Here is a 144,179-nt window from a genome sequence, read left to right as displayed (position 1 = left end):
CAAACACCCAGTTGAGAATGTTGTTCTGAGTTCTGTAGCTGCCGAAATTTCTGCCAGGTAGTCACCAAACTACGAGTACATTTTCTGTGCACAAAAATCGACCTTACCTGTCTCACTCGGATTTCGTGAACGTAAAACTTTAGACTGTCTGTTGATAGCAAAAGAGCTGTTGATCGCATTGTAACTTCCTCACATCACAAATCAAGAATTTTCTACCACGGTCAGCAGTGCAGTTATGTTGGTTTTTGACAAATTTATCCAGTTCATTAATGTGAAGTTAAAAATCAGAAGAACTTAGTTGTCCATCATAACTTGGCGGCTGCACTACTTTTGTCCCATAATCTTTGCATGTGAACGCATCACGAATTACTGCACTCGGTTCAACAGCCTGATGAATTTCTTGGCGCTCTAATATTAATTGAGAATGAATTTCGGTCACCCCGAACTCGTTCTCTTCATCGTGGTGCTTACTATCCTGAGTGGATCCTAATGTTCGGTATTCTTTGGCTTTATAATTTCGTTTTTCAACTCTTTGAACAATGCTTGCAGGTCATTACGTGTATCTACTACCTTTTGATCCAATATTTTGTCGAAATCTATTTTCTGCTTTTGATTATGCTAATGTAATACGTGTTTGTAGGTTTTTCCGGCGAATACGCTGCTTGACAGGCTCTGGGGCATGCAGCCGGACTGACTGATCGTTGTAGAAACAATTTTCCACGGCGTAACGTGTCATCAACATCAGCTTACTCCTGCTGACTCACATCATGGTTCCGTGGCATATTCTGCTCTATTTTCGTTAACAGGTTCTGTTAGGGCAAGAATTTCCGTGCATACAAGCCGAGACATCACGATAACTCCTACAAAAGCGCACATTAAGTATTTCTGGGACACTATGCAATTTCCGAGAGTTCGCTATAGAAACTGAGATTCGTTCTGGAACTACAGCTGTCAAGAAGAGACATTACCTGTACATTGATCGGTGTCAGACTGTAGCAGCAATCGTAATATTTGATTGTAGTTGCACTAGTAAATACGTTTCCTGACTTCCAATATTCTTGTGAGTCTTGTATGTATTTGATGATCTGTAGACAACCTTTGTAGGGTTTAACTATCAGCGCAAAATAATTTTACCACTGAAAGTCTCATCTGCAGAAAACAATGGCGAACAGAGCTCCAATACCAGCAGCAGCAGCAGTTTGACGTTTAAATTCAGTGACGAGCGGGCTGTTCTGTTAGGATCGCTTGGAACAATGCACCCTGTGCTATTCTGGGAAGCATTGGAACATCTCTCTCGGCGCTCTACCATACTGCAGCTATGCGTCATCGCATCAGCTATGGTAGACACATGTGCTGCCCAGAGGCGTCTCGCAAATGGGACCAGTGTGAGCGTGCCTTGGAGTTCTGTGATGTCAGTATAACACTCATGGGACTCTAACTGTATACCCGAAAATAGACCCAACTTTCACCTGCACCAGCATGAGAGCGATGGCTCGCACTGGCTTGCGTCCGGCAGTGGCTCGTGGTGGCAGCATGCATGCTCTTGGAGCATCTGTGCTCTGCAAATAGGTCTTTGCTCCCATGTGGTCACATCAGCAATGGTACCTAGGTGATCACGGATTTCGAGAGGAATCTCTCAGGTGTCAAGCATAAAAGCGATGTCACCACCTCATGCTTGAGGGCAGCTGTGCATGGCTTGGCAGTTGACGGCAACGTCACTTCTTGGGGGCTGTCGCTAGCCTCATGTATGGTCCAGTGGACAGGGGGCCGTGGGCGGTGCCTGCATACGTTGTTTGCATGTCTGTTGCATTATTTTGCTTGCAGATCTGTAGGCTGTGCCATGCATTATTTGGATAGTTTAAGAGTTGATTTAGTGTCTGCACATCTGTGTACTGCATTATTTAGGAGGAGTTTGCATGTCTGTACTGAAATAATTTCGGTAATTTAGGAGTCGTTTGCGTGTCTGCAGAGCATTATTTAGGAGTAGTTTACAGGTCTGTGGGTTGTGTGGTATGACCCCAAGCATGTCAGAGCATGTGTTTTGTTTCAGCGTGATAAATATACTATCTCTCAAAATCCTTACCTAAATAAATTATTGCAAAATAAATAAAGTACACTCCGTCCTTACTCTTTCCAGCGACCCAGCGCAGGCTGAGTCAGTGCCCCCTTCAGACAGTCATCTTGGGTTGTCATGACCATACTGTTTCCTGTCATTCCCCCCCCCCCCTCCCCCCCTTCTTCGGTTATGTCATGGAACAGATGACAGTGCTCTCTTGTGGCAATACTGTGTACTAGATCCAGACTCAAGGTGAACACACTGTATCCCGCCATCTTGGAAAATGGTACTTGCGTCATCAGCTGACGCCATTCTCGCCATCTTGGATTACGTCACGGAATGGACGACAGTGCTCTCTGGTGGTGGTACTGTGTACTAGGTCAGCTGAGCTCTGGCCCTCGTGGCAAACACACTGGATTGCGATAGTGTCTCAAATTGCTTAAATAAAGACTGGTGCATGATATGAACAACTGATGAGTAGCGAGCATTTTGCAAAGTCTTTTAGATGGATTGTTATTTTAAGAATTTACGAGTTGTTTGGCTCTCTGGACATAAATGTATTTCATTATTTACAAGTGGTTTGCAGGTCTGTAGGCTGTGTGGCATGTCAGAGCATGTGTTCTGTATAACTGTGATAAGTATACTATCTTTCAAAATTCATCCCTAAATAAATTGTTCCAAAATAAATAAAGTACACTCCTTCCTCTCTCTAGCAGTCCAGCACAGGCTGAGTCATTTTCGCACCAATCCCTAGGAAGAGATGTCGGTCGGGTGACTTAGGTTAGTGGAGGCAGCCCAACTGCCCTTCCTTTCCCGCCATTTTTCTCAGATTAGTAGTGATTCCATTATCCTGATGGAATTTAAACTTCCTTCCAGGGGGTGTGGTGGGGGGGGGGGCATGGCAAATTTCCCTCCAAAAGCCGCCATCTTGGATAACGAATGGTACTTGCATCATCAGCTGATGTCATTCCCGCCGTCTTGGATGACATCATGCACTGCTGCCAAGTTTACACGGCACTATCTTGGATGACGTCATCGCCGCCATCTTGGATACATCTGGCAACAATGGAGAGTGGGGTGGTAACAGCTTCGTTCCAGTACTCGTGCTTTGTGATTATGACACATCTACATCTACATTTTCATCTACAGGGTGAGTCACTAACTATTGGCTCCAAGAATAACTCCTAAAGTATGACAGGTGCGGAAAAGTTTGTGGGACAAATGTTGCATGGGACAACAGGGGCCATAATATGACGTTGGTTTTTTGTTGCTAGGTGGTGTCACTTCAGAGATACGAAGGTCAACTTTTATTTTTTTAAGTGGGATGCTATAGTTTGGTACTTATTTTCTGATAGCGGCTATGGAGACGAATCCAATCATGTGAAACAGTAAGGTCTTTGAAGGTCAACGAAGGTCACAAAAGTGGCGTGTATGTCCATTTACAGAAGGTGTTCGAAGTGATGACCATTGGTATCAATGCAGTACTGTAATCTTCTTATCATTGATTGTGTGGTATTCCTTATACCATTGGCACTTATCGAAGCACATGCTCTGACAATTCTGTCTCGCATATCTTCAGGTGTAGTTGGAATATCTTTATAAACAATGTCTTTTACGAACCCCCACAAGAAAGAATCCAGAAGCGTCAAGTCTGGCGAACGAGCCGGCCGCGACACATCTCCTCCGCTTCCAATCCAACGATTTGGGAACTGTCTCTGCAACTCATTTCTAGCCATCAGCGAAAAATGTGGCGGACACCCATCGTGTTAATACCACATTTAGTTCCTTGTTCCTAAAGGTATTTCTTCCAATAACGGACAATGTTTCTTGCAGGAATGTGGTGTACTTGCTACCATTAAGATTTCCTTCGATGCAATGGGGGGCTATAATTCTGTCCTCCAGAATCCCACACTATACGTTCATCGACCACAGTATCTGGTTTGCAACTGGGCGCAGCCAACACGGATTTTCAGTTGCCCAATAATGCATGTTATGCAAATTAACATTTCTGTGGTTCGTTAATGTAGCCTCGTCAGTAAATAAAATCAAATTAATAAATGTGTCATCCCTCTGAATCTGAAGTTGAGCCCATCGGCAGATTTCAGTACGACGTATACAATCCGTACCACTTAATTCTTGCTGGAGACTGATATGGTAAGGATGATATTTATGGCGATGCAGAACACGAACAACGCTACTCTGGCTCATGCCACATTCCCTTGAGATTTGACGCGAACTAACACAACGATCTCGAACCACAGTGGCAAGAGTACCAATTTCCATTTCCTCGTTAGTAACTTTCCTTTTCCAGATATGTTTCCGAGTCGTTAAAGGTCCAGTTGTTCTCAATTTATCATACACATATTTAAATTTACGACGTGTAGGGTGAGTGCGTTGAGGATATTTTTCACTGTATAAGTCTCTAACTCTCACTGAATTTCGTTGGCATTCTCCGCGAATGAGAAACATATCGACTTATTCTTCGAAGGAATACATCATTCACATTCGCTTGATTCGACGATATAAGTCTTACCGTTCCTATTAGTTCTGAATTGCGACACTGTCGAATGGTGTCTACATGTCAATGGCACGTTTAATGGATACGCCGTAGTCGACGAATATTTACTATTTTCAAGATGTACGAGACCGAATTGTCAGAGCATGTGCTTCGATAAGTGCCCAGGTGATAAGGAATACCACTCAATCCATGATAAGATTGCAGCACTGCACTGATACCAATAGTCATCATTTCGAACATCTTTTGTAAATGGACGTTCATGCAACCTTGTTGACCTTCGTTGACCTTAAAAGACCTTATTGTTACACATCATTAGATTCGTCTCGATAGCTACTAAAAAAAATGTTGACCTTAATATCTCTGACGGGACCCCACCCAGCAACAAAAAACCAACGTTATATTATGCCCCCATTGTCCCATACTACGTTTTCCCCACAAACTTCTTAGCTACTGTTGTGTCTAGACAAGACAGCCTAGACACAATGAAAGCCGAAAGGCACGCGCTAAGCTAAAGCAGGAAGGCGTGAGGTCTGAAACAGGATACGTAAAGAATGCTATAAAGAAAAGTACGTAGCTTCTGGAATACTTAACTTTAATCCATCCTTTTGGTACATCTGGAGATTGTGGCGATACAAGTGAGACTCTTTAGATACATGCAATGTTACTAATGGCGCCTTGCTAGGTCGTAGCCATTGACTTAGCTGAAGGCTATTCTAACTATCTGCTCGGCAAATGAGCGAGGCTTCGTCAGTGTGCATCGCTAGCTACGTCGTCCGTACAACTGGGGCGAGTGCTAGTCCGTCTCTCGAGACCTGCCGTGTGGTGGCGCTCGGTCTGCGATCACACAGTGGCGACACGCGGGTCCGACATGTACTAATGGACCGCGGCCGATTTAAAATTACCACCTAGCAAGTGTGGTGTCTGGCGGTGACACCACAGCTACTATCATACTTTCGGAGTTATTATAAGTGGAAATAGTTAATGACTTACCCTGTATACTCCAAAAGCCACCTTGTGGTGGGTGGTGGAGTGTACTTTGTATACCACAGTCAGTTCACTGCTTCCCTTTCCACTCACAAACAGTTCGCTGGAAGAATGATTGCCGATAAGCCTCCGTGCGGCCTCGTAACCCCCTAAATTTATTTTCATGGTCTTTTCGCGAGATATACTTAGGAGGAAGGAGACTACTTGTTTACTCTATTAGGAAAGTACGCTCACGTAACTTTGACTTTAAACTACACAGTGGCGCAGAACGCTTCTGTTACAGCGTCTGGCACCGGAGTTGCTTGATCATTCCTGTCACGCTTATGCGTTTACCAAATAAACCTGTCTCGATGCGCCCCGCTGTGCTTTAGTTCTTCAGTATTTCCTCTATAAGTCCTGTCTGGCATGGATCCCATACTCACGAGAATTATTCAAGAATAGTTCGAACGAGTGTTTTGTAAGTTATTTCCTTTGTTGATGGGCTACATTTCCTGAGTATTATTTCAATGAATCTCAGTGTGGTATTAGCTCCACTCGCGATTAATTTTATGTGGTCTTTTCATTTCAGATCGCTCTGTACGCATACTGGTAGGTGTTTTATGGAAATAAAAAGCTTCTAGTGAGTGTTCTGTAGTTGTGTGATCGCAGTATAGAGGTCCTTCTGTCTTTGTATTCGCAATACGTTACGTGTGTTTATGTTGAGGGTCAATCGCCACTCCCTGCACCATGCGTCCATCTTCCGCAGCTCTACCTGCATTTCGGTACAATTTTGTAGCGCCGCAAGTTCTCTTTATACAACAGCACTAGCCGCGACAAACCTCGTGAAACTTCTGACGTTATTTACTAGGTCATCCATAAATATTATGAAAAGTAATGGACCTAAAACACTCCTTTGCGACGCGCCTGAAGTTATTTTTAAATCCGACGACTTATCTTCGTTCACAATGCCATACAGTATTCTGTTTGCTAGAAACTCTTCAATGTCACACAGTTGGTCAGATATTCCATAATTTCGTTTTTTGTTCATTAAGAGGCAGTGCGGAGCTGTATCGAATGCCTTTCGGAAGTCAACGACATCTACCTGAGGGCCTGCATTTACTGCTTTCTGGGTCTCGTGGATTATTATCCTTTCGGACGTGTTATGCCTCTACCTCTCAAACTTTTATTAAGGAGCAGTATCTAACGTTACATGATATTATGCATTTTAAGAACTCTCAGAGGTGAACAAACGTTAGAAGATGTTTTAGCAGCCGTTTAGCATCGAATAATGGATCTTTTGATTTTTTAACTGACTTATACATTAAATCACAGAGAGGAAAAAATACATACAGTTCCGTGCATATAAGTGTAACGGATATATTGTAATGCTTATTTCAAGTACTGATAATCTTTCCACGCATAAATTTCATTTCAGTGTACGTTATTGGACTACCATCGTTTCATGGTAGCAATATATGTGTACATTATAGCGCCATTTACCACTAGTACAAAGGAAGTTTTGAGGATCTAAGTCTCTGAAAGACTGCGTAACTGGCGCAATGCTCGACATTTTTCAATTTGCGTTGTGAAAAACGCTGCCCGTGTCTACTCTGGATTGACGACAAAAAATGAGCCGTCTGACAGTCCGCCCCCACCTCCCCCTCCACACTGATTTACTGAAATAATTTCTACCGCGTATACTGGCACGCAAGTTTGACGCACACATTTGTTTATTGATACAACGATTAAAATATCTTTGACTGACAGCTGAAAGCGGGGAAATTCGGCGTTACGCGATAGCCTCCTGTGTGCTGACGCCGTGCCATTCCCTTTGTCGCTCTTGTTTGTACACAGGAGACAATACCGTGGACTCACGCCATTAAAGAGTCAACGACGATGGGATGAAAAATCGTTCCAAACATCGGCTCGATCATAGTCGAGCACAAAGTTAATTCAGTGGAACAGGGAATGTGTATTTAGACTGTTCCATCACTGAACGTAACTGCAGAACTAAAACAATGAGAGCAGGAATAATAACATTTTGATACTGATGTGAGAAGCTTATGTCCCTCTTTTATCACATCATGGCCTCGTGTAAGGACATAGTTGTAGGTAGACTGTACGCATTCTCCAGATGCAAAGAAGGACAATTATACCTCAAAATTTGTACAGAAAGTTCCAAACCTTTACAGTCAGTTTTATACAAGGGTGATCGTAAGCACCTTGGAGTTTCAGAAGATTGAGTGAAAACTACAGGAAATACAAGAGAAATGACACATATTAATGCATAGAGAACATCTCCAAGTATCGATTTCGTGGAATCATTACAGAGCACTTCTTAGGGGCATATGTGTCAGAATATATGGACAAATTACTCGCGCCGTACTGTTGGCTTGAATTTGTTCACTGAGTTGCCCATCGGAAGGCGCGAACAAATTTCCGAAGCAGGTTACTATTGCTCCACTGAAGAATTGTATAAACGTGCTTCTCCGCCGGTATTCCCTGTATCACAAACTATAACCATGTAGTCCGTAGCTCGTGCGGTAGCGTTCTCGTTTCCCGCGCCCGGGTTCCCGGGTTCGATTCCCGGCGGGGTCAGGGATTTTCTCTGCCTCGTGATGACTGGGTGTTGTGTGATGTCCTTAGGTTAGTTAGGTTTAAGTAGTTCTATGTTCTAGGGGACTTATGACCATAGATGTTGAGTCCCATAGTGCTCAGAGCCATATAACCATATAGAGCACCTGCGTTATTAGTCTATTACTTGGAGATATACTGTATCTATTGGAAAGTGTCTCTCTTCTGCATGCCACGTAGTTTTCCGGCACTCTTATTATGAAATCACGGAGGTTTTTTTTTTAATCATCAGTCTTCTGACTGGTTTGATGCAGCACGCCACGAATTCCTCCCCTGTGCTAACCTCTTCATCTCAGAGTAGCACTTGAAACCTACGTCCTTAATTATTTGGTTGATGGATTCCAATCTCAGTCTTCCTCTACAGTTTTTGCCCTCTACAGCTCTCTCTAGTATCATAGAAGTCATTCCCTCGTGTCTTAACAGATGTCCTATGATTCTATCCCTTCTCCTTATCGGTATTTTCCACATATTCGTTTCCTCATTCCTTACCTTATCAGTCCACCTAATTATCAACATTTGCCTGCAGCAAAATATCTCAAATGCTCCGATTCTCTTCTGTTCCGGTTTTCCCACAGTCATGTTTCACTACCAAACAATTGTATAATCCAGACGAACATACTCAGAAATTTCTTCCTCAAATTAAGGCCGAAATTTGATGTTAGTAGACTTCTCCTGTTCAGGAACGCCTTTTTTGCCATAGCTAGTCTGCTTTTGATGTCATTGCTCCATCCATCGTTGGTTATTTTACTGCCTAGATAGCAGAATTCCTTAACTTCATCTACTCCGTGACCGTCAATCATGATGTTACGTTTCTCGCTGTTCTCGTTTCTGCTGCTTCTCATTACATTCGTCTTTCTCCGATTTACACTCAATCCCTACTCTGCACTCACTAGATTGTTCATTCCGTTCAGCAGATCTTGTAATTCTTCTTCACTTTCACTCAGGATAGCAATATCATCAGCGAATCGTATCATTGATATCCTTTCACCTTGAATTTTAACTCCACTCCTGAACCTTTCTTTTACTTCCATCATTGCTTCCTCGACGTACAGATCGAACAGTAGGGGCGAAAGGATACATCCTTGTCTTACACCCTTTTTAATATGAGAGCTGCGTTCTTGGTCGTCCACTCTTATTATTCCGCCATGGCTGTTGTACATATTATACATGACCCGTCTCTCCCTACAGCTTACCCCTACTTTTTTCAGTATTGCGAACATCTTGCACCATTTTACACTTTTTCCAGGTCGACAAATCCTATGAACGTGTCTTGATTTTTCTTTATTCTTGCTTCCATTATTAAACGCGACGTCTGAATTGCCTCTCTCGTGCCTCTACTTTTCCTAAAGCCAAACTGATCGTCATCTAGCGCACCCTCAATTTTCTTTTCCATTCTTCTGCATATTATTCTTGTAAACAACTTGGGTGCATGAGCTGTTAAGCTAATTGTGAGATAATTCTCGCACTTGTCAGCTCTTGCCGACTTCGGAAGTGTGTGGATGATGCTTTTCTGAAAGTCAGATGGTATGTCGCCAGACTCATACATTCTACACACCACGACTCCTGTTTCTTCTTCTATCACATCAGACAAATCTTCCCCCTCATAGCTACGCTTTCAATGTATTCTTTCCATCTATCCGCTCTCTCCTCAGCATTTAACAGTGGAATTCCCGTTGCACTCTTAATGTTACCACCCTTACTTTTAATGTCACCGAAGGTTTTGAGTTTCCTGTATGCTGAGTCTGTCCTTCCGACAACCAGTTCTTTTTCGATGTCTTCATATTTTTCCTGCAGCCGTTTCGTCTTAGCTTCCCCGTACTTCCTATTTATTTTATTCCTCAACGACTTGTATTTCTGTATTCCTGAGTTTCCCGGAACATTTTTGTACTTCCTACTTTTATCAGTCAACATAAGTATTTCTTCTGTTACTCATGGTTTCTTCGCAGTTACCTTCTTTGTACCTATGTTTTCCTTCCAACTTCTGCATATGTTGCCATTCCTTAGTACTTCCGTATCCCACTTCTTTGCATATTGGTTCTTCCTGACATGTTTGCACTGGGGCACGTCTTATAATCCAGTATCTGATTTCGGAAATCTCTGTCTGACCATGATGTAAAGTAACGGGAATATCACCCGACATTTTCCGAGTATTCCTTCAATTGTGTTTCTTGAACGGGGTATTCGCTATTACTGACTGAAACTTGTTATAGAACTCAATTAGTCCTTGACCTCTCTCATTCCTTGTGCGAAGCCCATATTCTCCTGAACAATTTCTTCTACTCTTTCCCCTAGAAATGAATTCCAGTCCGTCATGACTATTAGATTTTCATCACCCTTTACGTACTGTATTACCCTCTCAATATTCTCATACACTTTCTCTAGCTTTTCATCTTCAGCTTGCGACGTCGGCATGTATACCTGAACTATCGTCGTCGGTATTGGTTTGCTATCGATTCTGGTAAGAACAACCCTGTCACTGAACTATTCACAGTAACACACTCTCTGCCTTACCTTCCTATTCATATATTGGTTTGCTATCGATTCTGATAAGAACAACCCTGTCACTGAACTATTCACAGTAACACACTCTATGCCTTACCTTCCTATTCATATATTGGTTTACTATCGATTCTGATAAGAACAACCCTGTCACTGAACTATTATTCACAGTAACACACTCTCTGCCTTACCTTCCTATTCATAACGAATCCTACTCCCGTTATACCATTTTCTGTTGCTATTGATGTTACCCTATACTCAACTGACCACTTCACTTCACTGACCCCTATTATATCTAGATTGAGCCTTCTTATCTTCCTTTTCAGATTTTCTAGTTTGCTTACCACGTTGAAGCTTCTGACATTCCAAGCCCCGACGTCTTTTTCTCATGGCAACCTCCCCCTTGGCAGTCCCCTCCTGGAGATCCGAATGGGGGACTATTCCTGAATCTTTTGCCAATTGACAGATCATCATGACATTTCTTCAATTACAGCCTACATGTCCTCTGGATACACATTATGTGTCTTTAATGCAGGTAATTATGAATAACTTACTAAGGTGATAGGGGACCTTGAACTGAGTACTTTGAGTTATGCAGCTGCCATACTAAGTCTCTCGTCCTTACCTCACTCTGGACGTCGTCTTTGATATCTGATCAGCTGCACTTTTCAAAAATTCTAAGTTACTAACATTTCCTCGTTGCAGGAAACCACTCTATAGCTGACTGAGGCATTCGATGGGGGTTGCCACCTAATAACTTATGAAACGTCCCCTTAGCAAAATTATTGAATTACTGTGCTGATAAACATCTTATGTTATTTGATTTTCAAACAGCTGAGCAAAACTGAACGTACTCAGACATTACTCTCTTTACTTATTCTGATCAACACTAAACTGACACACAATATTTTTAGCGCAACGCAATCTGACTTTCAAAAATCCCTACAAAAGAATGGCCCTGACTAACATTAACCTATAAGTTTCACAAATCACTTATCTCACAAAAATCTTCGTTACTCGAACTACTGCAATATAGTGAGCGCCACTACTGCCAGCTAAATAAAAGATTCAAACTACTGAAGGCACTAACTACTGATAGGCATAGTTAGATTTTGATAGAAAGCAAACAATATATTTACCTTAATAGTGTTCATAAGTGATAATGTATATATCAGTCCATGATATCCAATATTACAAATTTACTCTTTCTGATGGACACACGTCCAGATCGTCCACTCTCAAAATTCCGCCATCTCTGTCCCCACATCCACCACTGCTGGCGGCTCACCTCCAACTGCGCAACGCTACGCGCTGTTAACAGCCAACTGCCCAACACTACAATGGTGACTATTCCAACAATGCCGCCCAGCCACAGACTGCTCAAAGCACAGCCTGCGATTTTAATACAAAGCGCTACGTGGCATCACCAACATAAAAATCTAAACATCCAACTTACATAGCCACCATGCTCCCTACAAAAAATTTTACAGATTGTTTTGGGCAGTGGCCAATACAGATTTAAAAAAAAAATTCATAATTGCAATAACAAAGAAATCAAATGCACACACTTATCGATACAATGTTGGTCAAAAGCTAAAATTTTCTCACAGTCCATAAAGACAGTCCTGATCGTTCATCACAGTAAAATTGCAGTGTTTTTCTCAAAGTCTGAGCGGTAAAAGAAAATGCACACAGAAGTAGTGGATTTCCATGCAGTCTTGAAGAAGTAGTGTTGTCCTTCCAATGGAAAGACAGTGCTGACTTTTGACATGCAGAGAGGTAATGGGCCACAACAGAGCAAATCCACAGCAGAGTCTGTCGAAGTTTTGAAGAATATTGGTAGGTAGGTCATCACAGAGCAGACCCGCTGTAGTCCTGGTAGAGAGAATGGTATTGGTGGGCCGCCAGAGGCGCAGACCCACTGCAGTCCTTATAGTAATAATTGTATTGGTGGGCCATCGAAGGTGCAGACCCACTTCAGTCCTTGTAGAGATGGCCAGCAGCCATCTGTTGCGACTGTGCAGGTGCACAGTCACCATCGAAGAGTCTTGTACTATATAGCAAGTCCATAAACCACCACTTGTGCACTCACAAAGTTTTTGGAATTGTCCTTAGAACCAGCAATGCTGTTAACCAGTCCCTTACTGAATTATCAACACACGTGCAAGCACTAACAGTCCCAACTTCTCACATACTGTGCATATATTATGACCAACAGAAACGTGTGCAGTGAAATGATACTTAATTTGAAGAACTGTTGTCTATACAATTATAAATTTACAACATAAGAATACAATTACAAAGGTACAAAATACATCATTAAAGAATATAACAGTACAGATAACATTTGTAGTAACACATGCCTTACAAAAGAATAGAAATAAACATATACATCAGTGTTACAGGAATTATGACATAAGTAAATATATAAAATAATGAGAATAGATTTCGAAACATTAATTTCACACATGAGCATTGAAACATAACAGAATTAATACTGTCTATACATCTTTACAAAGTAAATAACATATTATCAATGCTAATTATATTAGGGGATAACAGTATTCCTCGTCATAGTGAATGTAGCTCAGTACTTGAAAAATTCTACAACATAAATCTTATTAGTTAAACACATAAAGACAGGAGAAACACAAATACACAGGAGTACACAAACACATAGCAGAATAACACAGGAGGCAAGGACAGGGTTTGTTTTCAGTGTAACATTTGGTGCTGCAGTCCAACCCAAAACTTCATTCCATAGATCTTTCGTCTTATTTCAACATTTGTTTCCACCAAAAAAAAATCCTATCCAAGCATGCTTTCTGTATTTATATGTTCACATATTTCTTACCTCATTGTTTATTTTCCATTATCTTACCTCATCATTTATTTTCAAGAAAATCCTACCTAAACCTGTTGTCCCTAAACCCTACTTTTTTGTTCATATCCTCTCTCAAAATACTTTTTTTGGGCAAACCATTTTCTTATAGCTTCTCAATGCATTTCTTCCAATTCATCACAACTCGTTCTCTCATATAGCATACCCCATCTTAAGCTAACTTAAATCTACTGAGCTCAGATGCTAAACTAAGGGACGAGGCAATGCAGCAGCACAAAACAAGTAACACAAACAGCAATGACAAAAAAATGGAAATTGGCCAAGCAAGCAGCAATATATCTAAATTAGCAAAGCAAATGAAACATTACAACTAATATAAGGCAATGTGCAGCAAATAAGAAAAATAAATCAGTAGTACAACTGGCTTAACAGAGTAATATAAAGTGAAATTCAGTAGCACTATGCCTGGCAAACAGCAGCAGCAAATGTAATAATTTATATCTAAACATGACAAACCCACAAGCAGAAAAAATGGTACAGTAAAGATGGCCATGTCTAACACCTATGTCACATCTTAACACTAGAGTGATGCATCACAAAAATTTACTCAGCAAAAAGTTATCAAATCGTTGACAAAAATTATGTATGCAATTCCTGTGAAGTGGAAATGTCTTTTTGTGCTCCCTCGTTTTTTTGGAAGTAGATTGTAAAACTATTAGTTACTGGATCTGTAGGCATAAAAAAACTATATTTGTATATCTATTAAATTTTATTTTAACCAATGCTGCAGTGCAGCTAGAAACTAGATATTAAACAAAATGAGCAATCTCTCAACTAGAAAGACAATAGACCTAAAATCTTTCTGATAATTTCATTAGGCATTTTAGTAAATATCATAAATTAAGAGCTCCACAGTGTAATCATATATTTTCAAGTTTGAGCATGTCGCATTTGCGATGCTTTCTACAAAGAAATGTCAATAGCGAGGATAATATGGCCTCTCTTTTTTTCAGCTAATGGCTTTTTCTCCAGGCAGCTGGAACAGCTGGCTGCTCATAACGCATTACGTCAAGGTCACTTGGCTTTCTTACCGAAATATTTACGACAGCAGTTTGCATTACAGTGACAGTCTGATATAAAAAATTTCACAGTTTGAGAATTTTCGTTACAAATGTGTAGAAACAAAATCCTATAAATATAACAGTGCCCAAAAATTTTCGTCGGCATTGTAATACATTCACACATTTACACACATTTCATAACTCTTAAAGTACGATTCCTGGTTTCCAACACCCTTTTTCACAAACCAGAGTCCCTAACCACTACTCATTATTCCTTACCTTATTACACATATACATATTCGTCGACACTTCTTCAATATTTCATCATAATAAATATGTAGCATAATCAAATTCCTCATATAGCATTAGCTTATTGATCATAAACTCACCTCAACAGCATAATACACATCGTCATCGTAATAATAACATCATAGCACCTCAGTCAAATCTCAAAATCGTCGTAGCTTCCTCCAATAATTTCAAAACCTAAAAAAAATTCTCTGCTCATTGCAATAGCGTCATCTACCTCAAACGTACTTTAAAAATCATGATCCCACACCAAATACATCATTCAAAGCTCTCATAGTAGCACAATGGTTAAAAAAATGAACAGTTCACAAAGTACAGACAAAATACAATTTCATAAGTGTGAAATTATCCAGCTGTGTAATTGCGTAAACATGTGTCACTGACATAGTAAAAAAAATTTTGTTTCTTTGTTAATCAGATAGCTGTGTGGTTCAGTGTTAGAGAAATATGGTACCGATGTGTAAAGTTGTATAAGCAAATACCATACTAGCTAGGGCTCCTTGTGCTTGCCAAACACATGGTACACAAAGTAAGCGTGTACCCCCTTGAGGATTAATTTAATTATAACCTCAGGTGTTACAGATTACAGCAATGGAATGAAATGTATCATGGAAAATCTTTGTATCATTGTAATTCAAAAATCTTTAAAAATAAATGTTTTAAGTACAAAGTTAATCACTCAAATGCGTGTCCTGTAGCGCTAAATGTGGGTCTTGCTGTAAGGTAATTCTGTAGAACTGTCGTAGTTATCGTCCTCTGTAAGCAAAGTTCTGCTGTAACGTATTGTTGTGTTACGGAAAAGGCTGTCTCATTGTAGCTATATCACAAAAGTTACTACTAAAACATGTTTTACTTTCCAGAAGAATTCAGAAAAACTGTGCAGATTAAAACAGATACAGCGCAAAAGCAATAATATAAATTGTGTCACTCATTAGTAGCGTCGTGATATAATCGTGTAGCTGTCAAATAAACTAACCACTGTGTCATCTGGTATCTGTCAGAAAGTACTTTAAATCCAGAATGTATTTTCAAGTAAACCAAAATGTTGCATTAAAATCTCATTAGCAGTACCGGTACATGTTCTAAGTATGTGAGCCTTATGGTCATTACGTAATCTTGCAACTAACAAGCAAGAATGTACACACACAATAACACTGTGTCGTCTATTCACTATAACAATACACTCGTAAATACTGTCTAAATATGTTCCCTAGGTTCTTGACTGGATAGTTAACTTCAAAACATGGTTGCATGTTAACAGTTTCTCAGTGTGACAAATTGTACTAGTAGCGTGAAGTGAAAAATTTTATGGCAAAGACTAAGTTAAAAAACAGATTATCTCTCAATAAACGGTTTTACATGTGAAATGTAGTGCAATCCTTTACTCTTCCTAGTACGCAGAGTTTCAACTTCTACGCAATTATCATGTGATATACGTCGGATTCTGTAAGGTCCATTGTAAATCAGAAAGAATTTGTGACTCAAGTGTTTCTTCTTATGTGACAATGAATGAGCTTTAATGAGAACTTTCTGACCAATATATAATTTCTTTGCATTTGGTTTACCGTGTAGTTTTCTCCTTTTGTCTGCTGCAGATTTTATATTTTTAATAGCCAAATCTATTATGTCTTTGTGTCGAAGTTTACGTGTATTCGGGAAAGGTACAAGCTCTCTGATTCTGTTCGGTGGTTCTTCATTCTTCAGTACAAGAGTAGGTGGTAAAGCAGTGGAGTCATGAGGCATTTCATTCAGCGTATTTTGAAATAAGTGTAAATATCTGTCCCAATGCTGATGCTTTTTGTGACAATAAAGTCTGCAAAGCTTATTGACTTCTTTCATAATCCGTTCAGACGGGTTACAATGTGGTGAGGACAATGAAATAAAAACAGGTTTGATTTTATGATTCCGAAGCATGCGTGACCAAACAGCAGATCTGAATTGCGATCCGTTATCTGAAATGACTTTATCAACGTGGCCAACTTCACGTAAGAAATTTTTAACAAAGGCGTTGGATACAGACCGTCCAATGGCTTTACGTAACGGAGTGAAAGAAACAAATTTTGAAGTAAGTTCAACAGCGACTAGAACGTACGAAAATCCATTCAATGTTCTGACAAGGGGTCCCAAGGGATCAACAGCAGCAAATTCTTTTAATTTAGAAGGAATGATAGGAAACAACGGAGCACGATGTGAGATAGTAGATGGTTTCGCCCTTTGACAAAGTTTACAAATAGCAAGACTCTTCGAATTCTCTTTTCCATATTGTTAAAATAACAAATCGTTCGAAGAATATGATAACATTTTCGTGGACCAAAATGTGCGTAGCTAAAATGAATGTACCAAATGAGCTTATTAACAAAATCGTCTGGAATGCAAAGTACCTATAGCTTGTCATCAACAGTGCAGCGTTTGAAGAGTATGTTGTTTCTAACCAGATGATAATGCCGAATCTGAGTGTGTGTCTTTTCATGCCATTTACTTTTGATGTCTTTCCACATCGGATCTTTATCTTATTCATGAGCAATGTCCTTTAAAGATGTGATGATGAAGTTTTCAAAGGCGACTTTCTGAATGTAAAGAATACTGAAATTTTTCTCGAGGTTGCCTTCTGTGTTACTATTCTCAAGCCCAGCCGGTGCGCGTGACAGTGCGTACGCAACAATGTTCTCCTTGCCAGAAATGTAGACTATTGTGAAGTGGAATTCTTGCAGAAACAATGCCCAACGTTTTAACCTGTGATCATTTAATTTTAGACACATAAGAAATTGTAATGCACGATGATCATTTTACACTTTTACGTGCTTATCAGAAAGAAAGAAACGGAACTTGTTAAATGCCCAAACGATAGCTAAAGCTTCTAATTCAGTAACGGAATAATTTTTTTCAGATTTTGTTAGCACTCAGGCTAGCAAAAGCCTTGGTTTTCTGAACAGTAGTGTCATTTTCTGTGGCTTCTTGAAATAAATGGGCACCAAGACCCACCTTAGAAGAATCCGTGCTAAGGCAGAAATCTTGTGAGAGATCTGGATGAGCTAGTATTGGCGCGTTAAGCAGCGCTTCTTTCATAGAATTGAATTCCAACTGTGCTTGTTCGTCCCAGTTCCAAATAGTATTTTTTCCAGTGAGAGAACAAAGTTTTGGTGTAACTGGAATTTGCATATTCAGAAAACGACGGTAAAAATTTAGGAGACCTAGAAAACTGCAGACTTGTCTTTTTGTGGATGGAACTGGAATGGCTCTGATTGCTTCTAACTTTTCAGGATCCGGCTGAATGCCTTCAGAAGAAATAATATGTCCCAAAAACCTCACCTTTGACCTACCGAATTCAGACTTTTCCAAGTTAACTGTGATTCCAGATTCTTCAAAAATACGTAACAAATTGTTGAGGATGCGATGATGTTGTTCTCATGAGGCTTCTGCTATTAGAATATCATCCACATATAAGGTGATGTGACGTTTTAAGAACTCAGGTAATATGGAATTTAGCCCGCGAATGAATGCTGCCGAAGAAATGTTCAAACCAAAAGGAAGTTTCCGAAACTGATAACAAACGCCGAAACAAAGAAAAGCTGGTATTTTCTACATTCTGGATGAAGTTCGATCTGATAAAAGCAGGATCTGAGATCAATAGAAGACAACACTTCTACACCATTAAAATTTTGAAGAAGTTCTTCCAACGTTTGCGGCCTGTCTGTTTCAGGAATGATGATAGTATTGATTTGTCTCGAATCTAAGACAAGCCTGATCGATCCATTTTTCTTCTCAACAACATGTAATGGTTTGTTGTATGAGCTTACTGCAGGCTCAATAATGCCCTCGTCAAGCATAGATTGTATTTCTGTTCTAACACGGTCCCTAGAATGTGCCGGAATTACGTATGGTCTAACACAAAATTTAGTATGCTCACGAACACGAAATTGGTATTGAAATCCCTTGATTGTTCCTGTTTTGAGAGTAAAACCTGTGGAATGTGCTTGTAAAATCTCAAAAAGGTCTTACCTATCAGTGTCATTACAATTCTCAATTGTTTGAATTTTATTCTGAATTAACTAATTAGTATCAAATGCGCCGTCGATATCATCCCTGTCAGTACTTGCAGAGTAATTGTTAGTGTCAAGTTCCGTCGAAAATTCCAAACTGTTGTCTAACAGGAGGTAAAGCCGATTAATTTCTTCGTAATGGTTTGAGAGCCAATCTTCAAATTTCAAAGCTATTGACTTACCTCCTTCCTCTAAACTTATTTCAGCATCGTGAAAGTTTAAGATTGCTTTGCATTCATTCAAAAAGTCTACTCCCAATATAATTTCCGTTGACAATAATGGAACACTAAGAAAGTTCATAGAGAAGCTGTGGCTTTGACAAAAGAATTCTAAGCTGGTTTGTTGGCGCACATCTACACTTTTTCCAAAGATTGCACCTTGTAATTTAATCTTACGTAACGGAAGGGTGGGGCAATCGTTCGATTTGTTGCATTTGCTAAAGGCTGTTTCACTAGTTACTGAAATGGGACTGACAGAGTCAGTACTGCCGTAAATTTAACGTCATTTACTGTAACGTGAATCACAGGATATGCAATGTTGTTATGTTTTACGTCGTGTTCCTGGAGTAAGATGTCCTTAATGTCTTCCATTTTTACGTAATTACTAGCCACGGCAGCTACGTCGTCAGCTTCATAAGTACGTTTTATGGCTGCCAACGGTGTGAGCCATTGCCTATTGTCTCTTTGTTGGCGCGCGTTGTTATTGGGATTTGGAGATCTAACTTCTACAAATTCACCTTGTCGAGAGGGCCCCGCCCTGTTTGAATCCCGCCAGTTCTGATGAAATTCAGGTCTGTTGTTTTGTCGCTAGTTTATATAGTTTCTTTTTTGTCGGTCATGTGGTGCAGAATTTCTCTCGGAATCGTAACTGCACGGTGGACCGTTGCATCTGACGTTGTCTCCTTTTACAATAATTATTTTGGTTTCCATATTGTCTGGTTCTTTGATTGTCTCTGTGATAGTCATTACCGCGGAGAGGTGATCTTTCCCTGTAATTATTACTACTCTGCCAACAGTTGTCATACGGGTGGTGTCAGTTTTGGTCACAATTTACGTTGTAAGAACAGCCTTGTCGTGTCCAGTTATTATTTCTTTCCTCACGGAATTGTGACGAATGTGACCTGTAATTGTTGTGTTCCTGTATTCGTGTCCCGCGATTGTCAGTGTCGATTTCCAATTCTTGTAAGAGTCCCTGAAAAGCTTCAATGTCGTCTTTGCAATGTCCTGCCAAAATAATATGACGTAAATGTTCAGGCAATTTTTTTAAGCAAATGCGGATGGGTTCTGAGGGGCTGTATGGGTTTGACAGGTACTGATTCTTGTGCAACATGTCTTCAAAATATTTCACAAAACTGGAAAATTCAGATTGTTCGAAATGTTTCATCATTATGATGCTATGTTTTACTCGGTCTTGTGTAGCTTGAGACCAATATGATGAGAGGAAGGCATGATAAAATTCTCCTTCACTATGACAATCGTGAATGACTGATCACATTCTTACAGCTGTTTCAGTCTGTAAATAGCCACACACTAATTCTAATCTGTGCTCTAATGACCAGTTGGGAGGAAAACAATGAGAGAATTGATGAAGCCATGCTTGTGAATGAATGTCGTTGCCGGAATTCTTAAATGTTTTGAATTTACGTGTAGTAATAAACAGCTTATAGTCAAAATCATCGTGTCGGCAAGTTGCATATCGGTCATCGTTACTTCGTTTCGGCGGTTCCTTCTCAAAATTCGGTGTACCTTGCCAATTTCTTTCATAATTTCCGAAGTGCCTCGTGTTATTATTTTGTGGCTGTTCCGTATTTCTATGTCCCTCTTCCCATATTGGAGTGCGAGTGCCCTCTGAAATATGTAATTCTTGTATTACCTGCGTCAACTGATCTTGTACTTCCCGGATTTCTCTTTTGTACTCTGTATTGATTTGATTTTGATTTTGTTCGAATTTTCTAATTTGTTCATACTCTTCTGTGTCAGTGAAGGCTACGGGTCTTGTGTCATTCAGATCATCATCTACCTTTGTAGATAAGTTAGTGAACTGATCCGAAAGTTCGGTTACTTTCTCCGATAGTGAACAGATTTCCTCAGTGAGTTTTTCTGAACCAAGTTTCAGAGTGTCCATTTGTGTTGAAATCGTATCTACTGTGTCCTTCAAGTTTTCCTGAGTTTTTGCAAGTTGCGTAAGCGAAACGGTAGATGCAATTGAGTCAATTTTAGCTTGCAAGGTGTCGTGATTTTCATGAACAATAGTTTGCAGTTCTTTTATGGCTGCTTCGTGATTCTGTAATGCATTTTAATGACGTGAAAAAATAGGTTGAAAATGCTCACAAATTTGTGTTTTTACGTCATTACAGACTTTTTGACATTTCGATTCGATTTTAAGTAACTCAGCAGTTAAACCTTCACGTGTTTGTTCAAGCGTTTGTTCCAATGAGTCTAACTTTTGAAGCTGTTGCTGTGTTTGTCACTGATTTTGTTCCATCGCGTCTAACTTTTGAAGATTTTGTCCCATTGGTTTCTGATTTTGTTCAAGCGTTGTGTCTAACTTTTGTAGCCTTTGTCCCATTTGTTGCATTAACTGTAATAACAATGCACTGGTGTCTGAAACACGTTCCTCAGTGCTATTCGTCAGTGCATGTGAACCGACAATATTCGCATTTTGAAAAGCAGAAAACGTGTCTTGACTTATTTGAGAAAACGGTGAGGACGCAAAACCTGAATCTACAGTATTTGCAATTCGTAGTTGTTCCTTGAGAGGACCGCAATGGCAGCTAAACAGATATCACCCAAACCAGTATTTCCGTTCACATTTCCGCTTGGAAACCTGTCAGTAAAATATTAATGAGATTAGTGGTATCAAATATGAGAACACGAGACAGTGCTTGAACGAAAATGAGTAATTATTCTCAGTTGCGTCCGCGGCTCGTGATCTTGCTGTAGCGTTCTCGCTTCCTGCGCACGGGGTCCCGGGTTCGATTCCCAGCGGGGTCAGGGATTTAATCTGCCTCGAGATGACTGGGTTTTGTGTGTCTTTCATCATCATTTCATCCTCCTACACTCGCAAGTCGCCGTTGAATGGTCTCTGTTGGATTCCTTTCATGTTAATTTCTTACATCTGTTGTCATTTACGGCATAAATTCCTGTTCTAAATTTACCGTGGTGTTTCTGACTATCTGGGAGGAGACTGAGCAGTGAAATGTGTTACTTTTACACGTAAACAAGAACGATCTGTAACACTACTACACTTTAAAACACAGTTTATATGTAATTCATGTCACACAGTCTCATACGGAACCTACATCCGCTTTCTTTTATATACTGTATATGATAAGATACTGTCATCCCCCTTCCCTTCTGTGTGAGAGGATGAATGAGCAAATGTATTTCTAGTTGCATGCTTGATGGTAGCAGACAAGCCTGTCTGCTAGAGAACAGTAGGACCAACGTCGGTACAGGTAGCTACGCTTTCTAGAAGCAAAGAGCTTTCTATTCTTAGTGCCCAGGGCAGTCTGTCCACGGCGAGCGTCTGAAGTGGTAGGGGTGTACCTTGTGAGACCAGTACCACGTGCTTATACAATTGTTTGACCCATCAGGTTAATAGTAAGACGATGGTAACCAGTTCGAGGATTTTCTTTTGTAAATTGCTTTTCGATCTAATTTATTTTAATTATCAAAATTATTGTGGAGTTACACTCTTCGTGTAAACCAAGTTGACCACGTGAAGCATGTGGTGTAATCATCAAAGTAGCCCTCAGCTATTCTTTTCGGGAAGATTTAGTATACCAGACTGTGGTAATTACATGACGGACAGGATTGCGCTACGAACGTAACTTCTTTGGGTGAAAATTGAATCAGCTTGTTGTGGTTAATTTCCTCTTGCACATGTTTCAACGTTCTTCGTGTGTTATTTTATGAATGCAGTGTTGTATGCAGTCTCCCAATCTTGGCTCCATATTTGATGTGTTCCGTAAGATTACAAACTCACATTTTCACAATCCTAAATAAGGCACCAGTTTAGTTATGAATCAAGTTTAATATGCTGAAATTTCAATGATCAATGTTAAAATAAATTTCCAAATATAAACTGATTTATTTCTTTTTATTTAAATTCTCTTTATATATTGTAACCTCCCCACAAAATAATAATAAGAATTAAATGAATTTTAAATATTGTAATCTCTGAACAAAATTAGTTCCCATTCATAATCTCTGTGCAGAAATGCATTCACATTTAATGTACCCACAAAATTCTTTTCTCATTTGATGTTAAGTTCGAAACAGAATAATTCCTAAACCAAAAAATAATAAAAATAATTCAGTAACCTGATAAATTTTATGACGACAGCAGCGCTGCGCCTCGGCCCTGTATTCTGAATAAAAAGAAGCAAAAATTCTTACCTCAATAAAAACTGCTAATATATCTGCTCTTACATAAAAAGTTTTCGGCACAGCTTCGTGCAATGCTGGCCTATGCTTTGTGATTCGTGAAAGGATTTAATTATTCATTGGATAAAATCTTTAAATTGGAATGAATGCTTTTTTTAATTCCTTTATATTATAAAAATTATTATTGGGGCATTTTTTAAAAGAAATTAGATGACAGTTCACATACATTGCTAGATATGTGCAAGGCTGCTTCTTTACCTTTTACAATAATACTCATCCTTCAGTGCAGACGCACTGTAGTTTTTTTTTTTTTTTTTTGCTATTTTACAAGAACTAGGATAGGAAAGGGAAGGATTGCATCATGGTTGTAGCACATTAGGTTGCACGCAACTGCACTGAAAGTCCATATCTTTCTACCGAAGCACAACACCAAGTGAGACAATCTGAAGTTGTTTTCCCTGAAGTATTAATCAGTGTAGCCAAGACACTGAAAAGTCGTAGTAATATTCCATGTTATCATTTTGGTAGTACATTAGGTACACCAAACAGTGGGACCATAATAACATCTCCATCGCTCAAGGTGGTGGACAGCATGTCGTGTCAACACCACGTTCTTGTAAGGTACACCAACGTAGAATTAGTGCAAAAACCAAATATAGTGCTCCATGAGCATGAGGATAGACAGGACAAACGGATATTGCAGTAATTTCTGATAATTAGGTCAGAAGGTGAAGGATATTAAGTCTTATGCCAGTTTTCATTGATAATTGCACTAGTCTAACAACTAATTTGAGTAATTTGTGGCACTCATCGCCCAGTTATTGAACATTTCTGTACCATGTATGAAGTATTACAGAATAATGTTCATAAGTCAACTATTTACAGAGAACACTGGCACTCATTTACCAGTTACAAATCATCAGAAGTCATCATTCAAAACAGCAGTTAATGAGTGTAGCATCAAGCTACTGGTATTCATATATATAGCATGAAAGTGACATAATATAAATTTAAAATATAAGAAACAGTGGCATTCATTGGCTAGCAAGTATTGAATATTACAAAACATTTCATCATTCAAGTGACAAATAACATATTTAAAAATAATTATTGGCACTCACTGGCCAGTTACAAATCATCAGAAGTCATCAGTCAAAACAGGAGCTAATGAGTGTAGCATCAAGCTACTGGTATTCATATATATAGCATAAAAGTGACATAATACAAACAGTGGCATTCATTGGTCAGCAAGTATTGAATATTACAAAACATTTTTCATCATTCAAGTAACATACGACATACTTAAAAATGTAACATACTGTAGCTATTACTCAAGTCTGTGATTAGAAAACATCATTCAGTATTACTCATAACTCTTTTAAATTGTTAGCATTATTTGGGACTGGTAATACACTTTTTTTTGAGCTAGTAATGCGTTGCGTTGGGATCGATAATTAATTGCTGGGGCATAACAATATTTGCTTTTGACTTATTGCTGCAAATGAAGATGGGTAACGTCATTTGTCATGAGTCAGCTGTAGCAAGGTTATGAAACAAATAGAGTATATGTGATCACATTCATGAATGACACAGGTTTAATGACCAACTGCTTATAGCACATTAATTTCATGAATAGCTTCTCCTGGAAAAATACAAAATGGATTATTAAGCTGAAAGAAGAAACGCATATTATGCTGAAAAGTAGTAACCTTCGAATTAACAGGTAATGAAATGTGTATTGAATATATATGTTCTCTAGCTGTCCTTTCCAAAACCTTCAGTCATCATACCATGCGACATAAGACATACTGTCAAAACGAACTGCAACAAATACCTAAATAACTAGATAGCATTTCTTAACTAACAGTAAATATATAAACTTCATCATATTTTCATCTGCAAAGAAAAACTTCATTATCATTACTATCATCACCTGCAAAAAAAAACTTCATTATCCATATCATAACTCCATTATTATCATCACCTGTAAAGAAAAACTTCATTATCCATATTAGCATATTCTGCATCATTATTCATCACCATCCATTATCATCTGGAAAAAAGTCACTTCATTATTCATTATACAACTATTCATGGTATAGAGTTCCTTATTTCTAGCATATTTCATGACTAAAACTAAGACTGTAGTTCTGTCTGACAGTCTGCATCAATTGCCCCGTATTCTGAAAGAAAAAAATAGTTAAGACTGCTATCGTACAATGCGTGTAGTATATTCTTTTTAATGCTTGTTAATTCTGATCCATTTACTCTTCGTGACGATGTATTACATCTTCTTTCGTTCATTGCCAAGGTGAAATTCCCATTTCTGTTTAATTTATTTCTTTTGCACGTTATTTCTTTCTGGAAATGGTAAACAATGATTAATGTCTTGCATTTAAATCATATACCCATTAAATTAAATCTGGTTTCTAGTGATATAATTGAGCATACAGCATAGCATGACAGAAAACGTAATATGTCAAAAAACATAGACAGTGTGCAGGTGCAAAAATGTACACAGAGTATCACAATGTAGCAGCAAAAAAATGTAAAATAGTCACGATGTTGAGATATCATAAGGCAAAATGTCAAAGTCAACTGGTATTTGTTATATCTTAAATATTTCATAGTGCATACAAACAAAACAGTAAAACAATCACACATACATGAAAAATGGAAAATGTGCATGGTCTGATATGTAACGACAAGAAAAGCGACCTGCTAACCTTACCTTGCCGTGCACTTGCGAAGAAAAAAATACGATAATCATCAGTAAGTGTTCACGTGAATATAATTGCATAAGTGGTCATAAAAAAAATCAAGAAATGGCATTACAGTGTGATAAATCATAAAGTATGTTCATTCAATAAAGGGTTTGAAGTTGGAGATATGGTGATTCCCTTTGGTTTTTCTGGTTCTCAAAGTTTCGGCGTGTACTACATTGGGGTGAGGAATGCTGCGAATTCGATATGGCCCTGCATATAGAAGCTCAAATTTACTACATCTATTTTTTCCTCTATTAGATAAATAATGTGTGCGTACTAATATCTTCTGTCCAATGTGAAAGTCACGGCGTGTACAAACCTGTTTTTGCTGTCTTCTCCGGCGCTCTGCGGCACGTTTGATGTTGTTCAGCGCAATGTCAATTATTTCGTGGTGTCTTAGTCGACGAGAGGTAGGGAAGTTTACTAATTCTTTAATTTTGTTAGGTGGTTCAACATTTTTCAGTATAACAGACGGAGATAGCATAATAGATTCATTTGGTATGGAATTAATTACATCCTGGAATGAGAGTATGTATGTGTCCCAATCAATATGTTTTTTATGGCAGTATATTCTACATAGTTTACCAATTTCTTTCATTAATCGTTCACAAGGGTTCGAAGAAGCATGGTACCTGGATATATAGATCGGAGAAATGTTTCTAGCTCGTAACATATGTGTCCATATAGCAGATCGAAACTGTGATCCATTATCGGAAATTACTTTCAATACATGCCCTACATGAAATAGAAAATGTTTTACAAATGCTTTCGAAACAGTTTTAGCAGTAGCTTTGCGTAACGGAGTGAAGGTAACAAATTTTGAAGTGAGTTCAACAGCGACAAAGATGTAGCAAAAACCTGATAGTGAGGTCGGACATTTTTTTTTGTGTTCCGATTCTACTTTGTTAGTATCCGTAATAGTTTGCACGTGTCAAAATTAATCATTTGCTGAAAAACATTTGTTTGTATTTTGTGAGCGTCGTAAATTGGTAGTGACAGCAGAAGACAACACAGCTGACGGACAGTAGCATTAGCTCGCGCAGCTGACCAAAGCATTTGAAAGAAAAAAAAGAATACTATGTCTCATAATAACGACGAAATGAAATTTTCAAATGCAACTTGTTGAATGCACATGACGCTGAAATCTGCTTTGCAGAAGTTGATTGCGATGTCTTGCTGATTGTTGCTGAGAGAATGGGATAGTGCGTCTGCTCCAATATTTTGTGTACCGGGAATGTGAGCAATTGTAAAATTAAATTCCTGCAAATAAAGTTTCCATCTACTTAATCTGTCGTGTGTAAATTTAGCGGAAAGTAAAAACTGTATAGCTCTATGATCTGTGTAAACGAAGGTATGTCTTCCATAAAGAAATTGCCGAAATCTCATAAATGCCCATACAACACATAATGTTTCAAGTTCTGTAACAGAATAATTGCGTTCAGCAGGTGACAGAATGCGGCTCGCAAAGGCTATGTTTTTAATTACTGTAGTGCCATCTTCTTCAATTTCCTGAAAAATGTGTACGCCTAAAGCGGTGTTAGAACTGTCGACGGCAATGGAAAAATTTCTAGTAAGATCTGGATGTGATAAAAGTGGTGCATTCAACAAGGCATGTTTCAAATAACATTTTCGTGAAAAAGATTCTGTATGTCGAAAGTATTGCTTACGTTGCTGGAAGATGCAACCTGTACTGTATTTAGTCAAATTCTATCTGATATGCTATTATTTTCGGTAGGATGCTGTGGCATTTCCACTATTTGTACTGTTCTGTTATTTCTTCCTGACGTATTGCGTTCGGGATGGTATCTACTGTCTGGTTCATTCATGATAATTTGTTGTTGCCGATGATTTTGCTGCTGGTAAGACCGACTGTTATTAAACGTATGCTGAAAGTAGTGTTCATTACTTTTACGTCTGTCATGATAGTCATTTCTATACGGTGCATTGCGATAGGAATTGAAATGGTGTGTTTTCTGCACGTACTGATTCCCTTGTTGCTGTGTGTTACTATTTGTTGGAGCTGACGCTATAAGCGTAGGCGGCGAAACATTAAAGCTTGGTTGACCTTGTACATTACATTGTTGGTTAGGTATGCTAACCGGCTGGTTTTGTTGCTATTGCGGTGAAAAACCTCTATTGTTACCAAAATGTGGTTCCTGTTGCTGATAATTTTGACGATACTGAAAATGTTGTACTTACTGATGATTACAATTTTATCTGTTATTAAAATTACGGCGATAGTTGTCATTTCGGGAGTGTCTAAAGAGAACTGTCACTTTCGGTAAAATTTGTCATATCAGGTTTTCTTTACTCATTCTTAATTATAGAAAGATCGATAATTGAAGAGCTGTTTTGATAGATATAAAGGATAGTAGAAGAGAAGGCAGCAGTGCAGAAAACTAACGATGAAACAGCACTACTACAGCTCGGGGCACTGTGCACGCTACGGCACATATTCATTAAAGCCTAGTGAATCCCCTGAGGTGAGTTACGCGCTGCAAATAAATTTTAGTTTCTGCGTTACAGGCAATGCCAGTGAAAATTAAAAACAAACTGTTGTATCCAAGCCAATGCTAGTTTCTGCATTACAGGCAATGCTGATGAAAATAGAAAAGCAAATTGTCCTATCCAGTCCAAAGCATGTCTCTGTGTTCTGTCATTATTAAATACTTTAAATTTTCTCACTGATAGAAAATGCTTGTAATCAAAATCATCGTCTCTGTACGTCTGAACAGGTTCAGGATTGTATGAGAATCTATTTGTCTGTGATTGTTCGGAATCTAAGTCACGTACTCTCTGTAAATTACCTAAACTATACTGGCTGTGTGAGTGTGACAAATGTTCGGAATGTGCCATATGCTGTGACGTGTTACTGACTGAAACATTTTTCATTTCTGTCACTTTAATACGTTCGTCAATTTGGCTGATCTGTTGTTCAAATTTCTTATCGACTTCCATATCCAGAGTGCGTGAAAGTTCTGGTGACTTTAAATTAAACTCGTCGCGTGTCTGTATTGCGTTTTCTGAACATTGTTAAGTGACTGCACTAATTTCGTCTCTAAGCGATTCTGTTGTGGCTGCATGTGTATTATTTAATTCTTGTGCAACAGATCTAATTTCTTCACTACTGTTCATAGTACAAGTCTTAGTATCCTCACGTAATTGTTCTTTAGTATCATGACGTTGCACGGTAACGGCTGTAATCTGTTCACTAAGTTGTTTGTTCTGTTCGTTAAGGTTGTCGTGTTTTTCATTCGACTGTTTGAAATGGTTATCTAGTATTTCATTCCGCTGTTTGAAACTTTCATTTAATTGTTTGCACGATTCATTAAGTTTGTCGTATTTTTCATTAAGTTGTTTGAAATGGTTGTCGAAACTTTCATTACGTTGTTTGTACGATTTCTTAAGTTGTTTGAGATTTTCATTAAGTTGTTTGCAATGGTTGTCGTAATTTTCATTGATTTGTAGTATTAATGCCATAACTTGATCCAAGCCAATATTACCTACTCTATTCTCAATGCTGTGTGTTGGTGTATTTGCATTTGTCACGTTTTCTGTAACCAATTGGTTATTCTGTGATTCAAGAAAAGGTTTGCCCATCGGATGTGCACTATTGCTCGCTAAATCGGAATCAAATAAATTTGACGTACTTTGAGTACATTGTTCATTTTCGTTAGAAATAATTGTCTGTTCATTACGTAAATTTTGCAAACCGGGTGTGTCAAGCTGGGCAGCGTTCATTGTAACAGAACGTGCCGCGTCATCAATTGTCGTTAAATTAACAGACGACACAATTGAATTTGTTTGCTCATCACTAGGATCAAAATCAATATTAGTGGCCGGTACGCAATGATTGCCTGTAAATGGAGGACTGTCGCTATTACACTGAGTGTTGCAAGTATTATCGGTCAAATTATTAGAGTCGGTTATTTCACTCATTACACAGTTTTTCGCGGCATTTTTCACAAATCAAAATTAAGCACAAACGAATCAAGGAAAATGCAAAAATGCAACAAACACAATTGCAACAAAGAGCAACAAATTGCCGATGATCTGTGAAAGAAAGAGTGACAAATTAGTAAATGCGTTGCGCCACATGCAAACTACGTTTAAATAAATAAGAGCAGGTATATGACTACTTCTCAGAAAATTCACAAAGAAATACGACCCTGGCCAGATGTCGCCAAGTGTAACCTCCCCACAAAATAATAATAAGAATTAAATGAATTTTAAATATTGTAACCTCTGAACAAAATTAGTTCCCATTCATAATCTCTGTGCAGAAATGCATTCACATTTAATGTACCCACAAAATTCTTTTCTCATTTAATGTTAAGTTCGAAACAGAAAAATTCCTAAACCCAAAAATAATAAAAAAAATTCGGTAACCTGGTAAATTTTATGACGACAGCAGCGCTGCGCCTCGGCCCTGTATTCTGAATTTAAAAAAAGCAAAAATTCTTACCTCAATAAAAACTGCTAATATATCTGCTCTTACATAAAAAATTTTCGGCACAGCTTCGTGCAATGCTGGCCTATGCTTTGTGATTCGTGAAAGGAATTAATTATTCATTGGATAAAATCTTTAAATTGAAATGAATGATTTTTTTAAAAAAATTACTTTATGTTATAAAAATTATTATTGGGGCATTTTTTAAAAGAAATTAGATGACAGTTCACATACATTACTAGGTATGCGCAAGGCTGCTTCTTTACCTTCTACAATAATACTCATCCTCCAGAGTCCCGACCAGAGCAGACTGCACACAAGCGCAGACACGCGCAGACTACCGCCGACTACTGCCGACTCACGCAGACTACAGCGGACTACTACAGACTACTCAAGACTACTGCCGACTAGCGACAAGCAACAACTAACTACATTCTGCTCTCTGGTCAGAGACTCTCCTAAGTCTTGCCTGTTGCAGGCAGCGCATATAGCGCATACCTCTTACAATATATATACATCACCGGTTGTCGTATGACGATTAAAGGATTATAATTAATGTTAGTCTGGTTGGGAATTTGGTAAGCTAGACTGGATACCTGGTGAAACAGTTGCTCAGTAATGCAAGGTTAACTTCCCCAGACAGCTCACAGCTTTTAACCCGCTTTTATTGTCTTGAATATCAGCACCGATTTCAGAACAAATTAAAGCAACAAAATTAACATAACAACACTTCACCGTAGTGGCGTTAAAGAACTTGTGGAGCGGCGGCCGAACCGCCCCGCGAGGGGTCTCCCGGCCACCAATGCCATACGCTCATTATTATTCTCACTTGTAGGAAATTGCATTGATACATACATCTTAACAAATCAGACTTGGAGGGGGAAAGGTAACGAAGGTTCAAAAGAAATGTTCAAATGTGTGTAAAATCTTATGGGACTTCACTGCTAAGGTCAGCAGTCCCTAAGCTTACACAGACAGTACTTAACCTAAATTATTCTAAGGACAAACATACACACACCCATACCTGAGGGAGGACTCGATCCTCCGCCGCCACCAGCCGCACAGGTAATGAAGGAAATGACAAAAGAACTAAGTCAGACAAATGATGGAGATTGCTTACACTTAGTTATGAAGCTTATTACACCACGTCTAAAACATTATGGATTCATGTTTTACATATAAGAGACTTTTCTTCATCACCAATGGCACATATCACAACTAGTACACTACATTTGCGCTTAGAAAGAAGTAATTATGCAAAAACAAAAAAACAAAATGAAAGTACTGTCATATTATTATATCGTTATAAGTAGAAGAAGACATCCAGTGCTTCCACGCGTTGTTTATGATCGGACTGTAACTGCTGATCCACCAGTACTCTCCAAACAGTATTCTACAAAGTGTACACATCAAGGGAAAGTAGACGATTCCTTCCGATGACCCATCACCGTCTACTTCGTTATTCGCCGACAATATTGAGTAGCTATCTCGGCTTGGACGACTCATCTTCCTGTAAGTGTTTACCCACGACGATGCAGCTCATACCATCAAGACATATCGAAAGTTACAAACTGTGTTGGTTAACTACTTAGTTAGTTAGTTACATGTTTCAGGGGCGATTTTGCACGACAGATAGCAATGACGTGGAACGAGTCCTTTTACATTTACTTTGCAAATTAATTCACACAGGTGATTTATTTCGACCGTGTACAAACTCTAGGGACTTACCCATGAGAGGATACGTAACAAAACAGATCTAATGAACTTATGTCTGGAAATACATAGTTTCCATCCTAGAGACAGTTTCTTCAATCATACTTTGTCTCAGAGTCTGTGGTTTAATACACGCTGTACCATGCAGCCGCAGTTTTCCTCCTAGCCTCCTCTCCTGCCATAGTATTTGGTAATGTTGCGTCCGATTCACTTCTCTTGCTGCCTCACCTTGTAGTAGTGGATGTGATATAGCTTTGTATACACTGATTCCGTATTCGAATCGAGACCGTGCCGAAGTGGCGTGTGAAAGGGAAACGGCAACGAGCGGCGGGCAGCAAGGTTGTATTAGGAGACCTACCCCCGCTAACGACATCCACAACATTCAATGTTTGCAACAGTTTTTCGCCGTTTATCTGAAATAGTGTTGTTTCAGGGAGCAGGAAATCATGAAGGACGTACCCTGAATGTTCGGATACCAGACTAGGAGGAAAATATGATCAATATTTTGGAAGGTGACCACTGTGTCAGTTGGTTCAAATGGTTCAAAATGGTTCAAATGACTCTGAGCACTATGTGACTTAACTTCTGAGGTCATCAGTCGCCTAGAACTTAGAACTACTTAAACCTAACTAACCTAAGGACATCACACACATCCACGCCCGAAGCAGAATTCGAACCTGCGACCGGAGCGGTCGCTCGGCTCCAGACTGTAGCGCCTAGAACCGCACGAGGTTCAAATGGCTCTGAGCACTATAGGACTTAAAACCTGAGGTCATCAGTCCCCTAGAACTTAGAACTACTTAAACCTAACTAACCTATGGACATCACACACATCCATGCCCGAGGCAGGATTCGAACCTGCGACCGTAGTGGTCGCGCGGTGCCAGACTGTAACGCCTAGAACCGCTCGGCCACCACGGCCGGCGCTGTGTCAGTAGCACGCAGTTGACCCGCCTGTGGTGTCATCGCCAGACACCACACTTGCTAGGTGGTAGCCTTTAAATCGGCCGCGGTCCGTTAGTATACGTCGGACCTGCGTGTCGCCACTATCAGTGATTGCAGACCGAGCGCCGCCACACGGCAGGTCTAGTCTAGAGAGACTCCCTAGCACTCGCCCCAGTTGTACAGCCGACTTTGCTAGTGATGGTTCACTGTCTCATATGCTGTCATTTGCAAAGACGACAGTTTAGCGTAGCCTTCAGCTACGTCATTTGCTACGCCATATTCAGTTACTATTGATATTGATATTGTGAATCATGTACCTTCAAGAGCGACGTTCATCATTAATGCATTAAAGTTAAGTATCAAACTAATTACGTCCGTTTTCTGAATTCTAATTCCTTGTCATGTTCCAGGCCCCACGTCAGTGTAGTTCTTCCCTCCTCACGCCAGCCTGCGTGAGGTAAAACGCGTGCATTTCGGCCTCTCCTAGTAACACGGTGTTGGCTCTCCTGCCAACCCAACACCGCCAGTACAGGGTAAGCCAGACGACTGTGTGGAACACTCTCCACAACAGTTGTTACTGCCCTTACCACTTACAACGTGTGCAGAGGTTACTAGGGGCATACTTTCCACATAGGGAGCAGTTTTATCGCTGGTTCCTTCAGCAGGGAAGACGATTCCAGTATTTGAATCATCTGTCCTATTCACAGATAACACCACTGAGCCGTGCACGGCTCGCGTTCATGCCATTTATTGTTTGTCATCTTCTATTACGGTACTGGCGCCTAGTTTTCTTATTCCGTTTACTGGCGTCATTAACTTCCTGCCTTACTTGCCCGTGAGTGGCAGCAGCAGCGCGTATCGATAAGTGCACTGTCGTACCACCTCTGGAGCGACCGACAATATTTCCCGGGTCGCCGTGTGTCTGGCAGTCAGTTGGAGACGGACCAGCAGTGCAGTCGGGACGCAGCACAGTGACGTCGGGGACGGAGGGCCGGTGAGGCGCCGACAGCCAGTCTCTCATCGGCCAACGTATATTTGGTCCTTTCACCGTTTCCGGGGGTCCGCAGCTCGTGCGGTAGCGTTCTCGCTTCCCGCGCCCGGGTTCGATTCCCGGCGGGGTCAGGGATTTTCTCTGCCTCGTGATGACTGGGTGTTGTGTGTTGTCCTTAGGTAATTTAGGTTTAAGTAGTTCTGAGTTCTAGGGGATTGATGACCATAGCTGTTTATTTAAGTCCCATAGTGCTCAGAACCATTTGAACCATTTGAACCGTTTCCGGGCCTGGGCATTCGGTCGGTTGGCGTGGAGCAGCAAGGAATTCCCAGTCGCGAGGAGTCGGGCCGGAGCCGCTGGCGACGTACACGCGCGGTTGGAGTGGGAGGTGCTGCTTGCGGGTGCTATGATGTTCGTCAACCACCGTTCTTGGATATGAGAGTTGAGTCCTCACTTAACCTACGATCGAGCCTCAGCTGTTTACATTTCTTTGTTTGATCCTGGCCGGCCGAAGTGGCCGTGCGGTTAAAGGCGCTGCAGTCTGGAACCGCAAGACCGCTACGGTCGCAGGTTCGAATCCTGCCTCGGGAATGGATGTTTGTGATGTCCTTAGGTTAGTTAAGTTTAAGTAGTTCTAAGTTCTAGGGGACTAATGACCTCAGCAGTTGAGTCCCATAGTGCTCAGAGCCATTTGAACCATTTTTGATTGATCCTGGTTGTCGCTTATGGGACATTCCCAGGAACAACAACGTGTGTGTTTTCAAGTGGGCTAAAATTCCAGCCGTCTTCCTGTGGAGTTTAACTTAATTTATTCCCTGTTATTGAAGTTGACCAGCGGTATCTTCTGCCTCGTGGCCGTTGTCGTTCTGGTTACCTGCCCTGCTCGTTGACGTAATTTTAGGCAATGTATTTTTCTCCTCATGTGTCGCTGTCCAGCCAAGTGTGTAGTTCGACAGCTGAGGTGTTGTTGGTAGTTGTGGCCGTTGTATTGAAATCTTGTGAGCGTTTTGCTGGTTGTGTGGAGAGGAACTGATCTTGTTCATTGGTCGGTCTGCTGTCTGCCGGTTGGATTGCCTTCGGATTAAGAAATCGTTGCACATGCTGCCTGCCTCGCCTAAACGGGCGTTACTGTTACAATCCCAGGCCGACCCTTGGAAACTTCTGCGCGCCGTTCCTTGTGTTTTAGATAGTAATTTCCTTTGGTTTTTAGTTATTTTGTTGATATGTGGCCTTCAGCCGAGTATTAATGTCTCTTAAATTAATGTTATTGTCTTGCCCTTAAGGAATGAGATTGTTATTCTTTATAGGGGCCTTCAGCCGAATTTTGTGTGAAATTTTTTTCGACACGGCCTTCAGCCTTTTAAAATTGAAACCCTTTTTTCTAGGTCTTATTTGCTGGTGTGCGGCCTTCAGCCGAGTTTTGATATCTCGTAAATTGATGTTCTTGTTTTGCCCTTTTGCATGAAATGTTTTAAAAAAGGCCTTCTGTCTTTTGATTGTAACTCTTTTTGTTGCTTAATATGCGGCCTCCAGCCAAGCTCCATTAAATTAAATTGCTAAGGCCTTCGGCCTGTTTAGATTGAAGATTTAGAAAATATTTTTGGGTGAAACCTCCAGAAGAACTTTGTATTTCAATTTCTTGCTTATGCCTTGTGTCTTGGATTCTGAATGTGGCCTACAGCCGATATAAAGTTAATCAAGGGAGGTCGATTAAAGTCTTAAGTGTTTTGATTCCTTGTTGTAATATTGTGTGTTGATAAAGTTTGTATGTTGAGGGAAACTTACAGCAACGTATTTTGGCCCCTTTCCACGACCTAACCCACTCTGTTCTGCTAGATCAGGCATTTCAATCACTTTCACGTGGAGTGTTATCTTCAGCTTTCATGACAGTCGTCTGTGGGGTAGTATGCGAAACCCCCATGGTACGGTCACAGCGAATCATCAGCATCGGTGCAGCTGAAATGTGTGAACCAGGATAATTGGCGACCGTATTTTGGGATCAGTCTTCCTACCATGTCGCCTAAGAGGCCGGAATTATCGGCGTTTCTTCCGGGTGACTTCGTCTCCCCTGCTGGAAGAAATGCCATTGATGATTCGAAGGGTTATGTTGTTGCTACATGACCGTGCTCCAGCCCACTTTGCAGTTAACTCCCGGACACATCTCAGTCGTGTTTTCCCTGATCGATCAATCGGACCATGGGCCCTGTTGCAAGGCATGCTCGTGCACTGGATATCAACACGTGCGATTTCTGGTTTTGGGGCCCCTCAAAAGTATCGTGTATGCAGAGCCCATTCAAGATGTGGAGACTCTGGAGCAGCATATTCATGCTGCCTTTGACACTGTTCAGATGCAATCTGGCCAATGTGAACGTGTGAGGCAGAACATACTACGGCGCGTACACGCATGAGTTAAGGGACACGGAAACCATTTTCAACACATACTGTAACTGTGGCTGCATAGTACAGCGAGCATTAGACAGCAGTTTCTGTAAAAATATACAGGGTGAGTCACCTAACATTACTGCTGGATATATTTCATAAACCACATCAAATACTGACGAATCGATTCCACAGACCGAACGTGAGCAGAGGGGCTAGTGTAATTGGTTAATACAAACCATAAAAAAATGAACGGAAGTATGTTTTTTAACACAAACCTACGTTTTTTTAAATGGAACCCCTTTAGTTTTGTTAGCACATCTGAACATATAAACAAATACGTAATCAGTGCCGTTTGTTGCATTGTAAAATGTTAATTACATCCGGAGATATTGTAACCTAAAGTTGACGCTTGAGTACCACTCCTCCGCTGTTCGATCGTGTGTATCTGAGAGCACCGAATTACGTAGGGATCCAAAGGGAACGGTGATGGACCTTAGGTACAGAAGAGACTGGAACAGCACATTACGTCCACATGCTAACACCTTTTTATTGGTCTTTTTCACTGACGCACATGCACATTACCATGAGGGGTGAGGTACACGTACACACGTGGTTTCCGTTTTCAACTACGGAGTGGAATAGATTGTGTCCCCGACATGTCAGGTCAATAGATGTTCAACGTGGTGGCCATCATTTGCTGCACACAATTGCAATCTCTGGCGTAATGAATGTCGTACACGCCGCAGTACATCTGGGGTAATGTCGCCGCAGGCTGCCACAATACGTTGTTTCATATCCTCTGGGGTTGTAGGCACATCACGGTACACATTCTCCTTTAACGTACCCCACAGAAAGAAGTCCAGAGGTGTAAGATCAGGAGAACGGGCTGGCCAATTTATGCGTCCTCCACGTCCTATGAAACGCCCGTCGAACATCCTGTCAAGGGTCAGTCTAGTGTTAATTGCGGAATGTGCAGGTGCACCATCATGCTGATACCACATACGTCGACGCGTTTCCAGTGGGACATTTTCGAGCAACGTTGGCAGATCATTCTGTAGAAACGCGATGTATGTTGCAGCTGTTTGGACCCCTGCAATGAAGTGAGGACCAATGAGGTGGTCGCCAATGATTCCGCACCATACATTTACAGTCCACGGTCGCTGTCGCTCTACCTGTCTGAGCCAGCGAGGATTGTCCACAGACCAGTAATGCATGTTCCGTAGATACACTGCCCAGTGGTTTGTGAAACCCGCTTCATCGGTAAACAAGTAGAACTGCAACGCATTCTCCGTTAATGCCCATTAACAGAATTGCACTCGATGATTAAAGTCATCACCATGTAATTGCTGATGTAGCGACACATGAAACGGGTGAAAGCGGTGACGATGCAGTATGCGCATGACACTACTTTAACTCAGTCCACCGGCTCTCGCAATGTCCCGTGTACTCATGTGTGGGTTCATGGCAACAGCAGCTAACACACCAACTGCACCCGCTTCTCCTGTGACGGGCCTGTTACGGACCCGTTTGCGTGCTACGACCATACTTGTTGCATACAGTTGGCGGTCGATGTATTGCAATGTGCGGCACGTTGGATGCTCTCTGTCCGGGTACCGTTCTGCATACACCCTGCAGGCTTCAGCTGCATTTCGTCGACACCCGCCATAGATGAGTATCATCTCCGCCTTTTCAGAGTTCGAATACACCATGGTCACAGTTCCTACAACACTACACTATCACAGACGTCTGGTAACACGGTGTACTACAGTTGGTCTGCGTGCGGAGACGAATGCAGAATAACAATAGCAGCAAGCGCTACATGCGGACACTGCGACAGCTAGACCAAACCACAACAGTGCACTACAGCCACACTCGTAAACACGGTCGTCATCGTAAACATATCCCTGTAGATGCTGCTTGCCGACCGTCGCCCGTGTTTGTTACAACACGCAACTGAACGTCGGAGGTTTCAAGCGTCAACTTTAGGTTACAATATCTCCGGATGTAATTAACATTTTACAATGAAACAAACGGCACTGATTACGGATTTGTTTATATGTTGCGATGTGCTAACAAAACTAACGTGGTTCCATTTAAAAAAACGTTTGTGTTAAAAAAAATTCTTCCGTGCATTTTTGTATGGTTTGTATTAAACAATTACACTAGCCCCTCTCCTCACGTTCGGTCTGTGGAATCGGTTCGTCAGTATTTGATGTGGTTTACAAAATATATCCAGCCGTAACGTTAGGTGACTCACCCTGTATATTGACTAAATGCTCTCTAGCATGGAAACCATGCATTTGTGGACAGAAGTTCATTAGACCTTTTTTGTTCCGTATCCTCTCATCGATAAATCTCCAGAGCTTAAGCACGGTGGAAAAAATCACCCTGCACATAGGTTGCATTGTGAACATTTATAAGCTTTTTTATATTAATTTTTTAACAAAAAGGAAAAAAAAGATATACTCATGTGAGTTACTAATTCCACCCACCACCTTCTACACATTACAGTAGTAGAAAATCTTGTACGGAATATAAGAAGTTGTCAAGCGCCGGCCGCGGTGGTCTCGCGGTTCTAGGCGCTCAGTCCGGAACCGTGCGACTGCTACGGTCGCAGGTTCGAATCCTGCCTCGGGCATGGATGTGTGTGATGTCCTTAGCTTAGTTAGGTTTAAGTAGTTCTAAGTTCTAGGGGACTGATGACCATAGATGTCAAGTCCCATAGTGCTCAGAGCCAGTTGTCAAGCAGAAACTTTCTCCGTTTGTTATCGAAGTTTACTTCGCTGTCTGCCACACATTTCATATCACTGGATAAGTGATCAAAATTTTTTGTGGCAGCATTGTACATCCCATATTCTGTTCAAGACAAACATAATGTGGTGCAATGACTGTCATTTTTCCTTATGGTATTGTAATTAAGTACCTTGTTGCTCCTATTGAACTGTAGTGGATCATTTGTGACGAACTCCACGAGGGAATAAATGTACTATAAAGCGGCAGCCAGAACACTCAATTCGTTCAACAGACGTCTATAAGATGATAGTCGCTGAGCACCACATATTATTCTTACAGCATGCTGTTACACAATGAAGACATTCTTTCTTAAAAATGCGTTAGCCCAGTACGTTATTTCATATGACATTGTTGAATGAAAATATGCAAAATATGTCAATATACTGATTTGTCTCTACCCAGGATTTGCAATGATTCTAAGTGCAAATGTGGCTGAACTAAGTCGTTTTAGGAGTTCCAAAATGTTTTTTAATTCAGTTTAAACTCTCATCAGTATGGACCCCTATGCATTTTGAAGTTTCCACACTATTTGTTATTTCCTCACCATGTGTACCTGTAGACGTGCGGAACTGGATACGTTGTTTCTTGAAATGACTGCAACCAGTCGCCTTTTGTTTTGTTCTTCAATTATTTTATCATCCTATTCTGAATACGTTATTTTTTTAATTTGAGGTTAAGATCGCTCGGCGAAAACCAGTCAATAATACTTTTAACAACTTTGGTTACCGTTTCTTCTGTTTCTGTACGTATGCTTGGACTGACTAAAATACTAGTATTATCTGCAAAAAGAACTAATTCTGCTTGTTTTGTACTGGACGGAGTATGGTTTACGTGTATGAGGAAGAGTAGTGGACCTTAGATTGAACCTTGGGACCCCCACAAGTGATTTCTCCCTTGTCAGAATTATGTCCCTGGACTATACTGCTTGAATTACTAAGTACAACTTTCTGCATTGTTTTGGGTGAGACATGATATTATACATTGGTTGGCTGTTCTATAAATCTCATAAAATGTCAATTAACCTAGGAGAATACTGTGAGTCACACAATCAAATGCCAGAGGTCTCAGAAAATACCTGGCGGTGTAAATGGCATTCTCACTGCAGCAACCCTGCTGCTGCTGAAACCCAAACTGTGATTTTCTGAGGATACTATTCGAGAATACATAACCTTCTCAACAATTTTGGAGAATGATGTCAGCGGTAAAACAAGTGGGTAGTTTTATAGAGACGGAACTGACCACCCATGGAACTTAAACAGGCAGAATACGTTTGCAGAAGAAACGGAAAAAGCATGCAAAAAAAAAAAAATAAATAAATAAATAACTCCAAGGTTGGCGAATTTTTACAGAAGCTCTAAATTTATTTCGAGCTTAAATGCGAAATGTTTTTAATAGTTCTGTCTATAAATCTGGTAGAAAGAGATTCTGGTCGTTTGTAATGTACACCATCGGCAAGAGAGAATCAATATCTTCACTGCACGATAACGATGCTAAAGTAACAGATGACAGAGTTACAAAGTAACGTTCCCCGAAATTTTTTCACCGAAGAAGACGAAGTAAATATTCCAGGATTCCAATGAAGACCTGCTGCAAATATGAGTAACTTAGAAGTAGATATCCTCGGTGTAGCAAAGTAGCTTGAATCACTTAATAAAGCCACGTCCTCGGTTCCAGGTTGTATATGAATTAGACTCCTCTCACAGTATGATGATACAGTTGTTTCGTACTTAACAATCATATACGACCTCTCGCTCGACGAAAGGTCCGTACCTAAAGACAGGAAAGCTGCACAGGTCACAATAATTCTCAAGAAAGGAAGTAGGAATAATCTGAGGAACTGCAGATCCATATCGTCGATTTGGGGTAAGACTCACAGCCTGCACGGTTTCAGAAAATATAGTTCTTGTGAAACGAAAGTAGCTCTTTATTCTCACGAAGTAATGAGTGCTATAGATCTCAAATGGATTCCAAATTTCTAGATTTCCAAGAGGCTTCTGATACCGTTCCTCATAATCGAATTGCTTGTCTAAGCAGTATCGTCTCAGTTGTGCGAGTGGATTCGTGATTTCCTGTCAGGAAGGTCACAGTTGATGGTAATTCACGGAAAGTCGTCGAGTAAAACACAAGTGAAATCTGACGCTCCCGAACGAAGTATTTATTGTAGTCCCTCTGCTGTTCCTAACCTATATTAGGAGACAATGTGAGCAGGCTCCTTAGATTGTCTGCAGATGGTACTGTCATTCTCAGTACAATAAAGTCAACAGAAGATCAATGCCATTTACGTAACGATTTAGACAGGATATCTGTAAGGCGTTAAAAGTGGCAGTTGTCGCCAAGTAATGAAAAGCGTGAGGCCATTCCCATGAGTACTAAAAGGAATTCTTTAAATTTCGGTGACACGATGAATTATACAAATTTACAGGCTGTCAGTTCAACTAAACACCTAGGAATCACACTCGAGAAACTATAATTGAAATGATCAAATTGATAATGTTGTGGGGAAGGCAAACCAAAGATTACGTTTTATTGGCCGAACAGATAGAAGATGCAACAGGTTTGCTAAAGCGACAGCCCACACTACGCTCATCCGTTCTCTGATCGAGTAGTGCTGTGCAGTATGGAATCCTTACGAGATAAAACTGACGGAAGACGTCGAAGAAGTTCAAAGAAGGACAGCTCTTTCTTACCATCGCGGAACAGGAAACAAGTATCACGGATGTGATACGCGATTTGAGGTGGTAATCATTAACAAAAAAAGGAGTTTTTCGTTGCGGAAAGAACTTTTCACGAAATTTCAATCACCATCTTTCTCCTCCGAATGTGAAAATGTGTTCACTCCCACCTACACCGGGAGAAACCATCATGGTAAAAAAATAAGAGAATTTAGATGTCGCATGTAAAAAGATTTAAGTGTTCGTTTTTTCCGCGCGCTGTTGGAGATGGAAACGGTAGAGAAAGAATATTAGTGCTTCGATTAACCCTCTGCCAAGCACTTCAGTGTGAAGTGCAGAGTATTCACGCACATGTAGAGGTAGATATATGCATAAAATGACTGTGTGTAATATTGAGATCTTCTTTTAACCCACCTTTGCGTAATCATAATTTTATACCTTATGTATTTTGAGTTTTATGTGAAAAATGGAAAATTTTCATTCAGACACTTCATTTTGATTGCATAGCTTTTTTATTTATATACAATAGAGGAGTGAGCATTAATTTATATTTTCTAAATTATTTCTTTCGGTTCGGGCAGTAGACGCATATAATTTTTGTCGTCGTTTACTATTTGTTCGACTGTCCTGACATTACATCATACTAAGCCACACAGTCAATACATGTCTGCCATTTCCAGTATCGAGAAACAGTCCATCATCGACAGCCTGTCATGAACTGTGAACAGTGGTGATAACCTCTTCACTGGACACACGGCAGATTTTTATGTATTATTTGTCACGTTTGCGCATCGACGGTGCTTTGTTAGGCAGTTGTTTGTTTCGTATTATAAGGGGCTTATAAACATGTTTTCATCGCATTGCTCTGGGTTCAGTTTGCTATGTGGGACGTTCAATAAGTAATGCGACACATTTTTTTCTGAAAGCAGGTTGGTTTTATTCAGGACTTCAGTACACATACTATTCCCTACTCGTTTGGCTACAAAATCCTATTTTTCATGGTAATCATCTACGTGTATATGCACATCTACATGGGTACTTTGCAAATCGCCCATGTGCCTGGCAGAGAGTTCATCGAGCCACTTTCACAATAATTCTGTTATTCCTTTCCCGAACAGCGCGCAGAAAAAACGAACACCTATATCTCCCCGTGCGAGCTCTGGTTTCCATTACTTTGTTATGGTGATGGTTTCTCCCTATGTAGGTAGGCATCAACAAAATATTGTCACAATCGGGGGAGAACGTTGGTGATTGAAATTTCGTGAGGACATACAGTCGCAACGAAACACACCTTTGTTTTAATGTTATCCATCCCAAATCTTGTATCATGTCCGTGACACTCTCTCCCCTATTTCGCTATAATAAACAACGTGCTTCTATTGTCTGAACTCCCTCATGTACTCCGTTAGTCCTATGTGATAAGGATTCCAGACCGCGGAACAGTACTTCAAAACAGGAGTGAAGAAGGCAGTCTCTTTAGTAGCTCTGTTACTTTTTCTAAGCGTTCTGCCAGGAAAACGGAGTCTTTAGTTTGCGTTCCCCACAACGTTTTCTTCGTATTCTCCCCAATGTAAGTTGTTAGTAATTGTAATTCCTAGGTATTTAGTTGAATTTAGGGCCTTTAGATTAGACTGATTTAGAGTGTAATCGAAGTTTAACGGATTCCTTTTAGCACTCACGTGGATGACCTCACATTTTTCATTATTTAGAGTCAATTGCCAACTTTCACATCATTCAGATATCTTTTTTTTTTAATCGTGTCGCAATTTGTTTTGATCTTCTGATGAGATTGCTAGACGATAAACGACAGCGTCATCTGCAAACAGACTAACGCGGCTGCTCATATTGCCTCCTGAAACCGGTATTACCTCGGCGTATCATAAAACGCCAAAAGGACTAAGCGGAAGGACTTGACTTTAGGGCAGGGGAGCATTCACCTTTTATTGTTCATAATATTTATTAAAGTCAATAAACAGAAATAACAATTGTCATAAACTTCAAATGGTTCAAATGGCTCTAAGCACAATTTGACTTAACATCTGAGGCCATCAGTCCCCTAGACTTAAACCTAACTGACTTAAGGACATCACACACATCCATGCCCGAGACAGGATTCGGACCTGTGACCGTTGCAGAGCGCGGTTCCGGACTGAAGCGCCTAGAACCGCTCGGCCACTGCGGCCGACTTCATAAACTTCAAGTGAGCTCATCAGTTGGCTTTCAGTACTCAAGCAAATATAATGACTCTTCAAATGAGAAACATAGCACCTTAAAAAAAGGGCAACTTTACACATGAGCTGTGAATAACTGTATAGTGAAGAAATAAAATTTTTAATAGTAAACGCCCAGTCGGAGAACATTTATACCTAAAGCCTATCAGTTTGCTTTAGTTACTAATAAGTGTATAACAACTATTCAAATGACAAAGGCAATACCTTTATACAGTAAACAGAAAACATCGTAACTACAAAGAGTTGTTAAACCTTGCTCAAATATATTCATTTAAAAGTAAGAGTAACCTTACACACGGACTCTCAACTAGACAGGCAATAATCTGTCTCAGACACTTCTCTTAGAAATAGTTCCCAGCTCACGGCGGACATGAACGCCCTGTGGGGCGACCAACACGGGCCACACCTGGTTGTGCCGTTCGGACACGATTTATCAGCCCGACTGAGGGCGCGGAGTACAGTAGGTGCGTCCGACTTCACTGCCCGGGTGCTCCTCCCCCTCAACCGGTTAATTCAGAGTCCTGTTACTGGGTGCACCTGGGTCTTAACGGAAAGTTCAATTCTGTCCGATTCAAGAACAAGCCCAGACCCACCACCTAGGCACAGATGTAGAACAATACAATTACAATCCAACAAATCGCGTGTGCTGACGCAGCTACAGCACACTACTATCAAATGTCTCAAACAGTGCTATGTTCATAAATCCAAAATCAATGACTTAAAACAACTTTAAATAAAAAGGTGTAGCAGCAGTATCGCAAATAACAAATTGGGACTGCTAAATTTAGCTTACATTTAACAATTAAACAAACTCAGCGTTGAGATTTTTAAAAGTAACCGATTGAGCTCACTTCCACACGTGATGCCCCAGAAAAAAAACACCAAATGATATTTTATCTTTACTATCATACACCCGTTAGTGGATGGCGACATTCAAACCTCCGCACGAGTGTCTCACGGAATTAGCGTACCTTGGTACATCATACAGTTCAAGATCTCCCACATTGTCTGGAACAACTAAAGACTCAGTTTTAAAACATTATACACAAAAAGCTCCACGGCTGGAATGGTAAGGCAGAATGCGGACGCTTCTAGACACCAAGCAACAAGAGTTCCATCAAAATGGTGCAACAAATTCCGTAGGGGTCGACCACACATGGATTACTAACAGATTTTCATCAGTCAGCACTCGCTAATAGTTTGTCCCAGGTGAAGTACACTACCAATATTTGCAATACGGGAGGCAGAAGGTGCATGGACAGTGAAAAACATGAACAGAACGACGTCGCCTTATCATTCCAGCGAAATAATCGTCCAACAGCAACAGAGAAGCGGGTCGCCACTACAATCTCCCAGTAAAATGTCATCGGTTGACAGCCACCAACTGTTTGGGTGCGCAGACCATCTCAAGACACAGCCGTTACAATTGTCGCCTGTACAAGGCCTTTTCAAAAACCCCTCTTCACCGACCGGGTTACCTCCCCTCCTCCGGCAGTCGCACCATCTTTTCTCTCCTCCCGACTAAAACTCACTCGCGCTCACCCGTCGATCCGCACACCGCCGCGCCACCTGGCAACCGACTCACAATCGCCGAAAGGTTAGCATCGATAGGCGCAAAGCCGTCGTGGCTCACCTCCCAAATGTTTTACATCGATAACGAACATCAGAAGGCCTGTAGCACTACCCTGGCCAGAAATCACTTCTCTTTTACTCGATGACTTTCCGTCAGTTACTATGAACTGTGATTTCTCTGTCAAGAAATCACGAATCCAGTCACATAACTGAGACGATATTCCATAAGCCCGCAAGTTAACTACAAGCCACTTGTGTAGTAGAGTGTCAAAAGCCTTTTGGAAATCTAGAAAAACGGAATCAATTTGAAATCCCTTGTCAATTGCACTCAACACTTCGTGTGTATAAAGAGCTAGTTGCGTTTCACAAGAACGATATTTTCCGAATCACACCGACCTACAAAGGGAGAAACGATCACCACGATGAAATAAGGGAAATCGGAGCTCGCACGGAAAGATGTAGGTGTTCGTTCATTCCGCGCATTCTTCAATGTCCGAGAGTGGCACAATACACTGTCGACCTGATCATTGCACCATGAGGGAGCACATCAAATAGAATAGCCCCTTCAGAGTCCCAGAAGATCACCGGCAGACGATGCGGCTGGAATAGAGAATTAACGTCCATATGTAGGCTGACGTTAGCACCACAACACAAACAGGTGCATTTGGAACGGTGCCTTGACTGGAAAACATGGACTGCTGATGAATGGTGTCACATTGCGTTAAGTGATGATTTGTGGTTCTGCATTACCTCAGACGTCCATAGGCGGCGAGTGTGGCGTCAGCCTGGACACAAGTCTCCTTCTCCTAATGTCCTGTGACACCTGGCCTCATGGCGTGGGTACCATCGGCTAAGACTCCAGGTCACGACTCGTACTGATGGAGAGCACTCCGACTGTACATCATGGAGAATGTCAAATCGAACACCTTTCAGCCCTCTAATTTACGAACTGTTATTTTATTTGGCAACCAGTCTTGGTGATATATTACCGATCTTCAGGCCCCCTGACCGACGTGTTGGAAGATTCGAACTTTGGTTCGGGTCAGAACGCGGGTCAACGTTCGGAGACTGCTATTTGTAAATTTCTGCTTGATACAGCGATTACTTCAAATATCGTCTGCCAACATCCTAGTTTTCAGATGATGTTTGAAGTGATCGCTGTATCAAGCAGGAGTCTACAAATACCAGTCTTTGTATGCTGGCCCCTGTTTTGACCGGAGCCGAGGTTGGTTGGTTGGTTGATCTGAGGGTTGGGGATCAAACAGCGAGCTCATCGATCCCACTGGATTTGGGAAGGAGGGGGAGGATGTCGGCTGTGCACTTTCAAAGGAACCGTGACGGCATTTGCTTGTAGTGATTTAGAGAAATCACGGAATACAGGATGGCCGGCAGCAGGTTCGAACCGTCGTCCTCCCGAATGGGAGTCCTATGTGCTAACCACTGCGCCACCTCGCTCGGACCGAGGTTGGAATCTTCCTACACGTCAGTTCGGGCTCTGAAAATGGCGTAACATATCGCCGAAACTGGTAGCCCAATAAAATAACAGTTCGGAAATTAGACGGCTGAAAGGTGTTTGATTCGACATTTTGTACTGAAAAGACAAGTTCTGCAACCGTCTTTGAAAATACTGACGTACAGAGTACATCATGGATGTCCTGCATCCTGGTATGTTACCTGCTATTCAGCAGTACTGACGTGCCATTTCTCGGCAGGACAATTTTCGTGCACACGTGGCACCTACCTCTATGAACTCTATGCATGATGTTGAGGTACTCCCGTGGCCTGTTCCCCAGATCTATCCCTGCCACGGAGCGAGGTGGCGCAATGGTTAAAACACTGGACTTGCATTTGGGAGGATAATGTTTCAAATCCGAGTCCAGACATTCAGTTTTGGTTTCCATTGATTTCCCTAAAGCCAGGCAAATGCCGGGATGGTTCCTTTGAAAAGGGCAGGGCAGATTTCCTTCTCTATCCTTCTGAATCCGAGATTCTGCTCCAATGACCGCGCGGTCGACAAGACGTTGAACTATTATCTCCTTCCCTCCCAATCAACCCCCGACAGAATATGGATGTACCAGACGAGACATCAACTCTGTCCTAGAGCCAGTATCGAGGATACTAAGGACCAGTTACAAAAATTGTGGGTCAGGTGCCTCTGGAGGTAATAAAACAGCTTTATGATACCGTTCCCAGCCGAATCAGTGCATTCGTCTAGGCAACAGAAGGTACAATGTCACATTGATAAGTGGGCTCATCCTGCCAAGTTCTTTGTAAATATTATACGATTTCTTAACCACTGAAGTAACATCACGTACAATCTCAACCAGTGAAGTTACATTTTGTTTCCTGCTCCCATTGTGGGTGCGTCGCTTTTTTTTTTTTTTTTTTTTTTTGTCAGGCAGTGTGTATTAAACAACTGTTAGGGTTTTTATGATGCTTTTTTTATTTGAATGCATGAAGCTGTGCAGCGCTATTTACAGATAACGGACTTAGTATTCAGTCTAAATACTGGTTGACAGCAATTCTTCTCCATCTGTTTGTTGTTGCTCACATTTCCTTATATGAGCCAGCTCGTACATCATTTCTAGTCTAAAAATGGTTGAAATGGCTCTGAGCACTGTGGGACTTGACATCTGAGGTCATCAGCCCCCTAGAATGAGCACTAATTAAACCTAACTAACCTAAGGACATCACACACATCAATGCCAGAGGCAGGATTCGAACCTGCGACCGTAGCAGCAGCGCGGTTCCGGACTGAAGCGATTAGAACGTTCCTTTTTGTCGTAAATCATTCCTTCCATTACATTAACTAGAAAATTATTCTAATAAAATTGTTGTAAATGTGTGACCGCATTACATGTGATAGTTACCAACAAGCGTTGACAGTGAGATCAAGGGTGGGCACGGGGGCCGCCAAGGAAATCGCACTATGACGTGTTGGTGAAAGAGTAGGGAACCGAGGGAGACTCAAACCCATCTACTACAGCAACAAGAAATAAAATGACCTCCACGGTTCCACAAAAGGTCCCAGGACGAACTTAACACGCCAAGGGTATAAGAGGTGAGTAGCGATTGTGAACTGATCTAGACAACACACGAATTGCGGAGCACGAGCGAAGCAGTCGGCTTGGTCAGCGTACTAAATCATCAGTGGCGTACAACAAGCGTAACACGACTCTATAGTTTAAACAAGCCCGTGTTTTGTATAGGTAGCCATTCGCCACTAAGCGAAAAATCTGTAAGGCTGTCAAGACAGCAAAGAGGCCATCCAGCAGGAATCGCGAGCACGCGGAGACACTTGCAGCCAACAGGAAGCACTGGCAGCATATACGTCTTTAAGTCATTTGTGTCTTGATTCATAGTGGCTGCAGGATCACACCACGTATACAGAGTGCTCCATTGACCGTGACCCGGCCAAATATCTTACGAAATAAGCATCAAACGAGAAAACTACAAAGAACAGAACTTGTCTAGCTTGAAGGGGGAAACCAGATGGCGCTACGGTTGGCCCGCTAGATGGCGCTGCCATAGGTCAAACGGATATCAACTGCGTTTTTTAAAATAGGAACCCTCATTTTTTATTTCATATTCGTGTAGTACGTAAAGAAATACGAATGTTTTAGTTGGACCACTTTTTTCACTTTGTGATAGATGGCGCTGTAATAGTCACAAACATATGGATCACAATTTTAGGCGAAAGCTGGAACAGGTGGTTTTTTAAATTAAAATACAGAACGTAGGTACGTTTGAACATTTTATTTCGGTTGTTCCAATGTGATACATGTACCTGTGTGAACTTATCATTTCTGAGAACGCATACTGTTACAGTGTAATTACCTGTAAATACCACATTAATGCAATAAATGCTCAAAATGTTGTCCATCAACCTCAGTGCATTTGGCAATACGTGTAACGACATTCCTTTCAACAGCGAGTAGTTCGCCTTCCGTAATGTTCGCAAATGCATTGACAGTGCGCTGACGCACATTGTCAGGCATTGTCGGTGTATCACGAAAGCAAATATCCTTCAACTTTCCCCACAGAAAGAAATCCGTGGACGTCAGATCCGATGAACATGCTTCGACGACCAATCCACCTGTCATGAAATATGCTATTTCAATACCGCTTCAACTGCACGCGAGCTATCTGCCGGACATTCATCATTTTGGAAGTACATCGCCATTCTGTCATACAGTGAAACATCTTGCATTAACATCGGTAGAACATTACGTAGTAAATCAGCATAGATTGCAACATTTAGATTGCCATCGATAAAATGGGGGCCAACTATCCTTCCTCCCATAATGCCGCACCATACATTAACCCGCCAAGTTCGCTGATGTTCCGCTTGTCGCAGCCATCGTGGATTTTCCGTTGCCCAATAGTGTATATTATGCCGGTTTACGTTACCGCTGTTGGTGAATGACGCTTCGTCGCTAAATTGAACGCGTGCAAAAAATCTGTCATCGTCCCGTAATTTCTCTTGTGCCCAGTGGCAGAACTGAACACGACGTTCAGAGTCGTCGCCATGCAATTCCTGGTGCATAGAAATATGGTACGGGTGCAATCGATGTTGACGTAGCATTCTCAACACCGACGTTTTTGAGATTCCCGATTCTCGCGCAATTTGTCTGCTACTGATGTGCGAATTAGCCGCGATAGCAGCTAAAACACCTACTTGGGCATCATCATTTATTGCAGGTCGTGGTTGACGTTTCACATGTGGCTGAACACTTCTTGTTTCCTCAAATAACGTAACTATCCGGCGAGCGGTCCGGACACTTGGATGATGTCGTCCAGGTTACCGAGCAGCATACATAGCACACGCCCGTTGGGCATTTTGATCACAATAGCCATACATCAACACGATATCGAACTTTTACGCAATTGGTAAACGGTCCATTTATAACGGGTAATGTATCACGAAGCAAATACCGTCCGCACTGGCGGAATGTTACGTGACACCACGTCCTTATACGTTTGTGACTTTTACAGCGCCATCTATCACAAAGCGAAAAAAGTGGTCCAACTAAAACATTCATATTTTTTTACCGACTACACGAATACGCAATAAAAAAGGGGGGGTTCCTATTTTAAAAAAATGCATTTGATATCCGTTTGACCTATGGCAGCGCCATCTAGCGGGCCAACCATAGTGCAATCTGGTTTCCCCTCCTCAAGCTAGACGAGTTTCGTTCTTTGTAGTTTTCTCGTTTGATGCCTATTTCGTGAGATATTTGGCCCGATCACTATCAATGGACCACCCTGTATAAAGAGGAGGTACTGAATAGAATTGGGAAGACACGACTTGTGACACATCTTAACTAAAAGAAGAGATCAGTCAATAGGACAAATTCTGGGACGTAAAGGGATTACCATTTTAATACTGGAGGTAAGTGCAGGTGGGTGAGGGTGAGCAAGAGATGAAAACAGCAAGCAGATTCAGAATGATGTAGGCTGCAGTAGTTATTCGGAGACGAAGAGGCTTAGAGGATATAGAGTAGAATGGACAGCTGCAGCAAAGCAGTTTTCAGACTGAAGAGCACAGCAATATCATTCACAGCAAAGAACCCGCACTGATAGCCGAGTTCGCTATGCGCCGCTCCAGGGGTAAGGGGAGGCGAGCTTGCACCGGACCGTGTCCGCCTCGCTGCTTAACGATGAAGACTGATGAACCGACCAGCATGGGTATGGTTGTTAGGTGGTTTCCCAGGTCCAATTAGGTAAACAGCGGTGTATTGCCCACGTATCGCCTCTGCTACACGCTACGCAAACATTTAGAAAACGGTCTCAAACTTGCACCACAGACTTATTTTAGACGCAGACAGATGACGTACTTAGATTCCGCCCCGGGGAGTGTTGGCGTCAGGAATTGGATCCTGCCACCAGCTACCAATAACAGTGACGATGCTGTACAGTAACGAGAAAAAGGTAAAGGCAGAAGAAGAAGGTACCCAGCAACAACCATATGTATCCTTTGCCCCCCCCCCCCCCCCCTCACTGCCTGATCGTGACACAAGCATAACATAGCGCGCAACACTGCACAGATACTCTGAGACAATGAACGTAAGGCAGAAACCACAGGTCATAAAAAGTAGCCCTGATGAAGACAGCCTACAATAGTAGGCAAAACGTTGATAACTTTATCACTTATGACGCGGTCACGGTGAATTTATTGTATTCAATTTTTCCTTTAAATTGACTCCAGTCGCGAAAGCTTTTGCCATTATAGAAAACTGTCGCGTTGGTAGAGGTGGCCAATTATTTTATTTTTTCCGTCCTCATGGTAGCAGAAAATTTGTTTTTGCCCCGTTCTTCCAAGTACTGCTTCATTTGTTAGCTTTTCTGTCCACGGAATTTTATGCATTCTCTTCCAGCACCACATTTTTAATGGAGCCAGTCGTCTCTTGTCACACAAATCACGGGATACAGAACCACACCAACGCTCTTAGCAAATCTCTTTCTGGTCTCGTCGATTGCCTTCCTTTGTATAAACGCATTTGTCTTGTTACAGGTGGAATTTGACTGAGTAATTCTGTGCTTTATGCATGGTGAACTTTTATCAACTGAGGAGGTTTTGCTTCGTGGGTAGTTATAGGTATTTAATTTTCTGAGCGGTATGTAATGAACTCTAATCTACCGCTTTATGTCACCGGTTTAATGCCATAGTTTCAGTCTTCTAGTCCTCTTTGCATTAAAGTATTAAAGTACCTTTTTTTTTTTTTTTTAGCCGCGACGTGAGGTAGCCGAGCGGTCTAGGCGCCTTGTCACGGTTTGCGCGGCTCCTCCCGTCGGAGGTTCGAGTCCTCCCTCGGTGATGGGTGTGTGTGTTGATGTGTTGTCCTTAGGGCAACTTAAAGTTAGATTAAGTAGTGCGTAAGCTTAGGGTCCGATGACCTCGCGTTTGGTCCCTTAAGACCTTACCACAAATTTCCAAATTTTTTTTGTAATTTCTTGTCGTTCTCCGCAATAGGCCTACCTATCTCAGTATACAGATTTGTCAGAAACAATCCGGAAAACTTGTGAGGATGCTGCAAGTTAGGTTGTGCTGAGAAAAAACTGTTGAGAAAAAATTTTATACGATGCGGCGCCGATTCTGAGCTAATTAGCATTGAGACTAGCCAATAAGGCTGTTGCGTGCGCAAATCCAAGCGTCCCCCCAGATACGAATAGTATCAGTTGTGTTGGTGGTGTAGATGATACCACACGAGACTGATCAGTCTGCGGCTCGGGTTCGATCCTCACTACTGTTCCGTGGCCGGTTTTTGTATCGGTCTCTTGTTCAGTTTTAGGACACCAAATGAATAACACGTTTGGTGACACTGTCTCCGGCGGACCACTTGAATTTTCCGGCACAATTGCCTGATTGGCCGAGTTCAGTGCTAATTAACTCTGAAACGGCGCAAAGAATCGAATTTTTTTTTCTTAAAAAATATATCTCAGCACCACGTACTCTGCAATACCGTTATAAGCTTTCCAGACTGTTTCTGTCCTACTTGTATAGGTCCTACAATACGACGTAGGGAGATAAAAACTCACTGTTGGCCTATAGAAAGACAGAGGAACATATTTGGTGGCAATATAGATTTACAGCTCGAATATAAATAACTAAATTTCAGAATGAGAGAAGAAAAAAACGAGAGCTTCATTTTCCTCCATTACTGCTCGTTGGGGCACCTCGTATGACCTCATGAGTTGACATGAGACAGGTGAGCGAGACTCATCTCCAATCCACATGCTGGATTAGCGGCCTTTTCTCTAGAACACGGTTTAGTCTTAATGTGGATTTTAGGCAGCTTTGAACATCCAGTTAGGCAAATGCGTGGTCGGTACCCATTTCTGCCTCAGCAACAAAACATGGAGACACCTGAAGTATGAGTGCATACATATTAAAGTATTCACATTCCATGGACAGATGGCGCCCACGTCTTTCTTTCCTTGTAGTGAGGAGTGTAGCGCTCGGATGGATGTATGGTCATGGAAGTGAAGTAGAATTAATTGCCAAACAGAACTGGCTAATGCGAACCTATTTGTCATCTTTTCCTTGCGTATGGGTTGTGAAGTAGTCAAATGATTGTGATGAGCGATGTGAAGTGTAGCGTCCTGTTTCTGTTGTAGAATGGAGAGGATGAAATCCCAAGCCACCACATTGTTATCGAGTAGCAGCTATGGAGCCGCCGAGCTTAACTTCCCCACCCAACGGAGAGATTACTGTGAAATAGTATGTCGAATGCCTACCTCCCTCGAGACACCGTGGAGAGGTTTTTGATAAAGTCTGCTGATAGCCATCTCCGCCCTTCCCCATTTCCCACTACAGCGTCGAACTGGATACCCACGCGTCGTGCACCTACACAGATTTGCGGCCTCTGTAACGGACATAAGTGCTGCGCATGGGATGTGGCTGTCATTAGGCTGGCCCACATTGGGAAAGCGCTGAAATAAGCTCAAAAGGCGTTGATACTCCCAAAGTATTTAAGCCTGATGTAGTCCGCAGCTCGTAGTCTAGTGGTTAGAGTTGCTGCTTCTAGATCACGGGGTCCCGGTTCGATTCCCGGCCGGGTTGGGGATTTTCTCTGCCCGAGAACTGGGTGCTTGTGTTGTCCTCATAATTTCATCATCATAATCATTCGTGACAGTGGCTAGTTGGTGTGTGAAAAAAATTGGACTACGTAAAAATTGGGAGTTTGTACAGGTGTTGATGACCGCGCAGTTGAGCGCCCCCACAAACCAAACAACAAACAAAACCTGATGTAACATCGGCAACGTACGTGTCTATATCGGTCTTTATTTCTGCAAGCGCTCCTTGTACGATGTTATGAGGAATTTTATATCTTACAAAAATCCAGAACTGTCTCCGTCGGTCGAACGTGATATCTCCCCGTAAGTAACTGAAATGTTAGGGCATGCTTCCTTACTGTATGATGTTAACATTTTAATAACTCCGCTTTTACAGAACACTGAAACTGAACTACGAGATGATACTGTACACGTGGATCGATGGTCACTAGGGATTCCAGCTATTATACAACCGAAGTGCAGGAAGGTCATTGGCAGTGGAAGAAATGGCAGACAAAGCGACCGGGCGGTTAGGTGTCTGCTATGCAGCGCGCTTGTTACCGGTCGTGTACATGTGACACTCTAATAGCCTAGTCAACAAGCTGCAGCATAGCTGTCGCTGTGTAGCCCTAAATCTGCTGAAGCATCTACTCCCTATGTGAATTGATAACAAAACGATAGCGACACCAGAACAGCGCAATACACTGTCGATAGCCAATGAAATGTGTCGCCGCTTGCAATTCGCCAAATGATTTTCTCTTTCAGTGCAGTATTGAACACTTTGGGAGACAGTAAACATTTTGGGAGACAGAGAATGGGAGCGTCATCATACTGTTTTGATGCGGCTTGCCTCGACTTCGTCTCTTGCAATAAACTCGTTGTCTCTAATATACAGCGTCCTCAGTTATTTGCGGAATATACTTCCAAAATATGTTTTCCCCTACGGCTGTCTCTAGTACCTGCCATCTTGACAAATGTCTTATAACCCTTTTGCTTCTTATACTCAGAGTTTTCCACGTATTCCATTCATCTCCAGAAACCGTATTTCTCACCAGTCGACTTGACTTTCAGCATCCTTTTTTAACATCACATCTTATAGATGTTGATCCTCTTCCTTTCCGGTTATACCGCAATCCTTGGTTCACTTCCGCACAATCCTTTGCTCCAAATGTAGAATCTCAAAAATTACTTCCTCAAATTAAAGCCTATGTTTGAAACTAGTAGAATCGTTTCCTTATACACTCTTGCTCAGACCAAACTGTCTTGCTCTCTTTCCAGAATAACAGCATTGCTTTACTTCGTCCACTACCTGATCTTCAATATTGATGTGAAGTTTATCACCAATGTCTTTTCTGGTTCCACACATTACTTTCGTCTTTCTTCGGTCTGTAGTGTGTGTCCATGAGACTGATCACTCCATTCAAGAGGTCCTGCAATTTTTCTCACTATCACTGTGAATAACAATCTCCAGCAAATCTTATCGTTGGTATCACATCACCCTGAGTTTTAGTCCCACTCCTGAACCTATCTTTTAATTTCGTCATTGCTTCTTCATTGTACTGGTTGAACAACAGGAGAGAAAGACTGCATACTTGTCTAACACCCGTAATCCTAGCACTTCATTCTTGGTCTTCCATTCAAATTATCCTTTCCTGGTTCTTGTACTCTTCCCTAGTTCGACGAATCGTTTGAATGTGTCTTCATTTTTCTTAAGCTACTATTTTTAGGTCATTATCAAGCAGAACAACAGAACTGCCTTTCTGGTGTTTTTGCCTCTCAGAAAGCGGAACTGGTCGTCACCTAATAGATGCACTTACATGTAAAGTGCAACAGATGTATGCGATATGTTAAAACAAATTTGGGTGAAAGAACGCCGGAAATTGGCCAACTGGAGCATGGATGGACTAATGAACGCATCTCCACCACCACACACATGGGCTAACAGCGCTGGAAATCAAATGGTTCAAATGGCTCTGAGCACTATGGGACTTAACATCTGAGGTCATCAGTCCCCTAGAACTTAGAACTACTTAAACCTAACTAACCTAAGGACATCACATACATCCATGCCCGAGGCAGGGTTCGAACCTGCGACCGTAGCGGTCGCGCGGTTCCAGACGGTAGCGCGGTTCCAGACTATAGCGCCTAGAACCGCTCCCCACCGCGGCCGGCTGCTGGAAATCACCACTGAAGATTCTTCACAAATAGAAAAAGCGAAATGCGTTTCGCAATAAACAAAATGCCTTCAATTAGCTGCGTAGACAGAACATACCTCTGCGCATTCACTCATGAGTTCGTACTGTCCTTTCAGGAAAGACCGGCTGATTTCCTGCCTCACTTTTATCGGAACTGAACGTGTGCTTGGTTTCTAGTGTGCTCTACGTCTAATAGATGCTAGACTCCAGTCTTCCATTTTTGATAAATCGAGATTGTGCTTTCCTTTAACGCTTTGCTGCCTAGAGCGAAAAGGGGACGCAAGTGCAATACAGCTTTATCTACATAGGAAAATGTCTTTCTAGTGATCACGTTTCTCATCACTGACTAATCTATTTATTTCCACATTCACAAGAGCGCCTACATGCACAACGAACAATTGATCAATTTCCTACCTGCACGGCGGTCGCAGCTCCTTTACTGCTATCAAACACACCTCTTTGCTGTCGGTCTAAAACACTTAAATCCCGTTTGGTCGTTAGCGAATGCAGCATCCAGAAGGGCTCACATTTACACTGACTAAACAGTTGTCAAAACTGGAAGCTCTAGGAAACAGACTGCTTTTTTCTACTGACACTTTTACATGGCAGCACAAATTTTGTGGGTAGCAGAACTTGAGCAAAGTCTAATTTAAATTCTTCCACGTATTACCTCTTGTAACCTCTCCAAATCATTTCTGGGATACTAACAATATTGTAGGAGGACACTGATGTTTCTATAAACAAAAATTGCCGCGTGGTCTTGGGTGCCTTACCACGGTTCTTGCGGCTGCCCCCCCCCCTCCCCCTCTCCCACCGTAGGGTTGAGTCCTCCCTCTGGCATGGGTGTGTGTGTTGTCCTTAGTTCAAGTTAGATGAAGTAGTGTGTAAGCCTTGGGACCAATGACCTCGTCAGTTTGGTCCAATACGAACTTACCACAAATTTGCAATAACCAATGATTCCTTCAAAAGTCTCATCCTAGGAGCGTCTAAATTCTTGACAAGTTTTGGATTTCTCTACGTCTAAATCTACATAATTCCTCTGCAATTCACAGTTAAGTGCTTGGCAGAGGGTACATCGAACCACCAAACTATTTCTCTACCGTTCCACTCTCGAAAGCGCGGGAGAAACGAGTACTTAAATCTGCACGAACTCTGATTTCTCTTTTTTTGTGATGACCGCTTCTCCCTGTGCAGATGGGTGCCGGAAGAGAACGCTGGCAATTGAAATTTCGCGTAAAGATCTTGTCCCCACGTAAAAAGCCTTTTCTTTAATGATTGCCCCTTCAATTCACGTATCATATCAGTGGCACTCTCTCCAATATTTCGAGATAATGTCAAACGAGCTGCCCTTCTTTGAAGTTTTTCGACATCCTCGGTCAGTCCCATCTGATGCCGATCCCATATTGCATAGCAATACTCCATAAGAAGGCTTACAAGTGAGTTGTAAGCAGTCTCTTTAATAGGCCTGTTGCGCTTTCTATGTGGATTGTCAATAAATTGCTGTCTCTGGTGTGCTTTCCCCTCAACATTACCTATGTGCTCGTTCCAACTTACGTTGTTTTTAATTGTAATCCCCGTCTTTAGTTGACCTTAAAGCTTTTAGATTTGTGCGATTTATCAAAAATGGTTCAAAAGGCTCTAAGCACTATGGGACTTGACATATGAGGTCATCAGTCCCCTAGACTTAGAACTTCGTAAACCTAACTAACGGAAGGACATCACACACATCCATCCCGAAGGCAGGATTCGAACCTGCGACCGTAGCAGCCGCGTGGTTCCGGACTGAAGCGCCTAGAACCGCTTCGCCACAGCGGCCGGCTGCGATTTATCGTGTAACCGAAATATAACGGGGTTCTTTTAGTACTCGTTTGGATTACTTCACACTTTTCGTATGTATGGTCAACTGCCACCTTTCGCACGATACAGATATCATGTCTAAATCATTTTTCAGTTGGTTTTGGTCATCTGAAGACTTTACAAGGCATTAAATCACAGCATTATCTGCAAATAATCTAAGACGGCTGCTCAGATTGTCTCCTATGTCGTTTATGTAGTAATGAAACAGCAAAGGCTTGTAACGCTTCCTTGAGGATCCCCTGTCGATAGCATTCACTACTTCATGAGAACAAAGAGGTAGTTGTGTTTTACAAGAACAAAATTTTCTATGTCCGTGCTGACTATTTGTCAAAAAATCTGCTGCAGCATTTGAGTTTGCATTCTGGAGTGAACCTGTAGTAATACAATGTATGGTTTTTAGTCTACCTTCCTGCTGTTTTAATTGTTTGGCGAACAGAGGATTTGTCTCTTGTTTACCTAAGACCTATTATCACACCTATTTTACCACAAAGGAACGGTATAATTCATCGCAGGGACCTCAAAATAAACACCTTTTTACTCCAACGCGTTTGAATCCAGACCATTAGCAGATATTCCGACTACTAAAAGAGAGAATATGCGAGATGCACATCACATTTAATTGTCATTATAACGCTGTCTGGTGTACATGCCACGAAAATTAATATAGGGTGCCACATAACCACATCAGCCTTTTAAACTGTTTAATATCTTATGTGAGTATGTGGCATCTTGATATTTTAATTTTCTTGAGCATGTGTACCAAATAGCGTAATACTGACAGTTAAATATGAAATGGTTTTCATGTATGTTTTCTTTGGTGTACAAGATGCCTGATGATTGTTTGCACAATAAAACTAATAGTAATAAACAAGTATTAACTATCAGTTCTTGACAATGAACTATGACGTTTTCTACAATACAAACTGTCAGGCCCCACCTTTCCAGAATATACTAGGATTTTATCACAACCATTAATGTGCCTGTGGTAATTAAGGGACTGTAAGAAACACATAAACCAAAACCGACTTCCGAAATTCTGTAAGCAGACTTTCGTAAATTAGTAGGAGTCTTCCTGTTGGCGTGGAATTTTCAACTAAGTGTCGTCCCTCCACGAGTCAAAGAAATCTGTAACCATTTGTTCTGTCCTTCTTTGTACCCACGCTTTGGCTCGTTAGATGCAATTTTTATACTATACACTCTATAATTATCCTTTGTCAATGAGCTGAAGCCTGCCACTTGTCTGGTACCTTTCGATTGGCCAAATGTGACATCAGCATACAAGAAACTAGCAACAGCACAATCCTTTTTCTTGCACTCAGGAATTTTGGACATGAAAAACTCTCATCACTGTCATCTTATTTTCATTATGTATCCTGCAGTGACCCAATTCTAATTACATCATACCTGTGAAGACTTCCAAAAAAACTATACAAATTCCAATGCCAGTGAAACTTGTATATGATACTACATTAGTTCAAGCCACATTTGGTAAACAGTTATTGGAAACCGATAGTATACAATGCAGACAGAGCCTTTTAATGCCTCCAGTCATTATAAATTATTTGAAGTATCTGTTACCAAATTAACCACCAGAGCCAGGTTCGCGTATTAGTTTCACACCGAGGAAATTTACCGGTTTGAACGATATTCAAAGTACCATTCAGCACTTTAATTTATGATTCCTGAGGTTTCAACGATCGGTGTTCCGTTTTCAGGTTTGCAGTTTAGATGATAATTCCGTTTTTACACAAAATATTTATAAGGAAACTAATTAATTACATTGTCTCTGGGTAAAGAAACGCTACGAATGATAGTCACATGACAAAAAGGCTGTTTGTTTTTGCGTGCTTCTACTTTCAATAACCCATGTTTCAATACATTGTAATATTGTGAAATATTTGTCGGAAGTGGTGCTTTCATAATGTTCGATATGCTATAAATTGCTATCGAAAGAATGCATCCCGATATTAATTTTCATAAAAAATACCTAAGCATATTTCTGTTTCAGATCACCTGTCTTCTAAGTGATTTGATGCTGCTCGTTACGAATTCATTTCTTTTGCCAGTCACTTTAACTCAGAGAAGCAGTTACGCCAAGCAACCTCAATTATTTTTTCGGTATATTCAAATCTCTACCTTCTCCTACGGTTTTTACCCTCTGCAGCTCCATGAAGTACGTACCATGAAAATATTCAAGTATCATGTGGAACCAGGACCAGGACCACCAGAATAACATCAGATGCGATTCCAGTTTTGATAAGAAAAAAGAAGCCAACATAGATATGTCCTGTAAACAAATGGGATACCGGTTGGTTCAAATGGCTCTGAGCACTATGGGACTTAACATCTGTGGTCATCAGTCCCCTCGAACTTAGAACTAATTAAACCTAACTAACATAAGGACATCACACACATACATGCCCGAGGCAGGATTCGAACCTGCGACCGTAGCGGTCACGCGGTTCCAAACTGAAGTGCCTAGAACCGCACGGCCACACCGGCCGGCTCAAATGGGATACCGATGATCTGATATATTTTGTCTCTTTAAACCCATATCGAGCAGACGCAAATCATTCTAGAATAGTACTCTCTACTCTCGGTTAAATATTCTAAATAGTTCGGTTTCTTTCGCAGAACATGACCAGTCATTCTAATCTAAAGCAATCAAATGTGTTAATAGTAACGATCCACTCACACACAACTACTCAGCTTCCTTTAAAACCCCCATATTAACATCCAAAATCATATTAGTAAGTAAGACACCATACACATGAGAGTTTTAGTCAGTAAGTATCTGAATTCTTTTTTCTAGTCATCTTTCAGGTGGCTGCACAGCTTAGTGCGATCGGCAGTCACTTGTATGTAGGCTGTTTAGGTTTTTATGTTGGTAACGCCATGTAGTGCTCTATATGAAAAACACTGACAGTGCAGTCTGTGGCTGGTTTGCATTGTTGGTTCAAAAATGGCTCTGAGCACTATGGGACTTAACTTCTGAGGTCATCAGTCCCCTAGGACTTAGAACTACTTAAACCTAACTAACCTAAGGACATCACACACATCCATGCCCGAGACAGGATTCGAACCTGCGACCGTCGGGGTCGCGCGGTTCCAGACTGTAGCGCCTAGAAACACTCGGCCACTCCGGCCGACTGCATTGTTGGTGTGGTGCCACCGCCAGGCACCACACTTGCTAGGTGGTAGCCTTTAAATCGGCCGCGGTCTGATAGTACACGTCGGACCCGCGTGTCGCCACTATCAGTGATTGCAGACCGAGCGCCGCCACACGGCAGGTCTAGTCTAGAGAGACTCCCTAGCACTCGCCCCAATTGTACAGCCAACTTTGCCAGCGATGGTTCACTGTCTACATACGCTCTTATTTGCTGAGACGACAGTTTAGCATAGCCTTCAGCTACGTCATTTGCTACGACCTAGCAAGGCGCCATATTAAGTTACTATGAGTGTATTCTGAACAGATAATATTGTGAATCATGTACCGTCAAGAGCGACATTCATCGTTAATGGATTAAAGTTTAGTATCAAACTAATTACGTCTGCCTTCTGAATTCTAATTCCTTGTCATGTTCCAGACCTCACGTCAGTATAGTTCTTCCCTCCTTACGCCAGCCTGTGTGAGCTAAAACGCGTGCATTTCGGCCTCGACTTGTAACACGGTGCTGGCTCTTCTGCCAACACAACATTCGCGACGAGCAGTTAAAACGGTGTTATTCACTATACTGACATATATCGTTGCGACTGCACTGATTTAATTGTGTAATAGCTTCGCCACAATCTCCAGATGTACTGTCCGAATTTTATCGCTTACAGAATCAGCAGACGCAGGCATTGCTGGATGCCCTTGGACAGCTCGTCCAGGGCCAACGTGCAATGCAAAACGACGCGGTAGCCGCCGCTACACCGTTATTGCAGCCATAACACGCAGTTGCACCGACCTTCAGACCTTTTTGATTCTGCACTGGAAAGTTGGACGGAGTGGTCACGCCAATTTGGATTTCATCTCGCCGCCTACAGAATTCAAGGTATCGAGTGGCAGCTTTTTCTTTTGTCGTCCGTCAGTGTGCAAACCTACCGTGTGATATTCAAATTATTTCCCCGACGCGACGTAGCAACTGTGTCCTACGAAGAAATTTTGTCTGCATTAGATGCATATTTCAAACAATCAATCAATGTAGTTGCGAAACGGTATAACTTCTTTCGTACAAAACGTACGGCAGGTCGGACTAATCGGGAGTGGGTTGCAACCTTGTAAGGCCTTACTAGGGATTGTGCTTTTGTGTGTCAATGTGGACTCCCTTATTCAGATACTATGGTACGTGATGCAATTGCACAGAACGTTTCTGATGTTTGTATAAGGGAAGAGATTTTGAAACTAGTCAATCCCTCCCTTCAACAAGTGATGGACATATTGGATCGGCAGGACACACTTGACTTTGCTCAGGAATCTTTTGAAACTTCACCAGCAGTGTGTCAGGTTAACCGGCCCGCTGGGCGAGCTGCACGGAGCAGTAAACAGCCCTCGCGCCTGGCCGCGCCACTGCCGCCAGGCTCTCAGCCACATGTGCCTCGCCGACAAGCAAATGCAGTGCTCAAATCATGCCCGTGGTGCGCTGCTAAACATTCGCATGAGAATTCCCCGTCACGCCAAGCTATTTGATTTTACTGTAATAAGAAAGGACATTTTCAGAGTGTTTGCCAGAAAAAACCTCAGATCGGAAACTCCAAACCATTCCAGGCCCTTTGCTTCGCGCCGGAATCGGAATCGAACCAAGGATACTCAGGCTCGCGAAACTTCGCCCATGGAAATTCATGTCGTTCATTCCACTCTGCCCAGTGCCATTCTCTCTAACAGTGACTGTGTTCGTCCCAGAAATAGTGTGCTTCGACGTCGCCGGAACTCCCGTCGAGTCGCAAGTGATTTTGTACCAGTGTCAGCTCACGTTGCACGAGACAGTCGCTCTTGTCGTCTGCAGGACAATAAACTTTTTGTAGACTTGGACATTAACGGCAAAGTGATACCATTCCAGCTCGATACCGGGGCTGCAGTGTCACTGATCAATCAAGCCACTTACAAACTGCTGGGCACACCTCCGTTGTGTGCCGCAAATATTAAGTTAACTAGCTATTCAGGTCAATAGATCCCTGTGTTAGGATAGTGCAGCCTTCTTGCAACATACAAAGGACAAACAAAACTTTTGTCATTTTACGTCTTTCGTTCTTCTTCTGCGGTATACTTGTTTGGTTTCGATTTATTTCAGTTGTTTAACTTGTCTATAGTAACTCAGGTCCTATCAGTGAACCAGACTGTGCCTTCAGACAGTGTTTCTCGTCTATGTGAAGAATTTGCAGACATTTTTACACAAGGCCTCAGTTGCGCTAAGAACTATAAAGCACATTTGGAACTGAAAGTAAACGCGCAACCGAAAGTTTTCAGAGCGCGCAATGTTCCCCACGCATTGTGTGATTAGGTTGCAAAAACATTACACGATTTGAAATCTCAGGGAGTAATTGAACGTGTGCAGGCGTCTCTCTGGGCATCACCCTTAATAATTTTGCCAAAACCTTCAGGAAAATTGAGACTTGGTGTGGACTTCAAGGCAACAGTGAATCCACAACTAGTGATTGCCACTTTTCTTTACCCTGCCCTGAAGATCTTTTTAACAAACTGTGCTCGGGCAAATATTTTTCGTAGCTGGACATAGCAAATGCGTACTTGCAAATACCGGTGGACGAAGAATCCCAGCGTGTTTTGATGGTTAACACGCATCTTGGTTTGTATCAATTTAAACGACTGCCATTCGGGTGTGCATCCGCCCCTGCATTGTTTCAGCAATATCTACAAACTGTTTGTGCGTCGGTCCCTACTGCAGCAAACTGTCTGGACAATATTGTGATCTCCGGAAAGATGGAAGAAGAACATTTAACCCATCTCAGGACATTATTTCAGGTCTTGCGACATAATGGTCTTCGCTTACGGTGGGACAAATGTGTGTTTTTTGCTCGTATCTTGCCCAACCTGGGCAATGTACTCAATGCCCAAGGCATACATCCCAATCCACGCACCTCCGTGCCATACAAGACTTGCCTTCGCCGCAGAATTTGAAGCAGCTACAGAGTGTGCTGGGAAAAATCAACTATTATCACAGATATGTGCCGCATGCCTCTTCCATTTCAGCTCCGCTTCATCGCTTACGCTGTAAAGGTGTTCCGTTCGTCTGGACGACGGAATGCGAATGCGCCTATCGCCGGTTGAAATCGGCGTTGCTGTCCAATACTTGCCTTACGCCATACGATCCCCAGAAGCCCCTTTTGTTGATGGTGGATGCATCGGATTTCGGGATCGGTGCAGTGCTTGTGCAGAAAGAGGCTCGCACCATTGCCCTATTGCCTTTGCGTCCAAATTGCTCTCGTCTGCGCAAAGAAATTATTCACAGATCGAGAAGGAAGCACTGGCTCTCGTATTTGGTGTTACAAAGTTTCATGACTTCTTGTATGGTCGTCGCTTTACCATAATCGCAGACCACAAACCTTTGACATCGCTTTTTCAACCGAACAAGCCTATACCTCCACGTACAGCGCAGAAATTCATTCGTTGGTCTATTTTCCTCTCGCAGTACCACTACGATATCTTGTATCGGTCCACTGCTAAGCGTGGAAACGCCGATGCGTTGTCCCGTTTGCCTGTTGCTGAGGATAGGGCATTTGATTCCTCCGAACTTGGTTGCATGTTCATTGATTTGGAAACCGATGACATGGTCGAATCGTTTCCGATTGATTTTCGTCGTGTAGCTACAGCCACAACTGCCGACCCTGTCCTTGCTACCGTTCTGCGTTTTGTTGCTACGCAATGGCCCTTGTCACAGTCAACGAATCGGGGACCCGTTGGTTCGCTAATTTTTTGCTCACAAGGAGAGACTTTTTGTTCGACGTGGTGTTTTGCTGTTGCGTTCTGATAACGATCAGTCCAGGGTCGTGGTCCCACGTTCGTTACAGTCCTCTGACTTAATGCTTCTCCACCAAGGACATTGGGGTATAGTGAGCACGAAACAACTTGCTCGTCAGCACTGTACTTGGTTCAGAATCGATGCCGCTATTACGAATATGTGCTCTTCTTGCATGCTGTGTGCCGAACAACAATCAGCACCACCACAGAAATTCTTTGCATGGCCAAAAGCCACTTTCCCTTGGCAACGCTTTCACATCGATTTTGCTCGTCCATTCTGGAATGCTCGATGATTGGTTGTGATAGATTCATTCAGCAATTTTCCTTTTGTTGTCTCGATGTCTTCCACGATATCATCTGCCACCATCCAAGCGTTATCTGCTATCTTTTCATTGAAGGTCTTCCACAGACAATTTTTTCCGACAATGTCCCACAATTCATGTCCGCAGAATTTCAGTCATTCTGCAAGGCCAATGGTACTCAACTTCTGACGTCCGCGCCGTTTTTGCACACCGTCAAATGGTGCCGCTGAATGATTGGTCAGGACTTTCAAGTCACAGATGTTGAAGTTGAAAGAGTCGCATTCTCGGGAGGACGCGTTATTGGTCATTTTATCCTCGTATCGCTCTCAGCCCCGAGATGGTCGCTCGCCGGCCGAGTTGCTCCACGGTCGCCATCATCGAACCTTGATGTCTTTGCTACATCCGCCGCATCGGGTTCCTGTGCAGCGGCAGACACCTGCTTTTGCCCCAGGCGACGTTGTCTACTATCGCCACTATCAAGGTTCACGGCGTTGGCTCGAAGGGCACATTCTTCGCTGCCTCGGACGAGCTATGCACCTGGTTTTGGGGGACTCTGGTGAGGGGCGCCGGCATCTCAATCAGCTGCGCCTCTGTCGTTGCACGGGATCTGCCGCTCGCCATCTGCTTTCAGCGACGGTGCCGTCCGGTCAGCGCCCTGGGGACCCATCTACTGGCTCGCCTCAGCCCCAGGTGTTAAAGACGCTGCCTTCCATTTTGCCACATGGCGACGCGCCGCCGCCACCGCCGCCGCCTGTTCTCCTGCCGGCGACGCCCGCAGTGGACGCGTCACTGCAGCCGTCGGGCGCCTCCCTGGGTCACGCGCCGTCGATCGCTTCCCGTGACCAGTTGTCCTCCGACATGGAACTCTTGCCCGCTCCGGACCATATGTCGTCTTCGCCCGTCGGGTGCCCCGGCCCGATGGAGGTCGACCCTTCGGCCCCTCCTGCCTCTCTATAGGCGCACACACCGCATGTTGGCGTGCACCCTGGAGTAGGTTTTTCAGGCGTTCCCTAGCTCCCTGCGGTCCGAATGGCAGGGTGCGGATGGCACAGCCTCGCCTGTTGTTAGGCTCCCCACCTCGTCGCATACGACAACATGGGGTCCTCCCCACGGCGGGCGGAGGCCTTATACCATAACAGTATGCCGATTTGGGGGGGAGAAATGTGGTGTCACCGCCAGACACCACACTTGTTAGGTGGTAGCCTTTAAATCGGCCGCGGTCCGTTAGTATACGTCGGACCCGCGTGTATCTATCAGTGATTGTAGACCGAGCGCCGCCACACGGCAGGTATAGTCTAGAGAGACTCTCTAGCACTCGCCCCAGCTGTACAGCCGACTTTGCTAGCGATGGTTCACTGTCTACATACGCTCTCATTTGCAGAGACGACAGTGTAGCATAGCCTTCAGTTACGTCATTCGCCACGACCTAGCAAGGCGCCATATTAAGTTACTATGAATGTATTCTGAACAGATAATATTGTGAATCATGTACCGTCAAGAGCGACGTTCATCATTAATGGATTAAAGTTAAGTATCAAACTAATTACGTCTGCTTTCTGAATTCTAATTCCTTGTCATGTTCCAGACCTCACGTCAGTATAGTTCTTCCCTCCTCACGCCAGCCTGCGTGAGCTAAAACGCGTGCATTTCGGCCTCCACTAGTAACAGGGGTTGGCTCTTCTGCCAACACAACAGTTGGAATATTTGCTATTGTAGTGTTGGGCAGCTGGATGTGAACAGCGCGTATCGTTGCGCAGTTGGAGGTGAGCCGCCAGCAGTGGTGGATGTGGGGAGAGAGATGGCGGAATTTTGAGAGCGGACGATCTGGTCGTGTGTCCGTCAGAAAAACGTAATTTGTAAGGCTGGATGTCATGAACTTATATATAAGATTTTGATAGAGAACAAAGAATGTATCATTTATATATGATGACTTTTGAAGACTATTAAGGTAAATACATACTTTGTTCTCTATCAAAATCTTTCATTTGCTAACTATGCCTATCAGTAGTCAGTGTCTTCAGTAGTTAGAATCTTTTATTTAGCTGGCAGTATTGGCGCTCGCTGTATTGCAGTAGTTCGAGTAACTAAGATTTTTGTGAGGTGAGTGATTCATGGAAGGTATAGGTTATTGTTAGTCAGGGCCATTCTTTTGTAGGGATTATTGAAAGTCAGATTGCGTTGCGCTAAAAATATTGTGTGTCAGTTTAGTAAAGGTCAGAATAAGTAAAGAGAGAACTGTCTGAGTACGTTCATTTTTGTTCAGCTGTCTTTGTACCAAATAACGTAGAAATTTACAAGCACAGTCATTCATTATTTTTCAAAGGGGACGTTTCACACTTCGTTTGTGGCAGCTTAACGCTGTTGCAAAGTAAACAGACATGCGCCAGTCTCTGTTTGCATAAATGAAGAATAGCATTTTGTAATCCTTTACTCGTTGTCTGGAGGTGTACCAGGAGCTTGAGTCCATAGATGACTTTCAGCACAGGGGGGAGACAAGTTTCACCACGGCAAAATGTTTACCATTGAACCGAACAATTCAAGAACGGCCCAAAGAGCGTGAAGGACGAAGACAGAGCAAGGCAGCCTGTTATAAACATTTTGATGCCTACGTTGAGCAAGTCCATGATCTGATTTTGAATAGTCAGCGTATGGCTCTTGATAACCCCATGTGTCATTTAAGGCCCTGTAGTTTAGTTAATTGTCAAACTGTGTTGGGGGGGGGGGGGGGGGGTAGTGTTTGAAATCTGATCTCGGTCCAGGTACGAAAGGTTGGGGACCACTTTTGGTAAACGAAGCACGAATGTAAGGGAACTGTAACTGTCCTGGTCGCTAGCAGAAAACCAAACACACGTCACTTAGCTCTGCATTTAGAGAAATTTCGTTTACGTTGAGCGCGTCATATTTATTCTGACGAACAGTACCCCGTTTATTCTTCCGCGCGCCGATGTACGTAACCTCCCTCTACTTCGGTAACCTACCTCTCGTACTGACCGTCGACAGTCGACATTCGCATATTCTACATAGAAGCTGATGTTTAAGTTTTCAAAATTAGAAACAAGCGAACTAAATAATTATTATACATAATGATGCTATAAGGGCCATTTTGTTACAATTTCCACCAAGCTTGTAAATGGAGTCATTGCACCATGTTTGCGACGCAGCGATGCTTAGGAATATTTCTGTCGTCCGAAAAGCAATCGTAATGTCATTCGGTGCCTCACAATAAGAGCAGGACAGGCTCGTTTGCTATGCCGTTGACGACTCGATGGTGCAGAACAATGAATGCCGCCGGGCCGAAATGCTCTGGCGTATTCCGATGGCCGGCGTCTGATGTTGGCCGCCTTCCAGGGAAGAGGACACGCTTAAAAGTAAAACGTCGTCAGTTCTCCTTAACGTTGCCTTCTGCGACAGAGACTGCGGTTTAATATCCTGCAGTCAATGTTTTACTTCGGTGGTTTATCCTGAGGTCACTCGTTTGTCTCTTGCACGCAGCAGAAAGGAATTCTACAACACGGTGTGTGTGTCCAAGGGAACAGCTACCATACTGTGACCAGATTTTCAGACCACATGTGCGAGAGCAGTGTCGGTAGACGTCCTGATCTGACACGTACAGTACAAAAATTTATAGCCTGACGTTGCCTGTTGACTGACAGAGACCGCCGACAATTGAAGAGGGTCGTAATTTGTAATAGGCAGATATCTATGTATCCAGATCATCTTACAGGAATTCCAGATTGCATCAGGATCCACTGTAATTACAATGACAGTTAGGCGGGGGGTGGGAAAATCTGGATTTTACGGTAGGGTGGCTGCTCATAAGCACACGCCGGTAAATGCCAAACGACGCCTCGCTTGGTGTAAGGAGCGTAAACATTGGACGATTGAACAGTGGAACAACGTTGTGTGGAGTGAAGAATCACGGTAAACAATGTGGCGATCCGATGGGAGGGTATGGATTTGGCGAATGCCCGGTGCACGTCATCTGTCAACGTATGCAGTGTCAACAGTAAAATTCGGAGGCGGTGGTGTTATGGTGTGGACGTGTTTTTCGTGGTACTATTGCAGCACAGGCCTAAATTGATGTTTTAAGCCCCTTCTTGCTTCCCACTGTTGAAGAGCAACTCGGGGACGGCGACTGCATCTTTCAGTACGATCGAGCACCTGTTCATAATTCACAGCCTGTGGCGGAGTGATTACAAGACAATAACATCCCTTTAATGTACTGGTCTGCACAGAGTCCTGACCTGAATCCTGTAGAACACCTTTGGGGTGTTTTGGAACGCAGACTTCGTGCCACGCCTCACTGACAGACATCGATACCTCTCCTCAGTGCTGCACTCCGTGTAGAATGGGCTGCCATTCCCCAAGAAACCTTCCAGCCCCTGATTGAACGTATGCCTGAGAGAGTGGAAGCTGTCATCAACGCTAAGGGTGGGCCAATACCATATTGAATTCCACCATTACCGATGGAGGGCGCTACGAACTTGTAAGTCATTTTCAGCCAGGAGTCCGGATGCTTTTGATCAGATAGTGTATTAACGAGTAGTTAGTTGCCAATTTATTGTCATTAAAATCAAGTTTTTAGAATAGCTACAAAATAAGTCTTACTATTAAAAACATGTTACTGTGTATTGTAGCATCTGGCATGACATGCACATAGGAAAAATTAATGATTGTTTTTCAGTGGTATCTGAATTGGAAAAATGTAACTTTCAATCTACAGTCAAGGTCTCTCTATCGCTTGACATTCTAGCAAATTTTCATTCGCTTTAAACTTTTAAACGTGTAGTTCAGCCTAAGCAAATACCTAATATTTGACAACTTGTGGGCGGAAGAGACCACCGAGAGTGTCAACTTGATTATAAATTCAGTAAGAAGAATCATACCATAGAAAAGCTTAAACGATTAAAGGAAGTATTCTGTACAATATAAATGCAGTAAAATGTAGATGAAACTGAAAGAAAAAAAAGTAGGAGTATTTTCTTACTTTCATCCCGCAGTTCTCTTAACGGTGCCTTTCTTCGCCGAATGTGAGGTCAGAATTTTTTTATAATCTCCTTTTACGTCACCTTTTCCTCCTATCTTGACATAAATCTTCACACAGTATTCTCTAGTTAAAGCGTTGTTCCAGCAGCTTTATGGTGAAATACTGAGCTGTCTTGAACTACTGACGATGAGTATTTACAAACAATGCAAAAGTAGGCTTCCCAAGCACGGTCTTGCAACTGACCAGGAGGTTTATATTTCACAAAAGGTAGACCTCTGCGTTTGGGCACGGGTCACAAGTTTTGTCTGTCATTGGGTCCGAAACACTTATCAAGGAAATGCTGAAGGGCTGTTATACTTTTAAGATATTCTCACTCGCGTTCAATAAAACTGATATTACTGTGAAAGTTGACACGTAATACACGTGGGCTACTTTTATTTCAAGGTCCGACCGCTGGCGAAATGGAAACCACGACGCAAATCAAAAAGGTTTTATTTGCGAAATTTTGCTACACCTTCCAACTACTTCTTTAGAGACCAAGCAATTCCTCATCATGGAAAGGAGTCGTTAGTACTTTCAGCCAATTCTCAACGCTGGTCTGCATCTCGTTGTCTATACCAAAATGTTGTCTTCCATTTCACGCAAAGAGATGAAAATCAGAGAGACCCAAGTCCAGGCTTCGTGGTGGATGACCAAAACTCTACATTAAAGACACATCTTGTGTGTCCATAAGACATGTGGCCTGTAACTGAAAAAGTATCACAATGATTTCTCCATTGGCAAAAGATTCTGGACTAGCCCCCATTCGGATCTCCGGAGGGTGACCATGAGAAAAGGATTGGAAAGAATAAATAACCAACGCAAGGATTATTTTCTACGAGTTCTGGAGTGGAATATCAGAAGTTTGAATGTGGCAGGGAAGCTAGAAAATCTGAAAAGGGAAAAGCAAATGCTCAACTAGATATAGTGTGAGTCAGTGAAGTGAAATGGAAATAAGACAAGGATTTCTGATCAGGTAAGTATAGGATAACATTAACAGCAGCAAAAAATGATATAACGGGAGTAGGATTCATATGGATAAAAAGGTATGGAAGAGTGTGTGTTATTGCGAACAGTTCAGTGATAGCGTTGTTCTTATCAGAGGCGACGGCAAACCAGTATCGGCAACGATAGATCAGGTACACATGCTGACATCGAAAGCTGGATTCGAAGAAACAGAGAAAGTATATGAGGGTATTGAACAGGTAATGCAGTACGAAAGGGAGATGAAAAGGCCTACGGGAGAATAAGGGCTTAAATCAATGCGCAAAAAAGTGAGATAAGGAAGTAGTAATGAATGAAAATGTACGTTTGAATTTCTCTGAGGCTATAGAGACTGCAATAAAAAATACCGCTGTAGGCAGTTCGGTTTAAGAGGAATGAGCCTCTAAAAAGAACAATCATAGAAGTTGGAAAGAAAAACATAGGAAAAAATGAATCAACTGCGAAGAAATCTTGGGTAACAGAAGAAATACTTCAGTTGATTGATGAAAGAGGGAAGTACAAGAATGTTCGGAGAAGCTCAGGAATACAGAATACAAGTCGCTGAGGAATGAAATAAATAGGAAGTGCAGGCAAACTAAGACGAAATGGCTGCATGAAAAATTTGAAGAAGTCGAGAAAGAAATAATCGTCGGAAGGACTGACTCAGCACATAGAAAGGTCAAAACAACTTTCGGTGCAACTATAAGCAAGGGTGGCACACCAAGAATGCAATGGGAATTCCGCTATTAGATGCAGACGAGATAGCGGATAGGTGAGAAGAGTACCCTTAATGCCTCTATGACGGGGAAGATTTATGTTAAGTGGAAGAAGAAGAAATAGAAGTCCGTATAGAACAGAGAATCCAGTACCAGAATCAGAATTTAAATGAGCTTTCGAAGACTTAAGATCAAATAAGGCAGAAGGGATACGTAATATTCGATCAGAATTTCCAAAGGTATTGGGAGAAGTGACAAAAAATCGACTACCCACTTTGGTGTATATAAGATTTGAGTCTGGTGATATACGATCTGATTTTTGGAAAAATATTATCCACACAATTCAGAAGGCTGTAAGAAGTTACAAGTGCGAGAATTATCACACAATCAGCTTAAAACACCATGCAGACAAGAATGGTATACAGAAGAGCGGAAGAGAAAATTAAGGATTATTAGATGACGATCAGTTTGGCTTTATCAAAGGTAAAGGCACCAGAGAGGCAAGTCTGACTTTCCCGTTGATAATGCAAGCAAGACTACAGAAATATCAAGACTTTTCATAGGATCTACCGACCTGGACAAAGCGTTCGACAATGTAAAATGGTGCAAGATGTTCGAAATTCTGAGGATAATGTGGGTAAGCTATCAGGAGAGACGAGTAATATGCAACATGTACAAGAGCCAAGAGGGAACAATAAGAGTGAAAGACCAAGAACGAAGTGCTCGGATTAAAAAGGGTGTAAGATAGGGATGTAGTCTTACGCCCGTACTGTTCAACCTGTACAGTGAAGAAGCAATGACTTAAACACAAGAAAGGTTCAAGAGTGGATTTGAAATTCAAGGTGAAATGGTATCAATGATAAGATTCGCTTTCTCAGTGAAAGGCTGCAAATTAACCCATGACGGACGGGGCAAAGAGAACATCAAAACCGGACTAGTACTGGCAAGAAGGACATTCCTGGCAAGAGAAGTCTACTACTATCAAACATAGGCCCTAGTAGGAGGAAGAAATGTCTGAGAATGTTTATTTGGAGCACAGACTTGTATGGCAGTGAAACACTGACTGTGGGAAAACCGGAACAGAAGAGAGTCAAAGCATTTGAGATGTGATGCTACAGACGAATGTTGAAAATTAGGTGGGCTGGTAAGTTAGGGGATGAGGAGGTTCTGCGCAGAATCGGAGAGGAAAGGAGTGTACAGTAATTACTGACAACAATAGTGGATAGGATGACTGGACACTTGTAGTAGCTAAACTACGTGAATTTTTGGTTCAATAACCGGATGTTGTGAATTCCTTTAATGTAACTTAAATATCTGAGAAAAATCTAAGTAACACTGAAATATTTCACATGATTTGTACTAATGTTGTCTACGTAACAAAGATCTACAAACATAATATTTTTGCAAAAAATTTCACACTAAGCCACACACAAAATGACAATGAAATTGCAACAGATGAAAGAGAAAGCGCGAATTTTAGTTCATTTACGCGTAGCGCTGACTTGCTTTCGAGAACCGGCGTTGCAATCTACTTACGTAATCTCAGGAAAACCAGAGGACTGTCCTAGACAAAAAGGGTCGACATGTGTAAACTTTCTACGTAACGTATCAGTGCTTTGGATATCGTATTCATCTCCTGACCAAAACTGACTGTCGGTTGGCTCTGTGTTGCATATGTGTACAGTGTCGTGGAACATAACTTAAATTTTAATAAAATAATGATTTTCAAATAATAAAAATAAATATAATTAAGTCCCAAAATAATTTATTTTTGTACTTAGTGAAAAGTGTTTAATTGAAACTCAGTAACGAACTACACTATGTGATGAAAAGTATCCGGACCCTAGGTTGAAAATGACTTACAAGTTCGCGGCGCCCTCCATCGGTAATGCTGGACTTAAATATGGTGTTGGCCCACCCTTAGGCGTGATGACAGCTTCCACTCTCGCAGGCATACTTTCTCTCAGGTGTTGGAAGGTTTCTTGGAGAATGGCAGCCCATTCTTCACGGAGTGCTGCACTGAGGAGAGGTATGGGTGTCAGTCGGTGAAGCCTGTGAAATGTCCCCTTAGAAAAATTAGCATATTAGTAGCATCGTGATATAATTGTGTAGCTATCAAAGAAACCAAATACTAAGTCATCTTTAATCTCACAGAAAGTACTTCAAATAAAGAATGTCGTTTCAAGTAAACCAAAATGTTGCATTAAAATCTCATTAGCAGTATATGTTCCAAGTATGTAAGCCTTATAGTCGTTATGTAATCGTGCAACTAACAAGCAAGAATGTACACACACAGTAACACTGTGTCCTCTGTTCATTATTACAATGCAGTGGTAATTACTGTCTAAATATGTTCCCTAGGTTCTAGACTGGATAGTTAACTTCAAAATATTGTTGCATGATAACAGCATCTATGTGTGACAAAGCGTACTATTAGCGTGAAGTGAAAAATTTTATAGCAAAGGCTAAGTTAAAAAGCATATTATCTTTCAATAAACGGTTTTACATGTGAAATGTGGTGCAATCCTTTACTCTTCCTAGTACGCAGAGTTTCAACTTCAAAGTAATTATCATATTGTATACGTTGGTAAGGAATGTTAAAATTTTTCTCAAGGTTAGCGTCCATGTTATTTTTCTCTGAGCCAGCCGGCGCACGTGGCTGCCTGCGGTGCGAGTCATTGTTTGCTATCTCTTTGTTGGCGTGCGTCGTTATTGCGATTAGGAGACCTAACTTCTTCAAATTCACCTTGACGGGAAGGCCCTGCCCTGTTTGAATCTCGCCAGTTCTGATGCAGTTCAGGTCTGTCGTTACGATTATATCGTCTGTCGTCATGCCGGTAGTTCCTGTAGTTTCTTTCTTGTCAGTTGAGTGGTGGAGAATTTCTCCCTGAATTATCAATGCACGGTGGACCGTTGCGTCTGAAGTTATTCTGTCTCCCGTGATAATAATAGTTCTGGTTGCCATATTGTCTGTTTCTATAATTGTCTCTGCCAGATTCATCACTACGGAAATGCGATCTTTCTCTGTAACTACACTCCTGGAAATTGAAATAAGAACACCGTGAATTCATTGTCCCAGGAAGGGGAAACTTTATTGACACATTCCTGGGGTCAGATACATCACATGATCACACTGACAGAACCACAGGCACATAGACACAGGCAACAGAGCATGCACAATGACGGCACTAGTACAGTGTATATCCACCTTTCGCAGCAATGCAGGCTGCTATTCTCCCATGGAGACGATCGTAGAGATGCTGGATGTAGTCCTGTGGAACGGCTTGCCATGCCATTTCCACCTGGCGCCTCAGTTGGACCAGCGTTCGTGCTGGACGTGCAGACCGCGTGAGACGACGCTTCATCCAGTCCCAAACATGCTCAATGGGGGACAGATCCGGAGATCTTGCTGGCCAGGGTAGTTGACTTACACCTTCTAGAGCACGTTGGGTGGCACGGGATACATGCGGACGTGCATTGTCCTGTTGGAACAGCAAGTTCCCTTGCCGGTCTAGGAATGGTAGAACGATGGGTTCGATGACGGTTTGGATGTACCGTGCACTATTCAGTGTCCCCTCGACGATCACCAGTGGTGTACGGCCAGTGTAGGAGATCGCTCCCCACACCATGATGCCGGGTGTTGGCCCTGTGTGCCTCGGTCGTATGCAGTCCTGATTGTGGCGCTCACCTGCACGGCGCCAAACACGCATACGACCATCATTGGCACCAAGGCAGAAGCGACTCTCATCGCTGAAGACGACACGTCTCCATTCGTCCCTCCATTCACGCCTGTCGCGACACCACTGGAGGCGGGCTGCACGATGTTGGGGCGTGAGCGGAAGACGGCCTAACGGTGTGCGGGACCGTAGCCCAGCTTCATGGAGACGGTTGCGAATGATCCTCGCCGATACCCCAGGAGCAACAGTGTCCCTAATTTGCTGGGAAGTGGCGGTGCGGTCCCCTACGGCACTGCGTAGGATCCTACGGTCTTGGCGTGCATCCGTGCGTCGCTGCGGTCCGGTCCCAGGTCGACGGGCACGTGCACCTTCCGCCGACCACTGGCGACAACATCGATGTACTGTGGAGATCTCGCGCCCCACGTGTTGAGCAATTCGGCGGTACGTCCACCCAGCCACCCGCATGCCCACTATACGCCCTCGCTCAAAGTCCGTCAACTGCACATACGGTTCACGTCCACGCTGTCGCGGCATGCTACCAGTGTTAAAGACTGCGATGGAGCTCCGTATGCCACGGCAAACTGGCTGACACTGACGGCGGCGGTGCACAAATGCTGCGCAGCTAGCGCCATTCGACGGCCAACACCGCGGTTCCTGGTGTGTCCGCTGTGCCGTGTGTGTGATCATTGCTTGTACAGCCCTCTCGCAGTGTCCGGAGCAAGTATGGTGGGTCTGACACACCGGTGTCAATGTGTTCTTTTTTCCATTTCCAGGAGTGTATTACTCTGCCAGTGGTTGTCACATGGGTGGTGTCTGTTTTGTTCACGATTTGCGTTGTAAGAAAAGCCTTGTCGTGTCCAGTTATTATTTCTTTCATCGCAGAATTGTGACGAATGTGACCTGTAATTGTTGTGCTCCTGTTTTCGCATTCCGCGATTGTCAGTGTCAATTTCCAATTCTTGTAAGAGTCCCTGAAAAGCTTCAATGTCGTCTTTGCAACGTCGTGCCAAAATAATATGTCGTAAATGTTCAGGCAATTTGATTAAGCAAATGCAGATGAGTTCTGAGGGGCTGTATGGATTTGAAAGATACTGATTCTTATGTATCATGTCTTCGAAATATTTGACAAGACTGGAAAATTCAGATTGTTCGAAATGTTTCATCATTATGATGCTATGTTTCACTCGGTCTTGTGTAGCTTGAGACCAATAAGCTGAGAGGAAGGCATGATAAAATTCTCCTTCACTGTGACAATCGTGAGTGACAGATCGCATTCTTACGGCTGGTTCATTCTCTAAATAGCCACACATAAATTCTAATCTGTGCTGTAATGACCAGTTTGGAGGGAAACAATGAGAGAATTGATGAAGCCATGCTTGTGGATGTATGTCGTTGCCGGAATTCATAAATGTTTTGAATTTACGTGTAGTAATAAACAGCTTATAGTCAAAATCATCATGTCGGCGATTTGCACATTGGCCATTGTTACTTCTTTTCGGCGGTTCCATCTCAAAATCGGTGTACCTTGCTAGTTTCTTTCATAACTTCCGAAGTGCCCTGTGTTATTATTTTGTGGCTGTTCCGAATTTCTACGTCCCTCTTCCCAAATTGGAGTGCGAGTGTCCTCCGAGATATGTAATTCTTGCATTACCTGCGTCAACTGATCTTGTACTTCCCGGGTTTCTCCTGTGTACTGTGTATTGATCTGATTTTGATTTTGTTTGACTTTTCTAATTTCTTCATACTCTTCTGTGTCAGTGAAAGCTACGGGTCTTGTGTCATTAAGATCATCATCTACCTTTGTAGATAAGTTAGTGAACTGATCCGAAAGTTCGGTTACTTTCTCCGATAGTGAACAGATTTCCTCAGTGTGTTTTTCTGAACCAAGTTTCAGAGTGTCCATTTGTGTTGAAATCGTATCTACTGTGTCCTTTAAGTTTTCCTGAGTTTTTGCAAGTTGTGTAACTGATTCGGTAGATGCAACTGAGTCAATTTTAGCTTGCAATGTGTCGTGATTTTCATGAACAATAGTTTGCAGTTCTTTTATGGCTGCTTCGTGATTCTGTAATGCATTTTCATGACGCGAAAAAATAGGTTGAAAATGCTCACAAATTTGTGTTTTTACGTCATTACAGACTTTTTGACAATTCGATTCGATTTTAAGTAACTCAGCAGTTAAACCTTCACGTGTTTGTTCAAGCGTGGTGTCTAGCTTCCGAAGATTTTGTTCTATTGTGTCTAACTTTTGAAGCTTTTGCTGTGTTTGTCTCTGATTTTGTTCCATTTGTTGCATTAATTGCAATAATGATGTATTAGTGTCTGGAATCTGTTTCTCTATGCTTTTTGGCAGTGCATTTTCACAGGCAACATTCACATTTTGACAAGCAGAAAATGTGTCTTGACTCATTTGAGAAAACGGTGAGGACCCAAAACCTGAGTCTACAGTATTTGCAATATTGTGTTCTGTCATTTCGGATTCCTGAGGTGAGCCGTTGCCGACCGATCGATCGATAATGCTTCCGTGTTCACTATTTCTTTCACTGTCAACGCCATTATTTGCCGCCCGCTCCATTTCCCTATGCACAATTAGCAAATTACTACTTTGAATGTCTGTTATTTCATTACACAGTGGTGCTGATAAGCTATGCTCGTTGTCACTATTATTTCTCAGTTTACTTTGGAGCCTAGTGTTACGTTTTTCACACGCCATTATTGTCACAATATTTCACATGATAACACAGAAAAGCACAATTTGATGAGCAAAATAAGAAAACACATTAACATAGCACTGAAAATAGTATCTCATTAATTGTAAGTGCAGCTGCAAAAAACTTGATGCAAATCTACATGCATGCTGTTATATCCTAGCCAGTAATGCCACCCGAGCCCGCTGCCAAAAGGTTGGCAGCATCAAAGTCCGGACGCCGTCCGCATAAGCAGCGCCAGCGAGACAGGAAATCGCCGCAAGTCTGCGCGCGCCACCGCTGGCTTCTGGTTTCTTAAGCGCTGGAGTCGCGAGCGCTAGGACAGTTCTGTATTCGCCGCTCAGTTGTATACTCGCCACCGAATTGTGTACTTGCTAGCCAGTTGTGTGTTCATCGCAGCAGAGTTGTTGTTTGTCGTCAGCCGACGCTGACCTATCCGTTCCGACTCGAACTAGACAGATCTCTGTAGACACGGAGTTCACTGCTGTGTTTCTGTATCTTCGTTAATAAAGATAAGTACCGACTTTATTTAATCAGAGTGTTTGGGTTTTCATCTTTCTGTTCACTGTTCCAGCGGACCGGTCGGCCCGCTATTAAAAGTGTGGCGGTGACTTCGTAAGCCGTTTCTACAGCGAATTGTTTGTCGCTACGAACGCCGCCACAAAACTGGCGACGAGGACTTCCGAACTCGTGTGCAGGGCTGGTTCAACTTGTTTCTTGTTATACTAATTATAGCGATAAAATTTTGGGGGCTGGTTTAATTTGTGTTCACTATGTCTGCCGAATTACAACAGTTGATCTTGTTACAGAGTCAGCAAATACAAAGTCTGGTGGAAGCAATCGCCAAACAAGCGGCTAATCCTCCAACACAAAAGGAACAAGCACAGGCAGCACCACCTTTCCGTGCTTTTGATGCATCAAGAGAAGAATGGCGAGAATATTTCGCGCAGTTGCAGGCGCACATGACAGTCTACAAAATCACAGGTACTGAGCGGCAGCTTTATTTAATTTCCACTGCAGACGTGGAAGTCTATCGACTACTTTGTAAGTTGTTCCCGGAATCCCAGCCAGAAGCTTTAGACTATGACGTTGTTGTTAACAAGCTTGCTGAGTATTTCGAATTGCGAGTTCATGTGGCAGCAGCCCGATTCAAGTTCTTCAGATTAAACAAACTGCCACATCAATCTAATAAACAGTGGTTAACAGATTTACGGGGCCTCACCCGTCAGTGCCGATTTAATTGTGTGTGTGGAGCTTCCTACAGTGATGTCATGTTACGAGACGCTATTACTCAAAACATTGCAGATTCTCGTATTCGTGCTGCTATCTTAAAGTTGCCTGACCCGTCATTAGAGACTGTGATGAACATCATTGAAGCCCAAGATACTTTTGACTATGCTGAGTGTGAGTTAGATCAGCCATCTATTTCTCAAATTGCCTGTGCTAAGCAAGTTATGTCACGCCCGCGGCCCCACCGGCAGAGTCAGACTGTAAACACTAGCCGGCCGCGTCATGTTAAACACATTCGTCAGCCGCGTGTGCAAAATGATAAAGTCTTGCCCTAAGTGTGTTCTTGCTCATCCTCGTGAACGTTGCCCGTTAAGAAACGCGGTTTGTCACTTTTGTCAAAGGAAAGGACACATCCAGACTGTTTGTTTGCGTAAACCCAAGAACAATTCTAGTGCTGCCCGGCCCATGGATATTCATGTTCTTCAAAGCCAGCCCGCCCAGAAGGTCGCGTTTAAAGACTCTTCCACGGTTCGTGTGGGTAATAAACTTGATGGCAATAAGCCACCCACCCAGCCCTCTGCTATGCGACCCAGGCGTAATTCAAACGCTGTAAAAAGTAATGTACAGACTGCAAGTGAAGCGGGAGTTGTTGTTCCACCCGTCCAACCCACGAGTTGTCGTAAGCAGCGAACACGCGCTAAACGCGCTGATTTTGTGTCTTCCGCCTCCACTGCACCGATCCAAAAACAGTGTAATAAACTATCTGTGAAGCTACGCATCCAGGATAAGACCTTCAATTTTCAATTAGACACTGGTGCGTCTGTGACTCTCATAAATAGTGCTACGTATGCGGCTATCGGCCGCCCTAAACTTTCAGCGGCAAAACATTCTTTGGCTACTTATAGTGGAGAACAAATTCCAGTGTTAGGTGTATGTAGCGTGCCAGCCACATTCCGTGGCAATACAAAAGCAGTTTCATTCACAGTGCTCCGCGCTACAGACAGTGTAAACATTTTCGGATTAGACTGTTTTGACTTGTTTGGCCTGTCTATCCAAGACAATGTGTTGCAAATTAATTCTGTTGTTGTTCCTCAAGACAGCATAACCGATTTGTGTAAACAATACAGCGACATATTTAAAGACGAACTAGGTTGTGCTGCGAACTTTGCCGCTCATATTACGTTAAAAGATAATGCTCAGCCTCGATTTTTTCGTGCTCGTCCAGTGCCTCACGCCCTCCGGGCACCTGTAGCAGATGAACTTCGTCGTTGGCAAAACAACGGTGTTATTCAACCCGTTTCAGCGAGCCAGTGGGCTTCTCCCTTAGTTATTATAAAGAAACCGTCTGGCAAGTTACGTTTGTGTGCTGATTTTAAGTCGACAGTTAATCCTCAGACTGTCATTGATTCTTTTCCTTTGCCTAGACCGGACGAGCTGATGGATAAGTTAGGGGAAGCTCGTTTCTTTTCCAAAATTGATCTCCGTGAAGCATATTTGCAATTGCCCCTCGACGAGCAATCACAACAGTATTTTGTCATAAACACGTCGTTGGGGTTGTTCCGTTTTCTGCGTTTGCCTTTTGGTTGTGCGTCAGCTCCAGCTGTTTTTCAGCGTTTTTTGTCACACCTTCTGGCTAATGTGCCATCGTGTTGCAACTATTTAGACGATATTGTTGTGTCCGGTCGGACGCCTGCTGAACATTTCCGTAATTTGGAGTGTTTGTTTACAGTGTTGTCTCAGGCAGGCCTACGTTGCAACATCGATAAATGTTCATTTTTCCTTACGGAGATGGAGTATCTGGGACATGTTATTAATGCTCAAGGCATTCATCCCTCCCAGTCACATTTAGCAGCTATTCGTGTTTTGCCCGCCCCTCGCAATCTGCAGGAATTGCAACCAGTTCTTGGCAAATTGACATATTATATTAGGTTTATACCTAATGCATCACAGATTGCTGCACCGTTGCATCGTCTCCGCCGAAGAATGTTCCGTTTGTGTGGTCAGCTGATTGCCAATCAGCCTTTCAGCAACTTAAAGAGGCTTTATTGAATGATCTTTGTCTGGTCCATTACGACCCTAACAAGCCTCTGGTGTTAGCTTGTGATGCCTCTTCTTTCGGCCTCGGTGCTGTGTTGTCTCACCGAGTCGGTAACACCGAACGTCCTATTGCGTTTGCATCTAAATTGCTAAACAAAGCTCAGTGTAATTATAGCCAATTGGACAAGGAAGCGTTGGCTATTGTGTTCGGTGTCACAAAATTCCATCACTACCTCTATGGTAGACCATTCTATTTCGTAACAGATCACAAGCCCCTGACGTCACTGTTTCATCCCTCTAAACCAGTTCCTCAGCGGACAGCTCAGAGACTACAACGTTGGGCTCTTTTGTTATCACAATACCAGTATGAGATACTGTATCGCCCTACAGCTCAGCATGCAAACGCTGACGCGCTTTCTAGATTGCCGATTGCTGCGGACGATGTCTTCGATTCCTCGGACGACTCTTGCCATCAGACTGACGCCGATGAGCATCAATCCCTCCTGGATTTTCCGATTGATTATCGTCAGGTGGCACGTGAGACAGCTACGGATCCTCATCTGAGTTTACTATTACGTTTTGTTCAACGTGGTTGGCCGTCCAAGGCAAAGGACATATCGGATCCTGTGGTTCGTCGCTATTATCCGCAACGTCATCTGTTGTCTGTTTCGCACGGAGTTTTGCTGTTACGCACCGAGAATGACCAGCTTCGTGTAGTGGTTCCCCAAGTGCTCCAATCCAAGGTCCTCGACTTGTTGCATCAAGGTCATTGGGGAGTGGTCCGCACCAAGCAGCTTGCCCGCCGTCATTGTACATGGATCGGCATTGATAAGCAGATTACGCAGATGTCTACAGATTGTTCGACGTGTGCCGAACACCAAGCTGCTCCGCCTCAACGCTATTTTGAGTGGGCACGCCCTGCCGGTCCCTGGCAGCGAGTACATATTGATTTCGCTGGTCCATATTGGAATTCTCGTTGACTCATCGTGATAGATGCATTTAGTAATTTTCCGTTTGTTGTGCCCATGCAGTCTACAACGTCTGCACAAACTATACAGGCGTTGACTTCAATTTTTTGTATTGAGGGTCTTCCAGAAGTTTTAGTGTCTGACAATGGTCCACAATTTACCTCTGCTGAATTTGAAAGTTTTTGTTCTGCCAATGGCATTCGCCATGTTCTTTCTCCGCCGTTCGACCCTCAATCGAATGGTGCAGCGGAACGTTTTGTACGCACATTCAAGGATCATATGGACCGCCTTCGTGCTACGCACTCTCGTCAGCAGGCCCTCATCACGTTCCTGTCGTCGTACCGGACCACGCCACGCGACGGCCCTTCGCCTGCGGAGCTTCTCCACAGCCGTCGTCATCGCACCCTACTACGGTTGTTGCACCCCCCGGATCGACCCGCCGCGTCTGAGCATCCCACGCGTTTTCAGCGCAACGACGCCGTTTTTTTCAGAGTTCATCACGGTCGCCGTCGTTGGGAACGTGGTACCGTGATAAGTGTCCAGGGTCGCGGTTTTTATACTGTTCAAGGTGCTACTGGGGTGCACCGGAGGCATCAGAACCAGTTGCGCCGCGCTGGCCGCCCGGATTCTGCCGCTCGTTCTTTGTCCACAGATTTGGTCCGCGGCGGGTTCCAGCCGCGCCTTCCGACTTCGCTGCCGCCCCCAGGGCAGCAGCAGCAGCCGTCGCCGCTACCACGCCAACAGCCCGTCCCGTTGATGCCTCCCGCGCAGCTTCATCCGGGAGCGCCCCAGGTGGTCGCTCCGGCGCCTGCGGTCCCTCTTCAGTCGCCACCGTCTTCGGAGCTGATGGACGTCGACCCTTCAGCCGGGCCGCCTTCCCAAGCGGTGGCTGTACAGCCTGTCCTGCAGCCGCTTTCCTTGGGCACCCCCAAGGAGTCTGACACCGCAGCGTCTTGTCCGGCGCCCACTCAGCAGCCGTCGCCGCAGCGTCAGGAGACGCTGCCTCTCTTCGTGGGTCCCGACGCCCCGTCGCGGCCAGTACCAGAACCTGCGCCCGTGGTCACAGGCGTGCACCCTGACCTCGGTTTTCAGTCGGTGTTTCCCGAGGCCCCGCGCAGCCAATGCTGGGGTGCGGACCGGGGACTGCCACCGACAACAGTCTCCGCCCCGGTCTCGTCCGCTACGCCTGCGGCCAGACCCCTCCCCCGCCGTCGACGCTCGCCACGTCATTATTCAACGACGGTGCGGCGATTTGGGGGGGAGGAGTGTTATATCCTAGCCAGTAATGCCACCCGAGCCCGCTGCCAAAAGGTTGGCAGCATCAAAGTCCGGACGCCGTCCGCATAAGCAGCGCCAGCGAGACAGGAAATCGCCGCAAGTTTGCGCGCGCCACCGCTGGCTTCTGGTTTCTTAAGCGCTGGAGTCGCGAGCGCTAGGACAGTTCTGCGCAACGCTACGTGCTGTTCACATCCAACTGCCTACTACAATAGAGAATTCCAACAATGCAAACCAGTCACAGACTGCACACAGCACAGTCAGTGATTTTCATATAGAGCGCTACGTGGCGTTACCAATATAAAAACCTAAACAGCCTACTTACACCTGGTACAAAGTCAGCGTCCCAAAACATAGCAAAGGTGTTGTATAGGATTCAGGTCAGCACTCTGTGCAGACCAGTCCATTACAGGGATGTTATTGTCATGTAATCACTCCTCCACAGGCCGTGCATTATGAACAGGTGCTTGATCGTGTTAAAAGATACAATCACCATCTCCGAATTTCTCTTCAACTGTGTGGAGCAACAAGATGCTTAAAACATCAGTGTAGGCCTGTGCTGTGATAGTGCCACGCAAAACAACAAGGGCTGCAAGCCCTCCCCCTCCTCCCATGTAAAACACGACCACACCATAAAATCACCGCCTCCGAATTTTACTGTTGGCACTGCACACGCTGGCAGATGACGTTCAGCGGGCATTCGCCGTACCCTCACCGTGCCATCGGATCACCACATTGTATACCGTGATTCGTCACTCCACACAACGTTTTTCCACTGTTCAACCGTCGAATGTTTGTGTTCCTTACACCAAGCGAGGCATCGTTTGGTGTTTACTGCCGTGATTTGTGGCTTATGAGAAGCCGCTCGAGCATGAAATCCAAGTTTCCTCACCTCCCGCCTAACTGTCGTAGTAATTGCAGTGGATACTGATGCAGTTTGGAATTCCTGTGTAATGGTGTGGATAGATGTCTGCCTATTACACATTACGACTCTCTTCATCTGTCGGTGATCTCTTCCAGTCAACAGACGAGATCGGCCTGTACTCTTTTGTGCTGTATGTGTCCCTTCACGTTTCGACTTCACTATCACATTGGGAAATCTCGCCTACAGACGTATGACACAGGTAACAGTCAATCACCTGACCACGTTCGAAGTCCGTGAGTTCGCAGAACGCCCCATTCTGCTCTCTCACGATGTCTAATGACTACTGAGGTCGCTGATATGGAGAACCTGACAGTAGGTGGCAGCACAATGCACTTAACATGAACAGTGTATGTTTTTCTGGCTGTCCGGATACTTTTGATCACATGGTATACGTTATGAAAGTTAGGTAACATGAAGTGCAATGTCTAACTCGAAATGTCAACAAAATAAAATACTGCTCAGCACGGTAGAAAATTACTGTTTAAGATAACCAAGACTGTATACGGTAAATTAATCTGTTTACATAGCACAACACCTGGAACTTCTCACTGTGTACGATCCACTCTCAAGAATGCGAAGTGAGATATGCACTGAAATAAAATTAATTCTCCTCATGCTTAGCGTATTGTTTTTGTCTCGTCTACTGACGTTCTCGAAAGATAACTGAAATCAGCAAGTGCAGCAGCTGGAGGAAAATTATCTATTCTAAATTTTTCTTCTCTTGTCTGAAATAGTCTGTGTCTACGTGTAGAGTGCAATGCACACACGACAAAGTATTCAAAACTTTATTAAGAATGATGGAGGAGGATTTTGCTTTAGAGAAAATCATTCTTGAATAATTAAACTCTGATTACTTTCAAAAAGACTGTACAGTATAACTAGGCTCTGACAAGTACGAAATTCTCTCATAACAAAATTATAGATATTTCTACCAACTACGTAATTTGTGACATAATGAAAAGAACGTTATCACAGTAACACATATGATGAAGATTTTCTCCAATTGATAGTTCTGACAAACAAGACATTTCGTTCTTGTGCGTGTATGGGCTATCTTAAAACATTCCTCCAAAAATCTTCTCCAGCAACAGAATCAGTAAAATAGCTTAACAAAAAAATTATCGTTTCCATAATAAAATATTCCAGGTAATTTCTCCCAGATTCACAAATATCATATCTCCTTTTCTAAAAGTCAGCTGCTCGCTACTGTGCCTCTATTAAGAATGTCCCAGCGCTGCACAACTGGCTGGAGACCAAGCCCAGTAAAATTTTCTTTTTCATTACTCCTTCATGCGGTCTGCCACGAAATTCTCGCCGCGCGGGATTAGCCGAGTGGTCTTAGCCGCTGCAGTCATGGACTGTGCGGCTGGTCCCGACGGAGGTTCGAGTCCTCCCTCGGGCATGGGTGTGTGTGTTTGTCCTTAGGATAATTTAGGTTAAGTAGTGTGTAAACGTAGGGACTGATGACCTTAGCAGTTAAGTCCCATAAGATTTCACACACATTTGAGCATTTGAACGAAATTCTCTCCTGTGCCAACCTCCTCGTCTCAGAATAGCTCTTACAACCAAGATCGTCAATTATTTACTGGATGTATTCCAATATCTGTCTTCCTCTACAGTACCTACCATCTACAGCTACCTCTGTTACCATGGAAGTTATACCTTGATGTGTTAACGAATGTCCTGTCATCCGTCCCTTCTTGTTGTCAGTATTTTCTGTATACCCCTTTCCTCTCCGATTCTGCAGAACCTCCTCATCCCTTACTTTACGAGTACACCTAATTTTCAACATTCGTCTGTACCACCACATCTCAAGTGCTTCGATTTTATTTTGTTCTGGACTTCTCACAGTCAGTGTTTCACTAACATACAATGTTGTGCTCCAAGTAAACATTCTCAGAAATTTCTTCCTCAAACTAAGGTCTATGTTTGATGCTAGCAGACTTCTCTTTGTGAGAAATGTCCCTTTTGCCTGCATTTGTTGTCCTCCTTGCCCCATCCGTCATTAGTTATTCTGCTACGCAAGTGGTAGAATTTCTTAACTTTATCTACTTCGTAACTATCAATCCTGATGTTAAGTTTGTCGCTTTTCTCATTTCTGCTACTTCTCATTACTTTCGTCTTTCTTCGATTTGCTCTCAGTATATATTCAATACTCAGGCTGATCATGCTTGAAAACTCGGACTGATCAAAATCTTTCATCACTTTTATACTATGCTTTACTCGATCCTAAGTAGGTTACTACCAAAACCCAGACAGGGGAGCGTGGTAAAAATCAGTTTTGCTTTGACAGTCTCTCTTTACAGACAGCATGCTGACAGGGGTTCACGTTCTAGATATCAACATATAATTCCAGTTTGTGGCCTACGTGCTAATTCGGTGACAGAGAAAACTAAAATGGACTCAGCCAGGCTTTGGGTGGATGACGTTACTAAATTTTCGAAAAATTTTGAATTTATGAGCCTTGGGAAAGTGCTTGTAATCAAAATTGTGTTTCCGTGATTGCCGGAATGTTCGCTTGACGGACAGCTTACTGTCATGCCTTGGTGAAAAGTATTGTGCCTTGGGAAAGTCTCAAAGACGCCACAAACTGGTATTTTCATCACAAGTTTCTAATTGTGTGTGTGTGTGTGTGTGTGTGTGTGTGAGTGTGAACACGTAAAAATGTTAATGTCGTCATTACTGCTTAGTTTGCATTCGAAACGTATCAGCTGTTCTCGTGTGCTGTTTACGTCTCTTTTCTGTTGCTGAGCCGCAGTAGCCGAGCGGTTATAGGTGCTTCAGTCTGGAACTGCGCGACCGCTACGGTCTCAGGTTTGAACCCTGCCTCGGGCATGGATGTGTGTGATGTCCTTATGTTAGTTAGGTTTAAGTAGTGCTACGTTCTAGGGGACTGATGACCTCAGATGTCAAGTCCCGTAGTGCTCAGAGCCATTTGAGCTATTTTTCTGTTGCTGACTGACTTAAGTCCGATTTTTTTTTTTTAAAGTGCCTGTTATTCAATTCAGTCTAAAACTAGTATAGGTTGTGTGACATCAGAATCAATGTTTGTGGACAAATTTACTATCTTCAGTGTCAAATCATCGACTTACTTCGTTAACATACAAAGTCGTTATTTTTGTTGTCTGTGTACAGTTTTAAAGCATCTTCCTGTTCACTAAGTGGTTCAACGGTGGTATTAAGCTAGTCGTGTCATCCTGTGAGTTGCTAGACCTCTATGCTCGCTACCAATGTACTTATTTTTGCGATTAGCTCGTCTTTATCGTTGTGTTGTGTGGTTTTTAAACTTTTTTTTTCGGTTTCAAAGCTGTATAGCCCGGCCTCTTGCCTCGTAGATATAGGTTGTGAGTCATTTCTGATCTCTCGTTGGTTTTGTCAAGTTTCTTGATATCTCTACTTATTTTCTCTTGTGATTTTGTGTTTTGTTCTAGCGTTTTGCCTATTTTTTGAAATTGTTCTGTGTTTTGTTCATGTGTTTTATACTTGTTTAGTAGTAGCTCTAGCAAAGTCGGGTTATTGATTTGGTTTTCGCATTCATGTTTATTGGACTTGCAACGAGTGAGTTCGTATTATCAATAACTGACGTTGTCTTGTGTACTGTTTGATTGGAAGAAGAGGAAGCAAAACCCGAATCAACTGTTTCAGTAAGTGGCTATTGCTAGATCTCGCATGGCTGAGACGACTTGTCGTCTGCTGATTCGTCTTCTGGAATTTAGTGTTCACTGTTGGTTATCTGTTCTGTTGCATGTACTGGTAAAGGATTCAGTTATATGGGAAAATTATTTGCATTCTCTGAATCTCAAATAAATTATTTATGTGTAACAACTGTTGTGGTTATCCTGTTTCATAAATTAGTGAGTCATTACTACGTGACGTAGCTTCGTAACACGACGAAATATGTTGTTGCTAGATACAGTATTGAAACGTAAAAACTGAGTTACCAAACAAGAAAGTAGAAGACTTTACGGTAAAGATGACAAGGTTGTCCACAAACATTGATTCTGATTTCTCACAACCGGTACCAGTTTTAGACACAATTGAGTACCAGGCTCTTAACAATTGTAAAGGAAGTCAGACTGAAGTCAGAGACCACAGAAAAGAGACAAAAACATACGAGAACGCTGACATGTATCGGATGATAGGTCCAACAATTTTGCAAGTTAAAGTGAATTACTTATAAGATAATCTCTCGACGAAGTCTGACCGTGGAAAATGCCGGTTCGCGCTATCGTTCCAAACTCCACCTCTGAGCGATCTACGTCTCGTAGTATCTGTACCGTGAAAATCAACTAATTTCGGTATGGAGATATACGCACCTTGATGTTAGTTACCGTATTTTATTTTGTGCAAAAAACTATTTGAACATTTACTATACACTATAATGGCGTCTCACAACAATGCAATCTCTCTCCTCCTCTCACACGTCCGATCCTTCCCATTTCCTTTACAAAGAGCCTATAAAATAAAATCTTTGGTTTGGTAAGACACAGAGATGCGTCAGATTCTCGCTATCTGTATATGCCGTTCAACACCATATCAATTCTTCGCACCCAAATTAGAATTTTTTGTACACTATTACACCATATTGCTCCTCTTGGGCGCGAATTTTCTTTCCTTAGACTATTCGAGGCCAAAATTACAACAAAAAATTACTCTACTGTTTTTCTACAATATTACTGAGTGGAATGTGCTTGCGGCGGTTGACAACTTTTGGCACTTATGTGATCTGAGTAGCTTTCATAATCACTCGCTACTGATCATAAGGTTAAATAATTTCACATTAACCGTTTAAGTAACTCTGTAAACGGCTAATGTGGCCATGTACCTCCGATCAGAATAGCCTTCCTATTTGGGCGAGGGTTCCTAAGGAAAACCATGGAAAACCTGGAACAAGGCTAATATAGCCTTACGTTCCACCCAGCAATTTACAAAAATTATTTAAAATTTTAACTGATAGATCTGAGAGTGTCTTTATGTAATGTGTTCTGGCATTTGTGGAGTCAGGTATAAGCAAATGTGAAGATATCTTGGTAGCGACGTCAGCACGACGCGACGTCTGGTCGAAGGCGCAGGGCAGCTGTGCTGCGAGACGGAGGATGACCCTCTTCCTACTGTTTGTCAGATGGTAGAGATGGTCACGGACAGGGATGATCCTCAGGTAGAAGAAAGGCTGCATCAGACCCCCATATCGCCGTTCATAGGGCTGTGATGTGTGAACATGTAACATTCCCTTGAACAAGTATCAATGCTAATCGTTACTGATCGGAAAGCGCTGAGAACGGGTTAGCGCATATAATTTCATTCTCACGCTACTGGTCTCAATTCAGTGATTCGACAGAAGTAGTACCCAACTTAATTACTCAGAATTTGGGTAATCTTCAGTCAAATTTACCAGTTTTTGTCTTTATATACTTACTTATGAATATCAGAGTACCATATCAACGTTGTCCATGGTAAACCCCGGTGAGAATTCCCTTTAGTGTCTTCGCACACTCTTTTAATGAAACACAATAATCGTTATCGTATGTGCCGCACTTGAGTACATCTTTCCTCTTTAGCACACATACAATCACTCTTGCATCTCTTCGCTAGTTTCTTATTATGTTCATAACTTATTTCGCCCCTGGTAACACACAACACTTCATGGTAAGTTGTTGTTGTTCATGACATATGTTATTAATCAACACTTCTGTCAGTGTTCAAAACCGATTCTAACTTTTACAGAATTCAATTACAGATTTATTTACAACCCCTGAATCTACATAAATTCAGTCCAGTCAGATCTCTTAACCTATTGTCATAACTCTTACTTTAAATAATGACAAGTTAAACTGAAACGTCCCACAACGATCACACATATCTCGCTAAACCTATTCCAGCATTGTCCTTCCTTATCGTCGTTTGTAATCTCTCCCCATCAAATTTCGTAAAAACTCCACCAAGCGAACTGACTTTTGTCTTTAAAATATTAAATCATCTGTAGTCATATACCGTTGCCTCGAATATGTGTAGTCATATGCTCTTGACGTCAATATTCTCATGTACCTAATACAAACATTTTCATAAAAAACTGATACAGATATCCGCTAATAACTATAGTCTTAACTGAAATTAAGGAACATCACAATTAACTTTTCCTTCATAAAACTAAAAATCACGTTACTCAAACAAAACATATATTTACATAATCACTGTGAATCATCTATTATGCATTTCTGTTGAAATTATAAAAAAATTGTTTATTTTTTTCTTAGTTAAAATTATTTTCTTTCTCTGCCATTCCTTCCTTCCTTCAGGAATGAAACTTTTTTGAATCATGATAGGGATACAATCCCTTTATATTTCTTGTTCCAGGATGTCCTAATAGTCATGCTTCTGTATTTGGTATCCTAATTACCTCGAATGGTCCTTCGTACATTATTTGCCATTTCTTATTTGTTTTGTTTAGTAATGACGCACGTGGATGTGTAAGTGTAATACTCTTTCCCCTATGCAAAAGGATTGTTTTCGTAATATCCTCTTGCCAAAATCTATCTTCCTTTTTCTTGTCTTATCGGCAAGTTTTATTAATGCTGTTCTAAACTTATCTTGCCAGTGGGTTTCTTCTTGTGGTATCTTCAGAATCATATCCGACCATTCATTTCTTTCTATTCTCTCAAACATTAGTTGAGCTAGTGTAAAGTTGGTGGTCATACGAGGCAAATTGTTCGTGATTTCCTCAAAAGTATCGAGATATTATATCCATCTTGTTTGTTTCGCATGGCAATAAGCTCGCATAAATCTATTTAAGTCACAATAAACCTTCCCAATCGTGTTCGCGCCCGGATTATATTTGGAAGTCAAGATTTGTGTTATATTTGCTCGGGCTAATGCATGCCTCCACGTATATCCAGTAAAATGTGTAGCACTGCCGGATAAAACCGCGTTCGGCTTCCCAACACGCTGTATGTAGTCATTGAATAGACGATTCATTATTGGTGCTGCTGTAGCAGTTTTAATTGGATAAAATTTTACATGTTTGGTTAAAACGACCAAGAAAGCTACAATATATTTACAGCCTCCTCAAGCCCTCGGTAACGGTCCACAGATGCCGACCGATAAAATAGCTAGCGCTTTTTCAGGAATGATCGAAAGTAATAAAGGCCATTATTACCTCTGTTGTTCGATTTTGTTTTCTGAAATATTATACATTTCTCAGTACTCTCCATACTTTCCTACGTAAGTGTGGAAACTAACGGTACATTCTCAATTTGCACATTTCGCAACACTAAAATGTCCCCAAGTGTTGTGAGTACACGTTATCACCCTCTCATACTCTTCGGGTATACACACGCACCAATTGTGATTCATATTGCTCTGACGATGAAATAGTACATCACTCACTACCTTATAGTACTGGCTTATTTTATCTTCTCGTGGATCTTCTAATTTCTGTCGAATGATTATCCACCTTGGATCGTCATATATCCACATAACTCTATATAGTGTCTTCAGTTTATCTGATCTCTCATCAATAATATTGGAAACACGTCTTCATTTTCAGCCGAGATTATGCGTGCTAAACCCGCTGGGCAGAACAGGTGATTAGGATTGTGAAAATGGTCAAATAAGGTTGAGGTAAGTTTCACCTTAAAATTGTAATTTATTGTAATTTAATAACGCATCAAACTCCAACCAAAGCGGCACATCGCCGAACTTTTACAGCTACGAATTTCAAACTCTAACTCTCTCACGGCTGAAGGCCTCCAAACAAGAAATCTTAAAAATCAACAAGGTAAATTTCAGTGACTGAAACACGCAGTTACAATTAAAAATAATATTATATATAACATCCAGGCTGAAAGCCTCAAGGCAAAAGACAACACAACGGCAATAACCTTTCAACAAATATCCACTTGCCGGAATTAAAACTTACTTACATAAAACACTGTAAAACCAAGAATTTTTTTATCATTGGCTACGACAGAATATAAACAGACAATTAAACACCGGTGATAAAGACAGTAAAGACAACAGCACTCAGAAGCCTCCAGGGGGTCGGTCTGCCCTCGTTCACTTAGATGAGACAGGTGGTGAGCTCAACTACACTTGATCCGTCGGAACTCAACCAAGGGACAGCCAAAGACCGACCGACAAACAACTTGCTTGCCACCAATCGGTGCATGAGAATTCAAACGCAATATGTTACGGGCATGATTATCCACACTCAAATATGTATATGTATTAAGCTGTCAAAACTACACACCGTGTTGGATAGCAACAACAGGTGAGGAAAGGACATTGCCTGAAATTACGTTAGTGGCCAGGGCAGGTAACCTGAACACTAACGGCCACAAGACAGAAAATTTCGCTGGTGTACTTGAATTGTAGTCAACCAATATAGTTAATTTCGCCACATGGCGGCTAAATTTCAGCAATAGGAACACTCGGTGTTGCTCACGGGAAAACCACCCCAACAGCGAACCACCGAAACGAACCACACAGCATGAATCGATGTGGCTTGGGTACTTGAAACCACTACTCAACTTTGACGTCCTGGATCGGTGAACCACGAAGCTCGTAGCGATTGGACATCTCCACACCCGCTCTGACACTGCGCAGGGACCGCCAGCGGACCCAGCCGACTGCACCGTGAGGAGATAACTTCCCTGGTCCGCAGCAACCGACCAACTACCCTAGAATGCCGACATCATCTAAAACATCCGTCAGTGGAAATAACGCCAATTACACACACAAGCTGACAAAAATTTGCACGAAGACCTGATCGATACCGAACAGTAAGTAAGCACGCACGAAGACAAATAGGGAGTAGATGCACACACACGCACAGTCGACTCATGAACGATCGGCGAGCTAAAACGCGTCGCCCGGTAGGACGACCGGCCGACGATCAACAAAGACCGTGGCCCAGCTCAAGTAATGCGTGGCGGCAATGGTCGGGCGAGCCATGTCGACGCAGACCTCACTGCTCCAACCCGACTGCACTAGTGCCGCATTGCAACTCCCCGACTGGCAGCTCCGGACTACGCTCCAGACACGTTTCAACTGACTGGCATCTCGAACTCAAGACCCGAACTGGCTTACGACAGACAACGACCGGGAAGTAATAGCAGTCAAGCAAAGATACTACGAGAGGGGATATATCGATACGCGCTGCTAGCGCCAGTCACGGTCAGGCAAAGCAGCAGCTCATTGACAATAGTAATTTAAATTAACGTAGTGAGGTGGAAGTGCTTTAAAAACATGGTGTAAAATAGATTATGGCGGAAACACGAACCATGAACGGCTCTATTATGCCTTTTTCTTATCCTTCGGGAAGACAGGATAACGCATCTCCAATGATATTTTCCCTTCCTTGGTTATATACAATGCGAAATTGGTGTTCCTGAAGAGTGACCATCCACCTTCCTAATCTCGCATGTAATAGGTTACAAGTTTCTAGAAAGCTAAGATCTTGATGGTCACAATATACTGTGGTTCTTGCTCCACATAAATAATAATGAAACTTTTTGAACACCTGCGCATTCTTCGTTAACAAATTTAATAATGGTTCAGAATTCATCGACTGATCCTCAATGAATCGATGAAAAAACATGAAAGACCTAGAAATCCTTTCCACTGCCTTTTTGTTCTAGGACCAGGGAAAAATTATTGCGCTGGTCTTCTTTTCATTGGGTAAAATGCCTCTTGAATTTATCCTATGTCCTCAGAATTTTGTTTTTTCCATGCAGAAATGTAAATGTTGTAGATTCGCTGTTACCCTCACACTAGAAAATCTCTCTAATACTCAAATTAGTATATTCACATGTTCTTCCAGGTATCTGTAGCTACCAGGATGTCATCGACAAATAATGTTAGCTGATTCCGTATTTCGGGTCCTAATGCTTCATCCAATGTGGATATGAATACTCCTGTACTGATATTCAAACCAAATGGAAGAACCTTGAATTGATAACACCTACTGGCATATGCAAATGCACTATAGTTCCTTGAATCTTCATCTAATTTGACCTACCAGTATGAAGCACACAAATCAATTGTTGTAAAATAATTCATTCCATTGAACTTTTGAATCAGCTCATCTATATATCCTGGGTGAGTATATACTGATACAATAATTGTGTTAATTTCGTGAGCATAGAATACTAGATACACTTTCCCACCTGGTTTTGGCACAATGAGAAGCGAACTGAAGTAAGGGCGTTTGAAGGTTCATTCACATTCCAGTATAACTTCCTCTGTATTTCTTGGTCCACTGCATTGCGTTGTTTCCAAGGAACGGGATAGAAACTATGGAAGTATGTTCTGTGTGGCTTGACGTTCAGATGATATGTATAACCCCTGAAGATACCTGGTTGATTTTCGAATACTCTCATATACTTACATAATAGAGCAGACAATTGTGTCTCTTGCTCTTCTTTAAGGTGCTCTATTTCACTTAACTTCTGTTGTATCTGCTCGGATAATTCTATTACTTGCATTACTCTAATCGAACTTGTCTTGAATTGGTGGCGCTCTTTTATTATTAATTATAACTTTGCTCCTCGGCAGTATCTTCCACGTTGTCCCTCTTTCCTTAGCAAGTATTCCTGGGCTAGGGTTCCGTCGATCCAAAAATTTACCTTCCCGGTAGAGAAGTATAATTTTGTGTCCACCTTCGGGATAGTCTATAGTCCAAGAACACAGTCGACTATTAATTTAGCAAATACCAGGAACGCGCATGTTATCGCTACATTTCCTAGATTCAATTTTAGCATATCTGCATCCTCATGGGTTGAGATCGCATGCCAAACGCTCCTAGTGTCTTGCAACGTTGTGCAGGAGAAGTCGCTAACTGAATCTTCATTATTTTATTAAATACGTTCATAGAGACCGCATTTACCGATGCGCCCGTAACCAAAACTACTGTCACTGGGATACTCTCTATTATAACTTTAATTGCAGATGTGGTTTCTGATAAGTATTCTTCTGGACATTTGGTTGTGTCAGCACAAAGCTCCTCTTTTATTAACTTTCCCTCGTTATACCTAACAATACGAACTTTCTGCCCTTAGCCCCAATGACTTTCCTCAACTGCTCCTCCGGGGCACGATTTGGTCGGAATTACTCTTCCGAGCGCGATTCATTTACATGAACCACACCCTCTCACACTTCAGTAATAACTGGTGTCTGTTGTCTCCAGTCATTATTGGGCACATTTTATTGTTTTGCCAGTTAGTAATATTTGGATTTACATTATATCCTGGATTGTATCGTCTATCGTGTCTATTCTGCCTGTTTTTGCATTAGCGGAAATTATTCCCACTGCCGCTATGCTGGTCACGATGTTGGTCGTGATTATTAAAATGCTGCGGCGTGCAAGTCACATTTGTTTCTTGAATCGGCTGAGTGCTCGCACTGCTGCCGTAGGCGTTATTCGCCTGCGAGTACGAGCTGTGTCTATCTGCTCTTGCCTTAATGTCTTCTTGGTGTCTAAACCTGACATAAAATCTTATAAATTGTTCTAAATTGTCCTCTGACGCGTTTATTAATTTTTCTCGCATCTCAGCCGCAAGTTTCGCCTTCAAAACCCGCAAAATATCCTTATGCGTTATAGGCTCATCCGAGTATCTCACTTTGTTTAGATACTTCTCAAAGTATCGCCATAGACTTCTAGATTTCGCACAGAAAGTTTCCGGGTTAAACACTTCTTTCCTTAATCGCTCTTGCTCGCCACGGGACCAATACTAGCGAGAAACGCCTTCTCAAATTCCTCGTAAATTTCGCGCGTATCCATCATATCCGTGGTCCACAACGCACTATCACTTTGGATATAACCTGAATCTTTTGGACTTCAGTCCATGCCCCTGGTAATACTCCACGAAATCGTATGAATACAATCAGGTTTATTGATTTTCGGTCAGGTGAGAACGGCTGAAATTGCCAAAGCCTCAACAATTTTCTTCCATTAGCATTGCAGCATACATATTATTATCTTGCTGCGTTGCATGCATTCCGTTGTAATTTACATTTCCCGTAGGCGAAGCATGTCCGTTACCAAAATATGATTCGTGGTTCGAGGCCTACCTTCACTATGATTCACGCAGTTCGTTTCTACAATTGGAATCTGTTCCACATCTTTCAAAATATTTTCTACGGAATGGGCTACTGCATCCTTCCATTGTTTGAAATTCGCTCTTGATTGTTCTTATACCTCATTAATATCTTCCTTAACATGCTCTGAAATTGGTAAGCTGTCAGTAAGCAATTTACTTACCGCTTCTTCTATGCTTTCGCCTACACATTGCATCAGCTGCGTTCACTAGCAGATCCCATTCGCCTAGTTTAGTTGTTGGTGCTTACTGAAATTTGCTCGTATCAAATGATCATACTCAGAAACTATGCTAATCGTAGTTTTTGTTAACTCTCTTACGAAAATTTCTATTTCCTCTTGCTTCGATCTAATGATTTGCATTTCTTGGGTGATCTTTTGAATCCCAGAGGGAACTGCTTTGCACATTTCGCAGTTCCGTTATCTCATTTGCGATTTGTTGTTGCTTGTTAACTATTGCCTGAATTGCAGCTTGCATGTCAGTTTGTTTTGACGTGTGTCTGCTTCCTTCTGTGATACAGTTTGTACCACTGCTGACGTATTAGTTTATTTCTGTGACATGGCCCGCACCACTATTCACATATCCGTTTGCTTTTGTGATATTGCAATTACCGACAGAGATAAAAGTTTCAGCAGTTCCAAAATTAAAGTTAAAAGATTTGTCTCCTCTTGAGACAAAGCTGCAATCTCCTCTACACTATGAATTTCACAGATCTCCTGAACCTCTGAAACTTTCTCTTTATCCTTTTTAAGTTGTGGTCGAGTCTTGACCATAACCCAATTAGAAACACAAAAAAGACCTGTATGCCTTTACACACCTATTTGTACAATTTCACATAAAAAAATTCTCCTGAAAAGAATGCACAGAATAACTGCCAATGACTATTCCTAAAGAAAAGACAGAAATTATCTGCAAATATAGCACTATTCTACAATGTACAGGTTGAGGCTATTCAGATGATAGACACAGAGTGAGACAAGAATGATGATCAATGTGTATGATTGCCTTATACAGCTTGCAGCGATGTGAAGTTCTGTGGTGGGGATCGCGACTGCTCAGCTCACACGACCAGACTCCACCAAATGTTAATTATTGTACATGAAACACACACACGATATATGGATTAGTACTTACATACAATAGTGAAACAAAATATACATAACAATTGCTAATTATTGGATGCTCTGTACTCGGACGCCAATTTTAATATATTTTTATTTTAAGTATTGGTTTGGTTTCGGTTTTAGGTGGTTTACCTTAGTTTCTTATTTCCATTTGTTATTATTTTCCTGAAAACCCGGAAAATATAAATATTTCGTTTTAAATACCCCAGGAGAGCAAGAGATGTATTCCGCAGCGGCTATCTCGCGGAAATTCCTCGTGATAATCTGCTCCACCTGAAATCTCTAAAACCTTTACTCGTCACACAGATCGTTCGGCACAACTGTGAGCTATGCTGTTTGATGTGTCTGGATGATAGATCCAATAATTTATCAAGTTAAAGTTTATGAATTCGGATATAATCTCTCGGCGAATCCTGACCGTGGAAAATGAGATTCGCACTGTAGTTCCAAACATCACCTCCGAGCGATCTACGTCTCGTATTATTTGTACCATGATAATTAACTAATTTCGGTATGGAGATATACACACGTTGATGCTAGTTATTTGATTTTATTTTGTGCAAAAATATTTGAACATTTATTATACAGGGTGAGACACTAACTATTGCCATCAAGAATAACTCCCAAAGTATGATAGGGGCTGAAAAGTTTGCGGAACAAAAGTTGCATGGGACAATGGGGCCATAATATGACACTGGTTTTTTGTTGCTAGGTGGGGTCGCTTTAGGGATATGAAGGTCAACTTGGTTTTCTTTTTAAATAGGGTGCTATAGTTTGGAACTTATTTTATGATATCGGCTATCGAGACGAATCCAATTATGTGTAACCATAAGGTCTTTGAAGAGCAATGAAGGTCACAAATGCTACATGCACGTCCAATTACAGAAGTTGTTTCTAATGTCCTGCGGTCGGTAGGAAAGAACTAAGAGTCAATTTGAACACTCTTTATTATAATTAAAGGAAAACGCCTTCTTGGCATACACTAAGTGCTAAATGCAAGAACAAACAGAAAAAAAGCCACAACTCTTGTTGTTGCAAGCCAGATAAAGAAACAAGACAATGGAAGAAAATACTGACAAAAATCTACTCTACAAAATACAAAATACAACGTGCTACCGCAACGCAGTATTTGGCGAATATTTCCTATTTGTACGAGAGAGAATTGTCAGAGCTTGTGGTTCGATAAGATGCCACCTTTTTGACCTTCGTTGACCTTCAAAGACCTTACTTTATTAGATTCGTCTCGATAGCCTCTGTCAGAAAATAAGTACGAAACTATAGCATCCCATTAAAAAAAAAAAAGAAAGTTGACCTTCATATCTCTGACGCGACCCCACCCATCAACAAAAAACCAACGTCATATAATGGCCCCCGTGATCCCATGCCACATATGTCCCACAAACTTTTCAGCTACTATCATGCTTTCGGAGTTATCCTTAGTGGCAATAGTGACTCGCGCTCTATATTTTAATGGCGTCTCACAACAATACAATCTCTCTCCTTCTTTCACACGTCCGATCTCTACATTTTCTTCTCAAAGAGTCCCTAAAACAAAATCTTTGGTTCGGTACGACAAAGAGATGCGTTCGTGGCACGGAACGTTCGATTCTCGCAGTCGATATATTCCGTTCGCGGACTAATGGAATTTTACAGCTAAAGTGTTATTTTTTCACTATGTTCTCGTAATAATGTGTGACTCAAATTAGTTAGTGCTCTTCCTAAACTTTTACTTCATGTGCCGTGCAGCTGAACTGATCAGAATTGTAATGATGATTTTTTTGTGTGCTGGCTTCCAAGATTACGCACAGTCAGACCTTTGACACAGCAATACACATTAACAAAATATTATTCATATATTATAAAAGTATTTGTATCTTTCACTTCAGAAGTGACGTGTTGTTTCCATGAATTTAGTTGCAAGTCATAATATATGTGTAGTCTCTTGTACAGGGTGTCCAGAAAAGGGCTCCCTGATTTCAAAATTAAATATCTCGAAAACAAAGATCGATAGAGGAATGCAGTAAACGGTATGTTTACTGCGAAAGCTGTAAGAAGTTTATACAGCAGTTTGAAATAATAGTTACAAAAGATGCTAACAGATGGCGCTGTACGCTGTACAGCTCATATCAGCATACATAAGTGAAATAGTCGTACGCAAACAATCTTTGCAAACAATCACATCACAACGTTTTCAAAATGTTCACCATTGGCACTACAGAGGAGGCGCAAACGAAGAATGAAATTCGCTATCACATTTCGTAGTGTGTCAACCGAAATAGATTCACATGCCACAGAGATCGCCGATTCAAGCTCGTCCAGCGTGGCGGGATGCTTCGGGTAGACCATGTCTTTCACTGTGCCCCACAAAAAAAAAGTCACAGGGAGTCAAATCCTGCGAATATGGAGGCCAATCCATGCCTGCACCAGTCCATTTGAGATATTCCAAAGCAATGACTCGATTCCCGAAGTATTCCTCAAGAAAGTGAAACACTTGTTCGGTCCGATGTGGTCGGGCTCCATCTTGCATAAATCATTCAGTACCTGGTCAATCCTCTAACGCTTGCTGTGTGGCGACAAATTGTTCCAAAATTGCAACGTAACGTGCACCAGTGAATGAAAAAAGGGCCAATAATGCCTCTGCTACATACTGCAGCCCACACAGTAACTTTAGGAGAATACAGGGGTTTCGCTTCACACCAATATGGCTTTTCGGAACCCCAAAATCTCCAGTTCTGCTTATTCACGTATCCATTCAGGTGGAAGAGTGCTTCATCTGTAAACCAGACGCAGCCAACATCATATCCTTCACTATCAATCATTGTGAGCATCTGATTAGCAAAGGCAACCCTTTGTTGCACAGCTCGTACGGGTATGGCCTGGTGCGTTTGAATTTCGAATGGAAACATGTGTAGGCTCTTTCTCAGTATTTTCTGCGTGCTGGAACGCTTCAAACCAGTCTCAGATGCAATTTTACGGACGGATGACATTGGATTTCGCTGAATAATTCCAGAAACTGTGGCGATATTTTCAGGCGTAACTACGGTTTGCTTGCGGCCAACATGCCCCACTAGATCATCAGTTACGCTGCCGGTTCGTTGAAATTTTGCGAAGAGCGTACGAATGGTTTTCGCATCGGGTCCTTTTGGAACATTAAATCGTGCTTGAAAACTTCGCCTTGTTGCTGTAGGACTCTCTTCTAACCTGTGGTGCTCTAGCACCAGAAAAACGCGTTGTTCAATGGAGTACATGGTTTTAATCTCTTCCTTCGGTACGCTAACCTCCTTTCACGATTCAACAGTGGAACTGATGGCTCTGGGCTTCGGAGCACCATTTATACTAGGCGTTACGTATGGCGATTATAGCGCCATCTGTTAGCAGCTTTTGTAACTATTGTTTCAAACTGCTGTATAAACTTCTTACAGCTTTCACAATAAACATACCGTTTACTGCATTCCTCTATCGATCTTTGTTTTCGAGACATTTAATTTTGAAATCAGGGAGTCCTTTTCTGGACACCCTGTATGTCGACAGTGATATGCTCTTTGCATGGACACAGCTGCAAGCTGTATTTAATAGTACGGCTGTCGTCAGCAGCAGCTGTGAAATATCTTTTATTATTGTTTTTCCGCCCAAAGGTAAATGCAATTAAGCGTGTGTATCACCAACTTGTTCCAGTTTCCATTATAAAGAATATTTAGGAGTCCTTCTGAAAATACAGGGTGATTCAAAAAGAATACCACAACTTTAAAAATGTGTATTTAATGAAAGAAACATAATATAACCTTCTGTTATACATCATTACAAAGAGTATTTAAAACGGTTTTTTTTTTCACTCAAAAACAAGTTCAGAGATGTTCAATATGGCCCCCTCCAGACATTCGAGCAATATCAACCCGATACTCCAACTCGTTCCACACTCTCTGTAGCATATCAGGCGTAACAGTTTGGATAGCTGCTGTTATTTCTAGTTTCAAATCATCAATCGTGGCTGGGAGAGGTGGCCGAAACACCATATCCTTAACATACCCCCATAAGAAAAAATCGCAGGGGGTAAGATCAGGGCTTCTTGGAGGCCAGTGATGAAGTGCTCTGTCACGGGCTGCCTGGCGGCCGATCCATCGTCTCGGGTAGTTGACGTTCAGGTAGTTACGGACAGATAAGTGCCAATGTGGTGGCGCTCCATCCTGCTGAAATATGAATTGTTGTGCTTCTTGTTCGAGCTGAGGGAACAGCCAATTCTCTAACATCTCCAGATACTGTAGTCCAGTTACAGTAGCACCTTCGAAGAAAAAGGGACCAAAAACTTTATTGGCTGAATTCTCTGTAAACTGTTTATACCAACGTTTAATACACCACCTATCAGGAGGTTTAACACCATACTTCGTTCGAAATGCACGCTGAACAACTGTCGTCGATTCACTTCTGCCGTACTCAATAACACAAAAAGCTTTCTGTTGAGCGGTCGCCATCTTAGCATCAACTGACGCTGACGCCTAGTCAACAGCGCCTAAAGCGAACAAATGTACAACTAAATGAAACTTTATAGCTCCCTTAATTCGCCGACAGATAGTGCTTAGCTCTGCCTTTTGTCGTTGCAGAGTTTTAAATTCCTAAAGTTGTGGTATTCTTTTTGAATCACCCTGTATAATAATTGAACGTTTCTTCATTTGGTATTTATACACTGAAAACCAAAGGCTTACGAACCAAGTGATTTTTTAGGGTGTAAGAGCAGCTAAATTGATTAGGCCGTAAGACGGTATTGAAAATCATCGTTAGCGATGACGCAAATAAAATGTGCCCTTGCTTCATAGAAGTACTGCGAGGGTAATAAAAGAGTCTAAGTCACTGAGAATGACTCTCAGATGACAGAAGCGACATTGTTTTAAAAGAAGCAGGTGCAGTTTCTCTGACGTTGGTAGTGAATAGCTGCGTGGATGTTAAGGGGCTAACCAGATGATTCTATCTCCACCTCCCCCGCTCCTCGGCCGCCACATTGCTAATTACTTCTGAAAAAGAACCTCTCCAGAAGCCTTAATTAAGTTCGCGGTGAACGTTACGAGTAGGAACGCAGCCAGACCTGCCTTCACCGAGAGAGTTTGCTCCGCTTCCTCTTAAAATTTAAGGTTTTAATTTAATATCAAAGAATCTGCGAGCACCATCTGCACGCGTAGAATAACTGACTGAGAAACATCTCTCCCAAGCACATACAGGTCACAGACTTTGTACAGTATTTAAGAATTTGTGTCACGAAAATTCTTTTGCTTTTATGCATTCAGCGTCCCTTCATTTTCCGCCCTTATAACTGCAAATGTCAACGCAGAGTTTCTAAGTGTCATGAGTTGTTCATAGCTCTTTTTCCGCAAGCGTGATAATATAGTTTACTTGCAGATAACTGCGGAAGTCAGACAGCAACACGTGCCTAAACGTAGGAAAGGCTTGAAGAAATGCAGTGACGTCAGTGGTTTTTTGAGATTTTGTGATGATGTAATGGATCTTCGATTATTTTGCAGCAGTCACAGAGGGCGGGCCTATTAGTTATAGGGAGCTCCAACGTTAGGCGGGTTATGGAGCCCCTCAGGAAAATAGCGGGTAGGTCGGGGAAGAATGCCAGTGTGCACTCGGTGTGCTTGCCGGGGGGTCTCGTCCGTAATGTGGAGGAGGCCCTTCCGGCAGCTATTGAACGCACTGGGTGTGACCGGCTGCAGATAGTAGCACATGTCGGAACGAATGACGCCTGCCGCTTGGGTTCTGAGGCCATCCTTGGTTCCTTCCGGCGGCTGACTGATTTGGTGAAGACAACCAGCATCGCACGCGGAGTGCAAGCTGAGCTTAATATCTGCAGCATAGTGCCCAGAGTCGATCGCGGTCCTCTGGTTTGGAGCCGTGTGGAGGGTCTAAACCAGAGGCTCAGACGACTCTGCGACTATAATGGTTGCAAATTCATCGACCTCCGTTATTGGGTGGAGAACTGTAGGACCCCCCTAGACAGGTCAGGCGTGCACTACACACCGGAAGCAGCTACTAGGGTAGCAGAGTACGTGTGGCGTGCACACGGGGGTTTTTTAGGTTAGAGGGACCCCCCCTTGGGCGAAACGATAAAATACCTGACGGCTTACCAGAGAGGACATTATCATCGTTGATAAAGAACGTCCGTCCTCAGAGACCAAAAACAGGAAAAGTTAACGTAATATTGGTAAACTGCAGGAGTATCCAGGGCAAGGTTCCTGAATTAGTATCTCTTATTGAAGGAAATAGTGCGCATATAGTATTAGGAACGGAAAGTTGGTTAAAACCGGAAGTGAACAGTAACGAAATCCTAGACACAGAATGGAATATATACCGCAAGGATAGGATAAACGCCAATGGTGGAGGAGTATTTATAGCAGTAAAGAATTCAATAACATCCAGTGAAGTTATTAGCGAATGCGAATGTGAAATAATCTGGGTTAAGTTAAGTATCAAAGGTGGGTCAGATATGATAGTCGGATGCTTCTATAGACCACCTGCATCAGCAACCGTAGTAGTTGAGCGCCTCAGAGAGAACCTGCAGAACGTCGTGAAGAAGTTTCGTGATCATACTATTGTAATAGGGGGAGACTTCAATCTACCAGGTATAGAATGGGATAGTCACACAATCAGAACTGGAGCCAGGGACAGAGACTCTTGTGACATTATCCTGACTGCCTTGTCCGAGAATTACTTCGAGCAGATAGTTAGAGAACCAACTCGTGAAGGTAACGTTTTAGACCTCATAGCAACAAATAGACCGGAACTTTTCGACTCCGTGAATGTAGAAGAGGGTATCAGTGATCATAAGTCAGTGGTTGCATCAATGACTACAAGTGTAATAAGAAATGCCAAGAAAGGAAGGAAAATATATTTGCTTAACAAGAGTGATAGGGCACAAATCGCAGAATATCTGAGTGACCACCATCAAACGTTCATTTCTGAGGAAGAGGATGTGGAACAAAAATGGAAAAAATTCAGAAACATCGTCCAGTACGCCTTAGATAAGTTCGTACCGACTAAGGTCCAAAGCGAGGGGAAAGATCCACCGTGGTATAACAATCATGTACGAAAGGTACTACGGAAACAAAGAAAGCTTCATCATAGGTTTAAGAGTAGTCGAATCATAGCTGATAAGTAAAAGCTGAACGAAGCGAAAAAGAGCGTAAAGAGAGCAATGAGAGAAGCATTCAACGAATTCGAACATAAAACATTGGCAAACAATCTAAACAAGAACCCTAAAAAGTTTTGGTCATATGTAAAATCGGTAAGCGGATCTAAATCCCCTATTCAGTCACTCGTTGACCACGATGGCACCGAAACAGAGGACGACCGAAGAAAGGCAGAAATACTGAATTCAGTGTTCCGAAACTGTTTCACTGCGGAAAATCGTAACACGGTCCCTGACTTCAGCCGTCGCACGGACGCCAAAATGGAAAATATTGAAATAAACGATATCGGAATTGAAAAACAACTGCTATCACTTAGTAGCGGAAAAGCATCCGGACCAGACGAGATACCCTTAAGATTCTACAGTGATTATGCTAAAGAACTTGCCCCCTTTCTATCAGCAATTTATCGTAGATCGCTGGAAGAACGTAAAGTACCTAGCGACTGGAAGAAAGCGCAGGTCGTTCCCATTTTCAAGAAGGGTCATAAATCAGATGCGAATAATTATAGGCCTATTTCGCTTACGTCAATCTGTTGTAGAATAATGGAACATGTTTTGTGTTCTCGTATTATGACGTTCTTAGATAATACAAATCTCCTTCATCATAACCAACATGGATTCCGCAAACAGAGATCATGTGAAACTCAGCTCGCCCTATTTGCCCAAGAAATTCACAGTGCCGTAGACACTGGCGAGCAGATTGATGCCGTATTCCTGGACTTCAGGAAGGCATTTGATACGGTTCCGCACTTACGTTTAGTGAAAAAAATACGAGCTTACGGAATATCGGACCAGGTTTGTGATTGGATTCAGGATTTCCTAGAAGAAAGAACACAACATGTCATTCTTAACGGTTCAAAATCTGCAGATGTAGAGGTAATTTCGGGAGTACCGCAGGGAAGCGTGATAGGACCTTTATTGTTTACAATATACATAAATGACTTAGTTGACATCATCGGTAGCTCCGTGAGGCTATTTGCAGATGACACGGTTGTCTACAAGAAAGTAGCAACATCAGAAGACTCGTACGTACTCCAGGAGGACCTGTAGAGGATTAATGCATGGTGCGACAGCTGGCAGCTTTCCCTAAACGTAGATGAATGTAATATAATGCGCATACATAGGGGCAGAAATCCATTCCAGTACGATTATGCCATAGGTGGTAAATCATTGGAAGCGGTAACGACCGTAAAATACTTAGGAGTTACTATCCGGAGCGATCTGAAGTGGAATGATCACATAAAACAAATAGTGGGAAAAGCAGGCGCCAGGTTGAGATTCATAGGAAGAATTCTAAGAAAATGTGACTCATCGACGAAAGAAGTAGCTTACAAAACGCTTGTTCGTCCGATTCTTGAGTATTGCTCATCAGTATGGGACCCTTACCAGGTTGGATTAATAGAAGAGATAGACATGATCCAGCGAAAAGCAGCGCGATTCGTCATGGGGACATTTAGTCAGCGCGAGAGCGTTACGGAGATGCTGAACAAGCTCCAGTGGCGGACACTTCAAGAAAGGCGTTACGCAATACGGAGAGGTTTATTATCGAAATTACGAGAGAGCACATTCCGGGAAGAGATGGGCAACATATTACTACCGCCCACATATATCTCGCGTAATGATCACAACGAAAAGATCCGAGAAATTAGAGCAAATACGGAGACTTACAAGCAGTCGTTCTTCCCACGCACAATTCGTGAATGGAACAGGGAAGGGGGGATGAGATAGTGGTACAATAAGTACCCTCCGCCACACACCGTAAGGTGGCTCGCGGAGTATAGATGTAGATGTAGATCTGAGTGTTCACTGTTATTTATTTACTACTGTTACTAGATGTTTCAAAGCTACACTTCATTCTTTCTTCCTCTTCTTAAGCCTCTACGCGGACCACATATAACATTTATTCGGACTTCTTTTTCCGAATAACATTCTTCTCCCGTTATCCCAATACTTTTTCATTCTCTCTTTTAGCTGTTGCTTTTGTTGCTGTCTGAGGTTTCTTTCATGTGTCCTCTCCTTTACCTGAAAACAAATTTAAGCTTTTTGCTTTGGTTTTGAAGTTCTCTCTATTTTGAATATTTTCTCCAGTTATATTCATCTTTCCTAAGTATGTTTCAGAATATTTGGACCGATGACTTTTGCACTTTTTGTTATTAAAATATTGGAGAATTCTTTTAGTTAATCTCTTGTCGTCCATTCTTTCCACAAGTCCATATAAACTAACCTTTTGTTGTTGTTGTTGTGGTCTTCAGTCCAGAGACTAGTTTGATACAGCTGTCCATGGTACTTTATCCTGTGCAAGCGTCTTCATCTCCGAGTAACTACTGCAACCAACATCCTTCTGAATCTGCTTAGTGTATTCATCTCAAGGTCTCCTTCTAAGATTATTACCCTCCACGTTTCACTCCAGTACTAAACTGGTGATCCCTTGATACCTCAGAATGTGTCCTATCAACCGATCCCTTCTTCTTGTCAAGCTGTGCCACAAACTCCTCTTCTCCCAATTCTATTTAATACCTCGTCATTAGTTACGTGATCTACCCACCTAATCTACAGCATTCTTCTGTAGCAGCACATTTCAAAAGTTTCTATTTTCTTTTTGTCTAAATTATTTATCGTCCATGTTCCACATCCATACATGGCTACACTCCATACAAATACTTTCAGAAAGCGCTTCCTGACACTTAAATCTATACTCGATGTTAACGAATTTCTTTTCAGAAATTCTTTCCTCTGTACTTCGACTATCATACAGTTATTTCCAAATAGCAAAATTAATCTACTACTTTAAGTGTCTCATTTCTTAATCTAATTCCCTCAGCATCACCTGAATTAATTCGACTACATTCCATAATCCTCGTTTTACTCATGTTAATGAGCCGCGCGAGGTAGCCGCGTGGTCTAAAGCTCCTTGTCACTGTCCGCGCGGCTCCCCCCGTCGGAGGTTCGAGTCCTCCCTCGGGCACGGGTGTGTGTGTGTTGTCCTTAGTGTAAGTTAGTTTAAGTTAGATTACGTAGTGCGTAAGATTAGGGACTGACGACCGCAGCAGTTTGGTGCCATAAGGCCTTACCACAAACTTCCAGAAAATTTACTCATGTACATGTTCATCTTATATTCTCCTTTCAATACACTGTTCATTCAGTTTAACTGCCTTTCCAAGTCCTTTGCTGTCTCTGGCAGAATTACAATGTCATCGGCAAACCTCAAACTTTTTATTTCATCTCCATGGATTTTAATTCCGACTCCAAAATTTTCTTTTGTTTCCTTTACTGCTTGCTCAATATACAGATTGAATAACATCGGGGAGAGGCTACCATCCTGTCTCACTCCCTTCTCAAGCACTGCTTCCCTTTCGTGTCACTCGACTCTTGTAACTGCCATCAGGTTTCTGTGCAAATTACAAATAGCCTTTCGCTCCCAGTATTTACCCTTGCCACCTTCAGAATTTGAAAGAGACTATTCCAGTCATCATAGTCAAAATCTTTCTCTAAGTCTACACATGCTAGCAACGTAGGTTCGCCTTTCCTTAATCTATCTTCTAAGATAAGTGGTGGTGGTGGTGGTGGTTAGTGTTTAACGTCCCGTCGACAACGAGGTCATTAGAGACGGAGCGCAAGCTCGGGTTAGGGAAGGATTGGGAAGGAAATCGGCCGTGCCCTTTCAAAGGAACCATCCCGGCATTTGCCTGAAACGATTTAGGGAAATCACGGAAAACCTAAATCTGGATGGCCGGAGACGGGATTGAACCGTCGTCCTCCCGAATGCGAGTCCAGTGTGCTAACCACTGCGCCACCTCGCTCGGAAAGATAAGTCGTAGGGTCAGTATTGCCCCGCGTGTTCTAACATATCTACGGAATTCCAACAGATCGTTCCCGAGATCGGCTTCTACCAGCTTTTCCATTCGTCTGTAAAGAATTCGTATTAGTATTTTGCAGCCGTGACTTACTAAGCTGTTAGTTCGGTAATTTTCACATCTGTCAACATCTGCTTTCTTTGGGATTGGAATTATTATATTCTTCTTGAAGTCTGAAGGTATTTCACCAGTCTCATACATCTTGCTCACCAGATGGTACAGTACATTCACGGTTGGCTCTCCCGAGGCTATCAGTAGTTCTAACGGAATGTTGTCTACGCCCGGTCCTTATTTCGACTTAGGTTACCATCTCCTTATGGAGTGCGAGACTTGGTAAGCTTTTTTGGTAGAATTCTCTGTCATTTCTTAATTTGTAGTTGATATTTTCGCCTGTGGTGTGTCCCAGAAGTCTTCGAACTTCACACTTTCTCTTCATTGTTCCTGGTTTATTTATTCATATTTGTTTCTTGACGAGTAGTTTCTGGATATTAATTGGATTCTCAAGCGTTCCTGCATAAAATAAACGCAAACAGCGTGTCTCAGCGTAAAGGTACATATATTGGTAAATTACGTTACAGCAACATTACACTACGACAATTTTACCTACGAGGCCAACAAAATAAATCATTAATCCGTAAAAAGTATACACTGAGGTGAAAAAAAGTCATGGAACAGTGATAAGCAGATGCACAGAAGGCTGTGTTATCGTTAGGCAAGGCATAAAAGAGCAGTGTATTAGCAGAGCTGTCACTTGTAATCTGGTCATCGATGTGAAGAGATGTCCGAAGTGATTATGGGCGCATGACGGAAGTCAACAGATGGTTCAAATGGCTCTGAGCACTATGGGACTTAACTTATGAGGTCATCAGTCACCTATAACTTAGAACTACTTAAAACTAACTAACCTAAGGACATCACACACATCCATGCCCGAGGCAGGATTCGAACCTGCGACCGCAGCAGCAGCGCGCTTCCGGACTGAAGCGCCTAGAACCGCTCGGCCACAGCGACCGGCTCGGAAGTCAACAGATCTTGTACGTGGAATGGTAGTTGGAGCTAGGCACAAGGGACATTCCATTCCAAAAATCGTTAGGGAACTCAACTTACGGAGACCCACAGTGTCAAGAGGGTACCTAGAATATCAATTTTCAGGCATTACCTCTCACCACGGACAACGAAGTAGCTGATTACTTTCAGTTAACGACCCAGAGCAGCAGCGTTGGCGTAAGGTTGTCAGTGCTAAGAGACAAGCAACACTGCGTGAAATAATAGCAGAAATTACTGTGGGACGTAAGACGAACGTATCCGTTAGGATACAGCGGCGAAATTTATGGTTAATGGGCTATGGCAGCAGACGACTGAAGTGAGTGCCTTTGCTAACAGCACGACATCGCATACAGCGCCTGTCCTTAGTTTGTGACGATATCAGTTGGTCACTAGACGACTAGCAATCCGTGGCCTGGTGAGGCGAATCCCGATTTCAGTTGGTGAGAGCTGATGGTATGGTTCAAGTTTGGCGCAGACCCCGCGAAGCCATGGACTCAAGTTGTCAACAAGGCACTATGAAAGCTGGTGCTGGCTCCGTAATGGTGTGAACTGAGTTTGCACGGAATGAACTGCGTCCTCTGATCCAGCTGAACCTATCACTGACCGGAAATTGTTATGTTCGGCTACCTGGAGACAATTTTCAGCCATTAATGTACTTCATGTGATTCTTCAGTTTCCCCCGGCGTATTGCTTGCTCGAACAGTCCACGGGTGTACTGCCGGTCCATACTGTCCAACTGGTATAATATTTCGGCGATCGTCAGGTGCGCTGACGATGGCGACGTGTCTGATCGCCGAAATATTGTGCCCGTTGTCCACTCGACCGGCAGTACACCCGTGGACTGTTCGAGCAATGTACTTCATGTACCCAAACAACGATGGAATTTTCATGGATGACAATGCGTCGTGTCACGGGGCCGCAATTGTTCGTGATTGGTTTGAAATACTTCAAATGGTTGAAATGGCTTTAAGCACTATTGGACTTATCTGAGGTCATCAGTCCCCTAGACTTAGAACTACTTAAACCTAATTAACCTAAGGACATCACTCACACCCGTGTCCGAGGCAGGATTCGAACCTGTGACCGTCGCAGCAGAACGGTTCCGGACTGAAGCACTTGGAAGTACTTCTTGGACAATTCGAACGAAGGATTTGGCCGCCTAAGAAAAAATGTGTGTGAAATCTTATGGGACTTAACTGCTAAGGTCATCAGTTCCTAAGCTTACACACTACTTAACCTAAACTATCCTAAGGACAAACACACACACCCATGCCCGAGGGAGCACTCGAACCTCCGCCGGGACCAGCCGCGCAGTCCATGACTGCAACGCCTAAGACCGCTCGGCTAATCCCGCGCGGCTTGGCCGCCTAGATCACCCGACAGACCACCTACATCACTCGACATGAATGTCATCGAACAGTTTCGGACGGAGAGAGCAGTTCATACAGAAAAAACTGCACCGCCACTTTCGCAATTATGGATGGCTATAGACGCAGCGTGACTCAATATTTCTGCAGTGAACATCCAAAGACTTTTTGAATTCATGCCACTACACCGGTCAAATGGAGATCCGACACGATTTTAGAAGGTATCTCATGTCTTTTGTCTCCTCAGTGTTGAACTGTGATACAAAAAGAGACAGCCAGTGTTCCAACTAAAATGGATGTTTATTTAGTCGTACACGAACGTTAGTTGGGACCATGCGCATTTGTACGGACTTTTTTTACTGTTGTCTTGATGATTCGTTAACGAACGTTAGTTTGGACCACATGAGCTTTTTTTACGGCTATTTTGACGGATTCGTTAATGAATGCTTTGAAGTAGTGAAACTGCGAAGAAGCTGAACAAAAGTGTTGTGTATATTTATTTATCGCTTATTGCTGGAGCAGAGGCCGCCATCGTGGATGATTGGCAGGGCTAACTGACCACTGTTCAGTTGGTTGGCTGTCTTTGAATGCCGCAACAGCGTGATCCATCATGCTGCTGACCTGTCCTTCTTGGCAGCTTCACTAACTTCAATAGCATCATATTGTTTTTTTCCTACGGCGATGAAGTGTTTGTGAATAGTGTTGTGATCCGGAAATTTGTGACAAGGAAAGAAATATTTGTAAATAAAATAAAAACAACAAAATATATGTGAGGTAGAGCTATATAAAAAAAAGAGATACTTTATTAACCATGAAGCCACAAAGAAGATTCTCGTTCTAAAATAATGGAGTAGATCATAAAAATGGCATATATTGTATTAAAAAAGAAATAAATTTCAAATGCCTACTGTAGAGACACTATGAAAGATAGAAAGACATCGCACATGTCACTCGATAGAGGAAGGTTCAAAGTTTTATGTTCGCATAGACAGTATACCATACACTCAACTTGAGCCACATGCGTTGCTCGAGAATCATCGAAATGGTAGTCCCTTTCATTCCACACACAAATCAACATGTCTTTGTTTATTGAATCGACAGCTTCAACAATTCGATTTTTCAGCTCCTGAAGAGTAGCTGCCGAAGGTGAAATAAAGACTGAATTCTATACACTCCCACAGAAAAAAAAATCGCAAGCTACGAGGTTTCTTGATGTTGTCCACCTCTTACAGTCCAATGCTGTGGGATGGTATTGATAAGATAACGCCACGCGTCAAGGTGAAAGTGAAGCGGGAACCGTCACGCATAACATTGCAATCATTGGAATCCTCGTGAAGCTGAGGCAACAACTAGCATGTCCATGTGTGATATTCCTGTCAGAGCTTCCACCACACAAAACACGTGCAGTTTCGGTGAGTTTCTTTCACGTTGCACAATGACTTCCAAATTCTTACATTATGGCTGTTTACTTTAACCGACAGATGAAACGCCGAAAAGATTAGCCGTTCGGAAAAAGTGTTCTCTGCCATAGCCTGGAGAACTAAAGTGCAAAATCCTTACTTTCTATTATGGTTGCCGGGACGCAATCGCTCCAATAACTGCAGCTTGTAAGGCTTCTACAGCCGCAGCTTCAGAACACGCAACATCGTTTTTTGAGGATGTTGCAATTCCTGTCCTGCTCGTCTTGTGGACTTCTGTGGGCTCCTTGTGAGCGCATCTCGGATACGCTCGACATTTTCGTCAGGCGTGCGTGGCCGCCGACCAGTGCTCTCCGCTTTGCACATGCAACTCACTTCCAAGAATTGTGCATGTCAGTCATAAATTTGCTTGTGCAGAGACGCCTTCTTGCTGAATTGCAAGGTTGCACTTGATTTCGCCCACATTCCAAAGCACAAAATGAGTTCCCTTGTGCTGTAGTCGCCACGTTGCTACAAACAAGCGACAGCGCAGCTGTGTTTTAACTTTGAACCCTTCTCCATCCAGTGAGACACGCAATGTGTTTCTGTCTTTCATGGTTTGCTTTTAATAAACAACTGAAATCCGTTCTTTCTTTCTGAATCAGCCTGATTATATTGAGTTGCTTGTTCTACTCAGCAGCGCCAAAAGGATTTCAGTAAGTAGGTCTAGATTTCAAGTTGTGTCTCAGGGAGGAGACTTACAGCGATCCAACCGCCTTCATAGAACACTCCTAACTTTCGTTTTCGCTCTCTGTCTTTTAATTTGTCAGGGACTAATGATCATCCGACACAGGCTTGCCTTATGGTGCGTAATTCACTTTGACATTCGCATCGGCTGCCATCTCGAGTTACATTAAGATCGCGCGCTCAACTACTAGCCGTAACAGGGCTCCTAGGGAGTGATTAATTACACCGTTTGAACCGAACGAACGCTTCCAAGATAAGTATTCACATTTAGTAACAAATATGTCTGACAGATCTCTTTGCCAAATTCTATGTCATAAATGATGACGTTCATTTATTCACGACACATAAAGTAATCAACGCGTAGAAAATGAGACTGACGGAAAATGCAAAATGGCTAATTACGATTTGGACAAAGTAGAGACGTAAATCTATAGATGTTTGTATAAATAGGGGAAAGATAGATACAGCCCACCGGAAAATTAAAGAGACGCTTGGAGAAAGGATAAGCAGTTGTATGAAGATAAAGAGTTTGAAGAACTGCATTTTACCTACCATCTATACGAATTGTTCTTTATTATTTACAGGTTTCGCTCGTAATAACTACAATCACTGGAAGAAAAATGAGAACGTCGTATGAATAACCAATGCATCTTTCCTTTAGATAAATCAGGAAAAGGTGAATTGCTTATCCATCCGATGTACTGATTTTCTTTCTGTGACGATGGTCGTTACGACAGAAACTTTTAAAGAATAAAGAATAATTCGTACAGCTGAGGCTAAAACGCAGTTCTTCCAGTTCCTGACAGTTGTGGCAAGTCACCTCACTAAAATATTAATATCAGGCGCTCAGATGGAGAACGATTACTAAGCAAAAAAGGGAAATCTGAGAGGTAGAAGTAGTATGTAGAGAGGCTATAGAAGGGCATGAACTTGTAAGTAATATTATAGAAAAGAGAAGTATACCAAGATGGGATGTCTAGACAAAACCTCAGGAGCAGACGACATTCGGTCAAATCTACTGATATCCTTGGGAGAGCCAGCCATAACCGAACTACTCCAGCTGATGCGTAACATATATGAGAAACACACGCAGACTCGAAGAAGGATGTAGTAATTCCACTTCCAAAGAAAGAAGATGCGGACAGGTGTAAATATCACCAAAATATCAGTTAAATAAGTAATGGTTGCAGAACACTGACACTAATTATTTACAGAAGATTGGAAGCTGTCAGAAGCTGACCTCGGTGAAGATAAGTTTGCGTTCCGGAGACCTGTGGGTACACGCGATGCAGTTCTGACCTTATGACTTATCTTAGAAGATAGGTTGAAGAAAGACAAACCTACGTTTATAACATTTGTAGATTAGGAGAAAGCTTTTGACAGTATTGAATGGAATACATTCATTGAAATTCTGAAGTTGCAGGGATGAAATCGTTATGCACAAATTGAACAGAAACTATATGGCAGTTATAATAGTCGTGGGGCGTGATTGGGAAGCAGAGATTGAGAATTGAGTGAGACGATGTTGTAGCCTCTCCCGATGTTATTTGGTCTTTAAATTGATCAAGCAGTAATGGAAGCCATAGAAAAATGTGGACAAGTAATTAAAGTATGAAAGCTTTCACGACCGGATGACATATCTTCTGGTAAACCTTCCGGGATGTAAGGTCGTGGTCCATGAAACTCTTCAGCTCCTAACGTTTCGTCCAGAGCTGCGCTGGACATCTTCAGAGGGGGGTTTCTCCTCCGGTGAGTCTTGCCGACTGACGGGTCGGACGTCTGAGAGCGACTTATATATCGTAGAAAGTGGGCGTGACCAGAGTTGTACGTGATATGTAGAGATAATCGTTGTCAGAGATAAAACTTAACTATCGATCGTAATCTCGTCACGGATAAAACTGTCTAGCAATTCTGTAGTGCTACTGTCCAAATATCACTAAGTTTCATGGTCTCTTCTTTCCGATTAAAATTATCCCTATATTTATATATTTCAATTGCTTCTCTACAAAGCCGTGGGCCATAGTTCGTCGTCGTAGATAAAATTTTTGTTTCGGAAAACTTCACTTGATGATTTCCTGGCTGAAAAGCGTGTTCTGCTACAGCCAATTTATCTGTTTTTCCTAATCGGCAAAGACTTCTGTGTTCTTTTAACCGTGTATTTACGCTTCTTTTTGTTGTTCCAACATAAACTTTACCACATGTACACGGAATTTTATATACGCCTCTGGCTGATAGAGGAGCGCGTTTATCTTTTACAGACCGAAGAACATGACAAATTTTCTTCGTTGGTCTAAAAACAGGTCTAATATCATGTTTACTTATATTATTAAGTTAATCAAAAAATTCGCCTACGGCTTCTCTACCATGTGGCCAGACCACAAATGTATCGTCTACATACCGATACCACGACCTTACATCCCGGAAGGTTTACCAGAAGACCAGTAATTAGAGTTCAAGGAAAAGAAAGAAAATTTTGAGGTATACCAGTGACTCTGTAATTCTGTGAGGGACGGGAGAAGGATTTGAAATTGTAGCGGAACGGAATGGACAGTGTCTTTAAACGGTGATTAACAAAATAAAAACCAGAGTAATGAAATATAACCAATTAAATCAGGCAATGTAGAAGACTTGGATGAACACTAGAAGTAATAGATGAGTGTCGCTGTTTTGGCGGTAAAATAGCCTATGATGGCTGGAGTAGAGAGGATATAAAATCTAGGCTGGCAAAGGCAAGAAAAATTTCGGAGGAAGAGAATTTCGTTAACGCCGAGTATAGATTTAAGTGTTAGAAAGATTTTTCTGAAGGTGTTGTCTGGAGTGTAGCGATGGACGGAAGTGAAACGTGGACGAGAAGCTGTTCACACAGGAGAATAGATGTTTTTGACATATGGTGCTACAGAAGAATGTTGAAGATTAGAGAAGAAGATCCTGTAATCAATCAGGTGGTACTGAACAGAACTGGGGAGAAAAGAAATTTGTGGCATAACTTGAGTAAAACATAGGGGATCTGTTAATGGGGCACAAATTGCGACATCAAGGAATCGTCAATTTGGTGATGGAGGGAAATGTAGGGGTTAAAAGTTGCAGAGGAAAACCAAGAAACGAGTACAGTAAGCTGGTTCAAATGGATATGACCTGCATCAGAGGCTTGCACAAGGTAGAGTGGTGTGGAGAGCTCCATGAAAACAATCTTCGGACGAAGACCACAACAACAAAGTCAATAACCACATGAGATATCAGATAACAGAAGAGATAACATTCTCACAGCTATCGTGTCGGTATGCCATTTACAAAGTAGAATATATTTCAGAACTTTACATATTATTTATTAATTTTACTGTGCACCAGTGATTTCTTCTTCTATCACCATAAATAGTACTAAAGAAATTAAAACGAAGACTGTCGCGCAAACGTAGCTGGTTCACTACAGATTTATGAGATTGGAAGTTGAGATGTGGGAGTCCCCGGTTCCAAGTGATTAAAGTAGTTGCGAACAGTACACTGAAAACAGTTTACGAACTGAAAGACCTTGCAGATGCAAATAAACAAAATACGTGGAGGTATTGACACTCTTCTTCCGAAGATTCGTTTCATTATATTACGATTAGCCGTACTGTATCGCGACTTCTGCCACCGATTCTCCTATAACCCGATCTAAACTATCTTGTCTCGGAGTCGATACTTCAATCTTTTTCTTTATCTTCCAAACAGATTTCTTTCACCACGAACAAAACGGTGTAGTATCGCATGTCGTCAGCGTGACACAATTTGTTCACGAGAACATAGACCTGTATCTCCTCCGATTCATGACAAAACAACATTCATTATTCACCAGTTTCCATCTCTTCTGCTGGGTCGAAGATTTTTCTCTCACAGTCTTGCTACTAATATATCACTAGCTGTATCAACTTCTCACAGTCTTTTTATTAATAACTTAATAGCTGTATCAACTGCTCATGTGTTAGCGTTCATCTATTTCTCCTATTTAAATGATTGCAGAACATGTTAAAGACAATATACGTCTCCTTCTTCCACTCGCTAAACTCTTCTAAATCCTCCCCATAATTGCACCACCACTAGATCTTAGGATCAACCACTGTCAATGTTAGATAATGGTAATAATAATACTGCACCAGCAAAAAGTACACACTGATCAACGCACTCGCCCCCAGTAACCAGAGTAACAAGAAAGACCCACAGGCCGCAGAAAAATTCTGGTCGACCCTCGAGGAAGTGATGTCCAAAGTCTCCAGAGATGACGTCAGACTCCTCCTGGGCGACTTTAATGCAGAGATCGGCAGAGAAAAACGACACAGGAAAACAGTCGGAAATTATCCAGCGCATAAATTTGCAAAGAAAATCGCACATGGCTCGTAGAACTCTGCCAACAGAACAACCTCCAGCTCATGTCCACATCCCTCAGGAAAGACCCCAGAAAACAGAAAACCTGGTGCTCAACAGTCCAGCAGTTAGGTGAGTTCCAAAGCGACCATGTGGCAATCTCGTACCCAATACAGAAAGAGATCCACGTTGTGCAAGTACGCAGGGGAGCCAACATCGACTCGGATCATTACCTCACCCGTGTCAAAGTCAAATTCACCCCAAAGACAACATTCAGTAAGAAAACACCCTTACAAAAATTTGACACAAAGAAGATTGCAGAACCTAGAGTGGAAGAAGCCTGCGAAAAGATCGTGTAAATGACTGACAAAATTTCCGCCTAAAAACCATCAAAAAATCACAAGCCCTCATCCCTCGGAAGAAGAACACAAAACACCCTTGGTAGGATACCGACTGCGATAATGCACTCGTCACTAGGAAAGTTGAACGCCAGAAATACGATAGCAAAAAATCCTCAGATAATTTACAGGCTTTCAACGAAACAGGAAAAACAGCTGCAAAAATTGTCAGGCAAGCCAAGAGAAAGTTAATGAAAGAACAGTTGGACTCCATAGAGGACAACTTCCATAACTACAGCACAAGAGATTCCTACAGAACGTTTGCAGGGCAAATCTGAGGGTACACGAGGCTTCAGGAAAAGTGATGGAAAATTGGCACTGACAAATAAGGATAACTGCAAGGTGCTGGCTCAGTATTTCTCAGAACTTCTGAATTGCCCAGAGCCCACGAGGGATTCCTAGAGGAAGAGTTGACAGAGAAGGACACAGACTCACTACCCTCACCACAAGAAGAGGTCCACAGACACATCCTCAAACTCAAAAACAATAGAACGCCTGGTTAAGATGGTGTAGTGGCCGAACTACTGAAAAACCTCGGACCAAACTCACTTTCAGAATTCTCACAGATTATCACAGACACCTAGACATCAGAAAAGCTTCCAGATGACTGAAATTGCGTACAGATTGATCCATTACATAAAAAAGAGGCATTTCTCTACTACAAGTCGCATACGAGATCCTTTCAGCGTGCCAATTCAAAAGGACACAGGACCAGCTGGAACACTAGATCGGCGAGTACCAGGCGGGCTTCCGACCTGGTCACTCCTGCCCAGAACAGATCTTCAATTTGAATACTACGCTGAAAATCAAAGCCCTCAGAAATACACCAGTCATATGCACTTTCGTTGACTTTAAGAAAGCGTATGGCTCCGTTGTCCGCCAGTCATTGTTCAGCATCCTGTACGAACAAGGTTTGGACAACAAGACACTGCGACTGTTCAAACAGACATTGACAAACACGAAATGAGAAGTGAATTTCAAGGGGGAAATCTCTGAATCCTTTGAGAACAGGACAGGTGTGCGTCAAGGTGATGGTCTCTCACCACTCCTCTTCAACCTAGTGTCGGACAAAATCATTAAGGAATGGGAGAAAGAGTTGAAATTACCAGGATACTGGAAGCCAGTCCGACTAGGACTACCCTAGGATGAACCGGAAGTTGGCTGTTTATCCTTCGCGGGCGGACCGGCACTACTGGCCGACAACGAAACCACAGCAATCAGGATGGTAGAAGTACTCAAAGAAATTGCGCATAAAATGTAAGGCTATAGAACCTCTTCCAAAAAACAGAGTCCTTCTGCACGAAATCCAACATACTGAATTTAAACAGAAAGTTTGGTAAGATTAACAGGGTAACACATTTTAACTACCTAGCGGGTGTGCTCGAACCGACAGAAAAGGAGAAAATCACGCAGAGCACCAGGTTACTGAAGATGAAGAGAACCTTATACAAAACACAGGATATCTACAACAAAAAATGTGTATCCACCTCCATCAAAATTCGTCATTACAATACTGTAATCAAACCCGAAGTGCTATACGCCTGCGGGACACTGACGCTACAAGCCAAGGGCGACCTAGAGAAGACCCTCATAAAGGAAAAAAACGATTATCAGGAAAATTATTGTACCAAAACACACAGTCCCCGGATACAGGCTTCACTCCAGAGACACCGCAGAGTAGTTGTCCAACCTCGCAGCGGACGTCAGAAAAAGCCAATTAAAATTTTACGGCAACATCAGCAGACTCCCACAGACGAGACTCACCAACAGAAACTCAGATACACAAAGAGGCTCAAAACCACTACACCTTGGATGGCACAAGTCAAAATTGATCTGGAAAAAGCAAAGGTAGATTCAGCGGACATCACAGATACAAGCGTCTATAGACACAAGATACACAAGTGGGAAGTAATGTCAGAGAATACAACACCTAAAGCCCAGAGACCAAAGTGGTCCGAAGAAAGGAACAGGGCATTTAGCGAACGAATGAAAGAGTACTGGAAGAACAGGAAGAACAAGCAGTCATAGATGCTTCGCGTGGTCTGATAAAGGCCTGTAGCGTGTTTAATAATATTAATAATAATTATTATAATAATTACCTGTGGCACAAGGATCTGATGCGAGCCTTTCAACTGAACGCCATTTTCACAACAGGTGTGTCAGTAATTTACCCCAGTTTTTCACCCGGGGAATGCACAAAAAAAGATTGTTGTTATTTATTAAAAGTTTTGCTTGTTGCAATTTAAGCTATCTGTTAAGGTTAAACGACTTTGAACATACGAATTCGTAACCTTTGAACGTATGGATTCGACTGTGAGAATGTGTTGCAAAATATGACTGCGAGAAGGTAACTTGAAAGTGCAAATCTAGTTCTCCGTCTGTTTAAACATTCGTAATGCCAAAAGTACTGTCTTCTGTGTGAATCACTATACTTTCAAACTGACAAACTGGTTATGGAAAAATCAGTATTCCCTTTTTATTACTTAATTTTGGCTTACCTGTTGTACAATGGAAGCATCATGACACTGCTCTTGTCCTGAAAGTGCGTCTCATTTGCTGAGCTACAACTAACTGCTGAGATGCAGCTGGTGCAATGCGCTGTCTTTTTTCCTTCTTTTTTTAAAAAAAAAAAAAAGGTGGGGGCGAAGTGTACTTGGTTCATAACAAATCAGAGTGAGTAAAAATGGAAACTCATATTTTGGAATGAACTTTGGACGCGGAAAATGATATGGGATAAATTACAACCTCAAACGTAAGTAGTTTCCTAGTTGGAATAGTTCTACAAGGTGCACCATAATTAATGGCGTAAACGCATACAGTTGAAAGTACACGATACTAGGAGCAAAAAAGTCTCAGTAAACACGAGGTCAAAAATGCATATCTTCGGTACTTGGAAACACAACTCTTCTAACGAACAATTGCTCATTACTTTTAAGGTATGCATTTTAGAGCAAATATTTACTGGACATTTTCTCTGGTTTTGGTCCATACAACTACTACTTTCCAAAATGTGAAAAGCAAAGAGCTGGCAGGAGAAGAGGTTTGCTTCACAGTATCGAAGGTGAAAAGTTGCTCATAGCTCTTAAGGTATGTTTACTGAGACCTTTTTGCTTCTAGTATCGTGTACTTTCAACTGTATACGTTTACGCCATTAATTATGATACGCCTTGTATATTAAAAAAATATCTCTTTCTTTGCTTCACATACATTAATTCAAAAAGGTGACAATCTTTGATTATGCAAACGTAAGTAGTCTTTAACATCAAATGAGATCTATTCATAAATGCAATTCGTAAAATATTAAATGTTCAACAGTTATTCCTGCCCCCAATTTCAACTTAAAAATGAAGCATACTTGTTTATCTTTCCCTGTACTTGAGTCTCTGGTTGTCTGAACCAAGTATGCGTAACTACAAGCTGCCACAATAAAGGACAAAATCTAAAATAAATTGCCTTGAATTAAATCCTTTTCTATTACTCATCCAAATATCATAATAAATTATTCTTCTCAAAATGGTATCTCTTTCATCATCTCGAATCAGTAAATCAACATGTTCCACTTCCTCGGTATATAACTGCTACCGTATCATTCGACCTATGCCGACGCTTCTGCCGACTACTGTCTCTCCTCATCTTACGATTAACAGTGCGCATCATCTCCCGCGCATCTAGCAAAACAGAGATGGTTCAATCAAGCCTCCTGGTGACGCAGCATCTCTGATGACTCTTCGCGCTTATAATTTCAAAAAGTAAAAAGGCGCTTAAGCGCTCATGACGTCCAAATACCACAGAAATGCACATGAAGTTATCTACAACTCTCTTTCAAATGCATTCAGTGTGTAAAAGTTACGTGCTTTTTGTTTCATGTAAAGTAGCGTCTAATGCCCAACTCCATTAAGCGGGAAGTCATAGTCTTTACACTTTCGTAAGTGTGTGAGTACGTACAAATAACAATGGAAGCCAAGCCTCGGGGTAATTCCGTGAACTGGAATTCGTCAAGGATAACGATCGGCAAACAAATCTCGAAATTCAGAAGAACCCAAAAAGATCAAGTAGACAGTGAGCAACTTATTGCTAACGATTTAACTGACAGTTTCAAACTTCGCTCTAACTTACTATACGAGCGAGTCATCTGTAATTGTGCCGGTAATTTTTCAGTTAACTTTAGCAACAGTCTCGGTCTCTAAGTTTGCCGGTAGTCCAAGTCGAAGTCCACTTGATAAATTTGCATGTCCTTAACATCACCATGGGAAAATGTAACAAAACTCGCATTAGAGACTTGTTGAAACATTCGTCCAGTTTGAACCTAGATATGGGCAGATTTTTATCAGCTCCCCGTCCCAAATAGAATAAAATTTGTCAAAATGGAAGTTAAAAAACCGAGCCCGTCAAAAAGAGTATTCGCGGCAATCAGTCACACATGGGGCAGTCCACAACGTGATTCATATGTTACGAAACATGTCATGTTAAACAAGACTGCCTCAGAGGAGCCGGTCGGAGTGGCCGAGCGGTTCTAGGCGCTACAGTCTGGAACCGCGCGACCGCTACGGTCGCAGGTTCGAATCCTGCCTCGGGCATGGATGTTTGTGCTGTCCTTAGGTTAGTTAGATTTAAGTAGTTCTAAGTTCTAGGGGACTGATGACCTCAGAAGTTAAGTCCCATAGTGCTCAGAGCCATTTGAACCATTTGTCTCAGAGGAAAATTCCCAACACAGCCAACCTAAACGTAATATATATACATGTAGGTGTACTTGGCGATACAGTCGCAACGTCGAGGCAACAGTTGGCAAGAGACCCGATCTTCAGAGAGACATTGCAATGTGGGACGGTTTAAAACTAATAACTCAGAGAATTCCGCGGTGTGAAGGTTGTTGAGGGTGAGCGATGGACGATGCTCTGTAGAAAAGTCTTGGAACGCCATCGGTGGTACATCCAGAGGAAGCATTTGAGGATTCACGATCCGAAACAATAAATCAGTCTTAGCTAGTTCATAAAGACCGTGCCATGTTTTGACACAGTGTCCTCAACTTCCAACAGTGAAATGATGGAAACCGAGATTTAACACGTAAAAGTGCCTCACTCTAAAGCGAGCTCCCACGCCGAAGGCCAATTATCTGCGGACAATCATAACGCAGAAAAGAAATTACAGAAGCGGAAAAATAGGAAGATCGAGGAGAATCCTAATCTGAACTCAAAATCCTGACGTATTACGGAATCAGTAACAATAATTATAGATACTGGATCTGAAAATAAGTAACCACAAAATACAATAATAACCAATCAAAATCACGAAATTTGTACTTTAAATATCAGCAGAATAGCAACAAAGCTAAAACTGATGTGTCTCCAGTGGTTCTTACACGGGAACCAAAAGGATATAGCATTAGTGTGGGCAGTCGAAATTAACAATCCAGGTCAGTGCTTACCAACCTTTCTGAGGCCATTGCACCTGAGTGAAATAACAATGTCACCTTCTAACTCTGTGGCGAGATCTGCGAAAGCTTCAGAAGAGAGGTTCGCAGCAGGGGCGTTCTTACGCTATCCATTTTCTTCGTCCTCTTGACTGTCAGTCATTGCATAGAGCTCTTCCATCGTAGGCAAATTTTCTTCTCTTCTTGCATAGCAAATAGAAGATTCGCAACTTTCAGAGTTGTTGTCATCCCTAACTTGTTTTCCCTTCCCGCGGATTCTTCGCTTCTTCCCTTGTATTTTCAAAATAATGTTTTATTTCCTCCGTTCCTACGGCTGCTCTTTTCGTTGACATATTTTTGGCCAACGTAGGCCTTACTTTCTGCATGTGACACTTCCAGAGGAAATAGCCCCAGTCTTTCCCTGCGCACACCTTATCTTTGAATTGTGAATTCTTTTTCCCATACGTATTAAATTTGAAGGTGCAATGTTTCTCAGATCCACCGAAGGGGTGGGAAACCACTTCGTGAGAGTGTCACAACATGTGCCATTTCCTCCTCTTTTTAGGTGGAACTCGTCCTTCCATTACTTTTTATAACATCTGGGTTCCTGCTCTTTTTTTGTTTCAAGAATTAAGGTCTTCAATAGAATTACATATCTCTAAATGAATAAAGACAGAAAATTTAATTGCCTAGTTCTATTTTCGTCTTCAATTAAAAGAAATCCACCTGTAACATTACATTACAACAAGAGATTAACTACGTATTAGGCACAGGAATACTCAACTTTTCAGAAGCCTCGCGGAATCTAATATTCTTTCTCTTGATTTGACCTAGACCATCTTGCAGGGACTCTTATGTGTAGTTTCGATAAGCCCTTGACCCTAATTTGCGAACGTACTGCCGTTCTGAAACGAAACGTAATCTTTTAGATTGAAAAAAAATGTTACCAAACACACCGTCCAAATATTTAGACCAAACAGATGTACTAAAATGACCCCACCGAGCTTCATATCTATATTTTAGCAAATTAGTACGTTAACTAATGCAGACAGAAAAATAAAATTATAGCAAGTTAAACAGGGAATATAGTTGCCATATTCGTACTTACCTTTGATTCGAGCACGATCATACTCGTGTTGGCATCAACAGATTTGTAGAACTTAACAACTCACTCCTAAAACTGACTTCCACATGACCTCCACTACATTACATTGATACTTGTTCCATTGATCATGAATACGACATGTCATCATAAAGCGAAACATTTACTTTACCAGTTTAACATAAGATTTCTTTACACAACACAATTTATTTTGTTTTATTTATTCATTAACTTTATTTTATTTATTTATTTATTCTTTTTGAAAGAGTCGATTGTCGACCAGTATAACCAACCCAAAGAATCTTAAACTACATGCAGAAATTGCTATCTCTTTCCAAATTTTTGAACTACGGCAGATTATGAAATCGTTACATCACAGAAGTAACAGTTTTACCCGTACGTACTAAAGTAACCCCATTTCGCAGTATTTAATTAGAAATTACAGTGTTTCCAAAGTAATCTAAAAACAGTTTATTTTCGTGACCGAAAGATAAACCCTTTTGTTTCCTCCCTTCATATAATTTCGTTTTACCTCTCAAACGGTAACTACCGCCAGGAACCGCTGATCTAGGTGAAATTACAGGATAAAATGCAGTTCTCAATAGCTACGGAAGTGCAGGCACGGTGATACTAACGAACGCGATATTCCAGTGGCAGAAACTGGAAGACTTTTAAGCGGAAGAGGAACATCGCCAAAAACAGATAGAACGTTCTGGCCGACATACGACCCCCCCCCCCCCCCCCCCCCCTGGAACTGTTGTCTGCTGACAGTAATCAGCCTTGTGCTGCGTACCACATGTGATAAACTACCGGCAGGAGCAGCACAAGCCAATTATTTGATAATTAATGATTGTAACAACGCAATCATTAATGATTACGGGAACTCTGGATGCATTCGTAAAAGTTTTTTTGCGCGGGAAATGGAGGATAAAAAGAGAGCAACGACATTCTTTCTGCTAATGGCAGTGCTATGTAAACAGGCACGATAGGAGTATCTACTGCAGAATTCATTTTCATCCTGTATGGACGCAGAACAATCGGAAAATGGTGTTGTGATATTTAGGAGCAGTTCAATAAATTTATCTCTCATTTTATAAATGTTATTGATAATGTACCATCAAAACGCATTCGTATTGAAAACTGTCTTACATCTGAAAGACCGATTGTCACTTACTATTCAGCCTATTTATTAAATTGTAAGAACTTCTGAAACACCGTTTTGTTTTAATCAAATACAGTAACAATCACGAGATTCCTTTAAAGCTATGCACTGAGATATCTTTCTGACTCAGAGAGTCAATGTTGCCGCCTTCACCACGAGAAAAAACAAAGCAGTGTCGTCTTGAAAACATTCGTGTTTCGATGAACTCGAGAGCTGTGCCTGCAGTATGTAGTAGGAGAGTCACAAAATCCAGAGTAGTCTCAACAGAGGAGCCAGACAGAGTGTGTAAAATAACACTGGCTACCGATGGTTCTCGAGGCATGGCGCAGCCAGTTTCCCTAGGGGAAAAAACTGTGATCGAAAACAGATCGAAAAGGAAGGTAGATCTCTTAAGCCCAGGCCTTCTACAATGGGCTGGTTACCCATCCATATCTAAGAAAATTACAACTCATAAATCTCCACGGAATAAGTCTGGTAAGTTTCTTGTGGTGCCCATTCTCGCAGCAGCTGTATATAAATTGAGATAGTTGAAAAGAAAGATGACTTCTGTGTGCTACACATTATGTTCCTTTATTATTTAACGTGTCTGGAGCACAAGTTAAATAAAAACTTAATGCGCTACATGTAGGAGACTTTTAAACTACTGCAGTTAATAAGCCAGATAGTTTTCGAAGACAACGACGAGATGATAATAAAAGGAAACGACTGTTGTCAAACAAAAACTTTGGAAATTTGTGGTAAGGTCTTATTGGACCAAACTGCTGAGGTCATCAGTCGCTAAGCCTACATACTACTTAATCTAACTTAAACGAACTTACACCACGGACAACACACACACCCATGCCCGAGGGAGGATTCGAACCTCCGGCGGGGCGACGGGGGTAGCCGCACGGACCGTGACAAGGCGCCCTAGACCGCGCGGCGTAGTCAAAGACATTTTATGTATAGGTATTTGGACTATAACAGGAGGTTTTAATGAAAAGGAATCAGAACTTATAGAAAATCAGTAACAAAGAAGTGTAAATACTGTCGAAATTACAGAAACAAAGAAGATACTAACAGGAAGAAAGTATTAAATAATTGCACATTAATTTTCATTGAAGTCGAACAAATGGAATGATCACTGAGTGGAGTAGGTATTCATTCAGATGAAAAATGGAGAAGAAAGATAGTTTTTATGACTATATAGATGAAATGAAAGTAACTACTAGATTTAGAATTTATAAAGTTCGTTTTTGGGTCACAGTAGTATATGCACTTAAAGAAGGGGAAACATGAAGATTCTTATTATCTGTTAATATTAGTAGACATAAAAGCAAGCATAGTAAATCTACCAGTAGTAAACACAGTAGGCGTATTTGGTAAAATAACTTTGAATGACAATGGTAAAACATTAAAAGATTTTGCCAAATTTTTACCGTTTAAAAAACACATATATCTATTTTAAAATAATTACGTAAATAAATGTAGCAGGAACGGAAGAAGTTTGCGCTCTGTAAACGATAATGCAAGAGGTAACAAAAAAACCTCTCTCAAATTAGATGTACTCATGTATTTAGAGATAACAATATAAACTGATCACTTTCTATTTAGTTCAGACATTGAAATATGAGCAACATGGAGTAAACAAACAAATGCAAAGAAAAGCTTAAGTCAAAAATTGAAATCTAAATTTCGTCTTCTACTGGAGGGTAACATAACGAATTTGTATCAACAAAAACTCACATACAAACTGCAAATGGTTGAAACTAAAGACAATATTGAACAAGAAAGAGAATAATTAAAATCAGAAATATTGGAAATAACTAATGAGATACTATGAAAAAATATCACACTACAAAAAGGTGTTTGAACGTATGGACCACAAAAATAGTCAACGATATTAAAGAGAAACACAATTCTTGTAATGTCTATTTACAAACATGGATCAGTGAAACTTATGAAAAATATAAACAGAAAATAACTAAAACAAAAATTTAATTAAAAGATGCTATAGTGAATTGTACTGCGTTACCCTTTATAAATGTCGGGCGATGTAGCTCACTCTCGTAATACTAGTATTACTTGTCCTAACAACAAGTTGCCTACACTCAGTGACATAATCGGTGTGACTTGAAATAATCGTCTGTACTATCCAACAACGTCACGTAATATTTTATATTCAGCTTCTCAAGCTATAAATTAGACTACTACTGGCTACAACCTCACTATGCACGAAAGGATGGTTACAGTAACACTTTTCGTGGTATAATGGAGCCAGTGATAGCTATCTTGATATTAATTACAACAACGCATTTGCTTATCAGGGTTCACTAGGCTCGGCAGATAATCTGCCATCCAAACTAGTATCAGTCAGCAGAAAAATACTAGGTGCGACAATCTACGGGGAGTAGGAATGATGTATTTACTTTACCAATAACAGCAACCTATATTGGCGAATAGGTCCACAAGGCAAAGATATACTTGTATACTGTTTATATCTCGTTGTCAGTCAACGATAACCTCTATAAGTAGCGGCTCACTACAGCAATATCCTTGACACTGTTGAAATCTTATCATAATAAAGTATTTCGTGGAACTCAATCTTTCAGAATTAAATGGACTGACTTTTCATTTATAATTTATAATAGTTTTCCATAACACACAAACTTACTTTCCATGCTTAAGGATTAATTAGCTTTCTTTTTGTTGCAAGTCGTTCACTGAAAAATACTATTCCTTTTCTTTAATTGTTTTAAATTTTGATATAACTAATATTCCAGTCTTTTAGTTTTGAGAGAGGACAAGTTACTCTCTCACCTATTTTTCGCATATGGAAAATTATTAAAGTTTTCATTGCAACCTGATGCACCTTGAGCGAGACTCTAGAAAATTAATGGCTTGAGCAGATGTTGATGGAGCCTGGTATGGCGATAAAAGCACGAGGTATTTTTATGCTTCTTAGCTCATAGAAACGGCTTGTTTGGAGTGGAAAGCAATTGACGGCGAGCCCACCCCTTAGTAAATCTTGCCGGACAGGCCCACAGCTGTACAGGGCAGACAGCTCAGCCTGTAGCTGAGACAGGACTCCAGCAGAACAGTGCTGCGTTACCTGCTGTGGCGCCAGTGGAAGCCTGCTTGGGGGCGACGGTCTGAAAGAACGAATCTACAGAGTGGAGTCGTAAACTGGGCATTGTGTGCAGAGCCACACACAATAAAAATTCAGAGGTTTTCGTGTTTTTCGATAGTGCAAGTAGGCCAGTGGACCAATACCCTGCCTGCCTCTGTTGTATAAGAACAAACCGGCATCTGAGAAACGTTTAGAGATAGAATCTTTATTACACCTCATAGCTAGGTCTAACAAGCCCCAAGGTGCAAGCGATTTAGATAAAGATATTTGAGATTGTATCTGTTCATTTGTTGCCACGCGAAGAGACACGACTATGGAAAAAAATCATTCCATCCCCCTCTGTGAAAACTTGAAAAGCCAGTAACTGGCGGTTTCGTTTTTTTTCAGAGATGCAAGTTTCTTAACTCTTGCCCTGGTTCGACATGACTTTGTGGTGTCATGTGGAATCGGAGATTTAGTGCCTCTAGTGCTCTGTATTTGGCTCAAGACAGTGTGACGGCAGCGTCGTTCGTGAAATTTGCGGAATTTTTATCTGGAAAGGTGCGAAGCACTTGGGTGTGGGACTTTGGTCTGGTAAGCACTTGTGGTCAAAGCTCTGGCATGCCTGGTTGGTACTTGGGATCTGTCCTGAGACCGACATCACTCTAGTAGTTTAAACTGGGGAGCCTGTTGTGAAGTTCTTACTATACCACCAGTGTGACTTCAAACTCAGACTACTCGTTTGCCGAGATCAGGCTTATTCGTTTTTGGTTTACCGGTCTTGATGTTTGATATCCTTGTGCGCTCTGTCGTATAAGTGAGCTAAATTTGTCTTCGGTACGACCAGCGAACGAGTGTGTCACACACTGGAATCTACCGCGATTTCAGCACTCTGATAGAGAGTAAGTTGCGATCCGCCTGCCTGATCGCTAGACCGTGAAATTTTTGCATTTCTTTCGTGGCCGCGATCGATTCACAGCTGCCGCCTCGACGTCTCACCTTTGCCGCATACATCTTGCCAGCTGCAAGTTACATAGCCGCACGAAGTACAAGGGTAATGTACTGCCGCTCCGGCATTGTCAGGATGTACAGATCTCAATCGCCACTTGCTCTCAACTGCACCTATGTAGCGAAGCTTCAGTACATTTGATCAGACAAAGTCTTCTCAGCGTCAGATCAATTCAGATTGCGTTATCCAAATTTTTAGGGGCAGAGTACTTGACTCACTCTACTAGTTAAACTGTCTCTGCCACCCAGGATCCTTGTCCAGTGTAGTCTTAAATCACCTATTAATTCTTTACGGTATTCAATCACTAACTTGTTTAGCATAATTTATCTCTGTTTTGGGAAAATAAATGTTGTTCGTACACTACATTTTGCCTACACTCACAGTCATTCAAATAGTCCCACCAGGGTTACCTTCCACTTTATTGGCCTTTTGATTTACTTGATTACAAAATGATATATTCCTGATATTAGTGTGCTTTCAAATAAGAACTGATTAATTTTTTTCTTGTAATAGTTTTGGGATAAAAGACAAGTCGGATACTGACTTTTTTCTGTTAAATCAATTTTCTTTCATTACTGCAATGAAATCAATCACAGGTACAAGTCAGTGTTGTGTTTACAAGTGCTGGTTCACTATTCAAACCCCACTAAGCGGAAATGTAATTTAAAAAAATAAAACAAAAAAACCTTAGTGTCACCGCCACTTTTCAGATACATCAATTCAAAGTATTCAGACAAAGCTCAGCCACTTCAGTTGTTGACTTTCGTGACCAACTAATATTTAAAATCCTAAACACAGCACTCCATGATCTCTTAGTGTGTTCTCTTTTAAATGGTTCTTGATTTGCCGTTTAAGGCCACAGGGAAAAGTTATCATATTCTCGATAAACTTCCCAGTATTTCTCAGTAAATAACTATTGCGTGGGACGACCGTTCTCTTTGATACAGACTACACATGCATTACATCCAACAAGATTTCCAGAATTTACTATAGAGCGACGCTCACGGCCAAGTTACACAATACATCCTAAGCCAAATATCGTTAAGTCACTACTCCTTAGTGCTTGCGTACACGTACACAACCACAATAATACAATGCAACGGTACTATCTCTTAGGGCGTGTTTTAATCGTCAACCACAAAACAACTAAACGACTTCGCGAGAACACGTCTCCTCACATATGCCATCCAACGAAAAATCTCACAAAAATATTGACATGCGGTTCGCCTACCATTGCGTGTCTATTAAGCAGCACAAAGCACAATTAATCACATCTTGGAGAAACTAATCTCACATTAAAATAGATCAGAGCTTTTCCTATACTTGGTGAGTCTACACCCTACCAAAATCAGCGAAATAATCAGTTCCTACACAAGCCGATAATCTTCTCAAAGTACTTTTCTAAACAACTTAGAACTGCCCAGAATGAGATTTTCACTCTGCAGCGGAGTGTGCGCTGATATGAAACTTCCTGGCAGATTAATACTGTGTGCCGGACCGAGACTCGAACTCGGGACCTTGCCTTTCACGGGAAAGTGCTCTACCAACTGAGCTACCCAAGCACGACTCACGACCTGTCCTCACAGCTGTACTTCTGCCAGTACCTCGTCTCCTACTTTCCATACTTTACAGAAGCTCTCCTGCGAACCTTCCAGAATTAGCACTCCTGAAAGAAAGGATATTGTGGAGACATGGCTTAGCCACAACCTGGGGGATGTTTCCAGAATGAGATTTTCACTCTGCAGCGGAGTGTGCGCTGATATGAAACTTCCTGGCAGATTAAAACTGTGTGCCGGACCAAGACTCGAACTCGGGACCTTGCCTTGTTCTGCAAGGTTCGCAGGAGAGCGTCTGTAAAGTTTGGAAGGTAGGAGACGAGGTACTTGGGTAGCTCAGTTGGTAGAGCACTTGCCCGCGAAAGGCAAGGTCCCGAGTTCGAGTCTCGATGCAGCACACAGTTTTAATCTGCCAGGAAGTTTCAACTTAGAGCTGCTTTGAACACATTTGAGTTCTATCCCGGTTGCAGACTGGTTCAATTATCGTACGTGTGAGTCAATCTCATCACACTCTTGAGATAATCTGTCTAGAGGCTCACTACTCGAACAGTACTCGGATACTACTGAAATTCTAAAGGGACAAATATATCGCACTAATTCTCTCTTTAACAATAAGTGTTTCTTTTTTGCAGTCACCAGCAAACGTTCGTAGCGGCCAGCTGCATCGTATTTGTTACCTTTGCCGAACGCCGCGATTCAGCAATCGGCTGGGCATTGCCTACTCGCTGACTTGGTAGGCCACAGCTTTTCTCGACCATCAAGTGTCACGTAGCTACAACATTTTAAAACAACAATGTAAGAAAACTATATAAACAATTTAATCTCTTCATTCTTCTAGCACATAAAATGTCGATATTAAGTTGAGGCGACATAAACAAACGATGCGCTTTTTCGGCTGAAGATGGTTTGGCGCATTGCAGGATCCTGGGAAAGATTAGCACTAATGTTAAATATTGTATTCACGGAACATAGGACATAGCGTTTAAACTTTTTAAGTAAATGAATGAAACTGAGAAAGATATTGTAAACTTCAATATGATACAATATTACGCAAATCAATGGTATGATGAAGACAGCCAAGAAAATTACTGCATAAAAACAGATAATAACTCTGTAGTTTAGACATAAAAGAATTAAAGACGGTACTAAAAGTAACAAAAAATAGAAAAGTTCCTGATCTTGGTGGAGTTAATGCTGAATTATTCTAATACAGAGGAATCATTTTAGAATTTTTCTTTCTCTATTTTTAATTATGTGTTAGAAGAACTGTTTTAAACCTGAAGAATGGAACACAGCTTAGTAAATTATACATTTAGAAAGGGCAATGGTAAATTTTAATCAGAAACTACACTTTGCTGCTGATACAATAATTGTGGAAGAACAGTCAGGTATCAGGAAAGGACATTTGTGTGAAGATAATATATCTGTAGCAATACAAATTATTTTAAAACGTCAGTCATAATATCGATTATGACTAAGGTAAAGGGATAGCTTTTGTGGAAAATATTAGAAACAAAAAGTTTTCCTAAACGCCTTATTAATACTCTAAAGAGTCTAAATGTGAACACGAAAATAGTTACTAGTACATGCGCGAAAATGTTAGATGAAATGTGTTCGACAAGCGTGTAGTCTACCATCCACTTTATTTATTTATATACTAAGACCTAGTTACGAAATGGAAAGAGGAAACACAGTTAGGTATTAAAATAGGATCTAAAATATCGTTAAATACTTTGCTATATGCTAATGAACAGATAATTTTACAAGAAAGAAAAGATAATTTACTAACAGCAGTATATATATATATATATATATATATATATATATATATATATATATATATATATATATGTGTGTGTGTGTGTGTGTGTGTGTATGAAAGAGACAAAGAGAATGACTGTCAAAGGGAAGAATCCTCTCACACCGAAAATAATTGTAGATGAGGAAACTTTTGACCAAGTATCCCATTTCAGTTATGTAGGATGTGATACCAGTTTTAACTGTGACATAACTTTGAGAAAAATGTTAATAAATTTCAAGCTGTCGTCGCAACAATTAGAATAGATGTAGGAAGGTAAACAAGAAAGGAAACAGAAAGTAAATAGTATAGTTATGGCTGTACCGACTCTTGTATGTGGTTCCGAATCATGGACAACAATTAAGAAAAAAAATCACATACATGGAACAGCTGAAATGAAGTTCATGAGATATGTAAGGGACTGTAATAAAATCAATAAAATAAGGGATGAAACAATAAGATCAGATTTATAATTATTTTAGTTACAGAGAAGATAGAAGAGAATAAAATAAAATAGAAGGATGATGTACACAGAATGACAGAAAATAGACTGCCATAAAATATAATAAATTATTGTCCGACTGTAAAAAAGGAGCAAACAAGTCTTTGTAAAAGGTGGATGGACTACAGGGACCAGAACAGGTCACTACAACACCCGATTCTTGGAAGGAGATGGCGATAATCTTTTATGTGAAACAAGCTGTCGTGGGCCAGATATTTTGATTTCCAGCTTGAACTGGAATACATCGATTGCTTTAAAGGCAATGGTCTCATATCAGGCTTTGCTGCATTTGTTGATGGAAGGTATCCCCTACAAAACCTACCACATTACTGCCAGTAGGAGGTTGGTCGGTCATCCAACAGATGTTAGTAAAGCTGGGGGTAATTTCTAAAAACAAAACCATATATGTAAACTTGAATCACACGAAGAAAGCTGACGACGCAAGAATTGCTAAAAAGGTCGATATACAAAGAGACAGACATATTTAAGCAATTTTATTTAGTGGCTGAAAGAGTCCGTTATGTTAGATGAGAAAAAAAACAGTTTTCAAGAGGAGTAGTCAATGTTGAATAAATCTGTTAGTCACAGTCCATCTCGAATTTATGAAAAGTGCGGAGAGTGGGATAGAATTACATCACAGCTGCTGGTGGGATTGAATGTGTTTCTTCTCGTGTTTGGTCTCAAGACGCAATCAGTTACGTTTAGCGAGCTTTATCGTCTGTGGACAGAAAATAATATATAAACCTTTTTGTGATGAATATCACACCAAGGAAACACCACTGAATGATACATGAAGCACCACACGAATGGTCTTTGAGGTCTGAACAGATTCCATCCTTCCCTCCGTTACAAATTAATAAAACACAGCTGAAAATATTTCCTGAAACACCAGAGAAAAATCAACTTGGCGGCTGTTTATTGACGAACCTTGTGTATACACGAAAAAAAGAGGAGAAATTGTTACACCCAAAATTTATGGCTCCAATCAATCAAAACTCTGAGGAAATGTCGAACAGGATACCATAGATAGATGCTTAAGACATTACAGGCAGGGCTGAACTTAGACCAGCCAGTGCTGTTTTTTACTGTGACCTCGTAAGAGGCAACTGCTAGCAGCTACACAAGAAGCAGCAAGTGTTCAGTAGAGCAAACAAGAGCTTTGGTACCTCTTGTGCTACACGTACCTTATGGATTCTGTAGAAGACAACAACTGGTGGGCAAAGCTGGAAAGTTGGCCCTTGAGGCAGCTAAAGAGGCCAAGAAACAAAAAAAGGAAGAGAGAAGATCAACTTGTAAAACAGGAAGGTTATGCAGAAGGAATACGTTACCAACAACCCAGATGATCCATAGATCAAATATAACTTTGAACTAAATTTCCTGAGAACTGAATTTTCTGATATGTCTATTTTATGTACAAAAAATCTATTTGAACTAGAGGTTTAAAATTTTTTGGGATGCTTCTTGATACTGCTTGGAGTAAACTAGACTACAGACACTAACTAGTTACCAACAGTATACTGATTAATTTTAGAAAGGTAAACTTAATTTTGATTATTCCATGTAAATATTTCTAGAATAAAAACTTGTGACTGAAATGACATGATTGTAGTCTACTTTTCACATATACACGTTGTTAAAGTGTACTTAAAGTTTCAACCATATAAGTAACATAGTTAATCTGTGCGTAGATCCCTAATATCTATCGGCAAAAAGAAAATGGCGATAAAGTCAATATGGCTGAAATGGCTCTGAGCACTATGGGACTTAACTTCTGTGGTCATCAGTCACCTAGAACTCAAGAAAACAATGTGCATACCGCAGTGTGTTTGTTCCGTATTAGGCCTCTGTATTGAATAAACAACGAAAGAAGTAGCTGAAAAAGTGCCCATATACGGCATTTGAGCAAAGGAAAACCTTCTCTTTCAAGGGGACCATACATTCGCACATACTAACGAAATACTGTGAAGTACGTAAAACGAGAGTGATTCTGAAGTGTCTTCACATTTATTTCGGTAGATGCTTGTCATTGTGATGCTCAGTAGTAAGGTATTAGGGTTAAAATAATTTGCTCGAATTGTGTCGTATGTGTCCTAACAAATTTTAAATAGACGATAAGGTAAATCTCTGATTAAGACTGCGGTGAAAGTTACTCTCAAAAACCTGTTCAGTTAAACGTCTCTGGAATTAAAATAGTGGGGTCGTTGCGTTTACGCGGAACTACCAGCTAATACCGATATATTCAGTAGCTACGTGATATTAAATCATGTCTTCAGTATATACATACAGTATATACATGCAGAGTGTCCGCAGTATTAACAAAAGCAGCTCTGTAGTTCCAAGAAATAACGGCGGATTCTCCAGTCAGCTTTAATAAATTCTCAAGTAAGAATTAATGAAGCAGTAAATCTTTCAGCACGCATATTAGTTCTCTGTAAGTACAGGACGAAAAAGATTTATAGAAGGAAAACTTAGTGTTTCCCAATTAACGTATCGTCACGGAAATGCTTAAAACCTGAGTTGTCTGTCGTTTGAAGGTAGATCCAAACCATCCCCCAAAAAGCTGCTTACAGAGTTTCAGGAAACTATATTAAGTGAAGAATCCAGTACATCGACGACATGTAATATTACTGAAAAATAGTGATCTTATAGTTGCACCTAATATAGTAGATTTGTTACTGCTATAAAAATAGATAGTTATCAGATGTTATTTGTGGAGGGTAAGAAAGGATGCACAGTACGAAAGAAATATTTAGTTGCAGTACATGAGTAAAAACACATTTATTGAACTACACTTCGGAACATAATTAAAGGATCACTTTTTCTGAACACAGTAATTGTCGCCCACAGCGACGCACAAGCTTGAAATTTGGCTCAAAGGTGCCTACATAATTTCTCTGTAATGATGTAAATGGGTGCCGCCCTGCGACATCACACTCGGACTCGGCGACGTAAGGAACAGCAAGGCGTCGGCACATGAGAAAACAACGCCAGAGCTCAGAAGTTCATGTCACTTGTGAGGTGGGTTAGTTACCTGACACTGCCATCAAAGTTCACCACAATTCCTGCCCGATGCTACCAAGGACGTGTCACACAATCGGAAGAATATCACACCCACTGTTACCTACTTTACACCGTTTCATTTGACTCCTCCGCAATGGAGGTCAGAACCGTAACTCCCAGGCTTCAAACCTGGTGGTTTCCTTATGGGAGGCCGAGGAAAACATTTCAGACACACCGTCGCTCAGAATCAACACAATAAGGCCTTAGGAAGTGACATAAGGGCCTCAATGGAACCACTCCCCTTGCAGAGTTGGTTCCCACACATTTCTTTGTGGAAAACGGCAGTTCACAGGGCGATGTGCTGTAGGACATCGTTTTTGACAACCTTTGACACTCCTGACTCCCGATGGACGACGTACCCCTTCTCTAAGGACATCGTGGGCTCGTAACTTCACTGAACATGATCACACCACTTTTGAGTAGAGTACCACCGAATTTTTGCTCTGTATGGAACCACTACGGACCGAACGAAACAATTCGATGAAATTTGAACGTGATCCGAAGCAACGAAGTGAGTTTCACCCCTCATGTTTCGCTCCTGTGACGCTCCCGTGGTGCGATCACAGTGGATTGTGACACTGACACGGGCGTGAACAAAACGGCAAAGGGTCGCCCTAAGACAACCAAGCTCCGTAACACCCTCGGTGCCACCTACCCACCTTCGTCTAGCATCCACCTTCGTTTAGCACCTTACAAATATAACTCTACGGGCATAGTCCGTGAAGAGAGTTACGGATGCCTGAAGGCAGGCTATATTGCTGCTCTTGGCCATCTCACTTGACATGCGAACCTGGAGGGGTTTCGAAAGGATTACCTGCCAGTAAGCGCCTAGGAATTCGTCACAGATTGTCTCTACTTAGGTACATTTTTAAAGATGGGTGGGTGGCAGCGAGGGTGTTACCGGATTGGGGGGCCTTGGAGAGACCCTTTGCTTCTTTAGGGGGCTCGAATCGGGAGAACTGAAAAAGCATAAGAACCCTTTGTTACTTTGGATCGTGTTCAGTTTTCGTCTAATGGTTCTGAACAGTTCCTAGTGGCCCTACCTTCTACACCAGAGCAAATATTGCGGTCGCACTGCACTCCAAAGGGGTTAGATCAGGTTCAGTGGGGTTGGTGGACAACGATATCCTCAGAAAACTCTTCCTTGGGTGTCAACATTGTCGAAGGTTGTCAAAAGCGTCGTCCGCTAATAACACGGCACTCTGTCTTTTTCGAGTGTGAAATGTGTGGGAATCAGTATGCGCAATGAAAGTGATGGCTTCATTGATGGCCTTTATGCCAACCCCCTAGGGATTCTGAGCCGCGGTGTGTCTAAAATGTTTCCCTTGTTCACTCATAAGAAAAGCGTTTGATTACAGCGCTGAGTATTATGGTTCTGACCTAGGATGTCAAAAGAAGCGGTGAGATGTTGGCAAGAGAGAGTGCGACGAGCTTCCGGTCTTATGACACGCTCGCGGTTGTGCTGGACAGAATTGTGGTGAAATTTGGTGCCAATGTGACTTGAGATGATTTTCTGAGCTCAGGCCTTGTTTTCGCATGTCTCGACACCTTGCTTTTTGAAGCATCGCCGAGAGCGAGGGTGGCTTCGCAGGCCGCCTCGTTACATAGAAATGTTGTAGGCACCTTCGAGCCAAACACGTCGCTATGAGAGAGAATTACAGGGTTTCGAAAAAGTGATCTCATAATTGTGTTGTGCAGTGTAGTTTGTCATTTTTAATGCTACATAACTGTTTTCTCCCTTAGATGTAGAATCGTGGTTCTTCATATTTTCATGCGTTGAGTAGCAGTATATGGTTTTAAATCAGGTTGTCACCTGTCAATAATAAATCAGACATGTTTTGGGAATATTCACATTCAAAAGTCTTGAATTCTTCCCGAGGTGTATATAGGGCATAAAAAGCACGTAGCATGTGTTCTGTCGGCCTGTGATGAGTGAGTGTATTAATATTGATAAAATCGCAGCTGCAGGTACCTGCCGCCTGTCCCACACACCACCTCGCTGTCTACCGAAGACGAATCACCCTCTTCACGACTCCAAGGAGGAACATCTACAGACACCAGGAGCGACCAGCGCCCAGGAGTTCCGCAATGAGGCAGTGCCGCCGAAGCATGTCTACACCTACATACATACTCCGATGACGACTGAAGAGCATGAAGGACCGTACTTAGTAGGATACAACATGTAAGGTTCTTCAACTTGCAATAGCATGTGGAGCGTGGGAATACTTGCCTCACGGTCCCTACGGAGGCAATATGTAGGCGGATGTGGAATACACCTACATTCATACGTCAACGGGGACAGATGAAAATGTGTGCCCCGACCGGGACTCGAACCCGGGATCTCCTGCTTACATGGCAGACGCTCTATCCATCTGAGCCATCGAGGGCACACAGTAGAGCGCGACTGCAGGGATTTATCTCTGGCACGCCTCCTACGAAACCCACATTCTCAACGTATTGTCCCGCACTACATTCGTAGAGCCCCCACCCATTATACTCATTACTCGCAGCGCGTTGCCGATTTCCGTAAGAGTTCGGGCACTGTTTGTGCATTCGCACAGAAGAAGAAGATGGTCAAGTGGCCGGTGAGTCTTAACTATACATATACTATAATGAGCGGGGGCACTACGAATGTAGTGTGGGACAATACGTTGAGAATGTGGGTTTCGCGGGAGGCGTGCCAGAGATAAATCCCTACAGTCGCGCTATCCTCTGTGTTCTCGGTGGCTCGGATGGAAACAGTCTGCCTTCGGCAGTGACACAGTGCGGACCGTGTTGCCTGCCGGCCGCGCTGTGGTGCGCGCGCCTGTTTGTTTACGCCGGAGCAGCTTCGCGTGTGCGGTGTTGTGAGTCTAGAACGAGATGGCACGCTCGTACAGAAAAACGACTTTGAAGTTCAGTTTTGCGAACGACTATACACGACCAAAGGCGCACGAGATTGAACGTTTCTTCAGAGAAGAGGTAAAAATCGATCCACAGGAAATCGTGGGAATCAATTTATCGCTCGTTTCAAGCGTCCTCTATGTCAAGCTTGTTGACGAGGCTGCTTGCGAAAGACTTCTTCAACGATCACCGAACGGGTATCGTTTCTGTCATGCCGACGGGAATGTTGGTGCGGTTACAGTCGATCACGCGGGAATGGGGATCCGCACTATACGAGTCTTCGAACTTCCGTTTGAGGTCCCGTCTGAACTTGTTACCGACGCCTTTCGACCATACGGTACAGTTCTATCCCATGTGGCCAAAAAATGGACGAGTTTTACCACGTACCCCGTTTTAAATGGGGTGAGACAAATACGGATAGAACTGCGCAACCACGTCCCCTCTTATTTGTACATAGGAGGTTGTCGAGCGATTATAATCTATGATGGGCAACCTCGCACTTGCTCGGGGTGTGGGAAAGAAGGTCACGTCCGCTCGGAATGCCTCCAGCGCCGTTTAGTGCAAACTCCACGGGATGACGTTCAGGCGCCACAACCGACGACTGTCTTACCGTTGACCTTTGTGGAAGCCCTGAGAGGCGACGTGAGGGAGACTTCCGATGGGCACCAGCAGCTGCCCCCTATAGAGAACATGGACACCAACGAGCTGGAACTCCGACCACCGGTTCCACCACAGCAGACACAGGACACCACAGAAGAGATGCAATTGACGGCCGCTCCAGGCTCATCCGTGCTTCCACCGAGAGCGTGATAGGCCAGGCCCAAGACGGAGGATACGCAACCCCAACAGCCGATGCGGAAGCAACACAACGGAAACAGCGTTCGCCGAAGAGAAGAAAGAAGCGTCGACTGACTTCTGCTGACGATAGCCATAGTCCCGAGGGGACAGTGGACGACAACGACAGTATCGACCTGAGACCAGTGGATTCAACAGATACCGAGATGACGATGCAGGAACTACACAGCGACGATAACTTGAACTCTCCTTCTGGTGACCGGAAGGCGGAAGTGGAGATGACAACTGTCCAACATCAGAGCGATGACAACGTTACCTCCCATCCTTCGACCAGTTCCGGAAATACGCTGGGGGATTGGGCGCAAGAAATGGACCAACAGGAACAGGATGAAAATACGAACGCGACGATTGAGGACAGTCCTGGCCAGAGGCCAGGAGGGGTCGGGAAATGTTGACCAACTTAGTATGTTGAGGAGCGCCGGGGGTGCAGATGGACGCTTAATGACACCGCCCTACAACTGATGAACACAAGCCAGGCGTACCGCATTGCCACGATAAACATTAATGGCATATGGACACCGCTTAAAATTCAAATGCTGAAAGATATGTTACGCGCTGCGGACGTGGATATTGTACTCCTACAAGAAGTGCGTTTCACATCGCCGCCAGAGTTCTACGGTTACGAGGCACATTATTCAGTGCACGATGAAAGTGGATGCGGTGTGGCGATTCTCACCAGGGAAGGAATAGGAGTGGAGGACGTCAGGTCTCTCCCTTCATCACGCAGCATAGCGATCACTGTCGACGGCGTTCGTTTCATCAATTTATACGCACCATCTGGCTCCACTAAACGAAGAGAAAGGGCGACTTTTTACACCGAAGAGATAGCACCGTTGTTCGCTGGACGCTTTGATAACTATATAGTGGGCGGCGACTTTAATTGTGTCGTCGACAAAAAGGACCAAGTACCTCATTATGTGCCATGCATGGAACTGCGTGCGTTGATTACCGAAATGGCGCTTCTGGATACCTGGGAACCGCAGCATGGTGACAGACCGGGTTATACGTTTGTCACGGGACACTCGGCGAGTAGACTTGATAGAGTGTACGTGACACGAGCTCTACGGACGACGATACTGGATGCCGAAATCTGGCCAGCGGCTTTTACGGATCATATGGCGTACGTCTGTACGATTTCACTAACGCGTCAGAAGATATGGCGGAGTAAAGGTCACTGGAAAATGAATGGTGCACTTTTACGTGACACTGAATGTCACCGGTCGATAGAGGCGGCCTGGGAGACCTGGGTTCGCCGCCAACGAGCATACACCTCGGTTCTCCAGTGGTGGATTAAATGCGCAAAACCAACGTTACGGAGAACGTTGATACGATACGGGCAGGACAAATCGCAGTGGAACCGCACAACGGCTGATTTTTATTTTACAGCCCTGAGGGAGCTGATGACCCAACAACCATCGCCGGAAAGGCACACGGCCATGCGCAGGATAAAAGCCAAGTTATTACAGCTGACGAGACTAAGAATGGAAGGTATAATGGTCCGGGCGAGATTGGCGGACACAGTTGCTGCCGAAACCCCCTCCATGCACCACGTGGTACGTGAACGCCAAGGACGACGCAGGACATTGATCAGGGAACTAATCTCTGAAACTGGCCAGCAAGTTGTGCACCAGCGTGATATTGCGCGTGTGTTTACCGACTATTTCCGCCAGTTATATGGACCTGTACATGTGAACCACGAGACACTACATGATGTCATCTCGGAAATGCCAGATAGAGGACCACCACTGGATGCAGAGACTTTCATCACAGCGATAACAGAGGACGAGCTGACAGACGCAATTGCCAGGGGGGCTCCGAACAAGTCCCCAGGACAGGACGGCTTCTCAATTGAATTTTACCGCGCCTTTGCATACCTCATGGGACGGACCTGGATTCAGATGTACAACGAACTCCTGTTACCGCAGACTGAGATACCTGCCGAATTCACGGAGGGTATCATCATCCCAATACCCAAACCACGCGGTGGCAGAAATCCAGGAGATTATAGACCACTCACTCTCTTGAACTGCGACTATAAGATTTTCGCGCGAATCCTTGGGGCTCGCCTGCGGTCTTCACTTTCTGATAGACTTCTCATAGATCAAACTTGCCTCGGCGGTAAGAGTAACGTACATACGGCGCTCGGTGACTACCAAGATATCATCGCATTAGCAGCGGCATGCCGAGTGCGTGGGGCACTCGTCGCTATTGACTTCGATCATGCGTTCGACAGAGTGGATCGTACCTTTTTGCATGCGGTGATGGGCAGATTGGGAATACCACAGGCCTTCATCCTAGTGATCATGCGACTGTTACACGGCGTACGATCAAAGGTCTCGGTGAATGGACGGGGCACTGACTACATTGTTATTTCAAGGTCAGTTCGTCGAGGTTGCCCCCTTTCAATATTTTTGTATGCAATGGCTTTGGAACCCTGTCTATATGGTCTACGAAGACGGTTGGAGGGAGTGCCGTTGCCACAACTGACCTTTCATTGCCGCGCTTATGCTGACGATGTGATGCTGGTGGCACGGACAGGCGAAGAAGTACGTACGGCGTTGGGATGGATACAGCGATATGGGATAGCGGCAGGAAGCGTGCTTAATCTACAAAAATCACGCTGCATGAATGTCGGTCGAGGATTACAACCGGGGGAGGAAGGCCCGCTCATCTTAGTTAAGACCATAAAATGCCTAGGTATTACGTTCCACACGGATGTGCAGCGGACAGCAGCGGATAACTACCGACGCATATTGAAGCTGATGCGGAAAATGGTGCTGTTACAGAAATTAAGAACGTTGGATATGATTCAGAGGGTGACCTATGTTAACGTATACCTAGCACCGAGACTCACTCACGTAGCGCATGTCCTGCCTTTAACGCGCACAATGGCATCACGGATACAAGCAACTTTCGGAACCTACGTGAGTGTGGGACACCTGTTTAAGATCCGATACACAACGCTTACGCTACCA

At 42.2% G+C, this 144,179-nt stretch overlaps 1 protein-coding gene and 1 non-coding gene across 2 annotated transcripts; one reads left to right on the top strand and one right to left on the bottom strand.

Annotated features, from left to right (window-relative positions):
• The first annotated feature begins 80,495 nt into the window (after positions 1–80,495).
• Positions 80,496–139,652, top strand: LOC124580548 (proline-rich protein 2-like). The gene is made up of 3 exons (XM_047131272.1): positions 80,496–80,625; positions 83,688–84,101; positions 139,429–139,652. The coding sequence occupies exons 1-3, from the start codon at positions 80,496–80,498 to the stop codon at positions 139,650–139,652; spliced, it is 768 nt and encodes a 255-aa protein (XP_046987228.1).
• A 127-nt stretch (positions 139,653–139,779) lies between these two features.
• On the bottom strand, positions 139,780–139,854 carry Trnat-ugu. The gene has a single exon. It is a non-coding gene; the product is annotated as a tRNA-Thr (tRNA).
• Between the last annotated feature and the right edge of the window lie 4,325 nt (positions 139,855–144,179).

Source organism: Schistocerca americana, chromosome 1, assembly GCF_021461395.2.
Source record: "Schistocerca americana isolate TAMUIC-IGC-003095 chromosome 1, iqSchAmer2.1, whole genome shotgun sequence".
Lineage (NCBI taxonomy): Eukaryota > Metazoa > Arthropoda > Insecta > Orthoptera > Acrididae > Schistocerca > Schistocerca americana.
Note: the sequence above shows the minus strand (reverse complement) of the source record. Positions and strands in the feature narration are given on the sequence as shown.

What these genes read in the sequence shown, in the direction of transcription:
- LOC124580548 (XM_047131272.1), top strand. Translation starts at nt 80,496, where the DNA reads ATGGATATTCATGTTCTTCAAAGCCAGCCCGCCCAGAAGGTCGCGTTT. An exon ending in CTCTGCTATGCGACCCAGGC is followed by an intron (nt 80,626 to 83,687) that starts GTAATTCAAACG and finishes CTTTGTCCACAG; the next exon opens with ATTTGGTCCGCGGCGGGTTC. An exon ending in ACCTGCGCCCGTGGTCACAG is followed by an intron (nt 84,102 to 139,428) that starts GCGTGCACCCTG and finishes ATAAAATCGCAG; the next exon opens with CTGCAGGTACCTGCCGCCTG.